Source organism: Trachurus trachurus (assembly GCF_905171665.1).
Source record: "Trachurus trachurus genome assembly, chromosome: 14".
NCBI classification, from domain to species: domain Eukaryota; kingdom Metazoa; phylum Chordata; class Actinopteri; order Carangiformes; family Carangidae; genus Trachurus; species Trachurus trachurus.
Genome location: NC_139903.1, coordinates 11,221,560 through 11,357,834, shown reverse-complemented (window position 1 = coordinate 11,357,834; position 136,275 = coordinate 11,221,560). Strand labels below are relative to the sequence as shown.

Here is a 136,275-nt window from a genome sequence, read left to right as displayed (position 1 = left end):
TTTATGAACTCTGAGTTTAAAGATGAACCCTGAATGTAGCACTATATAATGTGGCTATAAGCTATGTTTAAAAGTTACAATATTTTATTGCTCTTTCATATGTCTCGTAGCCTTGGCTGCAAAACCTGAAGCCAGTCAGCCTCCAATAAGAGGGTATAAATATCAGTCAATATTGTGTCATAGAACTGGCACAGCTGCTACATTATGTCATCATATATGGGAGCAAAAACACTGATATTGCTTTTCAAAGAAACGTGCAAATTAGGCCAAACGATCAGATATATTGACCATGGCCCACAGATTCTCTCACTACGACCAAGAATAACCACAGACATATCAAATGTAGAGTGAAATAAGCAGCACTGCATACCGACATCTATGAAAATGATGAATAAATATGCACATGACTGAGGAAAATGTGCCACAGATGGAAAATAAATCAAGTCAGATGGATTGTCAACAGGGAAGAAAAAAAAAAAAAGCAGAGCAGCAAAGGAGCAAATCTATTTGAACCGTTCTGGACCTTTCCCCATTGTCTTTTTCCTTCTCCCTCCATCCACCCCCTTTCCTCCTTACCCGTATTATATTCCTCTTCAGGTGCAATCTTCCCCCCTCTTCTCTCTCTTTTTGCTCCCCTTTTTTTTTGCCTCTCTGTGTCCCTCTGTGAGCTTATGTTTGGTGGTATCAGTGTAGCCGGACCCCACCCCTCACAGACAACAGCCTGGATGGTACCCTGCTCTGTACAGTCCAGTGCACTGCAATTCTGCCACAATGAGCACCAGATTTGTGGTGGATGGTGAGGATCCCCCCCTCAGCTGTGAGTGGTACTTGCCAGACGGAGGAAGGGGGAGGCCATTGGTGAAGGTTTTCTTATGGGGTGGGTGGACCGTACCATGTCTGGCTGGAGGAAACTGGGGCCAACTAGAATCTGTCAGGTTTCAGGGTCTGACATGGAGAAGGATTTAGCTATACTTGGTATATCTAGATATTTTTTTGTGTGTGCTAAAAGACAACATGCAGTTCTGGATGTAAATCTCAGAAGCGCAAATCATTATGTGTGTCTCTCTGTGCCTTTTGTGATGCTCACCCTCTCCTCTGTTGCTATGGGGACTGCTGCAGTGTGGTTTAACCTAGTGGTTTACATCACAGTTTAAATTGGGAAATATCTGCCAGCGTTTACATGTGAATGTTGCCACTAGCGACACTTGAAATTACAATTTTATTTCATGCAAAGAATACAAAGAAACCTAAAATGTCAGAATGGATGTATTTATATTTCTGTCTGTCAGTGGTGAGGCTCTTACGACGCCCCCGACCAAACACCCTCTAAAAAAAGAGAGAGCTCCTTTAACACCACACACACACGTCACATCTTCCTCTTTGCCCGTGACGTTGTTTGAACCGACAACAACGCATGTGGATATTTAACAACTCAATTAAGACTACATTACAAATAAAACTAGGGTTTCCATGGGAAAGGTTTACAGTCTGGTAACCGGTACAGGCAATTTATGTCAGAAACACCACCCGCCATTTTTTCTAAGCTGGTGTTTCGTCGGATTTAATGGCGCTACGGTGCCGCCTCTCACTTCAGCTCCTCGGCGGTGACCAATCTTCTAGTTTTATCATCTTTGGTGGCGAGAGGGTCGTTTCGCGCTAAAGGTCGTTTGTCCTTCGCGTTTGCCGTAATATGTTTCAACTGGGCCTATACAAGATATAAAACAAAAATGTTTTAATTTACAGGTGAAGCTTTTTTCAAACACTTGAGTCCACTGAACAATTTAAGCTTCCTAATACCGTTGTTTATTGTATTGCTAGCCCTATTTAATGTATTGATTATCTTAATATTGTGAATAATGTAGCCTATTAGCCTTGGCCTATATGATATGCATTCTTAGATTAATGTCAAGTTAACTTACAAATGAAAATGAAAGGTATCCATTGTGCTTTGACAATCCAATTTGATTCTCATTTATGAAAAAGGGGTTATCATAATATGCAGGGCCCTAAAGTTTAACATTATTGGCTGAATAAATAGGCTACCTCAGTATACTGTTTTGATGTCTGAAGGGAGGACCACAGAACAAATCACACTGTAATCACAGTATGTACAGAAAGGAGGGTTAATATGTTTATTATGTAGTTTTTCTTGAATGCATCTTCAACTATTTATTTCAGACTAACACAATAACTGTTGCAGGGATGAACATGCTTCCTTATTTCAGTTATTTGGAAAGGGGTAGCAAAGTATTAAAGGGTTAGTGAATCCACTCAGGCTGCAATGAAGCCCAGATTGTTGTGCTAAACCTATGTGGTGATGAAAATTGACTTTTCCACTCTGCTGTAAGCATCAAAGAGCAGTAGAGCTGTATTTGAACTCATTTTTTTGCCTTTGGCTGTGTATTCATTACAGATTTGTTGACTACTCCTGTCAGAAGTGGCAGATGAACCTTGTGAAGACGGCGGTGACAACTGAGGCTACAGTTGAAGGACTCCATCTGCTGGATGATGCTGGCAGCTTTGGCTGCATCATCGTCGTGACGTGTGAGGACATTATTAACAACAACAAGCCCACTCATGATGATCCAGTCAGGAGATGTGTGAACCCTCAGCTTCTTTTAAGGTAAACATTATTCATATGATTCAAATTCCTAAAATAACATGGTTTACATAAACAGTAGACTTAAATAGCTACGTGACAACACAGAAAATGTAAGAAAGGTAAGTTGAAAATCACCCAATTCCTAAGGTTCTTTCTGAGGCTAATTTCTTTTTTTTTTGTTGCCAAAAATGAAATGTCTCATTCCTTCTTGTTATGATGAGTGCAGCGTATCTGCGTAGATCTGTTGATGCTGAGATAGAAAATCTTAAATAACAAGTGAAATGCACCTATTATATTTTAGATTTATAACCAAGGAGCTCAAAATGTATCACCAGCTGTGAGAGACTATTTACTTCTAATTTTCCAGTTAAAACAGGGACACACAGCTCATTTCAAATAGCATTTGGTTTGTTTCTTTATGATGCAGATCTGCTATATTGACAAAAAATTATTCACATTTCTCATTCAGTGCCTAATATTGATTCTATCAGGCAGTTATACGTGTGTTTGTGTTTACTTTAAAAACTTCTGTGATTTCATTTCACTGGGACCGTCAAGAACTACAAAAATCCAATGTTTTAATACCTCTACAGTTCATAGCAGATTTAATATATATTGATATGTTTTGAGAAGTTGAGAAACAAAATAAATAACCAAATAGATGAATAAATCTTAACTTAATTTAGTATCTTTTTTCACTTAGTAGCTTTAGTGCCTCTAACCACACCACATGGTCCTCCTCACTGGACAGGCTTTGGACGTGAAGTTCTTGTAGGAGACAGAAAGTGGACTTAGTGAAACTAAAATAAATGGATGAAAATACTTTGAAACACCCTTTAAAAACCAAGTGAACCAAGATGTCATCAATCCCCAGCCAAACATGATTATTTACACATTTATATATGAAACTACAGATGATAAATCAAACTAGCTGATCATAAACATGCTTCATTTTTGGTTACTGTACAGCTTTACTTCTGCCTTCTACATTACAGTGTAATTGATTTGATTGATTAGACTCTCTGGGTTTCAAAATGAGGTGTGAGCACTAAGTTAAACAAGAATGTAAACTTTATGTAGCAGATAGACTTAAAGATACTTTATAGATCCCAAAGGAAGGATAGCAGATACCCCCTGCCACTGTTTTCTCACTTTTTGAGGTATAGCTTCTGTCGTGTCTTTTTCTGCTGAGCACACTGATCTGCAGCAATAAAATCTGGTTTGAGGCAACACATTTTAGATATAAAGCCACATTTTAATACAGCAGGGACTTGGCAGCTTTGCTGGTAATTTAAGGTTTAGAGGTTTTATTTTAGTCCTGGCACAAACTCTAAAAAACAGTGACAGCAGGTACAAACCAATACATGACTGAAAGGGCTGTGTCTATAACGCTCACCAGATGGTCCCCAAGAGCTCCTCTTTCATCTCTGCAGGTTATACTCTGTTGTAATTAGTGTGGGTGCATGCCATCCTGCAAGTCATTATAAATATGCTGCCATAATGTGCCATGTTATAGTGTAAAAGGTAAGGCAAAGCAAAAGTGAATTGTCTTAAATTATTCATGATACAGGCGTTAGAAAAGTTCACTTTAAGTGTTCTTCAAATATAAGAGTGGAAAATGCTGCATAAAGAAAGCTGTTGTAAAGGTTTAAAGCATAGAACATAGATTGAATTTCAATTGACTCAGTTGTGTGTTTAATTACCTATTATACTATAAATATTACAATTAATTAACTCTTACAAAGTCTTCCTTTACTTAATGAATCATCCTTAATTAAGATGAATGTAATTAGAGCCGGGGCTCAGTGGGGCCTTCAAGTCTGGAGACCTCAGAGCTCAAAACAACAGCTGACTCTCCTCAGCTGTTTTCTCACTCACATGATTAAAGCGTTTTGTTTTAGCCTGGCACATAAATACAGAAACACATTTGGGTAAATTTAAGTCGCTAGAAAGTTTGATTGTCTGTTGTTTGACAGCAGCTGTTTGAGATTAAACTTGCATGTAACAGATAAAGCATTTTGCTGCCTCGAGGTTGATGTCGATAAATATCGAAACAATGTTGGTGAAAGATTTTCATTTTAAACCATTTGAGCCATTGATTCCATGATGGGACTAGATGGTTAACAGACGCTGATAAAAGCTGGACGCATTTCAAGCTCAGCAGCGTCTGTTATATTGATATCGAAGAGCAAAAATGCATGATGCATCATCTGAGGCTGAGCGTTAATGTCTGATGACTGGAGGCTTTTTAACAGAACTGCTGTGCTGTAATATATTCTCCAGAATTGATCATGTTGTATGTGGTCATGCAACTTCAGTGAAACATCCAGTGTAAATGTTACAGGAAATCACACAGCAATGCCTGATGACTTGGACTGATAATAGCACTTAGTAGTTTCTTAGTCATAAATGCAATGTAGTGAATCATTGAGGTGCACCAGAGACTGAACACCGTAGAAAATGACAGCAGATGTGGTAAGAGTCGAGATCCTGGTGTCGACCAACAAACCATGTGGAAAGATCTCCAGCTCTTGTTTCATTAACTCTATAGCTGTGTAAACATACGCAAACGCAGACTGATTGCATCACAGCGGCGCGACTAGCCTGTCCCATTTCAAAGGATCCTTCACATGCAGCCTACAAATGCGGCCTTTAAAGATTTATTCAGCACCTGTAAAATTTTCTATTTCGGTTTGGCCTTTGGTATGAAGAGCCACTGCTAAGGATGCAGCCCCTGAACTGAACTGAGATGCAGCTTATATGACATTTGTGCAACCTGTTTCCTATGTATGCATGTAGGAAATGTCATTGTTGCAGATTGTTATAAAAATTGTAAACACATTTATTTAGAAGATTTCTTGAACCTGTCCAAAAATGACACCCAGGCATTACTACATTATTTTGTCTTCTTTAGCATAGCAAGTACAGGGTTATAAGTAGTATTAATAGGGGTTTGGCCAATAATCTATTGGCTCTAGATGAAAAGTAAAGGGGGCACCAGTTAGTTGTTAAGATTAATCCTGAGGGCAACCTGAAAGAGTCTGTATCAAACTTCGGGGAGCTTTTTTTTTTGATAATTGTTGAGATTAATACCACAATTATGAAGCTGGGGGTGGCACAAGAGAAAACACCAAGGAAGGATCAACAACCTCAATAGGATTCATCCTCTGGGGACCATTGATATGTACAACTATGATAGTGACCCATTCAATAGATGTTGAGACATTCGTCTTGACCAAAGCAGTGCCATTGTCTTCCCACTGTCATAGCAAAAACAAACAAAAAATCAAATTAAAAGAGCAAAAGGTTCTCAGGGAAAAACCTGGTCGTCACATTTCTCTTCAGTCAGTGCAGTACTGCCCTGCACCACTCTTGCTGTTTATTTGCAGTGGTTACTGCCAGGCAGATACTGAATTTGCTTTAACCTCTCTCTGTGATCGATTTACACCCCCGGGTGCTCCACCATGCTGTGAATGTGTGGCTGTGAATCCCAAACCAGCACTTATGTAATGATGAGCAAAGCAGATCTGGGTGGGGCGATCATCTGAAGCGTCAATCGCAATCGGCCGTTTGTATTGACGGTAATGTAACCGCTCGATACTTTCCAAATACACACTAGTGACTTCATTCAGTGAGTGCTGGGGATCAGTGAGAGTGAGCTTCAGCCTATCACAGCTGATGCTTTGGAGTGGAGTTTACCAAAGCTCTCAGTGCAATCACACACAAAGCGATCACAAATGAAATGAAACAACAGATACTCCCACAAATCATTATTTCTCTGTCTTTTATTAAAAGAGCCAGTTCCAGTGTGTTTACTAGAAATGAACATGGAGAACAACTTCACAATCCAGCCATCAGGTTTTTGTACCGCACACTTTAGGATGCTATTATGGTAACATTATCATATTCAGCTATTGACCAACAGAAGAGAAGACAAGACAGCAATTAAATCACTTCATGGGAAATCTCCAGTCATGTCACCAACACAGGAACCAGATAGATCAGAGCTGCTGCTAATCAGACAAATGAGAAATGGAAGAGAAAGTGAGCACGTGAACTTAGTCTGTCACCGTCCACAGTGCACTTCCTCTAAAAAAGACCTCTGTATGCAGCTAGTGTGTCTATGTATTGCACAACTGCTCTGCCTGGATGGGAGTTTGACGTCATGCCAACAAAATATAGTCACATCTAAACCAATAATCAATTTCCATACGCATCACTTTTCTTGTCATTAACATCCTTGTGGCTTCCATAGTGTTGATGCCGCTGCTGTCAAAAGCTTTTGTACAGGTCACGTTCTAAACCTCACATTTACAAACCACTTCCCTCTGGAAAAGTTATCCATGCATTGAAGGCCGGTGTTTATTCGAGATAATAATCTTGACACTGGCTGACTTGCTAGCTAAAGATTCTCCAAGGAGTCTTTCAGTATAACTCCACTTGACTTTTTGCATATTATTTTGTGCTACAAGATGATTTATAGAAGTTTTTTTTTTTTTTTGACCTCTATGTCTGAGATCTACTCTCAAAGTTTAAGCCCTAAAGCCCATGTATGCTAAGAATATCTTTAGCTGTATAAGGAGACAAATTAAACCAAAAATATTGTGCAGTGCAGCTTTTTTAAATGAGCTTTGACTTCAGGCAAAGCAAACACATACAAGACAAAAAGCCTTCGTTTTTCTCTTGCCTTTGGATGTGGGTTGATAACTTTTTATCACTGACATTGTAATAGACAATATTGTTGGTCAGTACCAACTTTATCAACCAATATTCTTTTTAAAGTACCTGACATCACAATATAGCATGAGCGTCATTCAGTGTATATAGGTGCTACTGAGTTTAAACACAACATTTTATTCAGTCACATAAAATAATGTCTTCTGGCTGTTGTTTCTTGTTCAACCAGTCAAAAAGAAATAAAGCAGATTTATTCTATGGAGCTAAAACCTACTAAGTCTTGCAACTGAAACATATGCAGAAAGTGAAATCTTCAGATTGTATCACACCAGTGTTAATATATACAGCAGAATTCACTTGACAAACATCTCTGCAGGTTTTGTACATTTAATTTGGGACAAGAAACTGCTAGCTCCTTGAGCACAGTGTTGCTTTGGGCTCAATGCTAATGTCAGCATGTTCACAGTGCTAATGCTACCATATGCTGGTATATGTTTCACACCTTGGTTTAACATGTTAGCATGCCAACATTAGCAAATTAGCACTAAACACAAAGTACAGCTGAGGCTTGTAGCCATATTCTATTAGTTTTGCAGGTCCGAACCAAATTTCATGGCAATATATCCAAATGTTGATGAGGTTTCTCATTTAAAAAAATGTCTGTACAACATTTAAAGATTTCAGTTGCAGGATTTATGTTTTAACTCTACAATTTTTATCACTTGATCTTTTTTTCTTTGATAAATGCTGATATCTGGACTGTATCTAGACCAATGTTACATGTTTCTATGTTTGGACATTTTTCTCACTAAAAGCCTAAAATGTCTGTCAAAATGAACACGGCTGCAGAATAATAATAGAAAAAAGCAACATCACAGTTGTATTTAACCACAGTGACCAATCAGATGAGGTTTTAAAAACGTCTTACTGCTACATTTAACTCTGTCCGTCATGCTCGTTAGGAAGACCAACAGCTACACAGTCACTCTGAGATTAACACACTGCACTGAGGCAGCACAATGAAGCCTGGACTGAATTGGAACAATAAAAGCAGGGCTTCTGTATGTGAGCCCACTTTGTACCGGTCACCTTTTAGTGATACTCGCCACGTTGCATCTTGCAAACTGTGACATACAAAATTAAAAGTCCTTGTGATATAGCAGCATTGTATTAGTCACAGTGCACCTTAAAGAATTATGAAGAGTATAGTCAGTACATGAAGGTAAAAACTTTGTCTAAGTACAAGGAGCAGTTACTACAATATGAAAATATTACATTTGCTTAAGAGAAACAATCCATTATGAAAAGGGAGGGAGCGACGGAAGAGAATCACAGGTTTAGATAACATGAGTTTTGGGGTCTCTGAAGGAGGAAGGAGGGGGGTGGGTGAAACAGCACAGCATTACTATGATAGTCATACCTGAAGAGTTCTTACCCCCATTAGAAAAAGAAGGAGGTGATCTGCTTTTTTCTTGAATCCTTACATGATCATCATTCCTATGAATCAATGTCCTCAAATTGAATTTTGGTACAGGAAATAACACAACGTTTAAAAGTGAGCAATAAAATACAAACAGGAAGAATTAAGTTCCCACAAATAAGCAATGCACAGATATACAACGTTCTCAAAAAGGTTTTTGTCCATACAGTAACAACGTTCCTCTTTTCAAGTGCAAAACACAAACAAAAGTTTTTTACACACACTGACACTCACGGAGACACTGGCCCTTCATTTCATATGGATTAAAGAGAAAATGTTCGATTTCCTTCGATGTGTCTCTCGAGTACAAACGTCAGAGGTCAGCATTGACTCAGCAGCACAGCAAAGTCCATACAGTGTGGAGTTAAAGAAATTGCTTCGACAGCCATTTTGCATATAAAGTCTGTATAAAAATCAAGGAGCAGTAGCAACAGGCCCTCTTCAAAGGTCGACACTAAACCGACTGCGAGCTGAGCTGGAGAGGCTGGAGGAGTCAGCGGCATGTGTGGTTAAAGCCTCCCCAGCTGAAACACAGGCGAGAGGTAAAAACAGGACCCACGTTTACTGAGGTCTGATAACAGTGAGAGTGTAACACTGCAACACAAAGCACAGCTGAAGAGCCACATTGTTACTGCAGAGCTGGAAGATGTCATTCTGTTCAAGCGGCCGTTCATATAAAAGAAAGATTCATGTAAAAAGAAAAAAACAAAACCCGGTAAAAACACAGATACGTGTGTAATACCTGACATGATGAAGCAGTTTGACTGTAGAAAAATATATATAGCCTTTTATCAAAGTCACTTAGCCAGAAAATAAATCCAACGAGCAAAATTCAGGATCATCTTACAAAGTCATATTTATAATGACATAACACCGGAGAACCAAATTACACCAGGCTGAACTGAAGGCATTTTGGTTTTTAGAAAATTGTAGCAGGGCATTTTGTTAATCACAGGTTAAAATAGGGAAAAGGGACAACTGCCTTATATAATTATAAATAATAAATAATAATTATAAGGAGAAGAAGTTTGCGAACTCTTGGACGAAGAGGAGAATACACAATAGTAAATAAAACAGAGCATCCCTCCCTCTTCTTGCATAAACAAACTGCCTGGTTTTCTTATTTGAAACTGTTTAACAATTTAAGCTTGCCATTTTTTCCCTTTTGCAAATGCTTACTCTCAAAAAATGTGGCAATATGGCATCAGTTTAGAAAATGTGCAAAATGATTCTCATCCTTAGCTACTAGATTAACAAACACCAGTTTTCCACTCATCATTGATTCTTACCATAACATGATTTAAATGATAATATTATGGAAGCTGTGACGCTGTCAACATCATGCACCCCAAAGCTGCATCCACTTTTGTACAGTATTTAAACTGTAATTTATAATCCTTTTGTGGAGATTTAAGTTTGGTAACAGGAATATTTGCTTCATGTTCACTGAATGGGACTCAGGACTGAACCTTAACAATACAGAGGGAAAGTTCACAGTGAGTCAAGGAACCCTCTATAATCAAACCAAAGCCTTCAAGCACGGGGTAAAGAAAATGCATAGTCATGATCAACACAGTTAAGAAGTTCAGCAGGACAATAAGGCAAAAAACAAAAAACAAAACAATTAGGGTATAACAACACAGACATCAGGTAAGACACCACCATCTCTAAAAAAAAATGATGCTGATGTTTTCTGATTCCTTCAGAAAGGCATTAACATAAAATATAAAGTAGATTTGGCTTCAAGCGTCTTCATGATTTAGGTTAAGATAGTGTAAGCCATGAAAAACACACTCTCCAAAGTAGATAAATCAGCTGACAGGTTAAAGTGGTGTTTCAATGTTGCCTCTTTGCTGTTTCTCTCTTGTCTCCACTAAACAAACTACCAGTTTTTAAAAGATTGTTGTCATGCTGAACATTAGACATTTTTTTTTACGTCATAAAAATCATAAAAAACATGAATAAAAATTATGCATCTCACAGTCGGAGAAGGTCTGTTGTTTTAAAGCACATTATAACAGCGGGACGAACCTGCTGAACCACACGTCTGGTAAAATATACTGTAAATCTTAATGTACCGAAAAGAAAATCTCTGACTGGTCTGTTGAGTTGTGTGTGCAGCTCAGTACTGAGTGTGTCTATATCAGCGTATTTCAGTATTTTCTCTGCTACCATTCTGGCCCTATCACTGAAATAAGTTCCCAGGTTAATGCTACTCATGTCACCACTAGGTCCAAGCTGCATTGTTGCACAGTTTTCTAACTTTGTGACAACTCAGTTGGTGACAGTAAAACAAACTGAGGAAATGCATGGGAAGTAAAGTGCATTGTTATGTGTGTTGCTACATGTGGTGGCGACATCAGTTAGATGTAACCAGTGAACCCTTTCCATGTTTCTGCATGCATCTGTGATGAATAACGTCTGTATAACTGTGTGTGGCTGTGTCCTGTATATGCGTGTAAATGACGGGAACAAAAAAGGAAGAGGCATCAGAAAAAACAGAAGTCAGATATACTGTAGTTCTATACAAAATATTGGCACATTATCTTATAAACAGTATACTGGATGATGATCAGGTTGCTACTTAAACGTACAAACCACCCAGTCTTTTGTCTCACGTTTCACAGCGTTAAAAGTGCACTAATTGCCAAACACGCCACCTTTTTCCACTTTTATAATATTTCTCATCTCGCTTTTTCTCTCATGTAAAATGTGCTGCGCGCTCGTAATGCCACTTTAATCTCTCACCTGCTGTAACCGTACAAGCTCCTAAACTCTCGTCCTTTCTCACACCTGCGTCTCCACACCGTTAAGTTTAGGCATTAAGATGCGAGGGGTCACCCCAGAGTTGAGGTCCCTCTCGAACTCCAGCAGCTGGCCCATGAAGTTTAGGTTTGGGGACACCACGGGGCGCCGGCTGCGCACGTACTTGTAGGCATCTGTCATTGTCATGAGGGTGTGCTTCATAAGGTAGGCGATGACGATGGTTGCAGAACGAGACACGCCCGCCTGGCAGTGCACCAACACTCCCTGTCCACTCTGATATGCCTCCTCTGTGGAGGAGAACAACAAAGCAGATGAGCTGCATTCAAGAAATAAAGAGCCACTAAATGCTGCATGGCTGCCAGCTGTGAGCAACTTCCACATAAAACATCTGTAATTAGAACTTACAATATGCACAGCCATTAGTTCCATCCGTCAATTGGCTATGAGGTATGGAGCTAAATCTGTTAATTATTCAAATATATCTTAAAGGAATAGTTCCACATTTTGGCAAATTGGCCCATTGCCATAATCCCTATAGTCATAGCAGTAGGTTCGTTACCTTTAATTGTTGGTGTAAGCTGTTTTTAGAACAGCCGAGCCGCGAGCTGCTCAGAGCTATGCTACAGAGGCTAATGGGATTTCTTGGTTTCCCTCATCAAACTCATCAAATACACAATCCAACAACTCCAAAACGCTCTTGTGGACAAGTTGTGACCTGCACATTCACCACGCTACGAGACAAGAGTTGTTTTCGAGGTACATGCAGAGACTGCTTGCTGAAAAACTGCCCCGGGAACACGCATCAGCGGCATTGCATGTATTTACCTCAAAAACAACTACTCAACCTACTCCTAAGACTATAGGGATTATGGCAATGGGCCAATTTGCCAAAATGTTGAACTATCCCTTTAATTATAACACTTATAGAGGTGGGACTCTCACCGATGAACTCGAAAACCTCCTCAAAGTACTGTCGAAGGTTCTGCTTGCTGTTGTCGGTGGCTGGCAGCCTTTTGTAGCGCAGTCCAGAGTTGACGTGGTAGAGGGGGAGGTGCGTGGTCACATTGACCACGTAGCCGATGTTGAGGCGCAGCAGCAGGTCCAGGTCTTGGGCGTCTCTTTCGTTCCCCAGAAAGAGGAAGGGCAGGATGGGGCTGACCACGGCGTTCTCCGCATCCGGGGTCATCACACTCTCGTCGGACAGAGATGCCGGCAATGACGAGGAGAGTGGCAGAGAAAGGTGCACTGCGAGAAGACAATATGTTACAGTTTAAAGTGTACAAGGAGACAAAACAACAAATAAAACTAAAATCTACTCATGTGAATCATTAAATCAAAAGTGGTTTGTTTTAGTCTGAAAGCCAATTATCCATATTTATTGGCTAATATTTAATTTGATGGCCTAAATGAAGCAACTTGCTGAGATGCAAAGGAGCTAAATGTTCCCAAATGTGAGTGCAGCTGTCTAAAACTGCAAAATTATTCAACACATCAGGGGAGACTGGTCTCAGGATCATGACAGCGTAAACCAAACACAGACCAAGTTGCACTCACAAAGAGGTACATCGGTTGAAACTAACCACCAGGGAATTGTTGGTGGACATCTGCGGTTGGACAATACAACAAAATGGCATTAAGACACAGCTTTATGCCAGTGATTACAGTAGTGTTTTGGCATCTTCACTGATAATATCCTTTAGTATTCTGCAGCCATTCATTGCCTGCAGTTTTTAATCACCTGCATGTGAATTAAAAAAGATGCTTACTTCTGCTATTTTCCTCATCTTGTTCTCTGTTGAGGGAGTTCAGGGCCAGGTGGAGGGACTGGGCTGACGGCAGAGAGTGCCCTCCCTCCCTGTCTCTCTGCCAGGGTTTGGGTTTGATGAGTGTACTGGGGGCGGAGGGTGGGGGCGAAAAGGACACGGGCGATGGTGGCGAGGCAGAGCGGGGAGAGGGGGAGTGAGGATATGCTGCATCTCCGTCTTGCTCCAGGCCATCGTCGATCCCTCCGTCTTTTCTCAGAAGCCTCTTCAGCGAGTTCCGGCCTTCGTCGTACCCCGATCCTGACCTGTAGCCCATGAAGTCGAGGGCTGCCATTTTACCCTGCTGAAGCCGCCGTCGGCCAGCGTGATCTGTAATCTGAGGAGGCTGTGCGTATTCTTGGAGGTTTTGACAGTCCAAGAGGACAAGGCCGGTTCCGTTGCTGCCGTTTTGGGCCTGGCCTCCGCAAGTCTGCCCGACTCCTGCTCCCATCCCGGCACAGTGATTCTTCTGGGCTTTGGAGTGGGTCATCTTCTTGGCCAGCTCCTCAGGCCAGATAGTGCGGACGCTATAGTCATCATCCTCTCCTTGGTACATACCCATCTGATGACCTGCTCCGATGCCTCTTCCTGGGGGTTTGCCACGGCGAGGGTTGAATGTGACCACGATGGGGTCGCTGCTGCAGTAGCTGCAGGTGGAGCTACCGGTCTGGGAAGCTTTGGGGTTGCAGCCTGTGACGCAGCTCTGAATTGCCCGGAGGGGGGCTGAGGAGGACAGAGGGGTGCAGGGCAGGCATCCCCCTACGAGTTTTTTGCGAAGGATAGCAGGACTCTCGAAGTTTCTGGCCTCACCGGAGCAGGAGGCACAGCGGAGAGGTTTGAACAGGCTTGCTCGGCAGTCAGACACAGTGCTGTTCGAGGAGGAGGTGTTAGAGGTGGAGGTGGTGGACAGACACCCACCCAGATTTTTCAGGCCCATGTCTTTGCCTCCTCTCTTCACTGCTCCGACATTGTGAACACAGGAAAAAGAGGTGGAAGTGCTTCCCCCACCTCCTTGGCAGCTGGCAGAGTGCGCCTTACAACCTCGGCATTTCACCAACCTCCAGCAGCCGCAGCTGAACGGGCGTGTACAGTCGATGGTGCACGTGTGGTCAGGGCTGGGGAACCCTCCAGCGTGGGAGGAGCAGGGGGAGAGGGGAAGACCATGAAGAAGGTGGGGGTGGTGATCCCTGGTGCGGGACGGGTGTGGCTGGCTGAGCTGTTGAAACGAGACTGGGACATGGGTAGGTTGGGAGGGAGGGGATTGGGGGTAGTTGGAGTTTAGGATGGCGGCATGGGGCACAGGGACGGAGTTGTGGTGGTAGGGAAGACCGTGACTGTTATGGCTTTGATGGACCGTTCCCAGTTTGGAATTCTTCTTGGTACCTAAAGAAGGAAATTCCTGGTCACATCTGTTCAGAAAGCTCGCGTTTTCCTTCTCCCTTTCACTCCTGAACCTCTGCTGCTGCTGCTGCGCCTGAGCGGGGACGAACTGCAGGACCCCCCCAGGGGAGGTGGACAGCTGACTGTGGCGACTTCGCTGCGACTTGTGCTCGGCTCCACCTGGCCTCCCCGCGGTTCCGGTTTTTATTCTCTCACATTGTCCTTGATCCAACTTTGACACGGCACATCTCCCTCTGCCACTTTTAACGCTTCCACTGCGTCCCAACGAGTTGCTGAATCCTGTTGCCCTTCCTCCTTTGTCGACAGTGAGCCTGATATCAATAGTATGTGTGTGGGAGGGCAGTCGTGGGGCAAGTGTTACTGTGCCATTGCTGTGGCAGTGGCTAGGGATGTGTCTGGCGCTTGCAGGGAGCACAGGCTGTTGTTCGCCCTTGAACTTTTGCACCCGGGAAGATCTGCGCTTGCATTCCAGAGTCAGAGATTTACAGGCGGGTGAGTAGAAGTGGGATTGAGAGGGGTGGAGATTAGGAGGGTGGGACACTTGTCCATTGGCAGAGGCTGATAATTGAGAGGAGTGATGCGGGATGGTTTGTGGGGAGGCCTCACAGAGGGTTAGGTTTTTAGGGCGCTGAATGACCACTATGCGCTCGTCAAGAGGGAGGGGAGGCATCTGGGTTTATGCGGAGCTGTTTCATTGAGGAGGGCGAGAGAAAGAGAGACAGAGAGAGAGAGAGAGATCAGTCAGAAAACAACTGTAATTTCACCAACACTGAGAATGTGGGGCAAACTTTACATTTCATCAGTTTAGACACAAACATCACGTTGATGCCAAATTGCTAACAATGCCCTGCAGCAAGGAATATTTATATGATGCAGCGCCTACACATATTTGTGAGCATAGTTGTGTTTCTTTGTCTGATACAGTTTGTTAAAATGGATATGATTTACAGCTATACAAACAAATTTTAATTGAACTTGTGATTAAATTAAAAAAGAAAGGATTTGAGTATTTGTGAAGTGTAAAGTAAAGCCCCAAGTACACCACATTAATAACAACAAATGTTCACAACAATGATAGGGTTTTATGTTTTGCATATTGTTGTAAGTCACCTCTGAGGTGTCTTCTGTATACCAAAACATACAGATACGAGAACAAATACAAAACTAACAAACCAATAATAATACGTCGCAGCTTTGACCATCAACATGTCACACATATAGTTTCCTTTGACATTTTCTGGAAATGAAAGGAAGATTTAGATAAGGAGAAAAAACCCACTGAGGTGCATGTTTGATATGAATGGATGACAAACACTGCTGTGATTACATCTGCAGAATCCATTCAAACATGAACCTCGCAGTCTGTCACCTGCTTATACCTGGGCAACTTGCCAGACATTTAAAATGCTCATCTGTATTTGTAGGTAGTTTGACATTTATCATAAATTGAAACAGTTTCCCACTGATATCATTGCTATTATCCTATAAAATGCAAAATCCGAGGTTGCAAGCGTGTGCACCTGTTTGCTGTTAGCAGCAAATAATCCCAGCTAATCCTGGTGGCACTGAGGCTTCTTAAGAGATTAGTCACAAGCTACTTCAAATGAGCTGCAACAACCTTCATCCCTCTGAGGAGTCCTCATGCTTAACATGATGCATTCAGTCACATGAAATGATAAACCAAACCAAACTGTAGCTTAATATACTGTAAAACATAGCTGGACTAGGCAGGTTTACTGTTCTCAGATGTGCACTTTGTATTATCATGGCAAAAACTTGCATTGGCTGTTTAGCCATGGTTTCATGATTCCTATTCCCACTGCATTATAAAATTATTTTGCTGCTTTGTCTCAGAAAAAACCATCACAGTGACTCTCCCAGTTAGCTAAAAAGCTCAGTGGGATCCTTCACTTAATGCTTGGGAGCCATGAGATTATCTGAAATGAAACACTTCCTGCCCCCAGCCATCTAGCCCCTTCATCTTGCCTCTGGTATAAACTAAATTAACGGAGTCCTTTGGGCTGATTTGAAATGAGCATTTGTCCAGGCCACGGTATAAACAGAAGGTCACCACGCACACAACGATACAGCTCAGCTGGGGAGAAAGCTTTCTCACCATGACACAGCAAAAACAGATTAACTGAGTGTATCTTATAAATATGCATGTTGTGATAAAAATACATATAGAGATTTTTTTCTTCTTCTAAATAGCCTTTATGATTAATGTTATTAATAACAGGTTGGTACAGTTACCACAGGACTTTAGATTCTTATATTCATCTGCTACATTCATTATAAGGCTGCACTCAAATGTTCGGATGAAATATTATTGTCGTTAAAGTGAAAATCCACCCTCTAATACACACACTGTTAAATAAAATCAATCTGAGATGTTCACTGCACCCATGGGTGTTTGGTTGATGAAGTACTTTAATTTACTTTTTGCCACACTCACAGCAAGGTTGTAGGAGTGCAGCAGGTTGCCTGGGATGCTGTTATTACTATGACAGTCTTAGCATCCATCTGAAGATAAACAAGATAACAAAACAAAAACGATGCATTTTACTGCGGATATAAAAATGTCTAAAGACATGTTTAGCTTTGTCATCTGTTGACGTTGGCATCCCTGCCTCCTGCTTTGTGATCGTCTGGTCGATATAATCCGCCTAGAAAGAAGCACGGCTTTATTGATTCAACTGAGCTGGCATCACAACCGTATGTGTACCTTTGTAAGTTTAGATCACTGAACATGATTTTACATTTAAAAGGTCACTTCACATTTCAAATAGATTTTCGTAGCCATGCTAACTGCATGACTAGACATGGCAATGTTGTCTGTCAGTCAGCTGGTCCAGATTCATTAGCATGACATTTTTTTTTTTCAATGAGGTTTACATGTTGTTTCGAGTGAACAATTATTGGATGTGTAAGTCATTTTGGACCAGACACTGAAAAATAATTGTAATACTTTAGTGATCCCTATTATATATCCCTTATTTTTTTTATCCAACAGATCCAGCACCATGATCAACTTTACATTGAATTAGAAATAAAAATACTTTAGTTTATGACCAAATAACTGCAAAATGAATGATAATCCCATCAGCGTCAGTCGTTACTTTCATGTAAACACCCAAATTAAAAAGGCAATTACACAAATGATGCATGCTTTATGCCAAGGCACTGTAAGCATTTTCAGTAGTTTAAATCACTATTATTATTATTAGTTACTATTATAAATATAGCCTCATCAAGCTGCTATCATGACTGTAGTCTTTAATTGTTTTAAAATGAAGCATCAGTTCACATAGCCCCAGATTTTTTCATTTACTTAATTTACTGACTTGTGCAACAGTAACATCACTGTAAACAGTCACAATGGGATTTCCTAACAGCATATTGTATTTTAAAACCATTTAAATTAAAGGCCCCATGCTGTGCACTTTTCTCTGCGTTTATTTACCTGCTGATATCCCTAACAAGATGTATCATTGGTTTTTCGTACCTGTGATCTGCTTCATATCGTTTCTACTGCCCCTTTCTGTTGCCTCTTTCTGGAGCTCTAGCAGGCACAGGTCATTTGGCCAATCAGAAGAGAGAATGAGAACCTCTCCTCTGATTGGCTCACTGTTTTTGAGTTGCATGTGGTCGGGCCAATCACAGGCAAGTAACTGAAACCTAAGCTGCATTCATACAAATTGAAAAAAAACAACTGGTCATGGTGGGCGGAGTTACCTTGTGTGTGACATCACAGAAAGGAGGAAGTGCTATCTGCTCGTCTCAAAGAGAATGTTCGTACAAATGGGCGGTGTGCGTTTCTCAGTTTATGACCAGTTTGATGCATGGGGCAGTATATACGTGGCCCAGAGACCTCCCCAAGCACGAAAAAATAACCAAAATCACATTTTTCATGCCATGGGGCCTTTAAGAAAACCTTTAAAAACAAACATATTGTTTTTACAAAGTGTTTGTTAGGGTGGATTTTCAGTCCTTTAAGACACATTCATCAAGAATCTCTGAGGGAGTGAAGGACCACGAAGTTAAAAGTGGGACTGGGTGGAACGGATACTGAAGACAATGCTGGCTGACAGAAATACGGAGAGGGGAGGGGGGGTTGGGGGGTAGAATGAAAATACAGGGGGACAGATTATAATGTGACACTGTAAACCACAGACTACAGGGGAGGAAGGAACATGTCAGAATAATCTGGGGATGTTTTCAGTCCCAACACAACACAGTTACCGACCCAGAGAGAAAGCAAACCGCGCTGCTGTTGTGTCCCCATGCTTAAATCCACGCACAGACTCTGGTGATGGTGTCCTCATCTTTTTTTTTTCTTTTTCCTTTTTCAGCCTTGCCTGTGGTGGAGGGGGGTGGGGGTTACATTGACCCAGTTTTATCATGGTGGAAGTCACTATCACTCTGATCACTTTTCTCTCACACACTGTAAACTGCAGGCTGGCTAGTGGCCTTTTCACTCACTCGTTTCATATAGATTCAGCAGTCACAGAGAGAGAATTTCTCTGGTAAGTGATATTTCACAACAAGAAATAATATTAAAAAAAGCTCAGTAAACAGAAAAACGACACACACCGGATGGGATAATTACAATCTATCTTTATCAGCAACATATATAAAAAAATTCACATTATTGCAAACAGTCAAATCTGCAACAGGGAAAACAAAAAGAGGAGCAACACAATTATCTCCTTTGTCAATTCATCTGCAGCCGTTCCCCCGCAGCTCCAGTTTAATTTTCTGCCAAATCTCCATAATTATTCTCATGTGTAGTGGTGAATCTAGTAATTACGCTTCAAAAGCAACCCGAAGCCTTTTCATTTCAAACTTTGCTTTTTGCCTCTTGTTCACGTACTTAACTGATGGAGAGATAAATTGTCTGTTGTGTGAGCTGCTACTGCTCTTTACAGTAGGGTAATGCAAAAAATCCAAACTGTACATTTAGTAGACAAGCAATGTATTGTTGCATATCTGTGGTGAAGAGTAACTGAGTGCATTTACCTAGTTATTGTACTAGATTTGATCATTCAAATAATTGTCCAAATGATTCAATATATCACAGTAAAGATGAGATATAGAGACAAAAAGAAAGAAAGAAAGAATATATACATTTATGCTATATACATATACTGTACATTGTGTTGTTAGTGCTTCTGTTCTTTGATTTTTACTATTTTCTACTTTCATTTGCTGTGTGTTTTCAATTTATTGATTCAATACTTTTACTTTATTAAATTATATATAATTTGAGTGTTTCTCCCACCACTGTTGTGTCAGCCAGACTTTTGGTTCAAGGCAATAAAATAAATGACAGAACAAGACACAGACAGTTTGTCTTGTTATCATCGTAGGATTCAGCCACAAGGACAAAACTGTAAAATGGGAGTGAGCTCTGTTGATTAGGAGGTTAATTGAAATGGCATGTAATTAACTTTGTTTATGTGAAGTCACTCCAGTCGGTTGGTCTTAATTAATCAGTGTTTCTCGCACATTAATGAAATCTGATAAAAGGCTGTAAGCTACCTGCTCTGCCAACATACAGTATGTGTTGAGTGCTGCTGCTGCTGTGTGTGTATGTGTGTGTTCGCAGTAATTGTCTTTCAAAAAGAGCCGCCTCTATCTGCCTCAGCCAAACAGTACAAAGTGTAGGAAGTGTATAGGCGTGTTTGATGCTTGTCAAATGAGGAAGCTGCTGCATGATCAAAGAAACAGACCTGTTCTTATCAGTTTGTCATTTGACAGTATTTCATTATTGCCCCCCCCTGTTGATGGCTTCAATTGCCAGATCCCAGTTTGCATCTGAGACGGCAGCAAATCTGACGACACAACAGAGGATTACTGTACCAAGGCAGAACACGGAGACAAAAGCTCACATTGATAATGATCTCCAATTAGACACATCTTAATACATGTAAACACACTCGGCTTTGAATCCAGTTTTGTGTCTGACATTAGTTTTCAAGAAAAAAGCTCTTAAAATTACATCTACTCTCTGCCATGTTTTAAACATTCACTCTGAGCATTAAAGTGAAACTACAAGGCACAAGATGTCTCCTACTTTTCTTTAAAGTCCTTTCTCATCCCACAGAATCAGCCTTGTGTTCGCGCCTTTAACTGAGAAACCTTCCCATGATGAGGTGTGAAAAGAGCCCATTGTCACACAGAGGAAAGAAACTCATCAAATCACTTCTTTGAATGTAGAAAAGAAACTCCGGTAACACTTTATAATAAAGTACACACTATTAAGCATTAGTTAAGCAGTAATACATACTGAATTCATCATTTATAACGCATGAATACTCATTAGTATGTAGTTTATAAATACAGTTAGTGCTTATCAATGATGAGTAAAACATTTTTAACTGTGTTTATAAACTACAATGAGTATTGATGTGTTATAAATGATGAATTCAGTATTTCATGCTTAACTAATGCTTAATAGTGTGTACTTACACGCTCCTACTGACCCAGGACTATGTGATAACGACTGCGTGAAACAGTGTAGACTACAAACAGGCTGTGGATCAATAATAACATCTAAAAACCTATGTGTGCTGCTGAGTCTTCAGATACAGCTCATCCCTTTGTGAGAATCACAGCGCAGCACGTTACATATCAAACAGCCCGTATCAGTGTGTGAGATTGCATAATATATCTGCAAGGAATATATGACTTCAGAGGTCGACAGAAAACTGTAAATAAGTTATGAGCTGCTGAGGATCCATATGAAACTTATCTACTTACATCAGGCTGAATAAACAAACTGCAGCATGGATCAAGGAAGCGAACTCAAATGTATGCACATGATTAGGGACGTATTAATATTTAAGGAAAAGGCTAACTTATGCTAAGCTTTGCAATCATGTTAGCTGCCTCTGAATTCGAGCTCATGAAAGTGTAATGAGGAAAAGAAATATCAAAAAAAAAAAAAAAGAAAAAGAAAAAAGAGAAGTGCCACTCAGTTCCAGTTGGTGAGAGCTGCAGGAGCCTGAGGGGGAGACCATGACGCCCTGCCTCGGCTCACTGTTACCCCACCAGCAGAATGAAGATAACAGCTTCACAGTCACAGGCAGCAACTATAGAGAGAGGAGAAGGGCGCACATGCTAATATTTTTCCAGATGACTTCACAGTTTCCCAAACACCTGCGTGAAACCTGCAACATTATTATTTATTTATTTCTGAGGAAATTTCAGTAGTTTCATTTCCTCTGCCCTCGGCCCTGTGTCGTATTTCATAACACAAAATTGGATCAGAATAGCTGTATGTGTGTGTGTGTAAACAACACTGTGTCTCAGATGCAGGACAGGGACAGTGTAAGACTACACTACTATGAAAATGCAACAGCACCCGACAGTGATCAGTCAGAGTAAAGGCTGAGGCAGCGTGGCGTGCAGAGTGTACAGAGCGTACAGAGGTGGAGCGGCCGGTGTTTTTCGGGACAAGCTGTTGAGGGGGCTGGTGTTTTTTGGGTGCAGATGGTTTCCTGGCTGTGCAAGATTGATGACAGTCTCCTCGCTACCTCCCTCTCTCTCTCTCTCCCCCTCTCCCTCTCTCCGCCTCGGCTTTATGCAGCTCCTTCATCAAAAGGCACATGACAGCCGAACACCCACGCAGCCGAGTGGACGACACCGCAGCAAAAAAAAAACAAAAAAAAACCAGGCAATAATGTGAAGATGTGCTGCTCAATTACTGGCTTGTAAAATTGCTTGAGTTAGAGACTGTCTTCCTCTGCTGAATGAAAAAAGAAAAAAACATTTTCTTTTTTTAACATCAGAGTAGAAAAAAAAGGCTTCTCAAGATAGTAGATGGCAGGAAAATTAGTCATCTGAGTCATTTGTTTCCGGGGGGCTGATGAGCAGGCCGTTTCTGTCAGAGGACGAATCCACATCTCCACATTTTTGCTCATGTTTGGCTACGAGTTGGCGCAAAATGACAGGAGGCGGTCCCCTGTTCTCTTTATATAGCCATCCACACATGTAACCAAAGAGACAGATGGACAGCAAGAGCTATGGGCACTGGATACAAAAGAGGACAGCAGCAGTATATGTACACAATAATATACCTATATAGCAGCAGTGAAGGGGCAAACAGTTGTTCCTTCCTGCAGGAGACTCGGGAGGTTTCCTGCAGAGCTGCTGATGAGACCGAAAATCTGAGAACAGGTTCCAGCAGAGAAGATCGCCGTGTTGACGTGTTTGAAGTTAAAAAAAAATCTGTTGACTGAGTTAAAGTGTCAGCAAGCTGACAAGGGTTATTGGCAGAGGAGCAGAGCAGGCGCTAGATGGTGTTAACTGGGTCTCAGATCAGTGTCACTGCCCTGTTTGGACCAAATAATGCAATTAGACAATGTCGAGAAAAAAGTAGGTCTAGTAATTTTACCGCTCAAGGACTCGTTGATGTGTTAAAACAATAGTTTGACATTTTGGAAAATAAGCTTCATGAAATGATAAATAGAGCTACCTCAGACTCAGTTTGAACATGGCCTGACTTGCTGTTTCCCTTCTGTCCAGTCTTAATACTGAGCTAAACTAGCTTTATATTTAAAGGACAGATATGAAAGTGATGTCAACCCCTCTCATCTGTCTGCTTAGATTTGTTTCAGTGTTCCTTCAAAGTTTAGATATCAGAATAAATTAAATCATTTTATACACATTGAAATATGGATCGCTTGTTACTAGGTTTGGACAGATACAGTGGATGAGTTTCATTGTGAGGCTGAAAGCTTCATTCATGCTTAAGTTTCATTTCATTTTGACACCGAGTGTATAATCTATAGGTAGAATGTGATTTTACAATATATTAAGGCCTGCCTGTGGTTATTTAAGTGCACAGTTCACTTATAAATTAAACCTGTGAGATTTCCACAGTCAGTTCCCCTCTCATCTGTTTAACCTGAACGATTGATTACAACAAGCATTAGATTAATTCATTAGAAAAATATATACAGCATACATTTTTATATAGCGCTAAAGTGTTCTTAATCTTCAGGAATTCAGTGCAGGGATTGTAAATCCATCATTGCACTTTCTAATCGAATGCAGAGTCATAAGGCATAATTTACTGTACACACTGTGAGCAGAGTGTGAGAGTCTGCAGCTGTGAGCTAATGTTGCTTTCATGAATGAATATTTTCTCGGCCTGAGCAGATGTCGAAAGCAGAGAACAAGTTAATTCACAAATCAGCAGAGAGGCAGAAAATGATTTAGATGATGTGGATTTAAACACCCGGGCCTGATTTGCATGTTGCCCTTTAACAAGCCAAACCAACTCTGATGTATTACTTAACCCTGAAAATACATTTGGCCGACTCCCAAAGCTTTGTGGGTAACTCTGCTACCAAATTTGCAAAATGAGGTTAGAGTCTATAAACACAAACACTGTGACACTTGTGTCACAGCAGCATGTACAGTCTCTTCTTTTACATGGTGGGTGGACGTGTTAACTGCAACTACAGCTGCTGGGTGAAGCAGCAGGGCGAGGCTCCTCCTGTCCGTCACAAAAAATGATGATAAGAATGATAATGAGAACGAAAGCACCCTGTAGAGGCGGCAGCTTGCCAAACTTGATAAAAATCATCTTTGAAGGAGACATTTAACCCCAAACTTCTTTATCCAGAGCTACTCAGTTACCAACAGTCAGTGTGTAATCATCAAGGCCTCATGTCAATGTGTCACTGGGTGAATGTAAAGTGCTTCTGACTGAATAAATGATCAGCTTGGTCAAGATTAAACAATTAATCAGTTACATGCCCACTGCTGCTCTAAAACTAAAGTGATTGCAGAGCTTTGGAGAATTACATAGATCATTAAGTACTTTAAAAATAATACAAACGATGCTGCATTATCAAGATCTAAATGTACTTGTGTTGGTGTAATTTTTCCGCAAACTCGACTTTAAACAGATTGGAAAATATTTCAAAATGTCAAATGAGATGGAATCACTAAAACTAAGAATATAGTAATTTAATTGTTAGGATTGTGTGACAGTATATTATGAAATATCGGCTAAATCCCTTTTCTTTTCTTTTTGTCTTATGACAGGAAAGAAAAACTAAATTACATTAGGACTGAATTTGAATGAGATCAGAGTCTTGTGGAGCGGGACAACACAAAACAAATGAGCAAATGACGTTAAAAAAAAAGAGAGAAAAAAAAGGATGAGTCTGGGTTGTAAAGGGGAATTGCCCGCCTGACAAATGAACAGAGATGCAGGCTTAAGTCGTTATGACTCACTCTCTAATCAGGCTTAAGTCACACATATAATGATGTAAGATTTACTTTGGACAAAGGAAATGACTTGCAACTCTGCTGTGTGTGATGACTCGGTTTTGACTCAGTGCCTCAAATGAATGGTTTGCTCAGCGATGGTACAATAATGACACAGAGAGATGAGCCTCGTGTTTATTACTATGCATTAATCCGGACTTTTATGCACGTCTGTAAAAACTGGTCCTGTTGTTTTCGGTGATTCACACTGATTCAGATTCCACACCATCACGTCACTGAATGTACCCCTGCGCTGCTCCACAACGCCGATAAATCTCTGAACGTTTATTGCTAATCTGCGTTAGCCTTTTGCTAAATGTATTTCCCTCTCTTTAATCTCCTCAGTTTCAGCGTCTCACCAGAGCTCACACCACTACGGGCTACTGAGGGGGAAGTCAAAATAATTACATCACCTAATCTCCACAGTCAGCGGACGCAAAGTGATGGAAGCAGCAGCACAAACTGACCAATCAGTGAGGAGACGCTGTAGCACATCCTCACACATCCCAGATTAAATCATTACCAATGTGACTTATTATTTAATAGATATAAAGACTGGGGTTGGCCACAGTATTCCTGACCATATAAAATAAATGGTTATACCACAAAGCAAACCATTGCATATCAGTTTCATATGCACTCATTTCTATCCGTGCCCATAAAGAGAGCTGTCCTGCCCATTGTAATGTTAAAATAATGAGAGAGTGCAATTTGATGAGTGATGCCAAAGAAGAACAAAAAAAGAAAAAAAGATTTACATCTGAAAATAGAACAACTAAGAATAGAAACTAAGAAAAGCAGCTTGGAAAAAGTTTCTTTTTTGTGGTTGGCCAGGATTTGAGCCCTCTGCCACGTAAAGATAAGAGGAGCAGTAATGTGCTTTGAATATATTTTAAAATCTTCAAAGAATGAGCTCTTTAAAAAGAAGCAGTCATGGTTAATGATTGCCGTGGCGTGAAACTGTCGTCAGCTGACAGTGGAAATCCCAGATCTAAGAAACCACCTCAATGCGGCCGGCTCCTTGTGCCAGCAACTTTCTGTCCACCGATTGTCATCCCAAAATGTAACCGACTCACTCACTGGAAGTGTCAAAGAGACAGACAGGTGTGAAAAATATAACCAGATTAACAGTTAAAGGGAACAACTGCAGAAATGTGGTCTTATGTATCCGTGGCAGTCATGGATCAGGGTCTGATTCACGGTGTATTCTGCTCTGGATCTGGACCAGGGGAAGAAGAAGGTGGAACGAAACTGCTAAAAATGTCAGGAACTGAGAATTTGTTCAATTATACAGGTTCAGGTCCCAGGATGTGATTTACAGATTAAATGTTTCCCCCAAACCAATTTTGTCTCCTGCAGCTTTTGGCCCTGAGGAAAACAACAGTGAAACTATTTGACACTTTTCTATTTGACTGGAGGTTGCTCAGCTTGAACAAAAAAACACAAAACAACAACATCTGTTAGCTGCAGTCTGGGAACAACAGTCTGTTTCTGTTTCCCCTCTGGAATTTATGCCAGACCATCTTCATATCCTCGAAGAAAATCTCAGAGAAAGTATGACTGTGCATGAAAAACAACACAGGAAAACCTGCGTCTCCCTCAGCGCCACAGCCGGCCTGCAGCGTCAACACTTAGAGGAAGGGATGTTTGATGTAATTGATTATTATTAATGGTGGGAGAGCTTCTAAGGTTGTGTTTTTGCCTTACTTACAAATCCCTGTACATACATTTTAATGTCTAATTTCATATTTTAACAGTAGAGAGCCTCTTGTTCATTCCTCCTCGCACAGAGCAAATTACCCCTGAGTCAGGCGTGTTTAACTCTTAAACTGCTGACTTTTTGTGCCTTCGTATTTTCATATTTCATATTTAAAGTCTTTCAACTGTTAAAGTGATGTAATGAAGACAGTATCCATTGAATCTATTTAAATGGCACTGATGTCCTGTATTCACTCACATTCATTTGCATTAATTCACAGTGTTTTGGTCTAATATTTTACATTACTGAATATAGATGACAAATTGTTTTCTACCCCGAAATAATGATAAATGATTTAATCTCCCAAACATCACAGAACTGAAACTGACTACGTAATTCAAACTCAGGTTACCTGCTCATTCTCGCGAATGAGGGGCTGCAACTAATTTCCCTTTTTATGGACTAATCTTAACTGTGGTTTATAAGATATCAGGATATAATATATAATTGGTGGATAAAATAATGTAATGGCACAAAATTGCAGGGCATGGGATTCGTAGCAGAACATGTATTCTAACTCTACATGCCATGTGTCAATAAAAACTCTGGTATATGTAAATATTGTGTGAGCTAAGGTTAAACCGAGTGATTTAACAGTAAGAGTCATGTGGGGCAGAAAACTATCCCAGCATGCACTGGGCAAGATAGGTCACCAGTCTGTTGTATGGGACAGGACACAAACAAACAGTTGAATCTGCAGGCGATTTTGACTCTGTTTTCTCAACCTGTGTGTCTGTGGACTGGGGGGAGCAGACTGGAGCACTGAGAGAAATATGCAAACTGGAGGTGAAGCAGCGAGTTGATTAATAGGAAGTTTACTGTCATCTATTCTGAGTCAATTTAAAAAAACAAACATACAAACAAACATATTGATCCCCAAATGAGATGATTTGCTGCTTTATAGTAAACAAAGATTCTTTTGGCACATAAACAATCACATGTGAGTCAGATCATATTAGGATCCGGATCCACGATGTGTCTGTTTGTACATCAAGATCCATTACTTCTTGATTGATGATGATTGATTGAAATTTTTTAATAATGTCCGAAGTTTAAACCAGAACTGCCCCAAAATTCGATGGGTTCTTGCTTGATCCACACTCTGTCCCCTCTACCAAGTTTAGTGTGGATCAGTTTGGTGCTTTTTGCATAATCCTGCTGACGAACAAACCTCCTCTGTGGAGCTGTTAGTCATTAGTGGAAGAACTAATGCAAAACCAGGACTTAGACCCACTGAGCCACCATGATGTCACTCTACAAAATCATTAGCACTGTTTGATCTTGACCTCTAATGATAGTATCCTGTAAGTGATATATGCCATATAGATTTTCAGAGTAAATGTTTCCTCCTCTTGGAAGAGATTTAGAAACTGCTTTTACATTTAAACCTGCACAAAAATAAGAACCACTGATAAACTGAATCTTTAATCCTTACTAGACTGAAACAGGACACCGTTACTGGACTGTAAAAGCAGCTTCAAACATTGAGCTACATAACTGGACGATGATGACCACTACCCTGTCACATTAAACAGCCACATTAGGATCAACTACGTCTCTTAATGTGGGGTCAAATTGGCTTGTATATGTCCGTACATCGCTTAGACTAACAAACGCCTTCCTGCAAATACACTGCAGTGACTCTTCTGTGTGTGAGGTCACTGCCTCCATGTGAACTGGGCTTTGGTCTCACATTACTACCAAATACTTTTCTTATGAAAATATAAGCAAGTGATCATTAACCATAAATGCACAGTAAGGCCCTATGTGTGATTTCCAAATGGAGCCGCTCTGCTCAGCCTGCTCTACGTATGTGTATCTGCTCCTACACATCTGTATAGCGGGCGTATACTCATACTACCCTTTTTTTTTCTGCCTGGTTTGTGCACGACTGGTGATTAAATGTATTTCAATAAATCAAAAGCTGTTGCTGATTTGAAATATTTGCACGGTGCTGCTCACTCACTCACTCATCTCTCCTGTTCTGCCACTCAGCAGCTGTTTGTTGCATCTCATCAGCACCACAACAAAGCACACACACATACACACACACACATACTCATACAGATGCTAATATTTACATTCCTCCACTGCATTGTCCACTGGCCAGTCATGGAAAATCCATCAGTTCATGTTTACACAGTCGCTAGATGGCGCAATGCTTAATTCCTCTGTATTTTTTAATGGCATCTTCGTTGCACAGTGTTTGAACCTTTACCATGATGAGATATAAACCTGATGTGGGCGACAGGGCCCGAGCGACCAGGCCGGTACCCTCACCTCCTCACTCTGCACATGTGTGATAGCCGGTGTTAGTTATGCTCCATCATGTATCATCATCTACTACTTGGCACCTTCATGTGTCTGCAGTTATTTGTCTCAATAAATAACACAGAGTGCACGCTGCTCATCATCATCATCATCATCATGGCAAACATCCTAACCTACTGAACAGCACGAGGAGGAGGACGCTTGAATCAGTGGCCATCAGTTTGACAGCTTATCAAAATAAACGAGAGGCATCAAGACGTCCAGGAGACATTGTGTGCTGTTCGCTGGAGCTGAGCAGCGTCAGCGCACGGTGACAAGCCGCGGCACCGAGCTACAGCCGCGGCTGCTGGGGGACAGAGAGGCTGTAGGCCGACTGGAGCCACCGCCACCGAGAAGTCCCACCACGTTACTTAAAAAATAAAATAAAAAACAAGACAGATCACTTACATCAAGAGTGGCAGTCCCGTGGTGTGTGCATCATTTATGCGCAGCGGAGTGAAGCATCCTCATGGCTGTAGTGTCCCGAGCAGCAGCAGCAGCAGCAGCAGCAGCAGCAGCACGAGTCGATGTGTTGGTATGATCCAGATGTGTAACACCTTCCCTGCCTGCTCTCTTTTGTTCATGTAGCCTACTTTTAAAAAAAAAAGAAAAGAAAGAGGAGATTTAAAAAATAAAAACAGGAAGCTTGATCTGAGTAGAAGCTGCACAACCTCTCTCTGCCCGGGTTGGAATAGCCAGCTAAATAAATAAATGTGGGTGAGAAGTGCTTTGGCTAACTCAGCTGGCGTCACGTCTGAGCGTGTGTCACTCCGAGCTGCGGTGCGTGTGTGAGGAGACACTGACGGGGGAGGTGGGCCCTATTGTCTCTACTGTGGATGACATCATCCCAGACCAATGGCGAAACACACGGGATGAAGGGGGCTCAGGGGCGAGCACGCAGCACGTGCGGGATGATGGGGAAGGAGGAGAGAGGAGGGGGGAGGAGGAGAGGGAAGATGATGAACCAACACACTTGAACTCATAGATAGTTCACATGGAATATCAGTGTGACACAAATTTCTTTGATTGGGTGAAAGATGAACTCAGTGATAGTGTCAGTGGTGGAAGACTCATCCAGCCCTATTATAAGCTACTAAAGTAAAATTACACATAAAGTCATGTTAAACACTCACACTCAGTAAACACTACTAGCGTATCTACAAGTTAAAGCCCAGTGTGCACAAGAATATCAGTAAAAGTGCAGCATTACATTATTAGAAAAATTAATTTAAAGCAACTACCTTTAAAAACATTTCATTGACTTGGAACAGGGAGAATGACGCAGCGCCCCCTGCTGGCCCAGTGTCGCACTAGTTGCTAGCCTGAGGCGAGGAGTTGAGTAACCGTTGGAAATGTAAAAAAGCCACCACTTTCAAATGTTTAATGTCAGGACGTTGATTGCATTCGGACGCAGTAGGAAATGCTCCCAAGGCCAGACAGACAGTCCCGTCTACCAGTGGTGCCTCCAAAGCCGTTGCCTCTGTAGGGCAAGACTAGAAAAGCGCTATATAAGTGCAAGTCCATTTACAGTTTCTGAAGGAAGCAGCCCCTGATTTTGGGACACAGCTCATGAATCGCTTTATGGCAACACGTAACATAAGCAAACCTCAACGTCAACACCTCTCGCCAAGTTAGAAGACGCCAGCTAGCTCACTATTTTTATTATATTCATCACAGTAAAGGCGCCAAAGGGTCAAAGAAAACATTATGGAAGGAAGAGAAGAAGAAAGAGTAGCCAATTGAAGGACCAGACCGAAGAACTCACTGTCTTATTTCTGAACTAGAGAGTAATAACTTTGCCAGTTACAAGTTTCAACTCGTCAACAAAACCTTGTGTATCATGCAGCTCAATTCGCCACATGTATTAACGACATTACTGTAAGAGGGAATGACTTTCTCTAACTTGAGAGAAACAACAACAAATTCGTTTACAGTCACTCTGCACAAAATTTCACTGTTAGCTATGATATTGTACTGTATATGTACGGACATATACAATGTTTGTACACTCAATGCATCATCACATCAGCAACATTTTACTGTGTCAGTATCAGTTTGATGTGTCAACTATTTTATGCACAGGCCTTTAGTTTGGTTCAAAGGTTCCCAATCTTTAAGGATCCAGCCCTGCCCATATCATTAAAATAAATCCTGAAATAAATATAAATTTGATAACCCTTTAGAAGTCAAATTGTTCAAATACGGCCATCTAAAACCAAACCTTAGTTGTCACAAAGCCAACAATATTAGCAACCATTGTGTTGTAGTTTGTAAGTCTTGGTTGTAAAATATTAAATACATGTAATGTAATAAATATATGAAATGTAAAAATGTCAGTATTTTTCTTCAGTAAATTAAGTACCTATGGAAATGTAGCAACCTTGGAAACACAGTCTCTTTCTTTTTTTTTCTTTTTTTTTAACAGTCTCTTTCGCTGCTTTCTATCTATGTATTTCACTTTTTTCTCATGAGAAGTAAAGTATGTTTATTTAAGTTATTCCTCCATGGCCATTAGCATTGTAATGATATAGGCTATGAAACACATTGTTGGAAAGACATTAAATCTTTGAAGTAGAGATGCAATAACCATTATTTTCTATTACTAATCTGCCTACTCAGCAAGCAGATTGATTAGTCATCTGTGAAGCAAGACATCAACCACAGTTATCTGTTCCCCACTAAATGCAGTATTATCTTATGCATTATATATAATACATATTTAATATGTATTATAAAAAATACATTGCAGGTTTGTGTTAACTTGTATCTTTTGAATAATTGGTACTTTTTGTATGTTTTCTTTTTTCAGGGAGAGATTAGTATGTTATATGATTTTATTGATAAAAATCCATCCACATATGTTATTTCTAAAAACATACAGTTTAAATCAGCTCAGTCACATTCATGCTGTTCAGTATTGTAACGTGTACACTCACACTCACACACTCACACTCACACACACGTCATGTTGTCTTCCCTCACTTCCCTCTTCGTAAGCAGCGGAGATGAGAGGCCGTTATGCGGACGTCATGCTGACCAGAAATCATCTCCTCGTTGTGTGAAATCATGAGGTAAAATGGAGAACTCCAGTTTAACGGATGTTCGCCGTCACTGCTGAGAAATGCAGCAAGCAGAAGAGACAATAAACACTGAGACATAACACATTAACAGGTCTGACAAAGACATCAAAAGCTGTTGCCAGACAGCAATGTGGCACAATCACTGTGTTAACCAACCAACATAATGACGGCCTGTGGCTATTTGCAATGTTGGAGAAAAGCCCTGGCGCAGGGTCTCTCAAGCTGGTCCGCCCCACGCTAACCCCTACACCCACACCTTTGCAGACCGATCATTAGCCAGTATCTCCTATTGTAGCTTTATCAGAGCTGTGTTTCCAACATAACCTCTGAAATGTGTGTGAAATGAGAAGAATCACACCTCAACCTGTTAATATTTGCCACTACAAACACTATACTTCTTTCTCGTGACACGTTGTGGTGCGCTTGTTGTCCCCACCCTCCTGCAGTTCAGACCTGGCTGCAGATCACGTTCCTGTGAGTATAGGGATTCGCTTACACCTGCTGCTGCACGTTGTAACGTAATGATGTGTAAATCGCACATTTGACACCTGCACTGTAAATGAGTCGGAGTTGAAAAGTGCAAAGTGAAACATTGTAGTGGCGGCTTTAAGGTATAATAAGTGTCCTTAATGTTTGAATTTGCCTTAATCATCAGTTTTCTGTCACTGAGAGGATTGAAATTTGATCTTGTACTATTGTTTTGCATGATGGAGGTCATCAGTAAGTGAGTGGTTCATATTATTTTTTCATTTCTGAGCAGCAGGAGGAGAGGGACAGTGCTTAATTTAACTTTTCTCCTCAAACCACTTTGTATCTGTTTGAGAGCTTAACTCATTATCTGCTCATTCATCTAGCACCCGGAGGTGAAAGTTACAGCTCATGTGAGCAAATTGACTCCACATTGACTGATTTTGGATGAATAATTTGTCTTATCTACAACCTTGTTTCATTTGCCTTAACTTAATTGTGGAGTGTCAGATTTCTTTGTCCAGTAGGGGGCAATGAACAAGCCATAACTCTGACATCACCCTCTTCCTGTTGGTGTTGAACTTGTGAGCAAAAAGAAGCTGCCTATTCACATATCCAGCAAACAAATTAGCATCATTAGTATCACTTTGAGTCGTGTATCCGGCCACCTGGTGAATGGACGTCCAATATTCACCTCAGAAACTCATAGAGGAGATTATGAGGATGCTCTTATATTCACCAGCTATTTGCTAATTCTGCCTGTCATTCAGTTACTGCAGGTAGCGTTCGTTGGGTTAATCAGAGCTTATTCACTGAAAGCAGCTGCCTACCACTGCAGGAAAAACCCCCACAGATGAGCGCGGGTGGGAGTGAACCAAAACAGTGAAGCTAAATGACACTTAAAAAGCTGAGAGGACGTGCAGAGTTGGGGGCGAAAATTGTCTTTCAGGTCAAGCACCACAATAAACACAGTCATTTAACTCTGTTATCAAAATATTTAATAGTGCAGCTTTAACCAGACTTAAAGCATAAAACCAGAAAACTGTCAAACGGGCTGCTCTGTAACTGACCCTGAAGGAAAAGAGAAAGTATGAGCTCAATTAAATATTATGCAATTGTGGTGGTGGTGGGGTTTGCTTTGTGCTCAGCTGCAGGGGAGGGGGTGGCAGAGTGGCTGATGGAGCGGTGCAGAGGTGAGTTAATAAGCGCAGCTGTAGCTGTGTGGGTCTGAATCTAACTAATTACTCTCCGCTCCTTCATATGCAGCAGCGTGCTGGGACTCTGGGCCTGAGAGCTGCACCGTGGAGCTGCCTCGGCAGAAACTTTTCAAGAACAGACGTGATTTGTGTTTGGAGTGGAGTGCGCTGAACACACCGCCAGAGCACATGACGCCTGTGCTGATCTGTGTTATTTGATGGTGATGGAAAATAAAGAGGCAGTCCACCAGTTCTTCATTAGCCATCCTCTCTACCTGCTTAATTCTTCACATGGGGCTGCAGCATATCCCAGCATGCATAGCAAGCACAGTGCCCATCCAGCCCCAGCATGTGTATGCATATCAAGTCCATGGCTCTTCTCCCACTCAGCACAGCAAACTGCCAGGAAATATGGATGACAAATAATAATCCACTGTCTGTAAGCCTTAATGCAGTGAATGGTTTCACAAAGGAACTGTTAAAAATATAACAATGGTGTAGGATATCCAGTTTTTACAATCAGTTTTTTTGAATGGAGATTGTGCTTTACTATTTCAGTTATTTCATTTTAGAATACACTTATTAAATACAAATATACATTAAAAATAATCCTCCTCAGGCTAAATGTCTGTACAGTACTCACTGCAATGTTTCTGTTATGAGCTTGACATTGTTTCAGTTATTTTCGTCGAAACTGGGCCAAGGCCGGATTACCAATCAGGCGATTGCCCAGGGGCCACAGACTCCCTGGGGCCCCAAAAGCCAGATTTACTCTTACATATTATTTGTGTCTACATAATTTGATTAACTGCAAATCTGTCAGAAATCTGTACCACTGAAAACGTGAACTACATCAGCTAATCTGCCATCTTGTCGCCTAGAGGTCGTGTAGCGGGATAAAATTGTTTTCGTTTATCGTGAGCTCTGTTCTGTAAAGATGTGATTCATCAAATTTCATCTACTATTTGAAGTGAAAACATCAGATAAGATTATATCATTCAAGACTGCAACCAACAATTATTTCACTCCCACCGTCTGATAATTAGGTAAAAAATCAACACATTCAAATTGATCTTTCTATCTATGCAGCAGTCAAAAACAAGAAAAAAACTGAAAAATAGCAAATATTCATATTTGACATTTGATTTACTTAAAAAATAAAAAGACCAATTAGTTTTCAAAATTGTTTTTCCATCAATAAACTAATCATTTATTCACCTGACCCTTTCATCTTGGGTTTCAGGTGTCTGTCTGAGGGAATGATAAAATCACCGCAGTAGGGGCTCCACCAAGAATTTAATCCAGCCTCAGGAAAAAGAATAAAAAAAGGCAGCAGCATCTTCTGTTTCTTTCACTTTTCTTTATTCAACATGGTTCTCAGACCTTCATCTTCCACAGCAGGAGTGACCTTTACAGCAAACCCTGCCAGAGTTAGGAAGTCCTCTTTCAACTCTCAAAGAATCCATAAAATGAAAATCCACACTTTTTGGTTTTTGAGGAGACTACAAAGTAGTCCCTATACGCTCCAGAAATTCATAAAAGTGACAGTTTGCCTGTAAGAAAAAAAAAAAGAAATCCTTTGCTGCAGTGCGTGTTCATTTCCTCGCCAGTGCATCTAGAATTAGTACATTTTTATGGTTTGCAATAAAAGAGGAACAATCATCAAGACACTTCCAGCAGGGAAAGTGATTAAACAATTTATATAACTCGAAAACCTGCTTTCTCTCTTATATTCTGTAATTTGTTCAACTGTCGTACACCATGTTGAAAATGGCCATTGTCGTCTATGTCCATCTAAGATTTTAGATACAGCAAGAGCACAGTGTTATTCATTAATTTAGCTCTGCTGTTATTCAGCTCTGCCGCTGATCATCAAGATAAACATTCAGTTTTATGATAAAACCCGAACCTTCAGTGTTTAAATCAGCCAGGTCAGAGATCTGTTTCTTCTTTCCCTTCCCTGTGGTTCTGATGATAGTAGCTCAGCTGAGAAAATCACAGTGACTCAGTGTCCTGGGCCTCACGTCTCACAGCTTCAGTGGAAAATACTACAGTGATACGACATTGTTATTGTACATTATGTAATTAGATGGTCATGTGATTGAGATGTGGTGTCCAGCTGCCCCACTCCCACAGTCATCTCTGCATGTGTTTGATGATTAATGTGTGAGTGTCTCGTTTTTTTTATCGTCTAATTTACTAAATGTGCTAGAAACAAATACCACTGAGCATTATTATGAGATTTATTTTTAACCTGCGGTGGGAAGTAGGCCAATTAAACCACTGTACTGTAGTACAATGTAAATAACAAAGGAATTCTCCTTTTATATAAACTGATGCATCTGTAGGCTGTTATTCTGCAGAATGAAGCTGCCACATACTAAGATGTATTTTTACACCGATGTACTTTTTACTGAGGTGAAGAATCTGAGTTGTTGCAGTGGGTTGCATTAACTTGTCAGAAAATCCTGTTTTATCTTCTGAGGTGCTTTTCTCCCCTTTCAACACCCCAGCTGGTTTTGTAAAAGTTATCATTCTGATAGATCCTAAATCTAAATAAGTCATGAGTGAGTGTGTGAGTCATTTGAAGTGAATGCTTCGGTGCTTGTATCAACATCACCCATTATATGAGAATAATATCTCTGTCTCTTGACAGTGGGAATTAAGACAACGAGACATCTTACTACATCATAAATCAGCAACATTTAATTCCACTTTTTTTATACATTAAACGTGCATATCAATAAAACTAAAACTGATCATATAAATACCTCTACTGTAATACTGTTACAATAAATATGGCTCTACAGATTCTAGGTTAAATAAAAAAACAAACTTTAATATCAACTGCTGTGCGACACAAGGAGACACTCTCAGGAGATACTGTACATGTCGTCTCTTTTAGCACATTTTTCATGTCAAACGATGGACCTGTTAGGTGATTGTGCTGTGATAAGGGCCTCACTCTTTCGATAGTGATTTGAAAAGTGGCCCTTTACCCTCTGCTGTGCTTCTTCTAAAAGTTATGTTGCTGGAAAATGTTCACAGTGTCAGCATGACAGATAAGAAAACTGGTGTCCTTTCCGTGTCCGTACTCAGACTGCACCTTAACCATTTGTGGAGTCAAAGACGAGATAGTGCCATGCCTTTCGACCAGTTGTGCTGGAGAGCAGAGGGGCACGCACACACACACACACACACACATGTACACGCACACACACACGCAAAAATTATAAATGTGCTTAAAGAATGTATGCATCATAATACAGTTTAAAGCAGCCACTCTGCTCCAGGTTGACTTAAAAAAGGCATTTGTAAACCCTGGCTATGTCGAAAAAACGTGACACTGACTGAGCTGAGCTTTGTGGGAAAGGGCACCAGGCAGTGAAAAGGTTATGATACAGCTGTGATATACACATGTACAGGAATACATCAACACATCAACAGCCATGTCAAAATATCACGTACAGTACTTTAAAGTAGATTACCAAGAAACTCTGATAACGTGCAAAAATAAACACACGTACTCTTTCACAAAACCCCCACGCACGATGTTCATCTTATACATGATACACAATGAATAATTAATGTATAGATTGAGTAATAAATATCAACACACCGCTATGCTTTACAGGGCATTTCAGCTTCAGCAACATCTTTCTCTTTATGTAAATGTCAAGTATAAATGTCATCCCATGCACCAGCTTTTAGGTTTTTCTTAAACATCCCTCAAATTTCATCTCAACTCTTGTGCTTTCTTAACACTTAGAAACTCAAGTAATTGTCCACAGAGAGAGGACATGACGCCAGAAGTTTTACATGTCACGTGACGGAAGGTTTGATGCTGATCGTAATGATTAGATAATAATGTCCTGTGGGGGTATAATGCTTAAAAAAAAAAGAAAAAAGGGAGGAAAGGTTGAGAGGGGGTTGAATTTCAGTGGCTAAAGCTATCCCTCACAGCATTAGTGGATGGTAGCAAAGTTCCAAAGTCCAAAAGATTCAAAGTCAATCAGATATTGTGCGATATCAATAATAACTAATGATACAAATAGTTAGAAACTTTTGTGAAAATAGACAAAAACAGAGAGAAAACACGTTCAGTAGACTGTAAAAACAAGGAGAGGAGTCGTGTCTGTGTGTTTCCCCCCTGTCTCAGAAGCCAGGCACGTGGCAGTACGCCTCCAAAGAGGACAGCAGGATGTAGAATAACCAGATGGAGAGGAAGAGGAAGAAGGTGAGGAGCTTGGCTGTCCGTGGGCCCCCGAGCTCTCCGCCCGATACGCTTTGACGCCGGCGGTAGAGCAGCACCATCACGCAAAAGAGCGCCATGATGGTGAAGAGGGTGACGGAGAAGGCCAGGGAGCCCGGGTTCACCTTGAACACCTTGCCTTTGGTGTGCCAGTAAACGGACGCGATGGTCCACGCCACCCCGATGCCCAGGAACACGTTCACCGCGTTGCTGCCCGTCACGTTCCCGATGGAGGCGTCCGCATACTGGTCCTGGATGGCAGCCACTTTACTAGCAAACGTATCTATGGAAGAAAGAGAAATGTGAATTGAGCGTAAAGAGTTTGCACAGGTGAGCTGTTGATGGGAAATGCTGGTGTGCAAAGAAAAACAGGTAACCCTCTAATTTACAGGCCGTTAATTACGTGATATTGTCCAGAAATAGCCAAGAAATAACCGGTCAATTTCATAGTAATGTCGAGAAATATAGCCAAGACATAACGATTGATTCTGGCCTTTCCCAAAAATTTCAAAGCATGAAAAGCATGTGCAATCTTTTGCCTTTATGAAAAAACATGACATTACTATAAAATTGACCGTTATTTCTAGGCTATTTCTTGACATTACTATGCAATTAATTGTTATTTCTGGGCTATTTCTTGACATTATCATGTAATTAACGGCCTATAAATTAAAGGGTAACCGAAAATCAAAATGTCACTCTGTCTGGGGCACAAATGGTGTCAATTAAAATAAACCTTTATGTTTATTTATAAGTAGTAATTAAAGGCTTGTATCGTATTCTTTAAATTTCATGTCTATATTGGTAAGTAATAATAATCATCACCACCTGTCGCCAGAAGCCACTAAAGAGGTTTATAGAAGAACATGCAGAGTTATGGACCCCAAATGGACCCTTTCTTACTCTTCACATCATCAAACTATTAAACTGATAGAAAACAGAGACAAAGGATCCTTTCTTTCTCAAACAGCCCTGCTTTTAACACGTCAGAGAGATCTACGCCCCAGACGCCAGGCTAATTGAAGAAAACTATTAATGCCTCCATTTTGCAACAATGGGAATGTCTCTGTCTCGGTATGTGAGTGTTACTCATATAGGAAAAGTAATACCAAAAAAGTACTGTGATTATTGCTAAGGTGTGAATCCTCTTAGTGTCATCCTTTATGGTCATGGTGGAAGATGGATGTGCGAGTTTTACAGATAACACAATCTGCTCAGGACCGCCTGCAAAGAAGCCTATGAAGAAATCGAGGATGCCTAAACCAGAAAATCTGCTGGATGACTCCACTAAAGCTAAATCCGCTAAGAGACACGGGCGGTATTCGTCACCCTGGAGACGCACAACGCCTGTGGAAGATTTCCAAAAGCCAAAGGTCTCTCATTATTTAAAGTCGGTCATAGTCCTGGGGTTCTTTTGAAGTAGAGATTGGAGAGCCATTGAATCGAGAAGTCACAGCTTCCAGTTCAATGGGTCTCTGACTGATCATATTCATCAATGAATTATTTCCTCCTCGGAGGATGGTGCCCGCAATCAATGAGGATTTTAAATTCTACAATCGTGCACACCAGGTTGTGAAATAAATCCATCTATTAGACAAACTGCTTGTCCTCACAGGGTCTCAGAGGCAATCGTAGCTGACACTGGGCGTGGACAGGTCGTCAGTCTAAGACAAAGGTTGTGGAAAAAAAATCCCTCCATTAATCCCATGTTAATTTGTGAGCATAGGAGCAGCTGGTGTGCAAACCTCTTCACCTTTGTCACAGAGCCAGTAGACGAGCTGTTTGGAGGAGTACGGGAATTTTAAAGACACGTCAGCTGGAAAGTTTCACATTAAAGGAGACATATTATGCCCCCTCTCCACAAATTAAAATAGTTCCCAGGAGTCTTAAAGACATGTCTGTGACATGCTTTGGTCAAAATACCCCAAGGGTCAAACATCCCAGCTCTCTTTTCATACTCTCTAAACAGCCCTGTTCAGAACGGCTGGTTTCAGTGCCTGTCCCTTTAAATGCAAATGAACCACTGCTTGCCCCGCCCCTTCTACCGGTCCCAGGTAGGGGTGGGATTATGCAAATTGGAAAACTAGTTACATCACTGGAAGACAACTGAGGGAACAGCTCGTAAAACCACGTGGATTTCAACCTAGGGAGCCCACACATTACAGATTTTTTTTGGTCAATTTTCACATTTTGGGGGCCAGAAGGCAAGACAAACACCCAAATATATGTTAAAGAGCCCTCGAAAAGTAAATATTTTCATAATATGTCCCCTCTAAGAAAATTATTGGAGGATTTCCTAATATGAGTAATAAATACAGACAAAGAGTACCTAATTAGAAAGTGTCTAGGTTTTCCTATAACACCCTACACACTATTCACCTGTGAACAGCTTCTACATGGCGAGCTAAAATCTTCCATAGACATATTATTTAAAGCCCCAATTTTTTTTGCATTAGTAGATTACAGTCAAAGCAAATCTATCTCTAAAACTCAAAAGACATCAATATCTACAACAACCACTACCTGAGGTTACTCTAATGCTGTGATTATTACACCTTCTTATTTATTTTGTTCAGCTCTCGGTATAACTAGTCCGTCAGCGTGAAGGAGAGAGAGTATTTGTGGCTCACTGAGCTAAAACTGTCAAAACCTGATTTTCATAGGCTCATTTGTGCCTCTGTGTGGCAGTGTTTAGGACACAGTGAAATGGGAATACAATTAGGCACCATGGAGAGAATAACAAGTGAAACAGTGTTTTCCTTTGTTTACAGCTTGTTAATGCTTCTCTGGAGAGCGCTCCTCTGACAGCTCAGGAGGAGGCAGAGGTTAAACATGTCTCCTCAAACAGCTGCTTCTCCCGCACGGGGCAACCCCTCGAGGAAAACCCGGGACAAGTTTAATGTCAGAGCTGACAGACAGCGCACACACACACACACACACACACGCCCACACACCTGGAACTGAGGTGCCGAGGGCCACGAACACCACAGCGGTGACCGAGTCTTTGAGGCCGATGGTGCAGCCAAAATGAGAGGCCAAGTCCCCGGTCACGGCCGTGAGAGCGCCAATGAGCGAAATGGACACAAAGAAGCAGGCCCAGCCGTTCCAGTACTCAGTGGGAGGGACAAAGGCGAAGAGGACCTTCCAGAAAACCGTCAGGAAGTGCATGATGTAGTCGAAGCACGACGGCAAGCGCTCCTCCCCGCTCTCCTCCTCGTCATCATCACCTGGCAAAGACAGAGAAGAGATGCATGGCCTGCAAAACACATGTGGAGAATGGCTGCTTGAAGAAGACTGCGCTATACAAATCTGATTCAAACCATCGATTTTGTCACATCTCGTTCAAAAGACGTTATATCATAAGAAAAAAAAAGTTGTTGAAATGCTAATGAGATTGAGTGTCATGCTTGAATCAAACTTGGATAACGTCTCTGACGGCAAAATCCAGCCAAGAATATACTAACGCCGCCACAGCAAATCAATCTGACGAATGTGTGGGAGGTAACCTTTTCAAATCACTACATTAAATCTGTAAATATAGCTATGACTCGGTGATTGAGACATACACATAAGCGGGAAGTGTTCTTTCTATTTATGTACACACTCTCTTTATGCAAATCTGAGTGACCTCAACCAGAGAGAGAGAGAGAAAGAGAGAAAAGAAGGGAAGAGAACATATTAACACAATGATATGTCTCTGGTAAGTCAGCTTTTAGCCCAAATGCTTTGTGCACTAGTGCAGACCTAAAAGGTTCACAAAGCCACATGAATGGCTTTCGAAGGGGCAAAATAAAAAGGGTTCACCATACCACATGCAGTACATTGACATAAATTCTTCAGAGCCATTAATTGTTCAGGCAGAGCCGGCCGGTTTAGTTTTTACAGTGCACCACATGAGGAATTCACCATGTCATGCATTTTTAATAACCTGTGAGGATTAAAAGGAGGCAGCAAACAAGCAGAGAACTGCCAAAATGTACTAAAACAGGCTTTGTTTTTCTAAGCTCTTTCATTCATTATGCTAAATTGGGCTTTTTTTTTCTTTTTCTTTTTTAATGCAGCCAATGTCAAACTGGAGCATTGGGGATTTTATTATAGAAGTACCCGAAAAACACACAGAAATATGCACAAAATAAAAAATAAACCAAACCAAAACAAAAGAGAGGCTGTTGAGAAGCAGCAGGTGGGCTAGTGCATTCACATCCGGCCCGCAGGCTCAGTCCTCCACAGGCCCCGGTGGAGCAGATGAGGCTTGAGGACGCTGCGACTCACCTGCGCTGACGGTGACAGCGCTGACAAACTGCTCCCTCCAGCTGCTGCTCCCCACCACCAGAGCCAGGTTCGTCTTCTTGATCAGCTTGTCCACGGTGCTCTGCAGGAGAGACCCACGCGGGTACGACGGGGCGGGCAAAATACAACAGGACAGAGTTCAGGACGTGTTTCTGCTCACAGGTATAGGAGACGTCAACATTAACTATACTGCTATATGAAACAAGAGACACTGATGTGGTGAATTAAGGTGGAATTAATCTCTTCTTCTCCCTCTGTGGTGCATAGTGAGTCACCAGAACAGATGCAGAAGCACAAAACCCCACTGTCCCTCAGGAAAAAGGCACTTTGCCAGGCTAAAGCTGCTTTACACCAGCAGCACTGAGAATAGACCCACGGGTATCAGCACATGATACTTAAGCCCTGAGTAACAGTAATATCATATCGCAGCTTTAAGGTCCCATATTGTATAAAGGGAGATTTCTGTGTCTTTTCTTTGCTTATAAAGCCGATCTAGGGTGTACTGTATATTATTAATACTGTGAAAGTGTCAAAGCCTCAGTGCACAGTGAAATACACACGGCCTGTATGCAGAAACTGAGCCTTTAAATCAGCCGTCAGGACTTTGTGATGTCACAACAAATCAGCCATCACCCTCAGACGTTCACTTCAAATAAAAACAACAAAAACACACTAACCCCGTATAATATGAAACATTTAAATTTGATTTTGAAAGGTGCACTCCAACAAACACAAACACATATGAAGCTCAGTTTTTCCTGCACATATTTGCGGTGTTGAACGTTTCCCCCAACTTTATAACAATTAGTGTTAAAACGAAAAGTGTTTAGATACAATTATATGACACAATTTTCTTGATTTATTTGTCTGTGCAGGCTGGATAACATGACAAGTTAATAACCTCACTGGTGGAGCCATCAGTTGCATGCAGCTAAGTAATAATTTATCAACCATTTCTTGTTACATTAATTATTAATCTCCGACAGCCATACCCGGCATAACATGAAATAACAGATACTGATGCATTTAATGAGATATATTGATGTTTTATTTTGTCTCCGTCAACCGTGAACAAATTGAGCGAGTTTAAATCGTCTTTGGGGGTCAGGACGAAGAGTGTGCTGATTCATAATTAAGACGGGACACTTGTTGATGCCGTGTTTTTTTGGCTTGTTTATGTGCACTCGGAAAATAAAGTTTAAAGAAAGGTTGTTTAAGTATTGAGTACCAACAAAATGCTGCTAAAAAGAGACTAGGTAAAGGTAATGTGAGGGCTGAGAGAAGCTCAGTGTGCGAAGCTGAATGAGGTTTTGAGGTGTTTGAGTTACCTTGAATTCATAAGACTCCTCAATGACCACCTCCAGCTTAGTGTGCTCTCCCAGACAGGGACAGCCCATCTTCGACACGTCCTCAGGCCCCACCACTGTCTTATTATCGTTGGTGTCTCCTGTGGCAGAGAAACAGCACAAACCATAATCCATCCAGTTCCTCAGGCAACAGGTTTATAGGACCACACTGCTGCTGCTGCTGCAGGATGCAGCTGCACCTTTAACTCACCATGCCTCTGTCCCACCTCCAGCAGGATGGGCTCCTCCAACACAATCGTGAATGTCTTGTTCTTCTCGTACTCCTCGTCGTCAATGATCTTCACGTTCAACACCTTCCTATAAAAACGCAGATTACGAGAAACAAGAGAGGGATGGAGCCAAAGAGAGATGAATTCATTAATTAGCTTTAATCAGGGAGCACGTGTGTTAACCTGTTGTGAGCCTTTGTTACCTAAATCCAATCACAAATAGATCCCAGGCAACCACTCGATGCAGTTTGTAATGATAAGCCCGTGCTTTTGTGCACACTCGAATAAACCGGTGTAGCCAAGAGGTAGACTGCCTACACAATGAATCATGAACCAGAGCTGTTAGATAAGAAGATGGCAGCTCAAGATTTTAAGAAAATTAACAAACTGTGCTGTAGAACATTATGTACTATATGAAATATGGAAATGTATTATTTTTTCCCAGCATCCCACAAGAGGGCGAACTCCTTCTACACCATTAATCCTATTAGAGTAGTAGAGAACGAAGTAGCCCACACCCCTCCCACACACTTCAACTTATAAATCATGAACAATTTAAATATTTTTATCATGTTGTCTGTAGAAATTAACCACTGGCCATCCATCTAAAGCCACCTCTGAACCTGACAAACACATGTGAGGCTGTGATGTCAATCTGTGCCCGACACGTTTTCCTCAGCCCGCTTCGTTCTCTTACACTGTCACACTGAGTCTTTCTCGCCCTTCTCCCTCCATCTCCCTAATGATATGTGGGTGGCTGTCTATTTCTGTCTACACATATTCACTCAGGATTCGACAACACGCAGGAACAGCTTTTGCTTGCAGAAGAAGAAGAAGAAGTTTATTTTAAACATGAATGATACGTCACCGGCTGTCAAATGTCAGAGAGTCATGCCAGTGGGAGCGAGGGGGAAACGTAGCTCAGCCTGGAGTCCTCACAACGGAAACAAAAGACTTCATCTTTTACACAAGCTGCCTTTTTTTCATGTGCTATATGTGCTGTTAGAAGGTGAGTTTGCTTTGAAGCATCATGGAGAGGCCTTAAAATAAAATATGACTGTTCAGTTGCTATGGACCGTGTTCATGCAGCGGCCATTTTAATGTTACATCACACTTGGGGGAGATAGAGTTTGTTCTCTTGCAGCGTTTTCAAGATGAGCAACATGTTACAGCCCTGGACCGGACAATTACATTTTAGAGACCTCTGACTGAAATACAAACTACACAAGGGGCTGTCAAACAGCAGCAGGGAGGAGGGTTTAGTTTAGAGACTGCACTGATTAGCTGGTGATTTAAACCTCTGCCAGAGTCTAGTGCTGATTTGCACTCATTAAAGTCAAGAGGTAACACAAAAACACAAAAGTCAAATCAATCAAAACACAAAACGAAGTAGAAACAACAACTGAGCAACTCTGGTTCAGTTATAATCAAGTTCTCTTTCTGTTAATATGAAGATATCTGAACATGTGGACACAATAAAAAATCTTACATTTTGGACAAGTCACAGGCCTGCAGGGTTTGTAATCTCACATCAATGTCCAATAGAGTGAGGAAATGAGTCAGAAAACCTAGAAATTAGTTAAAGAACTGACATAAAGGTAAACACACAAGCTCAGGACACTTTCTTATTTTATTCCGCAACATAAAATACAGTATGTCAGCACATGTCCCAGTCCTGATGGCTAATGGGTGGTGTAGTAAACAGATTAACATACCTAAAAAGTAACAGTACTCATGTAATCATGTCCCATTGATTTATTTTGTGATCTTATCTCACAGTAACAGATGGCCAATTTAGCAGCCAAAACCATAAGCTATAGTTAAAGGGACTGTTTGGTAATATTGCAGTCTTGTAGAGGTTTAGACAAGAATATCCGTACCACTGTGATGCCTTTACACTAAATATAAAGCCCGAACTAGAAAGTAACAAACACATTTTTCAAAATATCGCAGTATCCTTTTAAATTTCACTGTAAATAAGCGGTTGTAGTTGTCGTCTCAGTGACTGACTGCCTGCATGTGGGGTTGTAACGCTCACTTTCAGAATTAGGTTTTTGCTTTCTGAGCTCCCAATCTCTGCAGCTCATTGCAACAGACACAGCCTGACTGTGTAAAGCCCCGACTCAACTACATATCGCATTTCACTACGTATTGGCCCATCTCTCTATTGCTGGGGCAATTTCTGAGAAGTCATACTGGGTAACATATCCTGCTATTGTATCTTGTCACATACACGAGGAGGCGACAGCTGTACCGCCGGAGCTCCGGAGACTAATCTCTGTTCTACCTGAAGCAGTTACAGTAAAGTCTCCGATGCATGTGTCGATGATCCTGCAGACTTTAGAAAAAAGTCTTGCTGCCTCTTTTCACAAGTGCTAATAAAGCTATTGAGGGCACCTCACATTTTCTGAGAGTATTGAATGTGTGTATGCTTCAATTGTAAATTAATTAGCTGGATTAACTTGGATTAACCCGAGAACATCATGCGCTGGGGTCCTGGGGTGGTGGGTGGGGCTGTGTGACTGAGACTGCAGTGAAAGAGGGGGAGCAGGCAGCTGTTAAAGTAGCTCCACGCCTTTTTTTATTTGGAGTTTCCCTCTCCTCCACATTTTTGGGTTGGTTTGCTAAGGATGCTCTAGTCTCCTCCCACGGTCAGAAGACGTATAGAGAAAATCATGAGAACTGGAGACTCCAAAATGCCTCCAGGCAGAGTGAGAGTGATTTTATGCCTCTATGTATTCACCCGGGGAGAGTATCTCCTTTTTGCTACCCTCTGCATGCTGGGAAAGGCTCCAGTCCTCCTGAGACCCTGACAAAAAAAATGAAGCCAGCAGGGAGAATGAGTGAATGCCTATATACAGTATGCATGGCAGTATGTCAAATGCTCAAAACTGAAGGGGGCACTGCCATGCACTTTGAGAACCATGGATCAAACTAGTGTGTCAGCACCTATCTGCCATGCTGAAGTGTCCTTGAGCAAGATACTGAATCTCCACCAGCTCCAGAGAGACTGCAGTCTGGCTGAATATGAAGAAATATGTGTCTCATATTTGCAGCAGATAAAATACAAACATTATTTCATCTGCACTGTTTTGTACTAGGTTATTAGGCACATGACATTTATATGGAAACAAAACCATGAAGACGTTGATAACGATATATGATCCTGCATCTGATAACTTACATTATCTGTGTCGCAGCATACAGATACAGGCTGCTTTATGATACTGGAGCTAATGAGCACAGGAAGACTCGAGTGAAATGGGAAGAAACTCAATACCACAGTGATTCTCCAAGAGCCTGTACTTACTGTACTTACAGAGAAGAGCTTTGGGCTAAAAGCTAAAGCAGCAGCACACTAACATGTACACAGTGACAATGCAGATGATGATTTACCACCACTTACACAACTCATCAAATACACAATCCAACAACTCCAAAACACTCTGGTGGAGAAGTTGTGACCTGCACATTCGCCACGCTATGAAATAATCATGTAACATTACGAGACGTTAGTTGTTTTTGAGGCAAATGCGAACCTACCTCTATGACTAAAAGAGGTTATGACGATATAGGCGAATTGCCAAAATGAGGAACTATCCCTTTAATAATGATATCTATCTATCTTAGCATTTTCATTTAACATGCTAGTAAAATTTGATAGTTACACAACAGCAGAGGAAAATGTCTTTGACTTTTCATTTGGGGCCTCATGAAGGCCTTACTGTAAATGAAGAGTTTAGGGACCACTAAAGTCATTACAGGTGGAGGTACAGTAATATCAATCTAATCAACTGTTGTTAGGATATTTCACACAAAAGCACAAAGCAAACCTCACTGTGGCTTTAGAGAGAAAGTGAGGAAAGCATCCAAGTCTTTAGGATTGATCTCTGGGGAACCAAGAATGTCTTTATAAGAAGTGTTCAGATATTTCAGACGAAAAATAAAAAGTTTGATCTACTTGAGGTTCAAGAAGAAAAGTCAGAGGATCTTTTAAATTGATAGTTCAGGTTATTTGTGGTAGAGAGCCCTTTACCTTGGAGCTACATTTTCTTTAGCCTGACTTGTGTGCATATAGGGAAACAGTAACTCAGCGGTTCACAAACTGTTCCAAAGTGAAAGTACATTTTGATGGCAAGATGAAGTGGTGAAAATATAAACAGATTTTTCCTAAGTTGCTAAAACACATCTTCGTGTTGACCCCGTCCACAGCAGAACATCGCTCTGCTTCAGTGTCAGTTCCCCTGGGCTACTTTTCTAAACTGGAAACATGCTGATCCAACTCGCCTGCATGTGATACACTGAACTGAAATGTTAGTACGTCACACAGGCTTGAGTCAAATAAAAAAAAACCTGAAAAGTCATTCATGTTTATGCTTTGGGGACCATGAAAAGTCTGTACAACATGTCAAACCACGCAAGGGTTGTTTTATAGTCACTGTGGATCAAAGTGGGCGACCGACAGGAACTGCCACCCTTTCAGCCATGTCTAGCCAGGCTAAAAAGTGTAGCCTAATTATATCAATTAGCTGTGACGAACTGCTGAGAGCATAAAATGAAAGATTGATTGTTTCGAAGTGAAAGCCTCGTATCAGTGCTGCTTAGCTGGAGCGAACCTTCTCTTCTGCCCCGATGCGTCTACAGAGGAAGTAAAGGTTTTTTTTTAAAACCACCACCACGAGTGTGATGACGTTATCCGTCCATGGCTCTGGCTGCTGCTCCTCTTTCATCCATGTTTGTCAGGAGGAAGTTGTCGATCCTGACAACATTAAGCATGCGAAATAAAGAATATCGGGGGTATTGATTTCTCTTTTCAGAAGTGATCTCCTCACATCTCTTTCATCTTGACTTATGTAACTGCCCCCGTTATCCACTTCTGCCTCAACTAGTATATAGTGCCACACATTTTGAAGCGTAAAAGGAGATGCAGAAGGAAGCTACACATATACGCATCAAAGGGTCTGTGCAGATCTTCCTCTAATCCATACACACAGAATGTAAAAGGTTCTCTGTGTCAGGCTGTTTATTTTGGCTCAGAGGTTTGTGTCTGTACATCATAATCTATTTACTGCAGTGCAGAATTTAGATGGTAAATTATTATTAAACTATACGCCTACATCTTAAACCGTTCTTCTTGGCTCTGTGTCAAAAGCTTAAAATCTTGGCCTCCCCCCTCTTTCGCTCAAACATCACCCGGGACTGGCAGATGTACAGACGCACATAAGGACACACATAGCCAGAGACACTGTAACAAACACATAGAAGAGGAAGACACAGCTCTGCCCGCAGGCCTGCTGCTGAGTGTCAGCTCTTTGTCCTGGACGCTCAGGGGAAACACTTGGGTAAGAAAAGCCAGCTCTGTTTGAGGGATGAACTTTGGCAGCCTGCTGAACAACAAGGAGCACAGACATAAATTTGCACCCGCAAAAGCCGAAATGCTTTGAGATGACGATGCAGAGGGGGGTTTCACCTGCATCTTCTCACAGGATAGACTGAGTGCTCCAAATTAAACAACCTCATGAAAAATTCAGTCTGACTCCAGCATCTGAGAAGCATAAAGTAGGAACAAAATATAATCTTGTTGGGAGACTTCGGCACTTTAAATGCGTTCAGCTGGGGAACTTTGGCTCAATGGCTCAGCACTGGGTTTGATAAATATCTTTATGTTGCAAATAGAGACGAATGCTGCCTCTCTCCAACAGTAAAATGTCTGTCTTTAATCTTCAGCGAGCAGGTGTTCAAGATTCAGCCGCCTTAAAAGATAAGTGAGCTGCTGTGACTTGACACAGCTGGAGCTGGCGACTCTGACTCAAGGTCTGAGTCGAACCTTCCCACCTACGATCAGGGTGACCTACTCCTGCATTCCCCTTCAAGCCCTTTACTTGCTTTTCCAAGAAACGGCTCAGCACAGCTTTTGGCATTTCCTGTTGCGTTTATTTTCATCAGATTCTTTTGGGAAGCTGTCCTGCTCCGCTGGATCCTTGCTCTCCACGCTCCTTGGTCTCCTGCTGAATGGCAACTGTCAGGGACAGCATGTGGTGCAGATCACATAAAGTGTGCAGATGCTTGTGCCGCCGACAGCTTGCTATAGTCTGATGGATAGAGTCTTGGCTGAGTAGGTGAGGATTTTATCTAACGCTCGGTCTCCATTTGAGTGCGGATACAAGCTGCCCACCTCTCATCTCACACTGTTGTACACCATTGTCTCATTAACGGCACCTTCTGTAGCTTTTTTGTGCTGTGTTGAGAACTTGTGGGACTCATTTAACCCCTCTTCACTCTCTTTAATTGCAGTGGAAACTCGAGAAGCTCCTTTTAGTACCCCTTTGGAACGACAGTTTGTTTGATGTGGGTTTGATGTGGGTTTAAAGTGGATTCAGCGCAGAGACACACACACACACACATGCATGCACACACCCTTAAAAACACACACAGGCGAACTTGCAAAAAAAGCGAGCAAATGCACGGATAAATGTGCATGAAAAAACCTGATGAAAATAGATAAATATATTCAGATCTCACCTGCAATGTGAGAAAAAAGGGACAAATAGGAAGATGTGCATTCTCTTTGACACCATGTATTCACCTGCCTCTCCTCCCACTCTGCCGACCTACACAATACACCTACACACCAGCCCTGAAATCCTCTTCATGCAGACGGATTCATCTGACACATTTTTATTCCTTTTGTTTTGTCCTTCCGTGTGTGTGCTGTTCATCATTTTGTGATGAGCTTGATGTGGTTGGGGGCATTTTCTTTTTTAAGAAAGGAAGGGGGAGAAAAAAAATCACAGCTGTGGATAATTGCCAGGTTCTTTCTCATCTCATCATATAAAAAAATTTAAAAAATCCCGACCACAACAAGTGTAGCCTGCTCATCATTCATCCAACCGTTCCACACAGCGCTGAAGAGAAGAGCTGGAAAAACATCATACTTTCACCTTACCTCTCGGCTCTTTTTATCAGCTGCTCTGCTGCTGCCTCCATGAACCTTATTGTTAAAATTATCACACAGGCACCTGTTTCAGTAGCTGCTCAACCCTCATCCCCTCCTTGTTTCTGTGGAAGTCGCTAGACTGATTTTCCCTTCCTCTGCTCTGTCACTCTCACATATTCCCTTTGTTTCATGCACTGGAGTTTTTTTTTATTGCTCTGCAACACAATGAACTCCCATATAACGTCCACAGAAATACCAAAGCTCTGCCTGTTAATTCTGCGTCCATTCATAGAAAGCTGCCTCTGTGCTTCTTCTCCTTCTCCTTGTTCCTCCTCTTTCACATCAGCCACAATGTTTCATTATCTGCCTCACAATTATATCCTCTTATCCTCCCACATCGTCCCTCTGTAAGATCTCAACTTGTCAGAGTCAACGTATCTGTGACTCATTAAAATAGTCTTTTTATCCTTATGGGGTGAATAGACAACCTACAGTAATCTAGCAGGACTGTTTAACAAACCAACGTGTGGGCTGTGATGTTTGAACAAGTTATTAGAGGCAACAACATGACATCACATCAAAAAGAGAAGGAAGAAATGCAACTCACATGGTCTCATCGTTCTGAAACTCCAGCTTCCCAGACACGTCGTCGTAGTCCTCCCCAGCCTTGGCGGTGCCCTCGACGGTGTGGTAGGGGATCGCCACCTTCCCCCTCGCCCCGGACGTCCGGTGAACCTTCACCTGCATGTTGCCGACGCTCTCGTTGACCCTCATGGAGTTACTCTCAAACGTGAAAATGCCAGCGTGGTCGTCGTCGTAGATGGTGACCGTGGCGGTGTGAGCGGTGCCCAGGGCTGCTTTGGGAGGAACGTGGGCGGAGAGGCCGACCGTGCTGTTACTGGAGGTGATGGAGCTGGGCTCCAGGACGGAGACCTCAGCTCGGTGCACGATGCGTGGGTTACTGAGGCGCACGTAGAAGTGCTCATCCTCTTCAAAAATGTCATCATCGATAACGCCGACTGTGAATTCTTTCGTCGTCTCACCGGGCTTGAAGACCAAAGTGCCCTCAGCAAACTCGTAGTCAGAGCCTGCGTTGGCAGTCGCGTCCTCTGTGCGATAGTCCACCTGTGTGACACAGAGAGAGGGAGAAAGTTTATTAAAGATTCAGTGACTGGGGTTGAAATAAAATGCTGAATTATTAATATTTTAGTTGATTTTAAATTGACCTTGAGCATTTGCAATATTACTGTCATTACTTTGCCTCTTACCTTCACAGTGCAGCCGCTCTCTCCTCCGTGCCGGGTCACTGACAGCTTCAGTGAGCCGCAATTCTCAAAGCACTGGTAGTGAGAGGCTTCAAACTGTAGGTAAATGGTGTTGGGATCTTCTTCTTGCCCGCTGGCCTCATGACAGCTCACCACCTTCCTGGCCTGGTCAGCGGCGTGCTTCTTCAGGATGTTTCCTGCTCCGATCATCATGCGAGTGGCTTGGATGCGGTAGAAGGCCCGACTCTTCTGCTGCTGGACTAGCACTTGGTAGTTGGCCATCTCGATCAGCTGCTCCATGTCCTTCTCCGGATGCCTCTGCTTCAAATCTTTCAGTGTGCGGGCCATATCCCGACGGGCCTCCTCTTCTTGATCTTGCTCTGCGCTCCCTCCACCTTCCTCCACACCCTCCAGCATCCCATCTAGAGCTTCTTTGGGATGAGTGTGGGAGTTCACTCCCTGGCCGTCCATCTCCAAGTCCATTTTAGTGAACATGGCATCTCCTTCCGACTCAATGATAATGCCACGGGTCTTGTCTGCACGATAACGCTTGTTGACATACTTGTAGAAGAGGAGGCGGCGGTCTGCGATCCAGGCTTGCAGGACGCAGAGAGGAAAGAAGAGGAAGGTGAGGACGGCCTCCCATATGTCGACCTGTCCGGGGGAGAACACCGACAGGATGAGATACAGCCAGATGTAGGCGAACACGCTCCAGGCAGCAGTGACGAAGAACACTCGCAGGTGCTTTATCTTGCGCACTTCGTTCTCTGGCACCACGTAGACACAGATAGCGATGATGATGAACATGTTGAAAGCAGCGCTGCCCACGATGGTGCTTGGACCCAGAGATCCAGACTCAAAATTGTGTCCGACCACCTCGATGACGGACAGTAGGATCTCTGGTGCTGACGAGCCCAGAGCCATCAGGGTCAGGTTGGACACCGTCTCATTCCAGATGCGCACGGTAGTCGTTGTGGTTTCACCATTGGGCTTCTTGATGGTGATCTCCTTTTCCTGAGAGGTGATGACCTCGATAGAAGACATGAAGCGGTCCGCGATGATGGACATGCCCAGGAACATGTATATAAGGGCTGCGAAGTAAACAATGGCCCGTGCCACCTTGTCGCCCACCGCAGGGTTTTGTGGGTTCCACATCGGCAGCACCACGCCTTCGGAGCAGTTGTCGCCACTCGAGCAGTTCGAGGCTGAGCCGTTGTCTGTATCTTCATGGCTGGCGCTGCCCTGCGATAAATGTGTGACCCCCGGGAGCAGAACCAGCAAAAGAGACAGTAACATACATGGGGTGGCAGGCGGAGACCAGTTCAGGATACGCTTGTGCAGTAACATGGTGAGCTGATGAGGCTTGGGGTCTTCTGATATTCAATCCATCTCACATGCAAAGGCCTTTACGAAAGCTATGAAAGACAGAGGAAAAAGAAATCAGCTCATCTCTTCATATAACTCCACCAGGAAAGGGTTAACATCACAACAGTCCGCTCAGTCATGCTCTTTTGTATGCAAATGATGTGGGATCCAAAGGCTTGGTTAAGGCCGGATTTGGAAAGCCAAAAATATTGGCACCTACAAATGGTTGAGTCACCGGTGTTGAACTACCATGTCAAACTCCTACACATATAATGTGGTCATTGTGCACAAAGCAGCGGTAGAAATGTTACCCTCTGCACCTGTAGTACTGAGGGAAACACTGACTCAGTCCACCATGTACTGTCAGGTTAGAAGGGTTTCCAAAAATAATCTTCACTGACAATGAGTGTAACAAGAAAAGAGCCGTTGTTCTGAGGCAGCCCAGGCCTCCTGATATAGATATTATAAGATTATTTAAAGGAGAAACAACACTAGTTTCTCATCAAAGTGCAGCATATATTTCTCGACTGTAGTTTGTAATGTATTGTTTAATGCCAGAGGAACATTTTTCTTCATTTTCTGTGAGCCAGTTACTGTACACTATATCAGGGGACAGCTTAAAATAATTTCTCAGTGGTTTTCTTGGCAGCAGCAGCATGATCATCTTCACAGTTTGAGTGAACAATTGAGGGAGAACAGCATCAATACTCTCCAGAGGATTAGCATCTGCATCAGTGTGAACAGAGAGAAAGGGAGGAAAGAAACACCAAGGAATGTAATCTAGTGCTTCCTAATTAAATTTTTACGACCATCTCTCCATCTCAAAAATAGGTTGCCTACCTGAAGCAGAGAGGACGTGACAATGCTTTATGTACAGCACATGCTCTCATTGACATGCGGCTGAGAAAAGCTGCAATCTCCACTCTGACCTGCATAACACGAGTGCACGTTTTCCATCAGTTTCCATCAAGTCTACATTTCAGGGTGAAGCAGTGCAGCACAGCTGAAGAAATCAACTTGTTTTGTTGTTGTTGTTACCTTATGAATAAATGACAAACAGATTGTGTTTGTGGAACACAACAGCTTTATGCAACATCTTAACACCTGCTGAGTGGAAAGATCAGCACCATGGACAGCAACTCCTGTAACAGCCCATAAAAGTCCATAATGTTCAGGCCAAGACTCCAAGATTATGTACGTCAAAAATGTATAATAATATAATATAATATAATATAATATAATATAATATAATATAATATAATATAATATAACACAACATAATATAGCATCATATATAGGCCCAATGCTTTCCCCTGGCAAACAACACTGCACAAATTTTGAGTGGGTGATGTTTCTATGGTAAAAACAAGCTCTCCAACTGGTGGGAAAGCAGGGATAGAGCTTTTTTTAATATTTACTTTACAATACTGTAGAGACAAACATGTCCTCTGTCATGGTTTCATCCACTGTTCACTGACAAACATCCCTTGCTGAGGCCACCAGGTAGCAAGCTTACAGGGGAACTTTTAGAGGTACTCTGTCTGGTTTCCCTGCACCACTCATTAAATTCTAGTCAATACAACCACTATTTTTTAAAATATGTATAATTTATAATACACATTTTCTGTCTTATCAATGACGTTTCATAGATTCTGAGGATGCAAACCCCCTCCACTTCCACAAAACCACAATCCTCTGCCTTCCTCTATTTAACACTTTTTTTTTTTAGAGCAATCCCACCTCAGCTGCTGACATGCCCAGCAAGATGTCACCTCTTCGCATATAATAAATCTAAAATAACCAAAATATTATATGAATATCCTCTGAAGAGTTCTCGTTGGTAGGCAAGGTCTCGGGTTGGCAAGTAAACACTTGTACATAGTGACTCATACTTTTGATGCCAGCATTGGTTTTGTGAGAGAATGTGGGTTTTTTTTTTTTTCTCAGATGGTGACAGTTTCAATTAGTGATGAGACTCCTCATGAATGTCACATCTACTATCTTGGGAATGAAAAGTCAAACTGAGGAAAGCAGAACTGATGTGTAAACAAAAGAGGAAACTGTCAGCAGAAAACAGAGTTCTTTGTTGTTAAACTAACACCACAATAAGTGAACAGAAATCCATGCAAATATAAAATGGTTTGCAACTTTGCACAGCACAGTGGAAGAAAACTGAAGATACTAATGCTGCAGTGATTAATGAGTAAGTTTATGTTCCCTGTTTTTAATATGAGAAGAAAGTGTACAGTATAACTCACCTGGGTGCAGTTGTCAGTGAGTCGGTTCAGTGTGGAAGTTGTGGCCTCAGGAGATGAACTTATCTTTCATATCGCTCTGTGGAAAGACAGCAGCTTCTCTTAAATCAACGAATTGTGAAGAGTTTTTTTTTTTTTTTTTTTAATCACCATGAAAACTAACCGGAAAGGATCCCACAGCAGAGTTTTACAGAAGCTTGTTAAAAGCCAGATATGTGGGAGTGTATATTTAGCAACTGGAGTGAAAAAAAAAGACAATGCAACACATTAAGTTATAAATGGGTCCTGAGAGACAACTGGATTATTGGACATTACAGATGCAGGGAGGGGGGGGAAAAAGCCGATTATCCCATCAGAAGGCGAACAGAGCGGTCCATTTAGTGCGCACAGCAGTCCCACAGATACTCACAGAAAGCCCCCCCAATCTCAGCTGGACCCTGGTCACAGCGTGGCTACCCTGCACCAGTTCAACAGAGGAAGACACCCCGTGTGCCATTCACGGAGCAGGCTGGTGTAATGGTGTTGGCTTGTTGCGCTGGTGTCTTGGAAATGACGCGTAGCTTTTCCACGGTGTTTCTTCGCTATCTTTCCCCCCCACTGACAGTTACCTGTACCTACCTCAGCAAACTTAACACTGTCGGATTAGTTCTTCTTATTAAAATCCACCCCCCCTCCTCTTGTTCCAGCGCGGCGACACCTTCCGCAAAGCTAAGTAATTTTCTCAAAAACCACAATGCGTTCTCAGCTTTATCCTCTCCAGGCTACGTGCGATTGTTGATGCGTAAAATAATAAATTAAATTACTGTGTCTGTCCTCATTGGTCCCGCTTCTATCAGTCAGAGATTCTTCAAAATTGTCATTTTTTTTTAGAAAAGGCTCTCAGGGTGTTTTTCCTTATCCGAAAAATGAACTGAGAGGAAAAAATTCCCTTGCTTTTCTCTCTGAGCTGGATAACGCAAAGATGCCAAACTGGACTGCACATGAGAGTAGGCGTGAATGAATGGTGAAGGATTGAGAGGACGCAAACCACACAGTACACGGATCAGGACAAGATGGAAAGCAGAGGGATGGTGGCAGACAAGAAAGAAGAGTGTGTGGTGTTATGCAAATGGAAGTCTTGTCTTACTCTTGCGGTGGGCAGCACTGGCTCAAGAAACGATGAGCGAGATGGAAAAGCAGTAACACTGCAGAAACAGGGGAGGAGACGTTCAGAAGCAGCGCTACACGCACGGCAGGTCCTCCTGACTGCGCATCAGGAGTCTAGGATGAATGACCATTTCACTCCTAAACCCTCTTTTATTTTGATCATTATCGCTGTCGCCCATCAGCACAGAATAGATAACCCGCCGTAAACCTGAAACTACACAGATCTGATGTTCGCTTTGAGAGTCAAATCCCAGATGTTGCCTGTAGGTCTGCTCCGGGTTGGTGGTTTGGTTTCTGTTATAGTCTGGATGGTTATAGACAGAGATATCCACACACACCAATAAAAATACACGCACACACATTGAGTTTCGTCCTGATTTTTCTGCTGTACATTTATGATTTATCAGTATTTAACTAGTAGAAGTTGACAACTACATCAGTTATAAAGATTTCTCCATTAGTGAGAAATGGATGCACAACTTTGCATTGGGGTAAAAAAAAAAAAAAAAAAAACTAGACATAAAGGTTGGTCTCCTTGTCATAAAGAGACTAATCTCTTCTGTAGGTAGGCTATTTCTAAAGTCTGATGCCATAGTGATGTAATCAGGGCTTCCTTCTGTTAAGCTTCATACTTCAAATATTTGACAGGAACCCACCAGAGGCTCTAAAAAAGGTGAAGGCATCCCAAAGCTGGAGAAGGTCTAATGAAAGATGTTCCTGAGTTTCATAATTGGAAAACCAGAGGGTTTGGGTGATGTAAAACTATAAAATGCAGAGATTATAGGTATGTACACACACAACATACCCCCCATATTTTCAGATTCAGTATAGCTTCATCAATACTTCATTAGGCTCATAAAATAAGATACACCACCTGAATCCTAATTTTATAAGGCTAGCATGCCCACAGGTATTATGTCAGCATCTATGTAGATTTACTCTGTGTAAACACGCTGACATTTAGCATCTAAGATATTTGCATGTTTACATGTTCAGTCATTTCAAGGGCTCATGTGTGGGGATTTTGACCTGTGAGGTGTTTACCTGCAGCATCATTAGGTTTAATCCTCAAGGTACCGTCAGTGTCGGTATCCAACAAGTGACGTATTGGACTGCAGTTTGAAAAACAACATTAGCATCCCTAGAGCTGTACAGCTAGTAAAACTGAAAAAACAAAACAAACAAACCTATAGCTTTCATTAAGATAAAATTCATTTAGGCTTTATTGGAAGATGATTGCCTGTAATAATGGAGGAATGCAGACTCTAGATTACAATCATCCCATTGTAGGGATGATTATGGCGAACCTCTGAGAGAGATAAAGGAGATTACACTGAGATCTGGAGGACAGAAAGCACCGGAGCAGGGGAAACACCCCAAACAGCATGAGGAGCAGCAGCATACTGGAATCTTCTGTTCCTGCAGAGAGGACGTTAAAAACCACAAGCCAAAAAAACGTATTTGCATCGTAGCCTGTGGGGACTGTGGTAACTTAAACAACTGTGTTCATTCCTCCACAGCCTGCACAACGGTTTATAAATAAAACAGATAACTGCCCAAACCTGCCAGTGTTTCTTTAAAACAATTCACCCGCATTGATTTCATGTGATTATTACATGTATATCTGTGGGGTGGCAGCTTCACTGTAGCTTGTTTATCCTCTGACTGTAAAGAAGAGTCACATGGTGATACTGTATATAGTGTCTGCTTAGAAAAGAAGCAGGTAACACGTGATGACACTGACTCCTTCCACACACGCACACACACACGTACACTATCACAATGTGTTCAAATGATCAAGTACAGTCTGACAGTCAGAGACCAGTCACGACTTATCCTTCACATTTCAGACTTTGTCATTCAGCACCATGGACAGCGCCTCAGATTTCTTCAACCCTGACTGATGGTGAAGAGAATAATGTGACATTGTCTGGAAATAACAACAAACCAAAAAATGATTTAAAACCACACGTAAATGGTGGGTTCATGTCCAGTTCACATGGCCTATAAGACGCGTAATCATCTCTCTCATGTTATTGTTAATGTGACAAAGGTCTCTTGGGTGTGGGAGGGACAACATGAACATGCAACAACTGCTGGAATATGTGGACCTCAGTTTTCTGATGTAATATAAGAGAAATTTATGTTGTTGTGGCCACAAGCTCAAACATTTGTGATTTATTTGCTGTAAAGCAGCTACTTGCTCTTCTGTGATTTCCACTCCATCTGCGCCCTCTGGTCATGGACTCGAGCACTTCTATGCAACGAGCAATGCGACAAAATGCATCAAAGTAGCCTATATGAAACAGTATTGTTATAAAAAACAACGTATTTTGCTCTTTCTCACAGAGACAAACTGTCTGGTCTTTTGCAACACTTTTTAAGATGATAAACATGCAAACATCCCCTGAGAAATGTGTCCCTGAAACATCTTTGTAAAGCATGTAGCCTAGTTGTCCTGCTTTCAAAGGGGCTACTTGTAACTTTGCAAATGTGAGCTGTTGTTGGCTGGTGGTGATTGTTCTGATTGTCGTCTTTGTAATATAAGACATCATATGACCTCTGAGCAGCCCTATGTCTTCAGCAAACTTAGCACGTTAGCATGCAAACTACAGATAATAAAAGAAGTGACAGAAACAGTAGCAAACATTGGTGCTGCTTTTCACCACTGGAGACTCTTGGTAAGTTACAGAATGAAGTTTGATGCTGAACCTGTAATATATTGACCATAAAACTGGTAAATAACAGCTGTTCGTGCTAATGTAGCTATGCAACACTTTTAAAACAACTCCTTTAGGTGTTCCTGGGCAACAACATCCATTGGATTCCTGCTAACTTGAGTGGTGTTATGTTAGCCGTGACTTTGACCTTTGAGGAAGACAATCGAAAAGTTGTTCACAGGTAGTTAAGTTATTTGCAGGTTTTTTTTTTTATTTTTTTAGAGAAGGCAGAAATGTACCTTAACAGGTAAGGAGCAACAGGTGGTTGAATGTGTAAAAAGTCTTTATAATGGTAGGAAAGTGTGAAAATGTCCACATGACTCATATCAGGTAAGTTAAGAAAGAGTAAATTAAGGTGTTACCTTTTCCCTCCGTGAGGACATTGCAAACTGTTTCAGTTTAGACATGCTTGAAACTGAGGGACGACAATGAAAGAGAAATCAAATTACCCCAAAAACAGACTGCTTTACTTTGCCAAGTGCAGACCATGGGATTAACTATGGTGGGATTTCTTTGTAGTGAGAGAGAGACAGGTGCAGGAACACATTTATTGAATTACACACACAATCACAATATACATCTGAATTCCTGCAGTCTCATTATATGGTGCAGAGTTTTTTTTTTGCCACTATTGTTAAGTTTTTGTTCCAACTGAGGTATCACACGGCTGTTTGTTTATGTTAAACTGCCCCTGAACGCATCCTCAGATCATGTACAACAACATTGAATGATTGAATCCCCATGTTTTCTTTGCTCTTGTTACTGCTGCCAGTGCCTTACAGAGAACATGAACGTCTTCCAGGATGATCTGAACTGTGTTTAAAAAGGCACCGAGCATTTGGTTTCTGGTAAGAAGCCAAAAACGCAACCGTGTTGGAGTTGTTTGCGTTGCTATGGTTACAGCTGTTCAACACTGTAGCTACCAATGGATGTTAAGGTTGGATGTTTTGTTGTTGTGTTCCCAATGAGCTGTTTTTTGGCACATACTTGTGTAATAGAAAAATATTTCCAGTGTTTCACTTTATTTCATCTGAGCCTTTGCTCCATTAGACATGTTGACGTGCCAGACCTTCGTCTCGATAGATTAAAATACTTTTGAATTCTTTTTTCTCTCATTGAGCTCATTGAAATTTCTAGTGCCTGAGCAGAGAACTGGACACTTTAGTCTAAAGCATTTTTTTAAAGCTTGTAATAGATCAATTTAGGTAGGATAACATTCAATGAACCACTCACTAGTGCTTTATTCTGTCTATGAGTCGTTACACTGACACTAATGAGTTGTGCGTAGTCACTGTTGCCTGCCACCATCAAGGTCAGTAAAAATTAGTCTTTTGAGGTTATTCATAACACATAGGCCTATTTTGTATTCTTTCAAATGAATTGCATTTGCACCATAAAACACATTTTAATCCTGCCATATCTCAGTGAGACAGGGAGGAGGTCAGGATGTTTTTGTGCCTCACTGTCTGTGCACTGTTAACCACATCACGCCACAAAGCTGCATTTTAGCCATTGTAAACTCATCACAGAGTTGCTGCAAGCATTAATTCATACATTAAGCGTTAATGCCTCCATGCCACATTAGACCCTGTTGAGTGCTTTGTTACATGACTTTGATTTTTCTTTCCCCCCCTCATCTATTAAGTGATTAATGAGTTAGAAGAAACAATTCATTTATGTCCAAAGGTGCTGCAGGTCAGAAGGAGACATTAAATTGATCCCACCTTGTCTTTTCTGGGACTGGTATAGATGATGACTTCCACACCCGTCTGTACCCTTGGGATCGTCTCGATATCTGGTAATTTTTGCAATATCCCACTAAACACTGCCCTCAGCTGTTCACTGCGCTGCTGCAGCTGGGACCAGGCTCGCCCTTAATTCCCACTGAGGTAATGTGACTGGGGTTAATTACAGTAGGTAACAATCCAGTTTGCAGCCACAATGACCCATTTTATCATCTATGCCTACCTTTACTTTTCTATGCTTTTTCTTACAATTGCTTTCAAATAAGTTACCATGGATACTTTAAATCCTACATGCACAGTAAAACACAATCTAATAATTTAGATTTGTGTTTTGAAGGTGAGTCAGTTGTGTATCGATGCAGCTGTTAGACAACTAATGTGACCATCTGTTGCTGCCTCTGCCTCTCATATGTTGCCATCTTGTGGACAATTGAAAATCTGTCACTCTTCATTTGCACTAATACACTAATTAGGATGCTCATGGGCTCACACATGCAGATTTGAGCCCGGTGACTAAAATAGAGGACGGCGCCAGTTCTCATTGCTGCAGCTACTGTGACAGTCCACACAGACGATCACTGAAGATATGACATGGCACCAGGTAAACGTAGGCGTCTTCGATTATTGGCATCATAAGCTGCAGTAATACTTGAGCTTTTTGATAATAGCTTTATTAATGAGCTTTTCAGTGATGCATAAAAGGCACCACATGGCATTAACATAAATGATCTCGTATTAAAACTGATTTTAAGGGCCTGTATGACTGCAGATCATAAAGGCTGAAAAGCTGTGGTCAGTGGTGGTCATTAAATTTACATTATCTTATTATTTGGCACAAACACTGTATATTTAAAAAATTTTCATTCCTTTTGATGTATCCATTGCCTGCAGTCATCTGCTGCTTTGAATATAATGATATATTAACATTTTAAAGGCCATCTTCGGTCACTGAAATATGAAAAATGTGCATTATGAATGACTATACTCCTGCTTAAAACCTAAAAAACAACCCATATACTGTATATACAGACTCAGCCCACATTGTAACATAATGTTTTTAGCTGTGTTTTTCATTGCACCAGCGCTCATGTCATGTCTTTGCTGTACGACAGGAATGTGCAGATGCACCAGGACTTGCAGTCACATACTATCACCACTTGTGGGAAGTCTAAATCCAGCAATGAAACAACCACGAGTCCACAGACTCCCTGGGTTTCAACTACGTGTGAACAGATATCTTCGAACAGTAGCTCTGATTCCCGACATAATTCCTCATATAAATGTGCAGCAGTTGTTGTATGTAGTATGTATGTAGTCGATTTGATCGCAAAATATTATTGTCTTACATTTATTAAGTGTCTGTCATCTATCATCTGACATCTGTCTTATTAGGTGTCAGAGGTTGCTTCCACATACCCTCATTGACAATCCACTGATCAGTCATATAAGCAATAGAACAACATAACAAAACAACATTACCAACATTGTTATTAAACTTATAAAATACCTGTATAAAATATCAATACATGAATACCTTCATACCAGTGAATATTGAAACATGTATACCATATTCAAAAAATAGCTATATACACAAAATTAGATAAAATATACCAAACTATTCAGGATATTAAAATGCAATATTTCATCTTAATCCATCAGTGGATGAAAGGTTGAATTCTTCAATACAAGGCAGTAAACTCTACTCTCTCTTTTCCTTCTTTCATTCTCATGAAACCTCACATTTCCTTCTTCACTAATAATAATAATACATTTGGGGGTCAATCTTCATCTGACCCCTAAAACATCCAGCTTCTATAGAAAAACTGTAGTGTGCACAGGTGCTGTCCATGATTGAATCCAACCATGACCCTTTTTCTAAATGTTCGACCCCTTCTCTCTCTAAGTGGGACTGAACACTTTATAAATACTGTAGACTGGAAAAGACCCATCTTTCAACACAATAAAATGTGTTTCATGGTGATAAAAGCTGTCATTACAACTGTGGATGAAGCTTTGGTCTTCCTTCGAGGTTGCTCCAAATTGACAAAAACACATTCAAGATGTTTTCATGTGTTTAGAAATACTTCAAATTAGTTTTACCGAGAGGAAACTCTGAAAACTAAAGCGTAGACCTGGAGGGCCGAGGGACGAACCCTCCTGGACTTCCTCAGATGGTTCTGGTCCAGACACAGTCCTGCAGTGTTTAAGATGGAGCCAGAGCCAGACTCTCTCAGCCCCGGTGATGGCTGTCTGGCAGCCATCACCGATCTTGACATCTAACTGCAGTTAATATAAAGTGTGAGATCCCTCTCTCAGCTGTCAGATACCAAAACACTGAGGGGACATTGTGCCTGTTAAAGAGGCTAAAATAAAAAACTGATAAGCAGAACCTGCCTGAGGCATAAGCCACTTGTGTGCCTGCTTAAAGCTTCCTATAGCCAGCAGAGGGCCCTGAAGAGTGCTTCATTTGTCCCTCAAGAGGACTCGAAATGTGCTCGAAAGGTTTAATTTTGTTTTATGGTAACCAACCACACAAAATGACACCACAGGCTCGTTGGCTGATATTACTGGCTTCATCAATTCCTGCTGCCAATGTTAGAGAAAGCTCACTAAAACTGGGTTGGTTAGATTTACAGTAGGTGCAATAACGATCAAGTATTGACAATGATCAATAGTATCGGCTGTGCCGAGGTGGTCTGCTCAGAGTCCCTTAATGGCTTAATACACGGGGTCTGCTCATAAGCACAGAGTCAGGTGAGTCACTGTGGTTAAGGCGCAAAATTGTGTTTCTCATTAACTGAACAACTTAACGGAGACAGTGATTTATAGTGGAAATAACATCTCGACACAGTTTGACCAGACTGTAGGGAATCCCTGACCGCTGACAACAGAGTAAACCAGAATAGACAGCAGCCTCTGCTTAACCATCAGCGGCTAACACAGTAACCCAGATTGCTGAAAATCACCCATTCACCGCTCTGTGCTGTAACCCAGATTGCAATTTTTCACACCATATTTCCATGACAAGCCATCAGCCGTATGCTACAGTACTGGATGTACCAGCATGATAATCAGAATGAAGTTCCATTACATTTCACTTTAAGACGTGGGCGGCGATTCAGAGGTCTGGGACCAGGCTGTGTTCAGATATGTGATGTGAAAATTCAGCCTGATATTCATTTGTTTTTTTTGTTTTTTACTTTGACTGAAATTTATCCCTGTAGGTCAATTTACAGTCAAATGAACAACACTTACAATTGAATAACTTATTTCCTAGTCTGCGTTATATTTACTTATCCTGTTTTAATATATTATTTTTATGCATTAATACCTCTACTTAATTTAATTATACATATGTATGTACATGTTTGAAGGTATGTAAATGCATGAACGTGTAGATACATACATACATCTATAGGATGATAGATGTATGTGTGTCTTACTTATATTTATTTATCTAATCATTTTATTCATTTATTTATTTTATCCACCTATTTCTACTCTTATTATTTAGTTCTTATTTTAATTCCCCCTCCTTCTCTCCCCTTTTTATTTATCTATTAATTTTATTATGTATTTACTTATTTATTTATTCTTATTGTAACTCATTCTACTGTACAGTCTATCACACATTTTCAAAGTCATACGTCAGAAAATGTTTTGTAAAATGTTTAAAATGTTTAACTAAAAAGTTCTAAAAAACAAAACAAAAACCTTTCAGTATATTCAGCTCATCACGTTTCAGCTGTGAAATTCATAAAAGCATATATGTGCTGATTCAACATTTAGGATCAGGATTTGGCATCAACTTCAGAACCCATAGAGCCGGCCTTATACTTCAAGTGTCAATTGTCCAAGCTGCTGCTGCTGCTGCTGCTGGTGTAATGATGTGGGAGTGTTTTCTTGACACTCTTTGAGTCCCTATCAATCATGGTTTGAAAGCCACAGTTTTCCATTAGAAAGCCAAAGAACATGACCATGAGTTCAGTGAACTCTGTGACCTCCCTGAACTCCGGTCCTGAGCCCAGTAGAAAACCTCTGGGATGTGATCGAAAAGGAGATTGGCAGCATGAATGTGCATCTTGTGAATCTGCAGAAATTGTGTGATGCAGTGGTGAGGACTCGTGGAATCAAAGTCACGAAAGACGGAGACTGTTGTTGTCACCAGTATTGGTGTTTGTTTGTAATAAAGGCAAGGCATCTTTATTATAAAGTGTTTACTGAGTGTATCTCTAATCTAAATCTCCATAAAACAAACAATCATGAGCTTTACTATCAGCCAAGTGAGGAGGAGTTAATTAATACATTTATTACTAGCAGACCAAATGAACACTTGATTGTGAAAGTGTGATTGTGACAGTGCAGCAGGGTTATTATAGTTAACTAAAACTAAGACCAAAACTAAAACTAGCAGTGAAAAAATAATTTAGTAAACTGAAATAAAAATAAAAATGACAATTTTTCCAAAAACAAGAACTAAATAAAAACTACAATGAACAATGCAAAACTAACTAAAATTGAATTGTAGATAATATTAACTTAGTTTTAGTTTTCTTAGAGATGGCTTAAGTTGCAGCTCATAGGTAGATAAGAGTGAATGTAATGTGATGAGGACTGGAAAAAAAAAAAAATTTTAAGGAGTTTTTGGGGCTTCGTAGTCCAACAAAAACTTTATACGAGAGTAATAGCGCCCGACACAAAAAGGTCCATAAAACTACACAAAAACCTTGTAATATTCCTCCACACTGCTCGTCCGCTGCAATCCAAGTGTCCTGAAGGGATATAGTCCAGAGTTTACTTGAAACGACGTCATTTAGGACATTTTTACAGCCTCAACAGTCCTGTATTGAATTTACCATGGGCGCACACTCACGTTCACGCGATGCATGCATGAATTGCATGAACGTCAGAACAGCAGACGAGCAGTATGGAGGAATAAAGGGTTTTTGTGTAGTTTTATGGACCTTTTTCTGTCGGGTGCTATTGTCTCTCATATAAGGATTTCGTTGGACTACGAACCCCCCTCCCGGGTCTCCAGATGCACTTTGAGGAATAAAAAACTACTCCGGAGTATTCATCAGCATGCCATGCAGCATGAGGGTGAGTCAATAATGGAATTCATTTTTTGGTGAACTATTCCTTTAATCACTTGTTGAACTAACTAAACCTAAACTGAAATAAAAAAGCAAACTGAAAAACAAAAAAAAACAAAAAAAAACTAATGAAAATTTTAAAACTATAATAACCTTGCAGTGCAGTTCACTGAGCTGAGTGTCTCTCCGCTCATTGTTTTGTTTGTACGACACCTTTAATGTTTTCTCCCAGCAGTTCTCACCAGGGTTGTTGTGGCAGCAGCTGTTTCCAGTGTAAAAAAAAATAAAATATAAAAGCTCTGACAAATCCACAGCACCCAGCAACAAATGGCAAACAGGAAAAGGTTAGCAGTTAGTTATTGAACATAGTGCATTTGCTGCTAAAGAGCCTGCTATTTCCCTCAGGAGCAGCTCTCAGCAGAGTGAGTAACTGTTCCCGTTCCTCCATATTGGCTGGATGCATGAAAAGGCAGCTCTTTGGTAAGGTGTCAAAAAAAAGAAGTTACATGTAAAACTGTGTCAACATTGTGTTTTGCAGCCTCGTTTCACTGCCCCCAAGTGGCCGATAAATCAGTGAAAGGGTTTAAAGGCGGTTGTTGCTCTGCTGATCAAATCACTGATCAGTGCTTCTCTCCATCTGGATCCATTAGTGATTCCCAGTCAGGTGCACTTATTCACTGGTGCCCCTGCTGTTTCCAAGGGGTTTGTGGCAAATAAACAACCAAATGGGAATAAACACCAGTATGAGGAAAGACTAGAATGCAAAAAAAAAAAAACACAGAGGAATTATAATAGTTGAAGTTGGCCATTGGAGATGTTGTTGAAATTGTTTGGTTGTAAATCATGGACACGGCTTAAATATCTAGTTTCTGCCTCTGAAAGTGAGAGAAATACAAATGCAAATCTGACTAAACATTCACTTTTTTTTTCTTTTTGTTTTTACATTTTCATTGGTGTTACAGTAAAAGAAACCAGTTTATCATCATCTATTCATATGAACATTAGGAAAATAAGAGGTGGTGTGAATGAATGAGGGGGTATTCTGTCAGGAACTGCATTACATCATCATATTGACCCTATCATGACCACAGCGGTGACACAGACGTGTTGTGTTGCACCATTTGACAGCAGACAACCACAGCTATCGAGCTGCTGTGAATTATTTTGCATTTGCCATGCAGTCTTCTGATGCGATTGATGCTGATTTTGTGCATTTGTCAGAAATAACCTACAATGCGATTAGCATGGAGAATCAGTGATAACAATAATAACAGAGGATGATATTAAGAAAAACACAAAACAAAGCGTGGCAGCATTTTGTGTTAAATGACAGCAGCGTTTTTCTAAAAATCAGCCGTGAAAGAGAAGTGAAATTGAACAATTTAATAGACATTGAGTGAACAGCTAATAGTGCAGATGACAGGTGAGTGAGAGCAGCACCCTCGAAGAAACAGACATACATTACATGAAATGACGGATGAGTGAGAGCTTTGGTGAGAGGGGCCGATAGTGGGAGGGAGAAAGAGAGAGATACAGACAAAAGGAAAAAAAAAAAAACATTTACAGCCTGCCCTGCCCCCTCATCAGTCTCTAGGGAACAAGGGATTATGGAAATGTATAAATGTAAGAGGGAGGGAGACTGACAGACAGAGAGAGAGAGAGAGAAGGGGGAGAGAAAGAGAGAAAGAGAGGAAGGAGAGAGCAAATAAGAGAGGGAGGGAGGCAGAGCGATCCGATTGGTCGACCGTTATAACATCAAGCGTGATAGAAATATTTCTCTCGCAGTCTAAGAAATAGAGGAAGAGAGGCAGAGACAGTATAGACTCAGGAAACACATTAGGTCTGTTTTCAAGAGACAGAAAGAGAAAAGAAAGAACGAAAGAAAGAGAAGGGAGTTCAGACAGAAAGGAAGAAAGAGAGGAAAAGGAGGAGGGGGAGACAATAGAAAGGTGGACTTATTAACTTATGCCTCCTGAGGGCTGTGGAGATTCTTTCGTAAGAGCGGGAGTCATTTCAAAAGCAGAATAAATGAGGCTCAACATGTAGATGCTCTGCAGGTTTCTGCCTCAGTATTTTCCAGAGTTGATCAGTTTTAACTTGCATCAAAAACCTGTCAGCAAAGACAAAACCTAAAATGTTTTTTGGAGAAACCTGAGGGATGCGTCTGAGAGAAGTCTGACATGGTGCTGACCCAAATTGACAGAGACGAGGAAAGAGTGGACTGTTCAGTGGCAGACACGTCTCCGACCAGACACAGGTATTCTCTACTCGATATTAAGATCAGTCCAGACATTGATCCATGCTAACTGACTGCTGTCATCAATATTGTGCTCTGATCTTCAACTTAAATGTGTGATACTGGCATTTGCATTAAGTCTTTGGATTTGTACCCTAATTCCTAATTTGGACCTTTTATTTTTTACCTGCTAAATCAAAAATATCATCAAATGTCAAGAAAATTGTCTAATGTGCAGAGCAATATATTTTATCTTCAGTAAATCATAAGATTCATGTGGAGGCGAATCATCTCTCAAAGATTTTGTAATACCATAAGTAAGCTGCCAACAGACTGGCTCTGCAAATAAGAACTCGGCTAATGTGCAAACTGGTTGTTTACATGTGTTATATCCAGATTTTACAATATGCGTCATTAACAGAGCTCTTGATTCAGAGCAACAGATGAAGTGAAAGCCATACGACAAACTACTGACCTATCAGAAGCCATAAGCATCATAGACAATAATCCTTCCTGAAAACACATAGCGCTGTGCTTTTTACTATCGACAAGAGTCCTGTGCTTCTGCTGTCAGAGTGTCAGTCACAGACACTTTGTGGCTTGCATTACTGTGAGAAAAAAAACCCCCAGAATGTGTAGGCTTTGTGGAAAGAGAAACTGCAGGCAGGAGGAGGAGACAGACATTTTGATGGTCAGAGATTGAAAAGAGAAGCAGGAACAGACGTATGAGTGCTTCCTAAATCAAAAGCGAGGAAGGGGGTCATCAGAGAGGAGACAAAAACACAGCATGAGTGGAAGTGAAGCCACAGCTCAAGCTGATTATTGATTGTTACTAAAACTGAGTGTGTTACCTGGACAATACAGACTCAGTTTGCGTCAGAGAGGAGTGGTGGTGGTGGTGGTGGTGGTGGTGGTGGGGTGGGGGGAGACAGGCAGTAACCCCCTCCTAAATAAGGAGGGAGAGTGAGCAATAACCCGAAACAAGGCAGAGAGCAGAGAGGAGGGGGCTTCCCTTTCTCTCGCTCGACCCATCTCGTCGTCAGGCTGGCGGGCTCGGCCATGGCGTTCACCTTTGCGGCCTTCTGCTACATGCTCACCTTGGTGCTGTGTGCCGCTCTCATCTTCTTCGTCATATGGCAGGTGAGTGGCTTCTATACACACACACACAACAGCAGCACACACACACGCCGAAAACTAAAAACGGGCACATAGAGCCTGAGAACGTCCACGCTCCATCCCACGCAGGCAGACAAACACATCCACCTACACACAGTTGTACAACACCGACAGGAACACAGCACACACACACACTTGCTGCTACTGTAAGGTCCTCAAGAGGTAAATGACAAGCTGCAGAAATGAGGCAGCTGAATCTCTAAGAAAACCACATGTATATGTGACTATTTGAACTCTTCAGAGCCACCAAACAACACTTTGTTCTCTTTAATTTCAGAGGCCAGGCTTTGAAGACCTCATTAGTTGGATAATGATAAATATTTGAGGTGAATGCAATGCCACAGAGCTGGGAGGAAAAGCAGGGAAACTGAAAACACATTTTGATTTGTCAATTCTTCATCTTTCCCTTCACAGTGAGAGTGACCTTGTTTCTTAGTAGTTTATCACTCGTGTGACCAACTGCAGCTCTTCTGACCCTTGTATACTCAACAAAGAGACAGATATTACAACCTGGCTGGCTCCATCTTTTCCACATTCAATAAACGTACGACTGGAAATAAATAGCTCCTCAAACAAGGTGCTCAGGTTCCAGCAAACTTGCGTGTAATGAGCACAGAGAGGCAACAACACACAACGATGATAAATCCGGCCACCAGACTGTTTTGAACCTGTCCGCCTGCGGCATTTTGAGTGAAATTTGCACAGATATCGCTGGAGACCAGACCAGTGCAGTGCTGGTTACACAAGTGCAGCAGACTCTGGGAAAAAAACAGCGAAAGCTTTGATCCCTCACCTTTTCAACATCAAGCGATCCATGGAGGCAGGAACAATGTGAAATACAAAACGTATCATTATGAATATAAGACTTGAAATGACTAACATGCCAATTGACTAAGTGGGTGAGACTATGAGTCAGTCAGTGTGTCTGTGTGTGAAAGACGAGGGGAGAAGCGTGCGTCTGGCTCAGCGCTCAAGCGTGTGATTGAAACGCTTATCAAACTATGAATTTGTTTGCCCCCCCTCACCCCTCACCCCCACCCCTACCAGCACCTTCCCCCCCTTCGCTTCAGGCCGCCTCCACCAGGAGAGCACGGCACCCCAATTCTGTGTCGCTCTCCGCCAATCAGATCGGCCGCGCGCTCCTGTAGTAACCATGGTGCCCACATAGGGGCTCACCATGTCGCCATGGAAACTGCATCTGTTTACAACAGTGTGAAAGAAGAAGACGAGGGAAATACAGGCTGCACACACACACACACAGACACATATGGGGGAACTACCACCATGCAGGGCTGTTTCAGGGCTGCATGATGTTCACATAATACTTTTTAGCTTTTTTTTTATTTTTATGGCTTTTCAATGAGCCGTTAAAGTGAAGCTTGATGCTGATGACAGGCACAGCAGGTGGCTTTTACACCAAGAATGATTAGTGCTTTTATAGAGCTATTAATCAGGGAGCTGAGGAGAGAAATCATCACTCATATTCTGCGCTCAGGGAGCTGTTAGAGAGATTTCAGTCTGAACAACGGCACTGTTTTCTCCATGCCATCCTTGATTTATCATGTATTTTTGTTTTGCTAGAAAGGTCAGAGAAGTCAAATTTTTTTATAGACTTCTACGACCATAATCCTCTTATAAACTCAACTAAGGTTATTCAATTTAACAACTTTTTTTTCACGCTTATATAAGTTCTGATGGGCACTAATTGTTTTAATCCCGCCAGAAAACTGCTAATCACTGCAAATGAGTTCCTTCGACGCCGGCCATCTGTGTCTCCATGGATGTTCAGTTTCTAACGGGAACTTTATCACCAGGTCCATTAAGTACAGACTGGTCTTACAAGTTTAGAGGAGATGGAAATCTTTAAAAATATGTGTCACACTGAGAGCAACACTGTTACAGCAGGAGAGAGTTTCACCCAGAGAGGTACAACATATACAGTTTAAAGAGGAGGAGCAGGGCTGTATGTAATTGTATATTGTGCACACATTAATTAATCACCATGTGTGTTCAAGGAAAGTGAACAATGCTGCTGCAGCTGTACAGGATGTGTGTAGTTGAATCAACTGTTGGTTACAATCAACTCACAACAGGTTGAGACTTAAAACTAAATGATTTCTTAAGAGTGAAGTGGTGAAAAGACACCAGCTGTGTGTGTGTGTGTGTGTGTGTGTGTGTGTGTGTGTGTGTGTGTGTGTGTGTGTGTGTGTGTGTGTGTGTGTGTGTGTGTGTGTGTGTGTGTGTGTGTGTGTTTATTTTTAATTACACTGTGTGATGTTCTATAGGTAACTAAATGATCAAATGTCTCTTATTTTTCAGATCATCGCATTTGATGAGCTTCGCACAGACTTCAAAAACCCCATTGATCAGAGCAATCCCACCAGAGCGGTAAGAGCCGTGCTGCTCCACTTCTCTCAAGAACGACCAAACCCCACGCGTGCACTGCACACACAGAAATCCCTTCTTTTCAGCTTCAAGAAAAACATGTCAGTGGTTGACACAGAGGCTGAGAACAAATGGAGGGTTTCAATACATAAAAAAACACAAGGTTGCATATGACCATGAATTCAGCAGGCAGAGTTACACAATATTAAACCAGAGTTCATGAACTCCTCACAGTCAGCCAGATCTTAAAATAAATCACATCTACATGAACAAAACTCACAGTATACTGTTATCTAATCCCTGTAATCATCAGGAAAAACAAGCAGAATTTTATGTAAATGGCTCTTCTGTAATTTTGGATTCAGGTGGAGACCTTTCAGATGTTCTACTTTAAAAACACATTCAGCTACATTTTGCCTATCCATTCATTTTTAAACATCAAAATATTTGACAAAATAATTGCTACAAATCTGAGCTCCCAGGTGATTGCAGCAGTGGCACCCGGGCAGCGGTTTGCCTTGAACACTCATTTGCATGCAGATTGAAGCAATCAACCTTTCTACAAAGACATCGGCTCGTTGGCTTAATCAGTTAAAGAGACTGATGCAAATGAAGCCGCTGTTTACACAGTGAAATACGGTGCTGTTGCCACAATGAAGGTACAAGGCTTCACCTCAATGTAACAACAGGCGTATCCACTTGAACCACACTGGAATATTTAATCCATCCTGTCATATGACAGAATAAGAAATGACCGAAAGCAAGTGCAAGAATTTGTCTTTCTGCTTTCTGCTTTCTGCTTTCTGCTCGTATTCAGTAGTTGTACCTTTTATCCAGTTGGATAAAAAAAACATTACCATGAGTCAGATATTCATTTAGCAAGTTAACAGCAGATGCAAATGTCTTTTTCACAAGTTAGCTAGTGTTCTGGCAGACGGCTGCATCTGAACAGCAAAGCGAGAGTGATGAGGAGTGGGAGAGGAAACAGACTGGAGGAGTGTGGAGGCGTGCAGAGCTACAGGGGGTGGACACAAAGACTGCAACACCTGTAAAAAAACACAGAGCAATCAAATACAGCAGCTCCGACAAAAACACTGCTCTGACTGTGCAGTTCAAAGCGGATGTGTTAGTTGTGGCCTATTGTTCCTCCTCAGATGAAGGTGCAGACGTGGTGCCTGACGAAGCATCTTCATCTGACGTTGAAGACGACAAGCGTCACGATGACAGAACTGTTTGTATCGAGGCTGTTGAACCGGCTTGCATCACGCCGTACAGGTGTTTTTCCAATCAATAGCAGACAACCTACACTTGTCATCGTGACTGATGTCAGAGTGTCAGAGGAGCTCAGGAATAACATGATCTGCCAGGATGTGAGGCCACAAGGCTCCCCTAAAATCAATACACTACAAAACATGAGGACTCACACACAACACAACACAACAGGCTAAGAAAATAAACATTTTTTTCTCATGTCAGCGAAGAAAAACATGTTTTCACTCAACACACACAAAAAAGACTGTAAATATCACACTAGCACAAATTGGAAGAGACTTAACATGTGTTTCCAAATCAGGTTTCTGTACGTCCATGAATCACAGTTACAGTCTCAAAGGGAGACATATCGTCATTGTATGAAACACATTGTATGTTTGGCTGGACGACAGAAAGTGGCTGTAATGCAGAGTGATTTCCTCTTGAAATGCCTTTAAAGATTAATCACTCCATGAACAGCGGAGCCATGTGGAGAGGGCCCTCTGCATTACTAATCAAACTACACAACTGACAAAACACATTTCCCTGCATTTGTCGCTCTTTTATTTGTTCTGCTTATTGTGAAATGTTTCCTCTGCCTTGAATCAACGTCTTCACTAACTCCTCTTGCTGGAACAATTAAATATTCAGAGTGAACTGGACGACCTGAGACAAATTGGGACACCTCAGGGAGGCTCCAGGCTGTGAAATCTAAGCAGATTTACAGCAGAAAAAAACAATTTATATGTGCAATAGCAAACCAGAGGGTGAACATAATAGTTGCTTGGCTGGCAGGCCCAGGCCAGCGCAGCGCTGTTTACATTGTAAAGCTCAGTGTTGTTGAGGGATGTGGTGCACAAAATGAGCAGAAAAGAACAAACTGCAAATAAACAGTGAGGCTGAAGAGAGAGAGAGAGAGAGAAATTCAGGGCAAAATCCAGTTTCAGGTCATCATGGGAGTTTGAATTTATGGCCACAGATTCATAAGAGGTGTTAGAGGCCTCAATACTGGAAGCTACGACTGTGTAATTAAGACAGATGCCGCAATACATCAAATAAACGAGTATGAGAGTGTGTTCTGTCGAGGCCTCAATAAATACACAGGAGACGCACAACACTGTGGCGTATACAGCCTGAGATATACAGCACGCCGCCCGCCTTGTGTGTTTGTCTCACAGAATAAATGAGGCAAACAAATGTCTGACTATCGGTCCCCTTTGTTTACCTGCTCTGTCACCAGTCTGGTGATGCAAACAGATCCATCTAAGCAAATAAACTGCAGCAGAACATCTCATTTCCCTGTGCCAGCTAATCAATGGCCACCTGAATAAAACGTCACGGCGAGAGGCCCCCAGCTGCTGGATTGGCAAATGCAGGAGAAGATGGATGAGTTTCATTTCTAAAATTGATAATTGAGGCCTCTCCTATGACTCACGGGAGACTCGGAGCCTTTAGGTTACAAGACAAACATCGCTGTCAGTGCTTCAAACATGGCTGCTGTGTTTTTGTGATGATGAATAGTCTCAGTCAGTTTGAGTTCCTTTACACGCCGTTTACTTTTGCTCTTAGCTTGATGAAAAATGAGTACTGGAAATAATGGAAAATAAGGGAGTTTAGGATAAAAAATCTATTTGGTTTGTAACTCAATTGTTATTTATACATTTGTATTACTTGTTATGTCTGTTCTTTGTATTAATGGTGGGTGAGGTGGAGGAGTTTGACATGCACAAAGAGAATCAAATATGTTGTACAGATGGATGTATCTTCAGCAGACACATCGTTTATATTTAAACAGGAACTCCTACAGTATGAATGTGAAAGTTTCCCATTTTATCAACATAAATGTGTAAAACTTTGACAGCTGCAATCTTTCACAACAAAATTTCTAAAAACATTTCTGCCCCGACATTTTTTATTTTGTTATTGTCCTGTCAAAGAAAGAAAAAAAGCGATGAAAACCGAGGTGCGCTTTTAATCAGCCTGTCTTTGTGTCTGCTCCACAGAGGGAAAGGATCCTCAACATTGAAAGAATCTGCAACCTGCTTCGCAGAGTGAGTAATAGCTGTTTTTCACCTGCTGCTGCTGGTGGATGACTAAAACAGAGCGGCCTCAGACAGCCATGACCATTTGTCCCTCTAACCATTGTGACGCACACTGATTCATTTCACATGTAGCACATCCCCACGGTCGCCATCGGCGCTCTGCAGACACACACACACACACACAGCAGTGGAGAACATAGTGTTATAGGTTTCTTTTTTTGCCTGTTGTGATTTCTTTACACACTTCAGGGCTTTCACAAAGGAGGATTCAAGGTAACTAGAAGCTGTCGTGCTATGGAGGCCATTTTGAATCTGTACATTTCTGTCCATAAATAAAATGAACACAATACAATTTTTAATTGATCAGAGAAAGTAAAAATAACTGTACAATCCGGTTCCATTTATTTATGCACAGATGCTTTCATGATTAGACAATGTGTTTCAGATCAATGATTACTCATTTAAAGATAGTCGCCTTGGGAGTAACGTCCATTAGGTTCAGGGAGAAAATTATTAGTTTTACGTGTGTGATGCTAAAAATGTTTGCAATTGACTGTTTGATTTATTGATTCATTATTTCCCACAGTGCTACACTTAAGTGCCACTAAGCCATACCCACTCCATCACCATATAATTGAAGAAGAAATTAGATGATACACATTTTTCAATATCATTTATGCAAATATAGTTTAATTGCAGAAACAAATATTTTATGATTAATTTTCAAATAGGAAAGTGATCAATCTCTTCTAGTAATCATGTTAGATTGCAATTTTATTATTACTTCATTATTCAGTATGTCATTGTGTTCATGCCAGTTCCAGCGCACAGAGTTATTCAACACTTTCCAATTAAAGGGAGAAGTATTTCCACAACATTGTCTGTCAGAAGCTCTGCTAACAGTGGGTTAGAGTAGCGTAAATTGCATCACTTTATTGTATTTATTTGTGTATATTAATCTGTATTATTTTTTTCAGTTATATGCAGTTTGTGTATGACCACTTGTCATGTGTCAGGGGTCACCCGAAGAAATTATTACAGTTATCATCGAATTTAGACATTTTTGTGTCTTTCAGCTCATTGTTTTGGTTTTACAGCGAACAGTTTTATTGTATTTACTTCCATTCTGCACTGCAGTATACTGTAAGCAGCAGCTGTTAGCCTGATGACAACCTGAACAGCTGCATCAGCTGTACACACTCTTGTCATTATTCACTTGGATAAATCATATAATGACATCTCCATTTTTATCTCAGTCACTTTTACAGCCAGGGAAACAGTTTTGATGACTACAACGTCTGATCGTTTCGATTTATATGTAATTTTCAGCCATCTAATAACCAGACTTTCTGTGTGTGTGTGTGTTGCGGTCAGTTGGTGGTACCAGAGTACTCCATCCACGGGCTCTTCTGCTTGATGTTCATGTGCGCTGGAGAGTGGGTCACACTCGGCCTGAATATCCCACTGCTCTTCTACCACCTGTGGAGGTACAGTACAGTCTTTTCTTTTCTGTTCTTTTATGGAATAGGATACTAGGATTAAATCGTAACAGGATTGCAAGAAAAATCTTTGAGTGGGACACTCTGACTAATGGGGCATGGGATAGGGACATAGTATATGACATCTTGCTGAGAGCTGTTGAGATTAAAGCAGAAGTGAGTGATCCGGTCGTTTTCGCTAATGCTGCGTTCCAGGCAGGCTTTTGAAATCGTAAATTACAGCTTCAAGTCACAACTTACGACTTTGTAGCGTTCCAGGCAACCCACTCGTGTTTTTCCGACCTGTTTTACCGGTGAAAGTCACTATAACGGCCACTCGTAACTTCCGACCGGTGAACTCGTACCAGATCGAACTGGTACCACTTCACGGTCGGAAAAATACAAGTTTCCTTGAACGCACCATAACAGTCCTCGTCGCTACGTCACCACATTCACGGCGTTCCTTGGCTGCACACACAGCCCTGCATGCCGTTCTCTCTCCTCATTGGATAAAAACTGTAGGATACGATAAATGTTTTCTCTTCGGCTCAGAGCAGAGCAGAGGGACTGACAGACCCGTGTTTCAGTCCAAACACACTATGTAAGTGATTGCTGTCGGAAGATATAACTATTTAAGACTTATATTAACACAAATATATCACTCACTTCTGCTTTAATGTATTAAAAGAAATTATTTTTCAACAAAGTAAAGATATATGGGCATTAGATACTTGGGGTAAACCAAAACTGCGTACTTACTGTGAAATAAAACAGGTATTTGGCCCAGAAAACTATGTTTTGTATAATTTGTCTAAAAAGAAAAGATCCCTGTGTGCTCAATTGAGAGCTGGTATTCTTGGTCTTCATATCGAGACAGGCAGATATGTTGGCACAGCAGAAGACGATAGAATTTGTAATTTATGTGACATCCAAGAGGTGGAGAATGAAATTCATTTTGTGTTCTACTGTCCTTTCTATGACTCTATAAGACAAAAATTGTTTAGTAAAGTAGATCCAAATAACGAATTTGTGTGGTTAGACGATGCTGAGAAGCTAAAACTTCTTTTTCATTTGAATATTTTTGCATTTTCTTTATTTCTTGAAAAGGCTTGGGCAATGAGACAAATAGCAACATATAGTTGAGTACTGAAAGTGATCTTAAGTTGTTTTTTTATGTCACACCTGTGTGGCAGGTAACACCAACAGGAAGGACTGTCTAGTCTTTGTTTTTGTATTTGTTATTGTGTCTTGTAATCTCATATGGGATGGGCCACAGTGGTGGCATGACATGAAAATAAAAAATTCATTCATTCATTCATTCATTCATTCTTTTAGGTTTTTCCACCGGCCAGCCGACGGGTCAGAGGTCATGTATGATCCTGTCAGTGTGATGAACGCCGACATTCTCAACTATTGCCAGAAGGAGTCCTGGTGTAAGCTGGGCTTTTATCTGCTCTCGTTCTTCTACTATCTTTACAGGTAAGTATCAATTCACCAAATCTTCAGATCCAATGTAACTTGGAGCAGCACAATTACTCTTTTCTCTTTATTTTACTTTTTTTCATCTGGTGCCACCGTCTATTTCCTGCTGAAGTATGGTCTATGCCTTGGTGAGCTTCTAACAAACAGGAGCTCTGGGGGAACAGAAAAAAAGGAAATGTGTGTAAGACAGACCCAGAGGAATGAATGGAGACATCAACTCTTCCTCTCTCCATGTATCATTCCCATCACCGGCTTGGGTTTTCAACAATCTGACTTGGGACAAAACAAGAAGACCAATCTGAGTGATAATGTGAATGTACAGGTGTTGGTCGGTGCTGTCGGGAGGACGGACATTTTGAAAGTTTTGAAAGACAGAAATGAAGCAGAAAGAGGATGTTTGTGTTGCCTTTGACCCATTATATGATTTAACAATATGAAGGGCTGGAGTTTTCCAATGCTGCTCTTACTAATCCAGTCGCTCAACTCACTGTGAACCTCCAAACTCTTAGGGACTGGAAAATGAAATAATACGTCTGTATTCTTTGAGTTTTTAAAATGCTCACAAAGCAGAACTGTTTTGGTTTTATTCCGTGTATTTAAGCTAATAGACACCTCTGATATGAGACTGCTTAGATCCTGTTACAGGTACAATGAACTGTAAAATAAAATAAAATAAACAGGTAATAGGCCTATATATCGTGCAGGAGAACTGTAAAGCACTGTAAGAAACACAGAAGGTCAAAAAAGGAAACAAAAGACTGGTGTGTGCACTCACATGTTGAACTAGGATGAAGATAAAAGCATAGTTTACTAATGACGGCCTCTGCCCAAAGTCAAACTGAAACAACAAGGAATTAATCATAGGTTTGACTTTACGAGTCAGTGCTTGTAATGTGCATTCAACATGAGGATGTCCATAGTTGTAAGGACGTATTTTATTCTACATTCTAAGTTCATGCTTTCCAAAGAGCTTCATGCTCTGACATATAATGCCAAAAGTTTATATCTGAAAAACATTGTGCCAAATTTCAGTTTGAAGAAGTGAAAATAAAAATGATGAGGCTGGGAAGAGTGCCTGCGGTATCTTCATCTGCACACCGTGGCATTGTGAGGCCCTGTCTTCTTCATTTTCACTTTTTCACACATTTAGTTTGCCAAAATGTTTTTTTTTTTTTTACTTGAAAAAATAGAAAAAAATAGTTCTGTTGTATTTTTTTTTGTGTGTGTGCAGGGAGCGCCTTATTCCTATTTCCAGTGAAGTTTACTCTTAGTCATCTGCATTTATACTATAGTCATTTTAGCACAGCAACTTTTGTCTATGATATGAGGTAGAATGTAGAAATCTCATGTACAAAAAGCAATTAAAAACAGCAAACTAGCAATGTAATATGATCCATGAGACATATCGATGCAGTGTTAAGTGTATGTATTAACAATGAATTGGACACAAGTGAACAAGTGTAAAGCCAGTGAAGTCATCTCAATACATCTACAATCAAATGTCACAGTTTTAAAGGGCGTGTGTCAGATGTTAATGACCGAGATTTGTAAACGGCAAAGCCTTTCCTCCGCTGGTGCTGCCTTTGCTATCATGTGTTCATAAGTTTGATGATAAGTGATAAGTGATGACAACTGCTGGACTCACATAGGAAACGAATGTGTTGATTACAACCTGTTTCCATTCATATCAAAAGATTTACCATCAAGACATGAGTTTACATGAAGCTTCAACTGTTACATCTCTGACATCTGTCAGTGCTTCCTGCTATCCCCAACCAGACTGTCTCACTCAGGCCTGAGCTCGTCTGGATCTAATGAAGAAATCTTTAATAATAAAGCATCGGAAACGATTGTTTCCTATTTATGCAGTTTCACTAAATGTTACTCCAACAGGAGTCAGTTGTGGAGACCATTTACAGAAGTGGAATAAAACACATTTGCTGCGTGAGTTTTAATGTCACAGCACAGTGTATCTGGTACTGACTCAAAAAAAAAAAAAAAGACTACAGTGCCCACGCTTATAATGAAGGAACATGTCACCAGGTGCAACGCTGCGGCACATGTAGTTTTTTATAGATTCTGAAAAACAGTGGAGCTCTATGGCACAGAGGAAGAAGCTACATCTGTCTTCCTCTACACAGGCAATAGTAAAAAATACATTTCATCTGTTGAAAGTTTAAATATAAAGCTAAGTGTCATACAAAAAAGTGAAGCCTACGTACATGATTCATACAAAATTAAGGTCTAAATATCCTGACTGATTCATAGGGTATATTTCAAATGTTTTACATTTCAGGAAACTTAATTTATTTTACAAAATTGAAATGTCATGTAGCTTCACTGCTGAATATTCTTCATGCTTAAGCTGCAGCAGTGGTTGTTCTGGTTTGATCAGGATGTCAAATCATATCAATACAGTATGTGACAGGAAAATGGAAAGCTACCAATTTAGGAAGCTCTGTAATAGAGCTACTAGACCAGATACACATATACACACACACACACACACACACACACACACACACACACACACACACACACACACACACACACACACACACACACACACACACACACACACACACACACACACACACACATGCCTCTTGTGTCATTCACAATCCATTTCATATCAGTGGAGTACAAATGAAGGGTTGGAGGAAGCAACTTCGACTGGCTGTAACGTTGATAGTCTGTCAGTGGTAATAAAAGACAAAGTAGGCAGTACATGTTGTGCCAAATGATGTTCATATGAATGTAATCACAGGACACCGAGACCTCAAAACTCTGCCAACAATGTGAGTGTGTTGAGTCTGGACAATCACTATAAAAGCACAGGAGCACGAGGAAGAGGAGGAGAAACACAGCTCGGGATGAATGTTCGTTCTGTAGTTGCTCTAAACAAAGCATTTTAGAAAATGGTATTGAAGTATATCTATTTGTATCTGTCTTTTATACATTTATCATTAATGTACGCTACAGTAAATTTGGTGGATTACTTTATATTTATTAGGTTACACGATAATGTACAGCGATTCACATGCCGTATTCTAATAAAACAGTAATACTTTAAAAAATTACCCTCTGCCAGTTTCTTATTTCCGGCCCATCTGTGAGGATGTGACACCACGATACCACCAGAGATGTGACTCTGAGGATGATGAGTGCAATAATTTGCAAGGACACCGAGCGTTGCATAGACTGTCACACGTCGAAGGCTGTGGAAAAACAGCTGCATATTTAGAAGTGGTTTCAGCGACACACAATTCAGACAACCTCTTATAAAGGCACAGAAATAACTGAATTTCAACAAGAAGAGCTGAACCGTTTAGAGGCAGCAGAGAGGGGATGAATGATAGCCTTTTATTAGTGTCTGTAACTCTAGAGCACTGCCACTTCAGTCTGTTAAAGGCAAAACTTGCATCAGATAGTGTGACCATGGCTGTAAATCATTTATAATTTTGTGATACTGACACTGAGAAATACAATTTGTTGACTTTTTTCCAGTTTTATAAAATTCTCTTTTCTGAAAGTTGAAGTATAGTTGAAGAATTTCTTGAGTAGAAATAAAATCCCAAACAGAACTAAAGAGGTTTAGTGTGAAAGTTAAACATTGGCTCAAGCAGCAGCAGAAATGTGAACATTAATTTCTCACAAGTCACATGTCAATACAGCACTTTATTAATGTTTAATGCTCACTTTAACTTGTGTTTTAATCTGAAATTTACAACTGTGTTTATTTATTCATGGTACAGTACCTACAAGATTCACTGTATTATCCACTGTATTTGTATCATTGCATTTATTGTAGGCTATTCAGTATATTTTATTCTATTCCAAAGCCTGACCGGGGACAAAGACTGCAAATTAGCTGAAGCTAGACGTCTTATATATGAATCACATTTCCCCATTTTCTGTGGCAATGTTGTATGTTTTGTCCCTGTTAAATAAACATTAAAATAAAAGAAAATAGTCCTATATGCTCAGCCATAGTTTCCCCTTTGATACAAACAGGGAAAAGCCGAGCAGGAAATGCTGAGTGTGTCTCAGAGACTCTTTTGCAGGGTATTTGAGGTTTGCCAGGTTATCACTTGTCTAAATAATGATTCAGACACAAAAACAGAGCAACGGCGAAGCTTCGAGCAGCCGTTTTCCCCTCTGTTTGAAAAAGGACATATCATTCCCCGCTGTCACCATGGAAACTAAACTGTATCAGAGATTCCTGTTGACTCACTCGGAGGCTCTCACTCACTCAAAGCAGAAAAAAATCAGAAAAAAAAATCCAGTTCAAGTTGGTGGACATGCCCAGCAGCGCCGTTTCTCTGCACGGTAGCTATACGGCTTTTTAAATTCATATCATCTAGTTTCATGTATGTAGTCATGACAACCACAACCCCAATGACACCTCCTTATGCCAGGATACAGACACACACACACACACACACACACACACTCGAGCATGCACGCAAATTGCTCACTCACTCACAAACACATGCATCTGTTTCTTGCTCTGTCTCAGCCCACGGTTCACACTGTTTCACACTCATCATCATCCTGGGCTCTTCCTTTTTTTTTTTTTTTTATCAGCACCCTCCACCACCACCACCACCACCATAACTGTCTCAACTCCTTTCCCCCCTCTCTCTCTCTCTCTCTCTCTCTCTCTCTCTCCTACGTCCATGCTCTCAGAGAGGTGTTGCCATGGAAACTGGCTACAACTGATGGGACTGAAAACGTCACGAGTGGCATACACAATTAGCGAGTGCATGCTCATGCAGAGGTGCACACACACACACACACACACACACAGACACACACACACACACACACACACACACACACACACACACACACACACACACACACACGGACATACATTTTTCTCATTCATTATTATGCAAGGCACTTTGAGTTGTTCCATGTTATTATGGCTTCACAGACGCACATACGTACAGTGTATATAGGAAACCCATAGACAATCATAAAGGCTGTGCATAAGTAAACATGTAGGCCTAATCCAAGAGTCATGTTAAGTGGCAGAATGAATACCACAACAACAACAACAACAACAACAACAACAATGAGATAACATAACCAAAACTAAACAAAAACAGGGAATAAAAGGCATATTATTATTTTATAGCCTACATATTTTATACTCTCTGTCAATTACAAATAATAATCTTCTTTACTGTACAAATCAGATTTAGATGCTAAATTAATTTTTCTTTTTGGTTCTCCCCCATTTTGTCATAGCAAAATTGAGACATTGTGAGGTTTTTTTTTCTTCCATCTCACCAATAAAGGGGACCAGCTGTGCTCTTTTAGCAGTGGCTGTTGTGTCCAAGAAGGTGTCAAACCTGTTCACACTTGTGCTGCTATTTGGACTCTGGCTCGCTGGTCCAGACAGAGACAAGAGCGTGACTCACTCCGTCAGCTGCCACCTCAGCTTTAAAAATATCCATCTCTGTCATTTGCACCTCACTGTACAGTTCAATTTCAGTTCACGTCACGGTCTAATTTATAAAACAACATGACATTTCATTCATGAATTATTCTATGAAACTAATTTGAAAATGTGACCTTTGAAATGTGAATTTGTTTCAGTGAAAAACAGATCAGAGACATTATTAACTGTCAGACTTGTTTCAGACAATATGAGACAGGTACAACAGGAGAAATGAAGGTTGTTGATGGTCAAACTCTTGAGAAAGTTTCTCTCTCTTTTATAGATAGAGAATTATTCAGTTGTAATGGTCTCTTTTTTTAAAGATTGAAGAAGACAGGTCCGCTCAATTAATGTGAGAATTAAATTTTAAGATCAAATCACAGTATATTTTCTATGAATGAGGCCCTGGGGCTTTTATATCTGATGTTTCTGCTGTTCTTCTTTTGCTCTTGGTTAATGATCATGACAGTATCTAATTTTACTCGGACAAAAAAAAAAAGACACATTCAACAGAGTTCAAGAATATTCAAGCAGTTAAGTTATTTGCCTGGTGAACATGTGACGTCTGCTGCATGGTGTTTTTGTCCAAAATTCGAGGAGAGGTGTGTACAGAGGTGTTATCAGCAAAATGATCACAGCTCGCTGTGGAGGAATGCCTTTCTTCAGTTAGATATTTTCTTATGGCATTATTAAAACATTAGTGATTATATAAGAGCATAATAAAAACAGCTACTTTAGCAGTCTAATAAAGGACATACTGAAACAAAATGAAAAACAAACGGCACTTTAATCGTCACACAGGAGACATGTGAGTAGATATTCAAACTGTGGAAAACAACAAGCTTTCAATATTGATGAGACTGTGACTGGAGCGTTTTATTTCTGTACCCCTCCTCAAAAGATGTCTTATACAAATCAAACTGACTGCTGGAGAGCTTGTGGGAACAGGGATGCAAATCTGTCCCTCTGATTTTGTAGTTGTTCCTCTGTGGCTCAATTTTTGGGCTAAAATTGATTAATTCTGTCTAAACAAAACTGTTTTCATCTGATGTGTTTGATTAAATTGGAGAAATTATGTACACATGTAATATTTGTCAATGTAAGATTGTTGGTGGCTAGTTGAAAGGTTAAAAAAAACACCTCGATGACGAAAATATCGTTGTAATGAAAAGAATAACAACCAGAAACCGTGTGTAAAATACAAATCAGAGTCAGATTTTCATGTAGCTTTTTGTTCATTTCCTGTTTAAAATTCTGCTGCATATTATTTATATCAGCTTGCCTTGGGCTTCTATTTAAGTTTTTTGTTGTTGTTGGGTTTTTTTTTATATTGAATTTGACCTCAAATAAAGAAGAGTGTGGAGAATTTGTATGAACTTTTTATAAAAAATATATGGGTGCTGGGTGTGAAAAGTCTGAGAAAAATTGTATATCACATAAAAAATAAAAATAAATCAGTGTTAAATTATTAACCTACCCTCCTCCACTGTGATATCTTTTCATGGGTGCAATTCCCTGGTGGTGCCCCAGGTTAAAGTAATACAGTGAAGCAAATACATAAAATAGCATGAAATGAAAACACTCAAGTGAAGTAGAAAAACATCACAACATTACTAAAGTAGTTTAGTAAGTTAGTTACTGCACACCACTGGTTTGGACTGGAGAGTATGAATAAGAAATCATGATGTGATGTGATTAGTTTTACTGAATGACTAAAAAAAAAAGACGGAAAACTCTCCCTTGCACAGGAGGCACAAAATGAACAGGGAATGAAATAAGAAGCTTATGTATTAATTCAGCCCGAGTCCAGCCATGACATTATAAAAAGCCCATTCCTAATTAGCACTTAGCATATGAAAAACAACAGAAAATAGCCTGAGCTCTGTGTAGGCGAGGCCAGAGGCTATCTATACTGTAAATGGGTTTAAAAGGTGAAAAATGAAGGTGTGCGTCTACACACAGCTTTGTCCTCAGTATGCATGTGAGAGGAATATTAGTTGCAGTGTGAATGCAGGGTTACTTATAATTGAAAAGGGTAAACGGTGATGTACATTAGTGTTAGACACAGCTGCATTTCCTGCTGAGAGAACAAACATACTCCAGCATTAAAATGCCACATCAACCGAGCTGCTGTCTGTCACTCTGTTACTTCTCAGTTAGCACCTATTCAAAAAAAAAAAAAAAAAAAAACTGTCATCAGGATGATGCACTGGTACATTAACAATAAAACCACCTGTCACCTCACCTCCGCAGTGACTCAACCTGCTCAGAGGCACAACATTAAAAAAAGGAACATTGCTTTAAAGCTGATTGAAGCCATTTTTCAGAAGTGTCTGAATTCCATTGTACTAACATATTCAATGTACTTTTTGTTCCTTCTGAGCAATTTGGAGAAGAACATACTCAAAGCCAAAGTCTGACAGATGCCGAAAAAAGCCCAGAGGCTTGGTGAACATCTGCTATTAACAGCTATATGCTGCAAAGAGGATCCATTTAAAGAGGACGATGATAACAGGTTGGAAAAGGTTTTTAAAAACTAACCCAGCTATTAGCTGATATCTCTGCAGGCTAATAGCTGCTCTGGTCTTTCAGCTGTCCATCACACTCACAAATAGTCTCAAATTGATTCATATCTTCACACAATGTAAAAAGTTTTGCACATGTATAATGCAAAGCACTGACACTTAAGCTCCTTCATATTGAGAGAATATAAAATTGTCTTTTCCACAGGCTTAAACATTCACAATAAGTGCAATGAAGGTGCTGTTTTTATCTGTTTATTTCAAACGCGCTTCAACAGGTAACAATTCACCTCACAAAAATACACTGTAAAAAAAACATGGCAAAATGATGCGATGCAGTCTTAAAAGGCGATTAAAAAGGCACAGATTTTCACCATTTTGTTCAGTTTTTTGGATTTATGTTTATGTTAAGGACAGAATAGGAATGTTTTTAAAAAAATGTTCCCCTCATCTTGTTCTTACAGTAATATGGGAAGGCTGACAGTTTTAGCCTTATGTGCTGGAAACGAACAAGAAATGTGTAATGCACTGACTTTACACTGACTTTATCTGTAGCATATCAGATTGACGTGAAGTTCAAAGGTCAAAATTTAAGGAATTTGAAGTAGTGATCCGTCATTCTGTAATAAATGAAGGCTGATGATTCAAAACAGCAGCTCCCTGCAGATTCCCCCCGTAGCAGCACCGGTTACAACTTGTGTCCCATGTAAATGAAAATCGATTCACATCTCAAGTTTTTTGCTGGGTTTGTGTGGATGTCCAGAGTCAGGAGGGTACTGCGTGACAGTTTTGGTCCTGTTCAACCCACCTGCTTTGTTTTTTTCAGTATATATAAGGGAAGATCCTGTAGGGGACGCGCCGACAGTAGGTGTCCCATGCTAGTCCGTATTTAGCCCTGCACTGTCTCTCGTCACGAGCCTCTCTGTGAATCAGCAGCACGGTGAAGTAGGTGACGTAAAAGTAAGGCAGCAGATGTGAGAATCCTAAAGAAAAAAACAACAACATAATATCAAAGACAATATCAGACTGATGAAATAAAACCTTTCAAATGATCATCAAAACAGAGGGAAAGTAATGCGAGTACATCCTCCTCTGCATTTTTAAATTACAGTCTGTATCATACAGTGAATAGCAGCTTGATTAAGCTCATGCCAGACTGGTCTCACTGGTCATTTTTTGAGGCTGCGCTAACCTGTACAGCAAATATCTGCATGCGTTAACACTGCTACTTTTCTGCCAGTGAAGCTTTCATATGTCTGGAAAATGCATTTCTTTTTTGGAGTGCATAATTTAGCAGCTGATGACTTTTGCCGCAGCAATTAAGGCAGAAACAGCTGTACATCTCAATTACAAAGGCGGCTACACGAGTAAGTCACGTAAATCTGAATACCAATGAGCTCTATGTGTCAGCTGTAACAAAAAGTCTGACAGTCACCATTTTTAGGAGGGATTCATGGGAAAATGAGGCAGTTTACAGGGGAACAAAGACAGATTGTTGCAGCCTTCATTTATTTTGCACAAGTATTAAACAGTATAATTACGTTATGAGGACAGGAAGGAAATCTGGGGGAAAAATTACAATAGCAATGGTCCCTTTCAAACAGGACCTTTCATACAACCACTATGTGATTGGATACGGTATATTTAAACAGGTGTGCAAATATTTTTCCACATCATTTATTAAAAACACCCACAAATCTGTCTGTTTTAATGATAAATGTGACTTCATATGATTAATTAATCCATGTTTTCTAATAAAAACTCTCCAGGTTGGTGTTACGTCTGTGTGTTTGCAAAATGAGCAAATGATGCTGAGGGTTTTTAGGATGTCTTACCACATGGCAGGGACCACGCCAGCGCCATGAGGAGGTCACCGAGGTAATTGGGATGACGAACGAGACCCCACCAGCCAGACACCAGCAGCCGTTTCCCTGTCGCTGTAGCGATGGTCTCCAGTCCTGTAAGGAAGTAAAGGAGAATGAAGACGTTTCTGAATAAAATTCCTCCTTCACTCCACTTCTCCCTCTCCACTCTGAGGCAAAGAGGACATTAATTTAATCTCTTCGTTATATATGCAGCGTGACTTGAGAGACATTATTAGAAATAAGCTGTGTTAAGAGTGAAACTGAGTGTATATTGAGAGAAAATTAGAAAAGTAACTGACTTGCAACGCTTGGATGTGAAGGGTCTCGTCTGAATTGATTCTTCTGTGAGTTGGATTTTCTGAAAATATAATATCCAATACCTGATGACAAAGAGAAAAAAATGTTGACGCCACCTTAGTTAAGCACGAAAAACAACATTTTACAGCCTTAGTAAAGGGATAGTTCACTCAAAATTGAAATTTTCTCTCTCATTATCTACTCACCCTCATGTCAACTAAGGGCTGGGAGAAGTTTCAGAGTCCTCCGTGCCTTCTCTGAGTTACAGCGGGGCTCCGTGCAGCACTGCATGTCCATATGACGGTTGCGAACGGGGCTCACTTTTCTTCGTCCAAAAAGACACACCAAAAAACATCCAAATACCTCCATAGTGCTCGTCTGTAACGTCCCTCTTGTATTGAAGCCCCAACATGAGAAATTGTTCCGAAAAAGATTAAATAAGTCTATATTTTAAGCTTGTTTGTAGCGGAAGCTCCCAGTGTTGTTCTGCCGGAATCTCGCGCGATTTGTGGAGCCGTGAACTGGGTGTCAATGCAAATCGCGCGAGTTTTGCACTGACACAGGCAAAGCAGTGAACTGAGACACTGGGAGCTTCCGCTACAAACAAGCTTAAAATATAGACTTATTTAATTTCTTTCGGAACAATTTCTCATGTTGGGGCTTCAATACAAGAGGGACATTACAGACGAGCACTATGGAGGTATTTGGATGTTTTTTGGTGTGTCTTTTTGGACGAAGAAAAGTGAGCCCCGTTCGCAACCGTCATATGGACATGCAGTGCTGCGCCGAGCCCCCCTTCAACTCCAAAAAGGCACGGGTGACTCTGAAACTTCTCCCAACCCTTAGTCGACATGAGGGTGAGTAGATAATGAGTGAAATTTCAATTTTGAGTGAACTATCCCTTTAAATACAGCTGACACACGGTTACCATTTAGTGTGATAATCACTGCAGCTCCAAGTGAGCTTAGGGCCTGTGGGTGCACGACCAGGAAGGCTGCCTGAAGGCCGTACGTGAAGGGGACCCAGGCCAGGTCCCCAAAGACCAACATGAAGCCAAAACCATCGTGCACAATGTCCATGGTTGTCAGAACAGCTTCCTGTTACAACACAAGGAGGAAACCTGGGATTAACTCTGGAGCTGTTCTGGAGCTCGGTTCTTTTATTATTCTTATTAATTTTGACATAAGATTTGAGGTGTGACCCTGCCGACCCCTCACCTCATTCCACAGAGCGTCTGCCACGTACAGCAGCTGGAAACTGTTGACCAGTATCATGGCCAGAGAGGGGGAACCCCGAAGCTCCACCTCTTTCATCAGCATGCCCAAGTTTATGACCACCTGAAGGAAAAGGTCATATTGATCATCATCACAGACAACCTCACTGTAAATGGTGAATGGACAGGGTTTATAGAGCACTCTCATAGTCTTAAAGGGATAGTTCAACATTTTGGGATTTCTTGGTTTCCCTCATCAAACTCATCAAATACACAATCCAACAACTCCAAAAACACTCTGGTGGACAAGTTGTGACCTGCACATTCACCACGCTATGAGATAATAACGCAACATTATGAGACAGAGTTGTTTTTGAGGTAAAGTCATGCAAACCACTGATGCGTTCCCGTCGAGGGCAGTTTTACAGAAAGCAGTCTCTGCATTTACCTCTAAAACAACTCCGTCTCGTAACGTTCTGTTATTATCTCATAGCGTGGTGAATGTGCAGGTCACAACTTGTCCACCAGAGCGTTTTGGAGTTGTTGGATTGTGCATTTGAAGAGTTTGATGAGGGAAACCAAGAAATCCCATGAGCCTCCGTAGCGTAGCTCTGAGCAGCTCGCGGCTCTGCTCCGCCGTTCTAAAAATAGCTTGCACCGACAAAGGTAACAAACCTACTCCTAAAACTATAGGGATTATGGCAATGGGACAATTTGCCAAAATGTTGAACTATCCCTTTAAAGACCACTCCTACCATACACTCACATTCACACACCACTGATACGTTGGGGATAATTTTGTGTTCAGTGTCTTGCCCAAGGACTCTTCGACATGTGGACTACTAATGACCTTCTAATTAGTGGAGAACCCCTGAGCCACAGGGTGAGGACATTCGGAGCTACAAACAGTAGTCGCCTCTCAGGTGAAACTTCCCTATAAATATTCATAAAGCAAGTCATGACAAACACACATCTTTGTCTTTTCTAAAAGTTTTGTAAATAAAACATTTACATGTGAGATGAGATAGCACAGAGTGTGAGTAAATTCTGTTAATTAATCTATAAATTGTTTAAGTGATCAATCACTGTAACTGTAGTGGTCTTCCATGTTCTTATTTTCCTCCAAAACCAAACTGCTAAAGCTGCAGCAGTATCATCCTGACACCAGGAATCTCAGTGACAGTGCTCATTCCACTGAATAAAACATTTTCTGCAAAAAACTTTTTTCTATTTACATTAAGTTTCACCCATATGCTGCAATGAAAATGTAATTTTATTGATTACTATCATCTGGACTGGTTGCTGTGGAAATGGATGGATACTCATGTTTAAGTCACTGCATTGTGAAATGTTGTATTTCATTATGTTTGAATGAAGAAGTAGTTTTGTCTGCGCAGGGCGACATGATGCTGCTGAAAAGGTTGTTTCACACATTCATTAACATCTGAATAGATGATAAATCTATACGTACTAGACTATGAATATTTCAAGAACCAGCCTGTAACTCAAAACTGTGCTCTTGTGCAGCATGAGGTTGATTTATATTCATCCAAGAAATTGTATTAGGCGCACTTTGTCATAATTTTCATGCAATCCATTAAACAAAATTTGGGCCTGTGAAAAGCCCTTCAAATGTAGCTGCAACTGTAAGACGCTGAATGTTACAAGAAAATAGGTTTAACATGCAAAAGGAAATGAAAATCTCCCACACACTGTCTGCGGCCAGTTGGTGGAAGCTTTTTCTGTCCTCTCCTACGCTCATGGCTTTAAAGCTTTCAGATGTACAAAGGTTTTACTGTTTACACTGTAAATACAGAGAAACAAATAATACTTGCAATACAGGACTCATTACATTTCCATGCATGACTCAGCCCTTTTACTGTCAATCTTGTTTTTTTGCGACTAGGGAAGACAAAGACAGCCTTGCCGTTATTCTTATTTAAATTCTTACTTCTAACTCTAATTGGAAAATCTATTTTCTGTCTTATTCGGCGCGATGACTCAGACAGAGGCTGATGGTGTGCAGCCCGGTCGTCCAACAAATCTCTCACTGTGTCAGGTCATCAGGGAGAAAACCCTCTGATTCTGACTGTGTCAAATTATAGTGGACGACCAGAGGAGAACAACATTGCCACCTGTTGGTCTTAATGGGTTTCATATCAGTGGTAATTAATGTCTGCAATTATGTATCTTAATTATTCTGACTTATAAATAAGGCTAAATATTACAACAGTTTTTTAATTTAAGCAGTACACTCCAAACATTACCACAATGTTAGATATAGAGTAGTTTTATAACAACTTTTTTTTAAAAGTCAGAGAGAATGACAGCTGATCGATCAATCAATACATTTTCTGTATAAAATATAAATGTGTTGGAGGGAATTCAATAAAACCACTCTTGGCATTTGGACAACAAAGTTTTCCAATTTTCACCTTCAGAATCCAGAGTACAGTGGATATGAACCTATCACCAGAAATATTAATCAATGCCTGGACTTCAAATTGATCAGTTCACTCACCCAACCAATCAGACCTGGTCTGAGCTCGCAGAAATATTTGAGGTCGAAGTTTCCGATGCGTGGATTTAACTCTCGTCCGATGAAGAAGTCATAGAGGGGATTTCCTAAACAGAGCAGTGGGATGAATGTTAATAGAAACAACACACAGAAGGATTTGAAATGCAGTTTAATTCTGCTCTTGGATCATCTGCAGGTAAATAATGTGAATAGAAAAAGTAATTAACTCTTAAGCATCAAGTCAGTGACTTTGTTCCCTAAACTAATAATGGATTAATCATCAATCAGCTAAACCCTGCACTAAAAGGTGCTTTGAGCTAAATGCAAACACCAGAGAAAATGATCATGATGCTAGCCAGCTGATGGTTCCCTATTAAAATTATTTCCATGTTCACCACTATTCATTTAGCTTTTTATCATTCCAACCTTTGCTTACATACTCACATTAGCATTTGCATTAGTTTAGCCCCTGAATTATTCTATTCATTTGTGTATCTGTCTATTTTATGTGTTCAGTTATTTCTGTTTCTGGTAACTTAGTGAAAAAAAGAGTATTTTATTCTTTTTAAGTTTGACAGCACAGCAAACGCTCGGCTTACTTGAAAGAGACTGTACACTTTATGCCTCATGCCCGCAGGCTCATGTGGAGCTTGGCTGCTGAATACTCACCCATAGGAATACCAAAAACCTCAACAAACAATAAAACAGGCCTACAGACGCTCAGTACATGACCGGCAGCTTTTTTTAAACAGTAGTTTAGGGTGGTGGATTCTTCCTTTAATGATGAGGCTCAACTCTCACCTGTGTTGCCCCCCAAAGCGAGAGCATGGGAAGGCGCCCAGAAGGAGCGGATGTAGAGGTAGATGGAGAGCAGGAACGACCCTGCTATTGCACACACTGCCAGAGGCACCAGCAGCTCAAACAGATACCCCAGAGGAGCCCCGAGCCCCAGCAACAGCATCAGCAGCACACCAGTGATGCACAGGCCATGAAAACCTGAGAGAGAGAAACAAACAAAACTAAATATTTTAGCCTGGGGCAGAAAGATATGTAGACTGACAGAGGTTGGAATAAAAAAAAAGAAAAAAAAGAAAACAGGTAAAAGTTGAAACGTGGGACTTCAGTGTGTAACTTCAGTAAACTTTAGCTCAAGGTCAGAGTGGGCAGAGAGAGCTGAGACAGAGAGAAACATCCTTTTGAATCTCCCTCAAAATAAAATGTAACAGTGAAAGTGAATTTTATAAGAGTGAAGCTTTAAAAAAGTGAAGAAAGCATTTACACATTTACACTGTAAAACAATGCTTAACTGTATAATATTACTTTATCACGACTTTACTATAAACCATTTCATAACTTTACTATAAACCATGTTGCGACTCTACTATAAACCATTTCACACACCAGTTATGAGTAAAAGATTGAAAACTGAAAAAAAATAATCCTCCACTGTATTGTAACTCCATACCATGACACCACGGCTTATTGTTAACTCCCCAAACCCGACCTTACCATTTATGGGATACTTGAGGCGTGTCCCATCCCTCAGCACTAATCCTTCAGACACCTGCGGACAAATATACATAACTTAAGTCCAAAAACCCAAACTGTGCCCTGCATATTAACAACGGTCATAACGTCTGTAACACCGTATAATTCATATAAACCTCTGTGCTTACATGCATGCTATCATGATGATAATTACAACACAGTATGATCACACACTGCTGGTTAAAGCAACAGCTGGATTGAATTGAAGTCTAGGCCTGAGCTGGACTGATAATGTGTCTTACCTTTCCTACTGGCATCGAATAGAGGAGCGCGTGTAGACCCATCCATCCCAGCAGAACCACGGGGGCCAGAGGGTCCCACAGCTGATCAGTGGAGGGGAGGAGAGGGGGCCACTGGAGAACAGAGGCCTCCGGGGATCGACTCACAGAGATCAGAAACAGCACCGTCAATGGTAGAGAGATGGGAATGCATGTGGCTCCTGTGACATGAATACAGATTCAGTCTGGGTGTGTGAGTTAAGAGAACATGGCTGATGTAACTGAGCAGCAGAACTGCCAAACAGAAACCAGTGAAACGGCATCACAGGGGAAATTTAACCGGTGAAGCACATCTGGCCAGCGAGAGCGAGACTATTTATTAAATCATATTCATATTGCAAATGAAATTTGACTGTGAGTAATTGAAACATCTCAAGGTGAAATAAACATCAAAGATGCTTTGCTACAAACATTGCAGTGGTAAAACAAAGATCCCAAAAAATATCTTTAAAACTCCTGGCTCAGTTCAGTGTTGTCTGATCTTATCTGTCAAAGCTAAACATGATTTAACTGCAAAGTAAAATTAATGTGATGCTCAATTTAAAGAACACGGCAGGTAACAAGGCAGAACCAGTGATAATAGCATCAGACGATTTCATTTCATTTTTGCAACGACAACTCTAACTTAAATAGTTGTGACGATTCTCAGTGATGAAGGTTTAACAAGGAGCCCAATTCACTCGCCAGCTTTAAATTCATCCTACCTTTGTTTCTAAAATAAGCTTTTACACTCTACTATTCATGTAAGAAACTCTTTGACATGTCTCACATTTTCTGCAGTGTGTATAGAAAGGCAGATATACAGTTGTACAACATTGGTAGAAAGGGAATTGTGATATGTCTGCCTTCAACATTAGTAAATATGAGGATATACATGCAGCCCATCCGATGCAATGTGGTATTTATGGCGCTGTAAAGGCAAACCGACACAGACATAGTGGAAGTGGAAGCATGACTCACCCAGGGTTCCTCCAAACTCCCTCTCTGTGTCATGGGAGGATCTGTGTTTGGCTGCTTGACTGTTTGGCCTCATTATCGGTCTCCTGTGAAAACAGAGACAGATATAGTTCAGTCAAAATAAATACATTTGAGGAACAATTCAAACACTCTAATGCTAATAAAACAAGACAGGATTAATGCCAGAGTAAGACAACCAATGATGATGTTGAATTATTATTATTTCTATAGGATTCATTTTAAGGGATGATTCTTTCAATAATCCTCAGTTTCATCTGCAGTAAAACTGATTGCGTTTAACCTCTGAATCTTAATTATTAACATGCAGTTCTCTGCTTTCAACAGGTCATACGTTTCAGTGTAACCTCTGACCTCAGCACAGTGTGACATTTTACAAATGAACATAAATCCCTGTCAGTGTGTTAAGCGTTTACCGAAGTATTTCTAATTTATGCTCCCATTAACCATAATGCAGCACTACACATCCATGCAACAGTTACAGTTAGCAGTGACTCAGCATACAGTATAATAACTATATGATGCACTATTATAAAGGCCATGTGTTCCTCTCCTATACTTTAGTATACTACACGATATTACATTTTTATACTAGGACATAGGACACTGAGACAGATGTATACAATCCAAATGCTGTTTACCTGTTAAATGTCAGTAATGATAACCCATAAATACAACACATCTAGTCTGAAAGGTCATTTTACCTCTGATGCATTTATATTATGGTATTGGCTTCAGAGTGGACAGCCTACTGATCTCAGGAAAGTCTTGAAAACACGATTATGTAGCTATAATCTGACAAAACACACACATAGACATTATCATATGTAGCTTTTCTGTATGTAGAATCGTTTACATTGCGTGTTAATTTGCACACATGTCTGGCTTTACTGCGACTGCTGTCTTCATTTAGTAAGACAAAGTTCAGGTCGCTGTTTGTTCCCGTGTTATGACACTGTTATGAAACGTTCACCTTTACCTGGTGACGCTGAAATGATCTGAGAGGAGAAACAAAGGCTTCGCGGTAAAACGCGGCGTCTATAATGAGTAAAAGGATGTTTGTGTTGTAGTGCAGCAAGTGTAGTATCTTACCGGCGTGTAACATGAAGGTGCAGGCGGGACTGTAGGCATCAATGTAACTCATATGCATCCATCCCATAGAGGCAGCCTGCAGACGGAAACGCCTCAGGCCCACGTCTTTACGCACGGAGTCGTCTTTCAGCCAATCAGATCCGTCCGCGGTCATCAGAAGAGGGTGGAGCGAAGAGGGCTAAGCCAATCAAATGAGCTCCTCAGGTGGCGACAGCCAGCTGGGTGCTGAACTGAAGAATGACTGGCAGCTTTTATGAAACACACCTGAATAACACTGTTATTCACTTGTTACACACCCATTGACAAGACTGAGACTAAAACTGTGAAAAGGTGTTTTTTTTTTTTATACTATAACTTTGGTTTGGAAAAGGAAGTAAAACAGATTGACTGCCGCACTCATTCACTTTTATTGTGGAAACAAACACTTAAACCATTTCTAAACACGTTTATCTGTGTTAGACATGCACAGAAAACAGAGTCAGCCTGAAGGCAAGAGACGTGCAAGCCTGCTGTAGTTACTTTAGTGTTAGACATGAACAACGTAATCAGATGACATTCAGACTGCAAATTAATTCAGCAAAAGATGCCTGAGAGAATTTATTAATACATGAGATTTCCACCAGACGCAGCTTTCTTCTTTAATCATCGAGACTCTGTTTTCACATTTAACACATTTCCTTAGAGGGGAACATGTGCTGACGGGTTTAAAAGTTTCAATACAAGTTTCTCCTCTCATATTTAATGATTTGTAAATGATAACTACAATATTAAACCACAGTACTAACTAATGGCTTGTTATGCTCTTTGTCGGGCCTGGAATTAAATAAAGATTTGATGTAAATCTAAAAGTGCCATCCCTGTGCCTGAAACATTATTTTTTTATTGACAACTGTAAAAACTGAAGTTTAGTGAAGTGTCTGATTGGAGCATTGAGATCTTCGCAAATATTTATGAGGCTTTCATAACAACCATTTTATGAATCTAATCAATACATTTGACATCAACAGGACTTATGCAACAGAGAGAGTGTTTAAAGTGGATGCACTATTCCAGTGTATATTGTAAATCGCTATTTGCTACTTGGAGATTAGTATGGACTATCAGGACGTGCTGCACTTTGAGCTTTAACCCCGTTCACAGATTACTTCGATCACACTCTGCTCCATCGGTGCAGGATCCAGGCATCGGTGGGCGGAGCTCCCAACTATCTCATCCAGCAGGAAGTGTACAAGGTTCTCGTCGGAGACAAAGCGCCACAGGTACATCTGCAGGTAGTGGCAGTCGACCTGGATCTGCTGCAGGCCATAGCGGCCGAAGGTGCGCAGGCGGACACACTCCAGGAACGTTTTTAAACTGATTTTTATGATTCCAGTCATCACAGAGACCTGGGGGGGAGAGGAGGCGCAGGTGAGAGGTGTTATATTCGCTGTAAACGACATAAAGATCGAGAACAAAGATCTACACTCACCTTGTTAAACTCCACTGAGCTGAAGATGTCTATCCTCTCAGAAAACAGCTTGTGTATGTTGCTTAGCAGATTTGTATCCATAGGAGCGCTGCAGGAAGACAGAGGTACAGAGTAAATCAACAATGTCCCACACTTAAGATTGGAGTTGGCTCAATAGACCATAAGAGAACAATCACTGGCAAATGAAAACCAACAAAATATTTAATAATCCTTGGGGCTGAAGAATTGTAATTAAAATTGTTGCCCCGCTTCAATATAGTTGTCACATACTGTGAATGAAAACATGCAGCTGTCACTAAACACTGTTTTGTTCTCTCCTATCAAGTGGCTGCCTGCAATGCTGCAAATGCAACGCAAAGGGGAAAATAGTAATAAAAGAAATAAATGAAAACAGTTTCAGCCACAAAACAGATAATTACGCATCAAAGACTACGGACTACGGAAAACTAAATTAATTTTTATTGTATTGATGGTGTCAAGGGAAGTGATTCAGGAGGATTCAGATTTAAGACAAAGCTCCAGTGATTTGCCTCAGACTTGCATATCTTATCTTCTTGTGTTATGCATCTTACACACCAGAGAAATGACTGAATCTCACAACAATAAGCCACATGCAAATTCAAAAAAATACATGCATGCTTCATTGTTCTGTTCCTGAGAGTCTTATAATGTTGTAAATGGACCAAACAAGAACTTCCTGTCTCCTCCCTTCACCTGCGTGTTTGCAGCTTATTTACCTGGGGGTGTAGCTGGCAGCGTATCGGGCATTCTGCCTGGAGCTGCTGTAGACTGAGAAAGTCCTTTTGCTGGAGTCGCTGCTGTGTGCTTTCCTCACACCTTCTTCATATAAAAGTCCAACCTAGAGCAGAGCACACAGGGTTCATAAACCAGCCTGCCCACGATGAGAGTACTGTGACTGGACTGGCAGATGTAGTGCAGCATGTTGTAATAAAAGTTTTACCTGCACATCGATCGAGGTGGTGTCCTCTACGACTCTCTTCATCACAGCTCGGACATTTCGTGGCTCGATGGTGTTGACCCAGTCTCGCGTTTCCACACTCTTCCTTAACATCTGAGAGATAATCAGGCCCTGAACCTGCAAAAAACAAACCACACCATAGATGCACTCATGATTGGCACTGATGTCTGTTTAATCTCAGTGAGAAAAATGACTCAGGAAATAATGCTGGTGAAAACCTACCTTCACATAATGGTTCAGTAGTTTCTGTGCTGCCTCCCTGGCTTCTGCACACAAACTTGTGACGGGTGTTACAGGACTGTGATGCTGAGAAAGAACAAAAACAGCAACGCCTTTAGTCAGACGGCTCTGAAATCAGTTGCTCTGGGGAGTTAAAAAAAAAACTTTCAAAAATGCAATGTTGCACTTATTGGGTTGTAAACCATTTACCTGCACAAGGAACTGTTCGTCCGTGAGCGTGAGTATGTAGGAGATGGTCGAGGTTTCGTAGTCCAAGCAGAGGCGAGACAGCAGCAACAGAAGAGCCGGAGGGGTTGAACCTCCTTTGTCTCCTGCGCTCTCACAGAACTGGCGAGAAGACTGGCACACAAACTTTATAAAGCTCACCACCAGACTCTCACGCACACCCTGACTGCAGAATTCACCCTATGAGAAGACAGATAGAGAGGGGAACTGTCACTGTCACAATGTAGAAACAACACATGAGGTTACAATGACATAGGGAGTCCCACATTAAAGGGATAGTTCAAAAATTTTGGCAAATTGGCCCATTGCCATAATCCCTATAGTCATAGCAGTAGGTTCGTTACCTTTAATTGTTGGTGCAAGCTATTTTTAGAACGGCGGAGCAGAGTCGTGAGCTGCTCAGAGTTATGCTACGGAGGCTCCTGAGATTTCTTGGTTTCCCTCATCAAACTCATTAAATACACAATCCAGCAACTCCAAAACGCTCTGGTGTTGACAAGTTGTGACCTGCACATTCACAACGCTATGATATATTAATAAAACGTTACGAGACGGAGTTGTTTTAGAGGCAAATTCAGAGACTGCTTGATGAAAAACTGCCCTCAACGGGAACACGCATCAGTGGTTTTGCATGAATTTACCTCAAAAACAACTCCGTCTCGTAATGCTCCGTTATTATCTCATAGCATGGTGAATCTGCAGGTCACAACTCACCAGAGCGTTTTGGAGTTGTTGGATTGGACTCTGCTCCGCGGTTTTAAAAACAGCTTGCACCGACAATTAAAGGTACCAAACCTACTCCTAAAACTCTAGGGATTATGGCAATGGGCCAATTTGCCAAAATGTTGAACTATCCCTATAAACTGTTAGTTTATCGCAGTGAAAAAAACTAAGTCATTACTTTATCTATCCCTGTGCTCAGTTGTGCTTGAAGCTATTGGAAGAGTTTCAGTCCAAATGTAGCAGAGCGAAAATAATTATTTTCTTGCAGCAATCTGTTACTGAACTGGCAAATAAACAGAAAAAACTATTCACCTTGAAGTACGGCTTATTGGAGAACGTGATGTCCTTAGCTGTGAAGAGATGCACTGATGCCAGCACTGACTTAATCTGATTGAGAATCGAGGCTGACAGGGAGGAGAGCAGCTCCGGCAGGCTCATCGGAGCATCTCTACCCGAGGCCGGCCCCCCGAGATGAGCTCCGCCTCCAGCCACCGAAGCACCAGCCACAGAGAGCCGAGGCGTGGCCAGGGCCTGCCTCACGTCTGTCAAACTGTCCATGTAGAAGCTCTGCAGGGCAGAGAGGTACTGCTTGACTCGCTCCGTTGCTGCACGTACGACTATCTCAGTGCCCTTGTTTGGCACGGCAGAGCCCGGCAGCAGTTTGGCCACGGCCTGAAGTCTACGGTGGAAGCGGTCCAGCGCTCGGACCAGGAGGGAGTTATCGCCGACCCCTTTCTCTTCTTGTATTCTCCGCTCCACCAGCGAGAAGTAGCGAGCTGCCAGGTCATCCACAAAGACATGAAGCTTGCCGTTTGCCATCTGTGGGATATTTTTGGACGCCAGCTCTCCTTTCTGAGCGTGGTTAATAAAAAGTTCTTGATAGGATGTAATTACTAAACACAAGCTGCTGACAAATTCATTGCAGCCTCTGTCGATGAATTCCAGGATGTCAGTGTTCGCGGTGGGAGAAAGTAGAGCGCTCGTTTTAGGGGAGTTATCAGTCGGAGATCCGGCACCTGCACTCGAGGACGATCTGCGTGCAGAAGCATCTTTCACGGCTGAGGCAGAAGGGTACGGTCTTATCTCTGCTTCCAGGCCCTGGAGGTCCGACTCCAGTCGAGATCTTGCATGGCTCAGGAATTTATCACATAGCTCCTCCGCTGGTTCATCCAACTGTAGTAGCAGCTCCACACACTCTGATAAATCTTTGGCGCTTGACCCACCATCCCTATGGAGCACAACAAAACAGTTGGGAAAGGTTGATCGACAGGAATCATAGAAATTACAAACATGCAAAAATTTTTTTTTTTTTTTTCAAAAAATAGCTCATGAAAATGTAAAAGATAAACATTTTGCACAAGCAAGGGACAACATCTGTTTACGTATGTGCCTTAGTGGAATCAGTACATCCATATACAATATAGAAAATAAACCATGATTTGTCTGACATCCAAAGCACTCCCTTTTTTTCTTTTTACCAATTTGATACTGTTTGTTTGTATGTTTTATTTATTCATGCAAAAGGAAATTTGTATCGTATTACAGAGGGTTAGAAAGAAGTCTCTCTTTTTGTCTGGTAGCTACCTCTTTACTTTGATAAGCCACTTGCAATCTGTTGGACGTACTGAGATTCTCATTCACACAGTGACTGTATTGGGGTGGGATGGGTATTCTGCAAGATTTCTGTTTAAAACTAAGCCAACGTTTGTGTATTTATGTCAGTTAAATTTGAATATGGTTGGTCAAATAACTTTATTCTAACTATGAATTACAAAGCCGATTGTATGACTGTTTACCCCACTGTAAATGTTTGTTTACCCTTTTGTGAAAAAACAATAAACACCTGTTTACAAAAAACAATATAGAAAATAAATGAATAACAATCTGAAAGTAAGGTGTTTTTTTTGTGTTCAGACAGTTGACAGTTTCAAGTGTGACTCCAGTCTTCCTCATAAGCGTCATCCGACGTACTGCTGACGTGTCATTTATCAGCTGGCCGTCAGCAGAACGTCGGAAAACGCTTATGAGGAAGACTGGAGTCACAGTGACAGAGTCACAAACTGTCAAGCAGGTAAAATCTCCTTACTCGTTCGTCTGACCACAAAAACACATAACTTTCTTAACAAGACGACAAAATGAACATAATTGATCTGAATCTGAAAGTAAAACCTGAGTATTTCTAATTCTATTATTATATTATTTAATCTTCACTACTGTGCCCTCCTCGTCTCCATATTCACATTATTTATCACCTAATCCGCGATATATACAAAATGGCTCTAACAATAGATATATAAAATATAGATTCAGAAATTCCCACCTGAACTTCTGCCGAAGCTCTTGTGCCAGTTTGTCCATGATCTCATGACAGTCGTCCTGAATTCCCTTGAAGGAGGGCAGGTGGCTGTACTGCTGCAGCACACAGCGGGCGCGGCGGTGGGAGCTCACTGCCTGAGCGTAGGCCTGCAGCTCCAGACACTTATTCAATCTAGCGGGAAGCTCAAAGAGAAACTGCAGCTTCCGTAGAAGAGTGTGGACCCCTGAAGTGACACACAGTGAAACAAACAAAAAAAAGAAAATTAATATAATCCACCATCACAACTTCCACCAGGTTTGATTCAATAGAAGAACCCCCTGTTAAGGTCTCACCTGACAGTTTTGTAATCTGTGTGTGCTGGTCTTGAAGAGTACCACTGATAGAAGCACTGAACTCTGTGATCGCCGCCATGTTAGCAGACAGACAGTCCATTTCATCCTCCATCTTTTTAAAGTCGTTCTTCATCTTTCTTATGGTGTCTGGAGAAACAGAGAAGAGTGACTCAGCTGTCTGGGTTTGCACATTTCAACAACAACAACAACAACAACAGTATCATCTGAGACAGTCCCTCACCTGTAGCAGATATGAACTTGTTGTAGTTTTCATACACAAGCGTCTGCATGTCACTGTCCAGAGAGCGAATCTGTTTGACCATGCAGGTTTCCTGGTCCATCAGCTCGGTCAAAGAGCACTCTCTTCTGAGCTGCATTTAGGGAACAATACACACCATGGTCAGAGTCAGACTCACAAAATAAAGGAGTAGATGTGGAGTATAACAAACTTAAATGGCACACTTCAGTCCGAGCTGCTTTGTTATTCATAAAGCAGATATCAACCAACTGGTCCTGTTTACATTTAACCACCACCAAGAACAGACTAAGTTTTCAGTCCACTTAAGTCTCTGTCAAAAAAGCTGAAAGAATAATTTCTGTACTCGCTGATCACGAAAACTCAATTTCATTCTCACTTGTGTTTTCCCTGGAACCACATCTGTCTCCACCTTTAAAGATGGTCCCTGGCACATTGAAGGATTTCCTTACAGTCAAATATTGTACAGTATCAGGGCTCCAGACTGCATTTTGCATTTTTTCCTCAAAATTTTGAGACAGTGCAAGTAAATGTTTCATCTATTTGCGCATGTGCACCCACTAAATTTGCCATTTTTTGTTAACACTGGTGCAACATGCAGGGGCGACTAAATAAATCTTGAATCTGTCATTATAGGTGACAGACCAATGTGTGTGAGGATCATGAATGAAAAGGAAATGTGAATAGTTGCTTAGCAAGTTGATTTAAGTGGTGTGTGTACCCCTAAATCTTCTGCTTGTGCTCCTAGTCAAATAAAAGTTGAATAGGTCTGAAGCCCTGAGTATAATTATTCCGAACCTCTTTAATGATATTGTGATGGAGGCAGCAACAAACAGGCTGATTTAAAATTCAGGGCAGAGGAAGTTCCCTGTAACACTGATCCTGTCTTCAGCTATACCACACAGTGCACACGCCATTATGTGAATAATAATAATAAGCCAATAATGTAAACAGTGCTTTGACAGCAGAGCCCCCCCCCCCTCCTCACCTTGTTCAGGTAGAGCTCGGGGTCAAAGTGAGGCCCGTTGATGTCGCAGGGATCCAGGGACTCGGACCCCGGCGGGGCCTTTCCCTCCTCGTTGAGCCCGTAGTAAAGCTTCAACATGCCGTGCACCCTCCGCCTCTTGGCTGGGTCATCCGGTACCCCCACAGATCCGTCCGCCGCCTCTCCGTCCATACCGAGCTGCGGTCAGCTGAGAAATATGAAAATGAAACGACGATTACAAAGCGACCGAGCGTCCAGCCGACAGCAGCTCTCTGACGCCGCCTGAGCACGGACACTTCTCCCTCACAGGTGACTGGTGTCTTTGTATCTTTGTAGCCTAGCAGGCTGCCTGTTTTATCCAGGCTGTTCAAATACACTCAGGTAGAAAATGTCATATTTTCTCCCGAAACACAAGCAGCTGGCTTGGGGGAAACGTTTCCGGGTGTGTAGCCTATCCGGTGTCACGTCATCACAGAGCGTTGCTGTCAAGAGAATTACCGGCCGCGACCGAACGTCGTCGTAGTTCTGAACCGGAAGTTCACAACTGCGCATGTCAGACAAAGATCCTGCAGCAGAAAAACCAAACCAAACATTGAATTACATTGTTTTAACGTTTCTTTTACAGTCCCAATGTCTCAGAAATAACAAAACAAAATTAAAACAATAAAAATAAGATTGAAAAAACATAATTTAGTATTTTGTATTATGCCAATTGTTGGTCATGTGGTGGCCTTAGTGATGAAAACTGCAGCCAGATATAATATGCAAAGACCTTTTAACAGGGCAAACTAAGCTAAAGAGCAATACACATCATCTTCAGAGAGAACAAATTTACCTTTATTGGTCAAAGATTCAAAATCTGTCAAAAGTTTATGTATACTGCATCATGGACAAAACTGTAACAGTGGAATATAGTCCTGGGATTTCAGCCATGAATTTGAAAATAATCCAAAATAGAGTAGAGTGTGTATACTTTATAAAGTAACATTTTCAGGTGAATGAGAAACAGAAAGAATCACAAAACTGCCTAAATATGCATAAACAGTGTTGTTTTAACACTCAGATCCCCACACATTATATTACCTACATTTAACTTTAACACTACAAGATTTTCCAAACCTTATTGAAATGCACCTAACTGAAATTAAGTAGCAGTTCTCACAATGAAGTTGCTGCTTTGATTGTAAAACAAAGCTACAATAGACCTTGTATTAGCAGAACATGTGGTACAAACAGTAACACAGAATAAAATCACATACAAGACAACATGTTAGTTAGAATGAGTATGGCTTCAGTACACAGGTAGGGAAGTAGTAAACACAGATGTTCTCCGAGAACAGGGCCACTTTGCATCTGTTTATTATGTATATATAAAAAAAGAATTAATGGACATTTCTAAATCAAGGCAGAACTGACTGATCACTGCATCCAATGTATCAATATACACACATGAGCTAGGAAAGGTGAAATGTATTATCAAGTTCGGATACAATACAAAACACAACTCAAACTTCTTTTTTTAAACTGTTGCAACACCAAATTTCCAAGTACCAAAGCAGTCATTCAGATACCAACTTAGTACAAACAAAAAGGCACTTAAAGTTTCTGCAAAGTGACTGCTTGAGATGCTTAAAATGACCTATTTCTTCATTTTAGTGTACAAACACTGACAAGTATTATGAAAAAGAAAGTAAAAATATTCTCTCATAAGAGTTAACAAACAATACAAAACAATTTGCAGATGTAAAAGATTTATAAACAGTGTATTAGTATTAATAGTGCAGTATCACATGATGTGTTGTATATCGGAATGCCTATTCTACAATGTGACATGCATAGTGTACATTAGCAACAATATATGGGCCTGCTGCGGTTAGGGTACAGACAGTTAGCTGAAAGCTTCGAAATGGAAAGACATTCTGCAGTTTGCATGCTCGGGACAATCAGGAAGAATACATGACGCCACTGCATCTAAAAAAAAGGGTCGTATGGCAGTGTGTTAAACAGCTGAATAACTTCTTCGATGGCCGTTAGTGAGGCGACTGTATTTGATGTTGTACAGCAAAGATAGAAACTGCCTGTATTAAGATCCGGGTGAAGTTCAGAGCTACACCTGGAGCGACAGGTGGACACCGCGATCTGTCTCTGGAGTGTTAAGGTAGTTCACTGTGTTGCAGCATGTTAGATAGGCTTGCTTTGGTGTACACATAGAGATTTCAACAGCATAGTCTCAACGTCTTGGTTAGATTTTCTGTACCATATGCCCAGAGCAGACAGTCACTGATCAATAAGAAACCATATATCTCAGAGTTAGGTGATTTTAGATCTGCGAGATAAACTGAAGCATCAACTATTTCTTTATGGGTCAAGAAAATTGTTCTGCTTTCTACCACTAATAGTTAACATGGTTTACTCCTGAATAAACCCACTGGAGAATTTGAAAATGCATTGTCACAAAGCTGAAAACAAGGCCGTCAGCAACATCACACAAAGATAGTGTTCCCTGTCTACTTTTTAAATGTCAACCATGATTGTGTTTTTTGCAAGGAAAACAATCATTAACCAACACTTAGACATTTCAATTTGCAGCTTGAAGTTGTTTCTGTGCACTAGGGCAGAGAACAGCGAAACTGGAAGTTGTTTTTTTAAGCATTTGTTATGTCTGAAATTGCGCAAGTGCGATACTGCATCAATTATATTTTGCTTGTCAGGTCTGACTGAGGAGGTGACTGTCAAGTCCAGACCTGCACATGGGTCAATTGTCACTTGTAATGATGGTGCCGATGTAGAAGTTCATGTTGATAAGTGAATGTGATTTGTTGACTTGAAAACTGCATTATATATATATATATATACTATATATTTTTTCATATTATTATATATGTATATTATATATTATTTCTTATAAAGTATTTGGTGGCATGAATAGCAGCATAGTACAGTGCAGTAAAGGATCTGATTGCGCAAATTTTTATTGTATTCATCTTTAGTTCTTTTTACTAATTTACTCAATAGTTCAGTTAATTTTTCACCAATTGATTCTTTGGTTGGTAAAAGTGAACTTGAGCTTTTCAATGAGCATCTGATACTGTGAATGTGCGATTTTGGTTTTCCATTCTGATCCTGTAAAAAAGCTCCTTTAATTCCATTATTTTACATGTTTAGACAATTTTTCGCTTTTAAAATTCTGCACCACCTGCATTTTCTTTCCACAATAACTAGTTGCAAATATCTGCAATTATTCATCATGTCAAAGTCTTAAATGAATGTATTTATAAGAAACTTCCACAACACAGCTAATGAGCTCCCATACAGACTTTTTGATCATCTGCAGCACAAAGCACTAAGCGTTTCTACCAGTACTTTTTTAAAGTGGCTTCACCCTTTCATGAGAACAAGGCACTGGCAGTTTAAAAAAGCAGAATCGTGGGAACACACCCTCCGTCCCCTGAAAGCGTTCGTCATGCTGACTGTGAAGAGTTTGTGCCAACTCATACAGTTCTGAGCACGAAGTTCATGTTATAAGGGGATACAATGAGAAGAATTAATGTAAAAAGGAGGTAATGCAGTGGTTATACTCATTTGAGGTTTAACGTTTCTGAGTAATAGCGTCTGTGGAGCACTGCGGAAAGGTCAAAAAGGTTACGAGATATCTTACAGTCACTGACTGAGGATTTCTCTAAGGCTTGTCTCAGACTTATGAAGGAGGTCCATCATATGGTAATCAGAGAATATTTTCCTTGTTTAAGGCCATCTAACGAATAGCCACTTCAGTTTAACCTTGGAAGCATAGATTTTGATCGATCTTTTTGTTCTTCACATTGCTGCACTCCCTTAATATACACAACCTCAGAGGATAAATATTGTCACGCGCTTAGATCCCTCGCTTGGTCCTTTTGCATGTTCATATATTATCAGTAAAATGTCTCAAGCTCACATCAAGTCTTTTCTTTAAATCTCAGTGTGAATTATTCAGGTTTGGTCTTTGAGAGGAACGGGACTGAGCCACTCAGTCAGTTTAACCCTGCTCCAGACTCTCTGTCACTTGCACAGCAGAGTACGTGGCCGCGGACGCCTGTCGGGTGAAGAAGGACGCGGCTCTTTTCGGCTTCAAGCGTTTGATTTCTTTACCTGAAAGACACAAATAAACACAAGACAAATATAGATCGACATGGGATAAAAGTAACTCACTTTAGAGAAATGTTAGTGTAAGCACTACATGTTGCTATTACAGTACACTCACCATTGTCCACATAGCTGATAGTGTTAAGAGAATGGACCCGACTGCACACAACACTGCTCTGTCTTTGCAACATCCCGCGCCGTCCTCCGCGGCTGTTCTTGCTCCTGCCATCTTGGCCCGCGGGCTGCTGAGACTGGCTCACCTCGCCGTCCACTTCAGCCGCAGCTCCTCCCTCCGACGTAGACTTCAGCTCCACACAGAACTCGATGAAGCCGCTCATTAGTTCTGCCTGGTTCGAGAGAAAGAATAACAAAAGATGAAGTCTCTGATCCTTAGAAGTACAGTATATGTAATGCAGAGCTGCACTTTTTGATGGTTCATTAGTGAACCACAGGCACAGTAGAGTCAGACTTCCAGCTTTGGATTAAGGCCTGGGGAGATTATTTATGACTGCCTCTACCATTATGTAACATCTCTTCACCATCTGTTGCCTCCGTCCTTTTCAGCCCAACAATCATTGAGAAGGGTTGAGAGACATGAGAGTGCAGAATTTTTTTTTTAGCTTTCAGCCCTAATATCAAGTTTTGCGCTGCTCTCAGAACAAATGGGCAGAGCAGCTGCTCCCGATCTTAACGCTCTCCAAAACACCAGGTGCAGTGCTCTCTCTGGAGATGATGGCTGAGCGATGAAAACGTTTGAAGTGAGACGCGCACAAGAGGACTACATCTGGCAGCCTCTCCAGCTGCAAGATGATTTTAAACCGATGCTCACTCAGCAGAGATGATGAAGGTGTCAGCCAGGTCAGGACAGGTGCGACTCAAAAAAAAAACAAGCAAGCCAATCACAACACATTCTACATAATCCCCCGATATACTGTACCTGCTGAGCTCCACCATTCATATGTAAATACATGTACAGGTGTTAAACACGTTCATATCACATCATTTGAGAATTCAACTTCACAAATTTCTTCTTACTTGTTTTGAGTAGATCTTTAGCAACTTGTTTACAGGAGTGCCGTCTTCCTCTCCATCGAACTCCAGCCACAGGATGTGCGAGTCCCCCTCCTCCTCAGGGTGGCTGTGGTCCCAGGAGAGCTCATTGAAGCGCAGGCCAAGCAGTACATGCTACAGGAAAACATGTTCAAGGAGAGAAACCACAATAGTTTTCATGAAGAGAAACGAGAAAAAGGAGCTGTCAACCAGAAAGAAAAAAATTCCAGTGCTCACCTTCTCTTTGACATCCATCACATAAACTCCCTCCAGGCAGATCCCGACATTGACGGCTTTGCGTTTTCCCCTTTGGAGGATCCCTTGCGCTGGTTTGTCAATCTCCCCAAAGAAGAAACCACACCTGTTTGTGCAGTAAAATGTTAATGTCAACTGAAAAATAAACAATGTGAGTATTTTATTTTGAGTTTTGAAACCGTCTTCTGTCGACAAATACAGAATATAAATGCTCATTACACAAAATCTTACCCATAATAAGGCAGAGTGTGACATGTGTTGAGGTACTGGTGTAGGAGCTGTGTGGGCTCAGGAGGGCTCGCGGCAGATGTGCTGATCTTTTTGTACTCCTCCAACAGGTTCTGCTCCAGCCCTGCCTGCCGGCTCGACTTCCCTCTCAGAGTGGAGAGTAACCCTCCGCTGCCCATGGCAACATGTGCAGGCAGAAAAGAGGACAGCTTCTTTTCTCTGTGGAGAGACGACAACTCATTTTCTAACATTTACTGCACACTTTAATGTTCTCCTTTGCCTCTGTTGCTCTAACTTTGTAATTTAAACTGATACAGAAACAACCTCCTGCATCAATGCACTCCACTGTCTTCTGCTGCTGTGCTCTGTCATTATGACTGTGCTGTAATAAGGCCACAGGCCAAAACGCATTGGTCTCAAAATAAAGCTCTTAAACTACAAGTGTAGCTCAAGTTTTGACCTCCTCTCCTCAATTACTGCCGCCTACATCCTGACTTCACAATCCTTAAGTGGGACAGCTTCTGTCCTTCAGCATCACTGAGACGTCAACTGGTCTAATTTACAGTCTATGACCAGTAATTTAAATGAAGGAATGATTAAATCTGTAGACCCCATGACTATCTAACTTGACTCTACTTCAAACATTAAACATCATGTAATTTATGTGGAAAGGATAAACTTAGAGCCTCTTCTCGTCTCCTTTGTTGCTTTATGATCAATGGTCAAAGGGGAAAATAAAGAAAACAAAATCTTTGGACTTTTGATGAAGCATGAATATTTGCTTTGCTGCAACATCTGTTTACTGATCATAAACAGCAAAAAAGATGATGACAGATAAAAACCACCAACCAAAAATAGGACACCATTAACCACTGTAAACAAACACATGAGACATAATCTACCCAGTCATCTGTTCCTACCATCAACTAAAATAAAAACACTGAATACACTGCTTTACTCTCTCTCTCTGTCGGACATACAATGTTTCGTGGGTTTGGTCAAACACCAACTGAATAATTCACATCCCTCTGATCAAGTCTCAAATGGCTTTAAAGAGAAAACAGAGAGACACTCTCATGACCATCCCACTCCAATCATTGCCATTTTGTGCATTCCTGCACTTTGGCACAAGCCATCAAGCATCTGAAAATTGTTGCAACGGCACAATGAGTGTTATCAACAAAAGACAATATTAAGCCTCTTCAAACAAAAGAATCACTACTGACCTTTTTCACAATGCCTGTTGATTTTCATCAAATTGCAGCTTTTTGTTGTTGATTGTGCCAAAGTACTCGAAGCTGCTAAATCAAGCAGCTGCCCTTTAAAATATGTGGGTTTAGGGACATGAATTTGGAAGTGCTTTCTACTGTGTCAATGACTTATTGTAGTGCGCTCTGCTACAGTGAGATGTCCTTTCTCCATTTGATAAAATCAAGAGACACAGACTTGCATTTTCTAAAAGGTCGAACTTTAACCTAGCCCACTGATCAACTTAACAAAATGTTCTGTCAAATGTGCTGGTACCAAGAGAACAGAAAGCCAAGTAAGATCATGTCTTGAGTAAAAACAATAAAGTAAAATTATCTCCATCACATGAAGTGATAATTGTCATCTCCAGGCTGTGGCTTCACATCAATCATGTGATCATCACTAGGAAACGAAATTTCAAAAAGCATGCACTTCCTGAATTTGTTGTTCTTTTTTTTTTTAACTCACACTTTCTAACTTACCTTAATGTAGAAGTAAACTGTTGGCTGTCCAAACTAGATCCCTCATCAATAGCAAAAGACAAGGCTCCGAGAGTCATCCAGTGCTCGGGATCACAAGGGTATCGACCCGTGAGGATGTTGCTCCTGGCCTCCTCATACAGAAGTTTTAGGACTCCTTCATCGTTGATCTGCTCAGGAGATTATCCAACAGTCAGTCAGGACATTAAGCTCCTCAGTTAGTTTCAGTCCAAGATATTTGAAAAGAAAAGGAACTTGTATTTATTAATGTTTTCCTTGGTTCTTTAATTTTGACCAACTACGGTAATTATAAGTCTGGCTTTTTTTTAGCAGTCCTTTCAACAATTCTAGTTTACAGTAAAATCCATAATAACCACTGAAGTCTTATGAATTATCAGACATTAACCAATTATTTTCATACAACTCCCACTGAGCATTTTGTTAGAAAAAGGGATCCTTAGTACCAAGTATTAGATGACAATGTCTACATGATGACGCAATAGTACCTGCAGCTCTTTAGATTTAGGATAGAAGACATTGCGTCTGTACTGGAGGTATGGCTCATCTGAGGAAAAAGCAGAGGACAATGATGCATGAGGGTTAGATAGATGACTGCAGTTTCAGATCAGTCAGTCTCATCGCCCTGAGTGGAGGAGTGAGGGTATAGAGACAAACACTGCAGTAGATGTGGGGAAACATCAAGTCTACCACTCAAGCCCCCTCCAGCCCACTGTGCTCTGGCTCACATTCCTGTAGTGTGGGTGGTACTGTTATCTGTACCTACTCCACAAAAACACATAACAGCATCTAAACGATTATGCAATATATTCGTGATCCTCTTTGTTTAATTAGCGGTGAGCTGTCACTGTGTCGCCAGCTCTTTGATATCACTACACGAAAAGCTACTTCAACTGGCTAAGTAATGAGAAGTAACACCAGACTTACACTTCACTAGAAGTCCATTTGCTTAATGGAAAGATGCATCTTTGACCACATTCGTCAGATACAATTAAATTTTCCCTCATCAATAATATACTACATAGACTGTACTGCATTAGCCATTGTAACCCTGTGTCGTAAAAGCTGCATCCTGGAATATGATGTCAACAGGAATTGTACTGCAAGTATAATGCTTTTAAATGTGATCCTGAAAGATAAAATGATCAGACATTGTAATGCTTTATGAGTCTGTAGAACCTGTGATGGTGTATTGTGCATGCATTTAAATTAATTATGAATCTATAAAATGTTTCTGGCATAAGATTAATTTGATCTGATAAACATTGCTGCAACTACAGTAATAATGTAATTTATTCACAATTCAACCTGCTGATGACTTCCTTGACTGACCAGCCTATAAAGTGTCAAAAAGGGGTTCAAAATCTCCATAGAAACTTTCTAAATCTCATGGTTACATAGGATTATAGAACCTAATATTGAAGGTTTATGGAGTGGAAAGTACTTCTGAAAATATTGTTAATATTGCACTGACTGCTAAGCTTTACAACAAATCGCTAGTAGTAGTAACTAATCCCTCTCTTTCTGAGTGCTTTGTCTTGGTGCAGATTGATTTTCTACATGTTCAAGCCTTTACTTTTCCTGTTCAGCCACAAGTGGCTCTTGCTTTTTGTGCCAACTACCTCCATTTCTCTTTATTCATTCCAAACAAACCTGACAGCACATTGATCCCTTATTTACCCTGAGTAGGCTACTAAGCACAAACAATGTATAGGAAAACTACAAATCTAGAGGGAGCAGCTGCAGAAAAAAGAAACAGGCTGTGCTCAGCATACACAGAAACACAAGAGCGCAAGAATCCAGGTGATTGAGAGGAACAGACTTGTGGCAGGAGACCAGAGTGTGTATGTTAAGTGAATATAAATACACAACCTAAATGTCAGACCTTCCAGAAAATGTTATTATTAGGAAATTAGTTTTTTTTTCTTAAAAAGCTATAACATACAGTATAACAGCCATTAGGTGGATATGTCACACCCCAGCCATCTAGTATTTTGTGGAGTAACTTTTGGATTTACTACAGCAAGTCTTTGTGAAAAGCCAAAGCTGGTTTTACGTGTTTTGTGGAAAAGCTCCCTTCTTGGATGGGGGCGATATAAAGTCATACTGAGTAATACTCTTTCCTGTTCCTTGTTATCACACTCTTTCCCAGTGAGTCAGTAACCGGGTCTTTTGTTTTGACATCCTTCAAAAACTCACATTAGTACTTGTGTGTAAACATAACAATATAGAGAACAAGATCTCACCTTGTGAAATGTCGTCCTCAGAGGCCTCAGTGAAGCGATACAGCAGATCCTGCCACTGTCGACACAGTTTGTATGGTTGATGTCTCACCTTAAGCTGCAATTCTGAGGAGTATGGAGGAAATACAATGTAATACATACATCTGTCTGTAGCCCTGTGTTGAGTTTCTAGTTTATATCATGTAAGAGGCATATTCTGTCAAAAAAAAAATGTTATGTAATATTTGGCAGCCGTTTTTAAAGAAAGAAGCTTTGATATTCAGGTGTGTTTTCTCATAATGTCAATGTTGTAAATCATTTCAAGAGTTTATGAGTGTAGATTATGGGGAAACTTTCTTACCAAGCAGTGGCGAACACAACCAGAAGGCAAAAGCATCCTGTACAGATTCAGGAATATTGAGAGCCTCACGGACACTGCGGCCCAGCTCCTGCACAGAGACACTGCCGAGCCCTTCTACAGACAAGTGGACTGCACTGTCACCAAACAGGTATATAAGCACATCTTGAGCTGTGTGAACAATAACAGACATACAAAATTAAAAAAACAACAACACTTTATAGTTAATTTGTTATGAATAACAAGTACCATATATTAGAAAACACAAATAGGTTGGATTCAGATTATTGTTTTCTGCTTCATACCACGGGAAAGTGTTGCAGAAGAAGCAACACTTCCTCTTTGCGAGTGGTCATCTGATGAGTCTGGAGGAAAACTGCAGTCATCTCCTTCCATTTCTAATCTGAAATACACAGACCAACTTCTATCAAAATCTGCACATTACAATCACAGTACATAGTGTATGATACTAGTAGCTTTGCAGGATGCATTGTCTCAACTCAGAACAGACATCTACAAAAATGTGCTGCTTAATTAACAGTGTACTTCAGCATTTTGGAGAATAAAGCCATAAAATTGTACCGATGGCTGAAGAGAGATCAGTCAAGAGTACAACTTGTACTGTGTTGCGTACTAAAATAATACTTTGGCTTTGTATCTTTAAAAAGACTCAGTAATTGCGTCAGAGACCACTTCAGAAATATTTCCAACATGAATTACTGAGTCTTTTTTTTTTTTTTTTTACTGACGCCACTTCATCTATTTTCCTTTAGTCATGTTTCAATAAACAAGTGATATGGCAAATTTAGCCCTGGTGTCAGTATGCACCAGTGCCATCATGTGGTATTAGACTGGAAAACACCCCTGGACAATCTGAACATCCCAGTCGACTGTTGACCTCACCCTGTTGAACTGATATGATCGTTTGGTCCAAACATCTATTACTCAGTCCCATTTATATAGATAGTTCCCATAAGGCTTAACACTATGATGATCTATTTGGCGATACAGATGGTGTGGTAAACACAGAGGTATCACGGCAACAGCCTGGGGACAATCAGTATAAACAAGGTTAGCTATAGGCTAGCCACCCAAATCTGACCGGACTGTCCAACACATGCCCAAACAATGGCTGAGATTTTGAAGGAAACAAATAACTCAACGCAACTAAACTTCATTTCGTTAGCTTTAGCCAAGTTAGCTTAGCGAGCATGCTAGCTGCTGACGCCCGGACATTACTACGGTTCCTTCAGACCTATTAATACATTTCAGTCGGCTGTTGATAACAGTTTAGTCACCAAATATTTCTGCCTAGTTGGCTAACTTTTGGTGGGTGTCTGTCCCTGTAGTCCTCTAGTCTACAGCTGCTACTGTTAATGGCATGTGATGTTACAAAAAATGTCTGTTTTCTGTCCACATACCTGCCAGTTGCCGTACAGTTTCCTCCACTCGCCGCTTATCCAAAACAAAACCCCGCTACTTTTGTAAATATCGTGGCTAAATACATTAGCTAATCAACGATTTGCTGGTATTTCCGTGGCTAGCCAGCTCAGCTGTCTGAAACTAGCTTTCCGGGGCAGCTAGCTGCGTGAGTGACGGACGAACCACTCAGTTGTTGTGAACCAGTCCTCAGTGGGCGTGGTGATCACCGTGTCGGATTAAAAACACCTCAAAGAAGCATTAAGGAGCTGAGATAAATAATTTAGAGGTGTTAATCCGTGGTTCATTTCAGAGTCTAAAGTAACAGACTGGATACAATTTGACTGGTTTAACTATGGGAACCGGTTCAAAACTCTTTCCCATCTGAGATGAGGTAAGGCCCTCCCCTACTCTACCTCTGATTGGCTTAGAATGAAATCGTAATCACAAATCGGCCAATCGCGGTCAGGGAGGGGCGGGGCTTAATAAAGTGGTGCAAAAATGTTCGAACCATGGGAACAACCCACATCCATGGAACAACCGTCCTCTGATGGGAAGCGCGCTGTTATCCAGCCATGTGATGAACACGTCATAACAGCTGTAATCATACAGGAAGCAGACTCATTTGTTTAGCCACTGGACCTTTTTAATACAGTTTATCCATTTATTCAATTGAGCTTTATTACAACTTAATTCATTTAACCCATTAGGCTAAGTCATTCATGGTTTCCTTGGTAGTTACCACGAGGACCAGATGTTGTTGTACCATCCCTCCATGTTACAATCTGCATTCAATTACCACAACATGCAAAAGTTGTCATGGTAGCTAAATGGCAACAGCCTGAGAAACATATCAAGATTTCTGTGCCACAACAAAAACTTAAACGGACCTCCACAAAAGTTTTATTTTTTGTTGAGCACTCTCCATCAGTTGCACTCAATGTAAATATTTTATGAAAATAGTGGAGTAAGATCTATGAACATAGGATATTTAAAAGAAAAGAAAAGAAAGAAAGACAAGAAAAAAAGGCGAGGCAAAGTCCAGTGCTGATATTACCTATGTTTATAGCCTAACTTGGCTACTTTGTAATGTCAATACACCTTAATATGTTAATCTCTTGTTGCTTCGGTCCAGAAAATCACTCATTACACAGTTGTGTTTTAAAGGGGGTTTTAATAAAGCTTTTTATATTGGTTGACATTACAAATAGATTCCAGGGATGAACCAAATGGTTTTTTTTCTTGTAATAAAGAGAGTGTCAAATTCTTTTATAGTTATAGAAAACAACATAGTGAAAATTAAAGTGAGACTGCATCAATGTGTTCAGTTAACTCTCTCAATCAAAGGCCCAAGGAGCCCCAATGTGATAAACTACCTGTATTTGAAAAGATTAATCTCAATTTGTGTATCTTATCGTTATTATTATGTTTTTCTTCATAAGCAGACAAAGCCTTTGAATAGTTCACTCTGCAGCTTACATCCACCTGACGCAGGTATCTAACTGCAAGGGCAGCAGGCTGAGTATTAACAAATGGGATTAACAGCTTTAACAAAGGTGAGAGAACAGAGGACACACTTGATAGCTTTCACTGCATTACTGACATCGATTCGTCAATCCTCTTAATCCTATTCCTTTCTCTGGCACGGAGCGGCTTGGAGTACCCATTATGTAGGCAGACATACAGTATAGTATGCCACTGTCTGCATGTATTGTGTTTACATTGGAGAAAGAGAATAATCTGCACAAGACAATTAGTTTAATTTACTTTCAACTTTAGTTACATTATGTCAGTCTTGTTGCTTGGCTGAGCATTGGGCCTCATGTCTCTCTACAATCAGCTTCACATCCTGATCTTCAAAGGACCAAAACATTTTTATTTTTTACCTTATACCTCATGAATTACTGTTTACGCAGTGATTGACTGATGATTGTTTTATTGATTTTGATACAGACAATTATTATAAGAATAAGCAATGCACATCACATTCAAATGCAAATGAGTAATTTTGTGTATTCGTGGAACTGTAAACAAATGTAACAATAAAGGGTTTATTGTTAATGTTAAGGAAGGAAAAATACAACTTTGCTATAACAAAAATAAAGAATCTGCTCACTGGTTTTGAGCATAATGTTCATTTTAAGGAGTGCTGGCAAGTGTTCTCAAACATGGTATATACGATAACATCTGAAGGTATCTTATCTGGTGTTATACAGTATGTGGTTTACAGAAAAGGTGTTAGTTCAGCACATCAAATTTGAGTGGGCAGTTATATAGTCAACAGTTACTTTGAGTGAGTGAGGGTCATCTGACAATAAAAAAAATACTACAACTAAATTTGTGAAATTCATAGAAGTCTGTGTTTCATGCTCTCATCTCCAATTTAAATGATCATTCATTAGTTTCCCTCTGTGTAAAAATTATTTACATGTGTGTACATCCTATGTAATTTAGGCGGTTGCTGCAGGATCGCCCTCCTCCACCTCGTTTGTGAGCAGGAAGAAACTGAGTACAGGGCCGAAGTACTCCATGAGGGTGTCCTTTACGCTTTTCTCCAGCAGGTACCCCTCTGTCTCGATTTCTGTGTTTTCATTCCCTTCCAGTGCTTCCATGGAGGTCTGCAGGAACCGCAAGCTTACCAGCACAGAACCCTTGGAGGAAGGAAGGTGGAGAAACAGCCAGTGAATAAAGGGGAAGTGGATATTTTCATTGATGATATGTTCGAATCATACCACTGCAGGAATACACTGTTAATTATATAGTATTAACTTACACATTTTTATATTTTATAACCTTTTTGCAACTGAACCAATCCCTAAAAAGGCAGTTCTATGCTTGACCAACCACAAAATACAAAGTGCCCCATAGCATTGCCAAACTACACAGACTGTAATACTTGTGCTGTATACCTGTAAGAGGAAGACAGACAGCACTCCACCCCCAATGGTGTTCATCAGACCCATGTAGTAGTGGACCAGAGCCTCTCTGCAGCCTCGGAGGTAGATGTTGAGCTCCTCAGTCTGGTAATCATAGTTATAGTGGGCCGAGTTGTTGGTGAGCTGATACTGGATGCATGGCCGTGGAGAGCTGGGGTTGCAGCAACTGAACGGGACACCATCTAACAAGTAGCGGCCATCCACGTTGCTCTTGATGCGGCTAAGAAAAAGAGAGAAAATAAATGCGTCAGTTGTCTTTGTTACTAGATGTTTTCTAATGTGAAATCCACTCTTCACATTTTCCAACAACTTACTCTTTCACTTCCTTAGTGCTGAAATCAAGGTAGCGGTTGCTGATCCACTGGACCTCAAACCAGTCCCTGAAGTCATTGTTTCCACAGCACTGAAAATCCATCTGGAGGCGATCGATGTTCTGTTTCTGGAAACAGCGGCCCGGGGTGTCTGTGTCCTTGTAGTATCGGATGCCGTTCCTCAAGCCCACCTTCAGAGAAGACTCCAGGCTGCCCTTCATTGCATAGCTCATGATGACAGCCAGCAGCATGAGGACAGTGAAGAAACAAGAGACAGCAAAGTAGGGCTTCAAGAAGGTCTTCCAGCGAGGAAATCGCCCAGCATCCAGTGCATCTTGACAGATCTTTGATGAAAAGTAGTTGATACCCAAGGAGGCCAGCCCTACTATCATGAGGGTATTGGGGACAATATGTATGTCTGAGTTATCCATCACCTGTAAGGATGTGACACAGTGGTATAATTAGTAAAAGTTACATTTGTTTGGAAAAATACATCAATACAGAAGTCAAAAATAATGGGCAATGTGTCAACAACTAAAATGCTTTGAATATTCAAAATGTATTTGGCCTTTGGCCCAACCCATAGCTTGACCCGTAAATTTTGTGACATAGCGCTAACTACTCTTAGGCAGGTCTACATGTTGGTGGTGCACGAGCCGTCTCCACCCTATTTGCTAATTCAGGCCTGGTGGTCGAACCTGTTTGGAGAACAAGCTAACAACTGCGAGAAGTGACAGCCTTAAGTCATGTTAATGTTAATGTTAGCAGATCTAGGTGTTCAATTTCTGTTACATGGTTCTCCTACGTGTGTATCACAATAGAAATGACTGTGGTGGTTGTAGCGTAATGAAGTTGCTAGCTAAACCATCTATGCTAACAGTTATGGCGCATTGGTGCCGCCATTTTTGTATTTGAGTGTATTTTTTTATGCCAAAAGCAATGCTTTTAAGGGTTTATAGGCAATATTTGTCATTGGTTTTGGTTCATGTGAAACAAATTTGTATTTGGATAAAGCAAGAAAAGTTGTCCATTAGGCGATTTAACAAAAAACATAGCCTATCAAACTAGTCAAAACTAATTAGCCAATTGAAGGTTAGGGTATAACACATTGGAAAGAGCATCAATGTCTTTTATAGATATATTTTCTTTTCATATCTATTTGGTGATCATTTCATTTTCTTTGCTCCATTTAGACTTTTCTTAAAATATTATATATTATATACTTATAATATAACGGAACGCAGAGCCAATTAGCCTACCATTTACCATAAAATAGACCAGGGCCCTTCTTGTCACAAACATAATTAATCACTTAAGAATTATTATCATTCAGTTTAAATGTGGGGGGGGGGGGGGGGGGGGGGGGTATATAAAAAAAGACAAAAACTGTGTGGTTTTGCCAATATTGCTGAGTTGTGATGGCGGGCTTCTATGATTTGGATTAGCATGATTAAGACTGACAGAGCCTGTTTATTATTAGTCAGGATCTAAAGTGGGTCACAAGTGTATCTATCTCTCATTGGTCTCCACTCAAGGATATTTCTTTCGAATCTGATTTATTGCATCCCTTCAAGGAATTTTGTCCTGTTTTCAAGGTTTCTCCCACAATGAAATGGTAATAAAAAATAGGCCTACATACGGAACAGTGTCAGGTGTACTTGACATAATTCATATAAATCAGTAATGTAATACTGTATGTTGTCTCTGAATACAGGAGTTGAAAATATGAGCACAGTTGAACCACACATATCCTACCAATATAGGCCTAGTCTCTGTTTCATTGAGAAGTATTACACATTACCCAATTGTATTTACTCACCATTTAACAGTCATTACAATTACTGAAATCTTTGATAACTCAAAGACGAGTCAATCACTGCAACACTTTTAGAATATGAACTAAGCTCCAAAGACCAAGCAATTCAATTTTAAAAAGCAGCCTACCTCTGCCCTCCTGCGGAGCTCCGTCTTAAGGATGCACCCCAGGGTGAAGGTTATGGCCCCGGCTACTGTGGCAAACCAGGAGAGGAGCCACAGTCCTTGGGCCAGCTTCACCCTTTTTTCAAAAGGGAACTTCATCTTCATCACCACCATGGTTGCAGAGAGGGAGTGTTACCGGGGGAAGAGGGGAAGGAGAACGGCGAGGTAACGAGGGACGATGCTGTGTTTCGTCTGTGGGAGAGGAGCAGAGGTGAGAAGCAATATCCAAAAGCTCAGAAGAGACAAAACGGAAATGCAACACTGAATGTGGAAAATAGAATAGTAGCCATAGTGCAATCAAAAACACACTGATGATAACTTTATGAGGAAAAAAAAGTTTTTTTCCAAAAAGTTACGAAAACTAAGAATACGTTTGAAAACTTCATATCCCAACTGGTGCATATCCAACTGAGCAGGTGTCAGATTATCAAAAAAAATCACCTTATTTGTTTCCCCAGAAAGTCCTGAAAAAGTCCAGTTACCTCCACCGACCACTCTGTACCGTCCAGTGTGCCACACAGTGGATTTGGCACACTGGATTTGGTTAACCTGTATGCTGCGAGAGTCTTACCTCTAATGCCTACCTATCCTATTAAACTGGTCTTTGAATCCAGGCCATTGTCAGCTCAGCACCCATCACTCATACAGAGGGACTTGAATGACAAACTAAATTGAACCTGACAAGGGTGGATGTTATTATAATCCATAACACATACCCTCCTGAGACAACATCCAGTACACATAGACTGAAATACTTTTTTTTTTTAAGATAAAAAGAAGGAAACATGTATATTTCACTGAATAAAAAGCTTTGACATTTCAGAATGTTTTTTTTTTTATAATTAATTTCCATCTCTGTGAATTTTAAAGATGACATTTAGATGAAAAAAAAATTACATCTACAGTTTGTGAATTACACTAGGACTGTCTTCAGACAGGAATGTGTGGTGGCAGAGAAAGTGTTGATTATCTTATAATACCCACAAGAAGTTCAGAGGGATAAATATAACTCTCCATTTGGTGCATGCTGATCATAAGGTCTTGTTTGTCTGCAGAAGTCTGAAGTTTTAGACAGAACCAGCAGAACAGGCTTTTTGCAACATGAATCTGGTACAGACTCTATTGATCATTTTACTTCTAATAATGAATCCTGAACATCTGAAGTAGAGCAGTGCTCTCGGTCTTCACTGAAGGTCATAGTGACACTGGTGTCACGTTATTTCACAGATTCATACATCATGAGTATTTAACACCTCTAACTATGAGGTAATTCCAAATCATTGGCCAGAGCTTCTAAACACCCAAACACAACAAAGTAGGCCCAGGCCGAAAAAGACCTGACTCCTCACACAGCTATCTCAATTTCCACCTCAAATAGAAATAAAACAGATAGTTCAGAATCATCTCTTGCTGTTTCTTCATTTGGTTTATTAGATGTTACATGGACAAAGTTACATGGGTGACATTTACACAAGCTTGTAGAATTTGTCATTGGCAAGCATTTCATGAAGCAGGTTAATTGTCACCAGGGGAAATAAATGTTTTTCACAAGGATGGGACAAATGTTTATTACATAGTTGTGTTTGTAAGTATATATTGTGTTGTATAGTAATATCTAAGACTAGGCCTACTTATAAGAACAAGAATATTAATTGACAGGAAAACACTGAGAAAACACAACACTTGAGGGTGTTTTTATATGTTACAAGTCATGTTTACATGTCACTGCATAATTATGGCTATCTACACAAGATACTCCTAATATGAATACATAATATTTCATGCTAACGTTTCGTGCTTTTTTAAAGCACAGATGAAAGAACAGGAAAGGAAATTATTATATCTGCATCTATACAACAAACATATTAATTTACATTTTACCATTACATGACCAAATCTAAACTATAGTATACATGTATACATGTTTCAAGGTACAGAAGAGTATTGTACATATTTAAAATTCCTTTGCTTCCAGTGTAACTTGATGATTTATAGGTTCATAGGTTTGGAGTGTGTTGAATATTTTGTAATACAATTATTTATTTGTGTGTTTTTAATGAGAAACAAGATCTCAGTGTGCTTTCTAAAAAGTGTTAATTAGTTAAAGACAGGCAAGCCTTATAGTTCAGAATTCAAAGGCCGTCTCCCCAAAATTCAATTAAAAATTGAAATGTAAATGTAAATTAGTGAGCCACCAAAAAAAAAGCTTCATTGAACTTTCTCATTAAAGGTCAAAGTAAATTATAACTTCACACACATGAGACAATGCATTCATGTTCCTGTCACAGCTGTGTTCGCTCCCCCTTCAACACCTCGTCTGGGATCCCTGGCCAGCCGTGCACCTCCACACCACCCTGCCCTTTCCCTTCGTTGCACTGTGGTTCTAGTATGAAGTGATTGAGCATCTGCTCAGCTGAATGCAGGCTGGCCAAGCTGCTCTCTGCATCTGACATCCTGCTTTCAATCGGCCTGCCGATACCTGCCTCCCTGCTGTTGCTTGTTCTCCAGTGATGAATGATCTCATTATCTGAATCCTCAATGGCTTCATCCCCCGGGTGGTGGAGGTCCATCATAGCCTCCGTGCCTCTTAGCTCCTTTTGCATGTGATGGCGTGCCAGAGGAATTTCCTCCAGGCTAGCTGACCGAATCAGGATGGAAGAGCCGTGGTTTGGACTTGAGGTGATCCTGTAATTTTCCTCCCCTGCCATGTCGCTTGACAGATTCTTGAAGCTAGAAGGACAAGTGTTGGTCTGGGGTGTTTGTAAAATTTCATTGTGGATAGTAAACTGAAGATGAGGTATCTGCCGTGGTCGTGCAGAGTGTCGTCTGACTGTTTCCTCACCCCCTGACTCGCTATCTTTGTCCATGTCTCCTTCCTGGAGTCTCCATGTTTGACCTCTGTTTGAGCCTGTCAGTATAAATCGTGGCGTCTCCTCTCCCATCTCTGACCAGTCGGACTCCTCCTCCTCTGGGACTGACCCTAGTGATTGCTCCTGCCCAGATGTTTTTGCCTTTGCATAGTTAAGGCTGTCCATGAACTGAACCGGAGGGGGAGCAATGGGAAGAACCACCTGATTAATGGTATCATCTGACTGAAAATGGAGGTTGGTTTTGTGCAGGACAGATGTTACCTACAGTAAGTAGAAGTCACAAAATGATCAGTAAATTGATTTAATCAAAAGAATAAAGAAAAATATATTATTGTATGACTTCAAGAAAATACTAATACTTAATGTCATATGCACATCGATTTCAGAGTCTGATTTTCCTCCCCCGAATGAGGTTAAGTTCTTACATTGAAAGTTTCCACACTGTTGGCAAATTTTGCTTCAGCAAGCTGCTCCGTCAGCACTGAAATACGCTGATTCAACCTCTCACGTTCTCCTTCCATACCCTGAGCCTGACACAGAGAGTACAGTTATTAGTTACTACAGATCAACACTTGGTAGGTTTGTGGCTATAATATGTTGCAGTCGTTCCCCTAGAGGTATTTAAAGCCAACTTGAATAACTCAGTAGAAAAAGTAAAATGTCAAAACCTATTTACATTCATATTCATGTTTTGAGATATTGATTTGATTTGTGCAAAAAACATAGATTAGCCATCTCACCACTGAGTGAAGTCTTTGCTGTAGAAAATTGTTGGTCTGTTGTGTGGAGGAGCAGTTATCATGTAGTCTAAAATAAGGCATAGTCATAGAGAGAGGGAAGTTATTCAACAATAGAATGGCATATTGAAATGTGCACATACAAATGTTACATCTACATTTAACTTTGTGTGATTTTAAATAAGGTAGGTATACAGATTATTTAAGTCTAGCACCGCATGCTTTACCTCTTAAACCTCTCTGTGAGGTTGTTAAGCTCCATACGTGTCCTCTGAAGCTCCATCTCCAAGACCTTTTGGCTGCTCATGAATTCTTCACCTAAACACTCCATCCGCACCGCTGTCTTCAGCAAAGTTTGATGCAGACCTTCATTTTTCTCCTGTAGTATCCTATCAGGATGGAGATACAAAAAGATGAAGTGAGTTGATATATCAAGACATGCTTTTGATGATCATGGCTTTGACTTGAATGACCTTGGCCAGTAAAAAACCAATAGAGTTACATCACTTACATGACTCTGCCCATCTCGTGTGTCTTTTCCTGTATAAAACAACAAGACCAACTGAGTATGACAAGAAAACCATACATTCAGAAATACTGTTAATGATGCACGACAAATTAAGTAAAGAAGAAATTGCTGAAAAATGAGAGATGATTAAAGAGCAGTTAGATGCAAGGTCAGTTTGATTATCATTAGTGTGTGCATTATAACTAATCTATTGTTCTATAATTACTAATCTATTGTTCACAGTGACATGCACACACACTGCCCAAATCAATAGACAGACAAATGACTGTTGCATAACCTGTTAATGAAACACAGGCAACTATTGACTTGCCAGTAAGTTCTTAATGAACATACCATAGGGTATTTCATGGTGGAGTATAGTCAGGAAAAGTAATGCCGTACTTTATGTGATGATGAGTCAGTGAAGCTCGTCTGTTCCTCCTCCTGACTGGAGGGGCTGCTCATATTCCTTGGTGAATCAGCCTTGCTAGAAAGAGACTCTGGCTTCCTGTGTGAAAGTGGGTGGTCTCCATGGTGATGGTGATGGCTTGGACTGTGGTGGTCTCCATGGTGATGGTGATGGCCTGGACTGTGGTGGTCTCCATGGTGATGGTGATGGCCTGGACTGTGGTGGTCTCCATGGTGAGGTTGATGAACTTCACTGTGGTGGTCTCCATGGTGTTGTTCATGAGACTCTGTGTTGTGGTCTCCATGATGATGGTGATGGCCTGGACTGTGGTGGTCTCCATGGTGATGGTGATGGCCTGTACTGTGGTGGTCTCCATGGTGATGGCCTGGACTGTGGTGGTCTCCATGGTGAGGTTGATGAACTTCACTGTGGTGGTCTCCATGGTGTTGTTCATGAGACTCTGTGTTGTGGTCTCCATGGTGTTGGTGATGGCCTGGACTGTGGTGGTCTCCATGGTGATGGCCTGTACTGTGGTGGTCTCCATGGTGATGGCCTGTACTGTGGTGGTCTCCATGGTGTTGGTGATGGCCTGTACTGTGGTGGTCTCCATGGTGATGGCTTGGACTGTGGTGGTCTCCATGGTGATGGCTTGGACTGTGGTGGTCTCCATGGTGATGCTGGTGGCTTGGACTGTGGTGCCCTCCATGGTGAGGTTCATGAGACTCGCTGTGGTGGTCTCCATGGTGTTGGTGATGGCCTGTACTGTGATGGTCACCATGGTGATGGTGATGAGACTCACTGTGGTGGTCTCCATGGTGTTGTTCATGAGACTCGGTGTGGTGGTCTGTATGATGATGGTGATGGTGATGGCCTGGGCTGTGGTGGTCTCCGTGGTGATGTTGATGTCCTGGACTTGGACTGTGGTGGTCTCCATGGTGATGGTCTTGAGACTCACTGTGGTGGTCACCATGGTGATGGTCATGAGACTCACTGAGGTGGTCTCCATGGTGAGGTTCATGAACGTCACTGTGATGGTCTCCATGGTGTTGGTGATGGTGATGGCCTGGACTGTGGTGGTCGCCATGGTGATGGCCTGTGCTGTGATGGTCTCCATGGCGATGGTGTTGAGATTCATTTTGATGGTCTCCATGGTGATGTTCATGGATTTCACCGTGGTGGTCTCCATGGTGTTGTTCATGAGACTCGCTGTGATGGTCTTCATGATGATGATGGTGATGATGGTGATGGCCTGTGCTGTGGTGGTCTCCACGGTGATGGTGATGAGATTCATTTTGATGGTCTCCATGGTGTTGTTCATGAGACTCGCTGTGCTGATCTCCATGGTGATGGTGGTGGCCTGGGCTGTGGCGGTCTCCATGATGATGGTGACGATCGTCACTGCTGTGATCTCCATGGTGGTGATGATGATGGCCAGAGCTGTGATGCTGAGCAGGACCATGGCGGTCTCTATGGTGATGGTGATGTAGTGGGCTGGGGCGGTCTCTACGGTGATGCCGATGTGTAGGGCTGTGATGCTCTCCCTGGTCGCTGGAGAGGCTCTGGCGTCGTGGTGTAGTAGGACGTTCAGTGCTTGGGTGGTCTCTATGGTGATGGTGACTTTCATGATGGTGACTTGTGTCTCCATGGTGATGGTGATGAGCATGGTCATGGTGGTCTCCATGGTGGTGGTGATGACGGGCAGGACCATGATGGTCTTCATGGTCATGGTGGTGGCCTCTGTGGTGGTGGTCAGCGTGTTGGGAAGCGGGGCTATGGCGATCTCGATGATGGTGGTGTCCATGGTGATGACTGGTGTTGTGGTGGTCTCTGTGGTGATGCTGATGAGTTGGGCTGTGGTGATGATGTTGATGACCCGAGGCGTGGTCTCCTTGCTGACGGTGGTGGTGCTTGACAGAAGATGAGCGGGAGTGACGCTCAGGCGTTTGAGATCGTGAGTGACGTCCTTTCAGGCAGCTGATATCGTTGCAGCTTCTGGCCTTGTGAGACATCTTATCTGGTGAGACCGATTGGTGACTGTGGTGGTGGAACGATCTAGAGTGAGAAAGTCGACTGGATTGCTTGCTGGTATGAGAGTACTTACTGGAACTAGCCGAGTTTGCACTGGTAGGCCTGCTCCTCTGTTGTCTGTGTTTCTCGGTGCTGCTCTCTACGTTGCTGGCTGGAGTACAGGTTTGCCGTGGACTGCACGGTCTTTGAGCATCTGTAACACCCAGAGTGGTGAGTCTCATTGGGCTGAGCACCTGACGAGTGATCTCATTAAGGAATGCAGAGAACTTCATTTTTTCCTTCATTAAATTCTTCTTGGCTTCAGTTTTCCTTTGTTCTTGTTCATGTGCATCTTCATGTCCATGTCCTTCTTTCTCTTCAGGTCTAGTGAGAGCCTCCATGGATTTGGATTTGCAGAAACTTCCATCTTTTCCCAAGCTTCTTGCAACCTTTTTTGTGTTCTTATGTTTGCTCTTGGTCGGGCTACCGTGAGAGGTTTTGCCTTTCTCCCGTCTCTGTTTGGCAGGGGGCCTGTTTATATAACCTCTTTTATCTATCAAAGGAGCCGTATCATCTCCCTCTTCGAAGTACCTGTGTTTACCAGAAATGTCAGTACAGGACTGTGAATGCTGAGGCTTCTTAAGTGGATGTTTATCCAAACAATCACTGCTGCTCTCAGAGGACAGGCTAGAGGAGGATGTGGAAGAGGAAGAAGAGAATGAAGAGGAAGAGGAGGAGGAGGAAGGGGAAGAGGATGAAGGGGAGGAGGTTGATGTTGAAGAGGAGGAAGAGGAGGAGGAAGAAGAGGAGGAGGATGAAGAAGAGCCAGTGGAGGAACTTGTGGAGACTTCTGAGAGGGAAACATGGCGATGATTTTGCTTGTGATGCTGGTGGTGAGAGTGAGGATGATGAGTTCTGTCATTATCATGTGGACGTCGATGGTCGGGCTGATGATCACTCAAAATGCTGTCCTCTGCTGTTGAATGGGTGCTATCAAACAGAGAACATGGTTGTTTAAGTGACACTGAATGTGTTTACTCTTTGTCTATTAAAAAAAAAACAGAAAAAAACAGATTTTATGAACAAGTAAGAGGCATGTAATTATGGCAAAATAATCCCTGACTTACTCTTGGCTATCATTGCCATCTGGGTGATGTAACTTCTGTTGGTGGCGGTGCTGACGGTGGCCCTGGCTTTGGTGATGGTGCTTCATCTGTTGAGATTTTGAGTTTGCCGTCTTGCCACGCTTGTGGTCTTTTTCTGGGTGGTCACACATTTCAGAGTTATGACCCTTTCCAGGTCTGTTGTCCTGGTGGAAATGTCTCTCCATCAACTGAGAGCAGCTCTCAGAGACTGGCACAATATTGATCCCTGGGGAAATATTGTAGCTCTTTACAACATTGTTACACAATCTTCAATCCATTTATAAAACATCCACAAAAACTGAAATGGATTGATCTGAATGTTAGTTTGTACTGTTATTGCTGTAAATGAATATAAGAAAGACTGAAAAAACACTTATTATATATATAATATATAATAAGAAAAACATGGTTTATTGAAAATATCATTACATGACTGATAATTATTCATTCATAAAACTACACAGGTTCACCACAGCAGAATCAGCTCCGTTAAAATATGACTAAATAGAGTAATTCTTAATTTTCATTATGCAGTGCGTCATACTGTAAAAAGCAAATATCTAAAACTAATCTCATGCAGACTTCTGAGTACATAATGCAGAATGTATTATGTAAAAACAAAATTCAGCTTTTATTTCTAGTCATGGTTACTCATGGAGTTATTATTTCAGGTATTTCTCTAACAACAGCCAAAATCTGTACTTACGTTTTCAAAGAATCCGCATGACTGTCACTGAGGTCTTCATTGATGTTTTGTTTCGGAAAAACAGCGATTCTCTGGGTGTGATGCACCTTGTATTTGAACTTGGAAGCACATGTGAGGCACTAACAATCACACTCCAATATATACTCCTGTGCTGTCCAATGGCAGATGGGCCAGCTGATGCACGCAACTACTCTGAACTGCATTAAACTTTACTGTAGACTGCTCTGTGTATGCGTATGCATGTATTATAAAGATACCAACAAGAATAAATTACAAAAAATAAAAAACTACAGATGTATTTGTTTATAATGTAGCCTACATTTGAATAACATGATGTTCCTGTGGTTTGCTTGTTGCACATGCTTTTTTAATGGTTTTAATTTAATAATTACATGCACAAAATTGATAAAAGCTAATTTAATAAGTGCATTTCTGGGCTCTTGAAAAAATTGAGGACATAATTTCACAACTCAAAAGTCTAACAACTATCATCCGAGTCACTGAACAAAAATGAATTAAACTCCATATAGTGTGTGTGTGTGTTAAATGTTTTCACTGTCATGTTCCCAGGTGCCAGGATACAGCTAGAACCACAGGATAGAGTTAAACCATTAAAAAATCACTCCTGATGTCAAAAGATCAGCTCAAAGATAATTTTTCCACTTGCGATTGTTGTCATGAGATGAGAGCAGGACGAGAGAAGAGCTGTGCTGCATATCGTATGCATGTTAACTACAAAGTGGTGGGGTATTGATCAGGATGTCCTTATTATGTCAGGGCAATGGGCAATCTCATAACTCAGAGTCAGTGAGAAATAATTGAACTCCAATAGAGTGACAAAGGCAATTACACACCATGAGACATCACCATGTTATACTAAACCCCCTCATGACTGAAACCGTTTTATATTCCCAGAAACACGTCAGATTGTGCAAACCACAGCTCTGCGGTGAACACAAGTGCGGGATCTGTCCCCCTCATTGTACATTGGCATCATGTATGATGCTCATAGCTGCCGGCAGCTTTCCCTGCATCAATCCTGTATGGCTCAGATCCACTGACAATCAATGGCGAACCTACGCTGTTGTGACTGTGTGCCAGACACAATGGAAAGTTAGATGAGGCAACTGATAGTCACATGCAAACGCACAACGTGTTGGTGAATATTTATAATGGCCTACAGATATCTACACTTGAATTAGGAGGATTCTCAAGGACAGCATGTGACAAATTAACATCACACAATATCAACATCATCAAGGGCCCGATAATGAATGTGGTGAATGTGTCTATGCCAAAACAGTTTCACAGTCATTAGGCTATGGAGTTACAAACTAATAAATGTATTTTTCACATGCAGCTTTCAGTAAAATGGCAGGGCTGCATAATTCAGAGCAGGAAAAAAGAAAGGAACTTATAATGATAATACATGGAATAAAACCAAAAAAACAACAACTAACTAGTGAAATTAAATGTAAATTGTGAAGTGGCTGAAGTTTTAGGATTTAAAGTTGGATATTTATATTATTCATAGACCTGAGAGATTTTAAATGCCAGTTCCCTGTATCACAAATCATGCTACAGTATATTAGAATAGAAGGCAGAAACACAAAGCACAAGACAAAATAAATAATGAGCAGTAGCCTCCAGTTTATACCGGCAATGAATAACACAAATACAAAAACTGAAAGTGCTTTTTGTATATTATTACAGCCCATAGCAGTGAAGAATCTCAGTCTGCATACACAGACCTGACCCTGGTCCCTGTCCTGTCACTGAACTCACTGACAGTCATAGGGCACGGACACATGCAGGACTAAGGGAGGTCCTGATGTGGATGAACCACTAGGGGGAGTGTCATGAAACATAAGTGTGGTGTCACAGCAGGACCTCACACTCAGTCCATTCATGTGTTTTATGAAAGTGGCAGGTCTGACCTGAGAAAGAGCTCAGTGTTCAGCAGCAGAGGACTGGTGCGTCTCATATTCACCTTTGAAAAGAAGAAGATACAGAATATTTGCTTCTGTGCAAGAGTCGTCTTTATCTGGGATATGAGAACGTGACATGCAGAGTTTTTGATGAACTTTTAATAACTTTTTAAACTGCATATAGGAATGCCATTTCACAAAACAATCAAGTTGACAACAAATTAGTCATTATAAAACAGATGCCGTCCCAAGATGATGAAGCATGTTTTTGTTATACACAAAGTTAACAAAGACAAATATTTGTAGTGTTTTGTCAAAGAGAAATATTGTTGCAGTGTGAATGTGTTTACGTGCTATAACTCTTCTTGTTTTTTTCTGTGATTTTGAAAAATTATTCACGAGTGTCCTCAGTGCAAATTTTGCTTTGTAATGAAGTGCAATGATTTCTGTGATAGCCTCCATATGCTGCTTAGAAAAACTTGGCAATGAATAACAAACTTCTTTGAGCAACTATACTCAAATGTGAATTGTATATACACATATTTTAAAATGTTTCATAATTTAATATTATACATTCTCATTGAAGCTGTATCGAAGCATGATGATCATGCTTTATGTTATTTTAAAAAATATTAAAATGCTGAAATTCTGTAGTATTCCCATTTAATAGACAGTCAAAAAACATCAGGGAAATGTACATACAGTATATATGGCAAATCTAAAAGCAATGCACTCAATTTCAGAAATAATGCACACCCATAAATAGTTATGTATTAATCATGTTTTTGGGATATCTGATTCCAGTTCTGAGGGCAACCTCTTCTCTAGAGGGAGAAACGCACAAGGCAACTCAATCCAAATCAGCGCGTGGAATCAGTTTCTAACCGTGTAAATGTTAATGAACGTTTCATTGCTCATCTACATTCTGACATTTTACCAGCAACAGATGTTCTTCCAACATCAACAGTGTTTATTTAGTTTGTAATGAACTTGAAAAAAAAATTACCTTGACCACTGACAAATGTTAGCTGAAACTGGAAATATAAATATTGGCCCTCTTTGTCAATAGCTATTCAATGAACAACATCTACTGGATCCTCTGTAACTACGCTTCAGGCCTTGGTCACCACTGGAGTTTTCAGGTTGCTCTGCGGGGATCACAGGAAACCTCCTGAACGCTCCGATATATTTTCAATGTCTGGCATGTTTCTAATGCCTGATATAATGAATGGAGACAGGATTACCTCCGTTTTAAAGAGGTGCAGAATCTCTTTTCCTTTCATGTTGTGTAAAGCTCTCTCTATTGGGCTAACCATATGTTGGACAGTCCCGTTTCAGCTCGTTCTACACAATCTTATGTTGTGTAACAGAGAAGGAAAAGTCGGAATCAATACTTGTTTTCAGTTTTTCCCCACACGAATATTGGGGTTGAGAAGAGGATCCAAATTTGGGTCTGAGCCGGCCGATGCGCGTCCAAGTTTAGCCATGATGATTATCAACGTAAAGAATCCAAGGACTCCGACCAGGAGAAGCATGAAGACTCGCTGTTTCCAGGACAGAGATGTCCGTTTTCCACCTGTGCGGTTCCTGAGGAGACGAATTAGTGAAAGAGAGAGAGAAAAAAAAAAAAAAATCAGATCACAAAATCAATTCACAGCTATTTTTTTTCTAGTGTCAAAACAATGGGAGAGCTCAAACTCATAGTACTGACTTGAGAATTCGAGCAAACCAACTTAACGCTGGTCGCCGTCTGTACTTGTCGTCGTCAAAGTCGATCTGTGTGACAGAGCTGTGACCAACGTCCCGTGTGTCGTAGAGTTTTCTTGGGGATGATGCTGGAGAACGATAACAAACCATCATGTTACTCTATCAACAAATGTTTAGCATATGACAAAATGACTCTTGATTGTTTGAGGAACTACAAAGCTGCAGAGACTCAGAGGGCTGTGTTTTGCTTTACCTGAGTGTATTGTGATTGTGTCACAGGTGGTGGCAGTAGTAAAGTTGATCACAGCGTGCTCCTGCACATTTGAATCCCCATTTTTATGAGGGCCTCCAAGGTCTTCCTGTGCTGGGGGGGAGACCGAGTTTGGCGGGGCACTGCTGAGGCTGGTGTTGTAAGAGTGGCTGGGGTAAATGCTACTATTTTCTTGTGCTGTGGACACAAAAAAGAAGTCAGATAAATTATATTATCATGTTGCACCAGAAACCGAATCTCTTAAATAATGTTGTGTGATCAGCTACATAATACTACACTGCCCGTCCAAAACAAAAAAGTCACGACTTAGATTTAACTAAGCTAATAGGTAAGAGCTTCCCATTGGATAATTACTGCATGGATGATTATGTTTCACCTGGCAACAACTTATCTAACCCTAACTGATGCAGTCTCATTTTCGTCATGGAGAAGATGTTAATCTGTTTCAGAAAGGTCAAATTATTGGCATTGATTAAGCAAATTAAACATCTAAGGAGATTGCTGAGACTATTAAAATTGGGTTAAGAACTGTACAACACAGTGTGAAGCAAAAAATGTGGTCCAATGTGACCACAGAGTCCAGACCTTAACCCCTATGAGAATCTTTGAAATATTAATGCAACTCTGGATGGAAATAAATGTTGTGACATTGCAGAAGCTTATTGAAACGATGCCACAGCAAATGCACGCTGTAATCAAAGCTAAAGGCGGTCCAACGAAATATTAGAGTGTGTGACTTTTTTTTTTTGGACAGGCAGTGTATAATTATGCACATGTTGAAAGAGACTCACCATCAAACGTTGACCAGTCGGTATAATCTGTGACATCATTAGCTGTGGTCTCCTCAAGGACCCCGATGGGCTCTTCAATCTGTCATTTCACATTTGAATAACGTCAGAAAATTAAATCAGTACGATAATAATGTGTATCATCTTCTATTTGATATGTTTTCAGGAGGACGGTCCAATCACCAAGTGAAGGATTTAACTGTAATAGGCCCCTTACCAGAGGCAGCCCCAAACCAGCTCGAGCCCAGTTAACAGACGACAGCTGTTCTTTCAGCACATCAGCGATCGGGCTGGCCAGGTTGGAGGGGGGAAACACTGGACCCTGACAGGTGGGACACTGGTATCCAGCTGGAGCCGTATGCAGGGGCAGCCGAGATGCCAGGTTATTAAGACAGGCCCAGTGGAAGACATCTGTGAACAGCAGAAACAGTTTAACGTCACAGCAACGGGGATGTGAATCCAGTGGTTTCCTTTGTTTCAGCTGAACTAAACAGGAACTTGATTATCTTACCGTAGCACACCAATCTGACCGTGTCTTGGGCATTTAATGGAGTATTACACAAGGTGCAGTTGGGGTTGTAGTCGCTGTCTTGAAGCCATTGCAGATATGACTGCACGATACACTGAAGGGGCAACAAATGACAACACATAATTTTAATGTGATCACAACATGTGAAAAGTTTTGCACGAATACACATCATGAAATAATTGTTCACCCACTGACCTTGTTGTGGTTGGAGACGAGGCAATGCTCACACACGTTTACACGATGCTCGAAGCAGAATAAATTGGTCACCTTTCTCTTCGGGCACTTGCAGAGACCCATAGCCGCCTGCGCTGTAAAACAAACAACTGCAGGTTTGGTTTGGATGAATACAACAACAACAGCAGCTCTCAGGAGTCGGTGAATTACAAATGGCCTTCGTGTTTGGTGTGAGAAATTACTAATACAAAAGCATGTCATGTTAAAAGGTTGGCACACAATCAATTTATCGTCAGCCCAATCCTCTCTTGAATAGAAGAAGACAGAAGATGACATTATCGCCTCTTTGTTTCCTGACAACCTGAAACTTTGAGTGCAGAAAGCTTCTTCTTTTATAAGAATATAAGGAAAGGCATCGTTGCACTATTCTGGTTAAAGGCCTGCTAGTTATTATACAGGCATTACTGTATGTGTATTTCATCTATTAACAGTTTCTCCACTGATTTTTCCAAATAATCTCAATATATTGACGGCATAATGATATAGTATATATTATATACTAGTGATATTGTGATATTGGCATTTCAAACGCTGGTCAAATATCTACAGGTTAAGTTCGGCACATAGAAGGAAAGCCACTTTAACGCACAATGTACATGAGCACAAAACAACACCGGGATGTAGACAGCCTGACACTGTTTTACAGAGAACACAGAAAAAGTTCAAAATATGTTAAAACGTAAAATGTAAGGTATAATCAAAACATAACAACGATAAATTAAAAATTAAATTACTTATACAAAATGGGAACGAAAATGAGTCATTAGTGCTTTTGTGTCAGGGTAAATGGTCTAAAAAAATGAAATCTACATCCCCTGACTTAGATACTTTAAAACAGGGGGTAATTAGTGCCAACAATGCTCTTTAAAATACTCAAAGATATTGATTTCCTGTAAACTTTACAATCCCAGGTCAGAGACAGGGGTGTCCTGACATTGTTGTTAGGTTTTGTCTCTGTGGTTGCATGTCTCATCCATTTACATACTGAAGGTGACACACAGACATTCACATAGTTGTAACTTAGACTCAATTGTCATTAAGAAACAGTTTCTGAGGTTTACTTTAAAGTTAATATTAACTTGTTTATCATATCTACTTTGCTCCCCTGTCCCCTCCCAGCTGTCATGTCACTGCTGTAGATAGGATGGATGAGACAGTCCACAATGAGGGAGCCAACACCTTCAGTAAACTGTAACGCTGGATTAATAGTGCAATTAATGTTAAAATATTCAGTTTATTATGGGTATTGACAGGTTACCTAGTTAAAAATTAATGTATATATTATTTACATGTAATTATTTGCTGTTGAATGTCTCCTAGCTCAATATGCTCCTCATGCTGTCTGCTGACGTGATCTGTGTTTCTTCACCTGCACCTAACATATAGTTACAGCGAATTTAACACAAGTGACATATTTAGGCAGTTCAGGAGTTGATCTTGATCTTTAAGCACCGACATCTTCCCGACATATCATTACAACATTTATTTAGCAGAGCTAACATTATTAGCTGCTAGCTGAGCTGGAAGTTAGTCAGGTGAGGTGACGTTGGCCGAGCTAATTTTAGCTAGCTGCAGGAGTTCAGGAAGTGCCGTCGTAAATGATAAAATAACAACATCGTACCTGTCACACAGACTTTAAACAAGTCCCCTTCGTGTCAGCTGTTGTACGGCTGTCATTTAAAGTTCCCTGCCGGGGTCCCACGGAAGGCGTCTCCACAGTCTGTCATCAGTAAAGTTGACTGCGGCTAGCTGCTGCTGCTTCCTTCCTCTCTCTGTTTATGTGCCACGTCTCTTCCGCTCCGGGTCTGTGCGCAGCGAGCCGCGGGCTGCAGGCCGCCCCCTGCTGGGCCGGAGGGGGCTACACCCACACGTCTGGTTATGAACGGTTAAAGAGGAACTATGCAAGATTTTTTACCTTAATTAAACAGATTCAGAGTAATTGTGATGGTTATATAAATTACTTGTAACTTGTGAGGCTCTCTGCCTTCCACAGATCTTGGCTGTAA

The 136,275-nt window shown here is 41.0% G+C and overlaps 9 protein-coding genes across 10 annotated transcripts; 1 reads left to right on the top strand and 8 right to left on the bottom strand.

Annotated features, from left to right (window-relative positions):
- Positions 1–11,546: 11,546 nt before the first annotated feature.
- Positions 11,547–14,264, bottom strand: LOC310997476 (dual specificity protein phosphatase 10; the record flags this gene model as incomplete). The annotated part of the gene is made up of 3 exons (XM_083987181.1): positions 11,547–11,812; positions 12,468–12,770; positions 13,292–14,264. The coding sequence occupies 3 exons, from the start codon at positions 14,262–14,264 to the stop codon at positions 11,547–11,549; spliced, it is 1,542 nt and encodes a 513-aa protein (XP_083843307.1).
- Positions 14,265–37,980: 23,716 nt separating this feature from the next.
- Positions 37,981–53,492, bottom strand: slc8a4a (solute carrier family 8 member 4a; the record flags this gene model as incomplete). Its single annotated transcript, XM_083987179.1, has 7 exons — positions 37,981–38,360; positions 41,032–41,304; positions 42,350–42,449; positions 43,696–43,814; positions 43,925–44,031; positions 51,488–52,005; positions 52,149–53,492. 7 exons carry the CDS (start codon positions 53,490–53,492, stop codon positions 37,981–37,983), a joined length of 2,841 nt encoding a protein of 946 aa, XP_083843305.1.
- Positions 53,493–69,764: 16,272 nt separating this feature from the next.
- On the top strand, positions 69,765–78,659 carry cnih2 (cornichon family AMPA receptor auxiliary protein 2; the record flags this gene model as incomplete). The annotated part of the gene is made up of 6 exons (XM_083987186.1): positions 69,765–69,845; positions 72,201–72,269; positions 75,521–75,568; positions 76,934–77,046; positions 78,373–78,516; positions 78,632–78,659. 6 exons carry the CDS (start codon positions 69,765–69,767, stop codon positions 78,657–78,659), a joined length of 483 nt encoding a protein of 160 aa, XP_083843312.1.
- An 8,080-nt stretch (positions 78,660–86,739) lies between these two features.
- Positions 86,740–96,355, bottom strand: tm7sf2 (transmembrane 7 superfamily member 2). The gene is made up of 11 exons (XM_083987183.1): positions 96,277–96,355; positions 95,170–95,252; positions 94,174–94,370; positions 93,893–93,947; positions 93,185–93,379; positions 92,387–92,490; positions 89,870–89,989; positions 89,581–89,749; positions 88,655–88,735; positions 88,326–88,448; positions 86,740–87,473 (listed from the first exon to the last, which is right to left on the bottom strand). Exons 2-11 carry the CDS (start codon positions 95,240–95,242, stop codon positions 87,313–87,315), a joined length of 1,278 nt encoding a protein of 425 aa, XP_083843309.1. The 5' UTR covers positions 95,243–95,252; positions 96,277–96,355; the 3' UTR covers positions 86,740–87,312.
- A 318-nt stretch (positions 96,356–96,673) lies between these two features.
- On the bottom strand, positions 96,674–104,228 carry vps51 (VPS51 subunit of GARP complex). Its single transcript, XM_083987180.1, has 11 exons — positions 103,805–104,228; positions 102,802–102,931; positions 102,561–102,707; positions 102,232–102,451; positions 100,224–101,139; positions 99,153–99,368; positions 98,946–99,029; positions 98,706–98,840; positions 98,482–98,603; positions 97,745–97,832; positions 96,674–97,661 (listed from the first exon to the last, which is right to left on the bottom strand). The coding sequence occupies exons 1-11, from the start codon at positions 103,991–103,993 to the stop codon at positions 97,401–97,403; spliced, it is 2,508 nt and encodes an 835-aa protein (XP_083843306.1). The 5' UTR covers positions 103,994–104,228; the 3' UTR covers positions 96,674–97,400.
- Positions 104,229–104,650: 422 nt separating this feature from the next.
- On the bottom strand, positions 104,651–115,519 carry frmd8 (FERM domain containing 8). Its single transcript, XM_083987182.1, has 11 exons — positions 115,206–115,519; positions 114,090–114,187; positions 113,788–113,955; positions 113,451–113,552; positions 111,693–111,751; positions 111,190–111,356; positions 109,463–109,678; positions 109,214–109,337; positions 108,962–109,111; positions 108,045–108,273; positions 104,651–107,932 (listed from the first exon to the last, which is right to left on the bottom strand). The coding sequence occupies exons 2-11, from the start codon at positions 114,178–114,180 to the stop codon at positions 107,820–107,822; spliced, it is 1,419 nt and encodes a 472-aa protein (XP_083843308.1). The 5' UTR covers positions 114,181–114,187; positions 115,206–115,519; the 3' UTR covers positions 104,651–107,819.
- A 2,134-nt stretch (positions 115,520–117,653) lies between these two features.
- On the bottom strand, positions 117,654–120,544 carry rom1a (retinal outer segment membrane protein 1a; the record flags this gene model as incomplete). Its single annotated transcript, XM_083987023.1, has 4 exons — positions 117,654–117,854; positions 118,113–118,359; positions 118,454–118,884; positions 120,395–120,544. The coding sequence occupies 4 exons, from the start codon at positions 120,542–120,544 to the stop codon at positions 117,654–117,656; spliced, it is 1,029 nt and encodes a 342-aa protein (XP_083843149.1).
- A 2,168-nt stretch (positions 120,545–122,712) lies between these two features.
- On the bottom strand, positions 122,713–128,291 carry LOC310997347 (uncharacterized protein; the record flags this gene model as incomplete). Its single annotated transcript, XM_083987022.1, has 9 exons — positions 122,713–123,561; positions 123,726–123,830; positions 124,041–124,107; positions 124,265–124,426; positions 124,549–124,577; positions 124,948–125,940; positions 125,982–126,861; positions 126,962–127,951; positions 128,089–128,291. The coding sequence occupies 9 exons, from the start codon at positions 128,289–128,291 to the stop codon at positions 122,713–122,715; spliced, it is 4,278 nt and encodes a 1,425-aa protein (XP_083843148.1).
- A 2,464-nt stretch (positions 128,292–130,755) lies between these two features.
- zfpl1 (zinc finger protein-like 1) lies at positions 130,756–136,050 on the bottom strand. Of its 2 annotated transcripts, none has more exons than XM_083986163.1 (8): positions 135,891–136,050; positions 134,231–134,343; positions 134,018–134,129; positions 133,724–133,917; positions 133,510–133,588; positions 132,701–132,895; positions 132,452–132,575; positions 130,756–132,327 (listed from the first exon to the last, which is right to left on the bottom strand). In XM_083986163.1, exons 2-8 carry the CDS (start codon positions 134,330–134,332, stop codon positions 132,141–132,143), a joined length of 993 nt encoding a protein of 330 aa, XP_083842289.1. In that variant the 5' UTR covers positions 134,333–134,343; positions 135,891–136,050; the 3' UTR covers positions 130,756–132,140. The 2 variants fall into 2 exon arrangements, with proteins under 2 accessions (XP_083842289.1, XP_083842290.1); XM_083986164.1 differs by having other exon boundaries at positions 134,231–134,338; positions 135,891–136,023.
- Between the last annotated feature and the right edge of the window lie 225 nt (positions 136,051–136,275).

What these genes read in the sequence shown, in the direction of transcription:
- vps51 (XM_083987180.1), bottom strand. Translation starts at nt 103,993, where the DNA reads ATGGACGGAGAGGCGGCGGACGGATCTGTGGGGGTACCGGATGACCCA. An exon ending in ACGAACAGTTCCTTGTGCAG is followed by an intron (nt 99,030 to 99,152) that starts GTAAATGGTTTA and finishes GTTCTTTCTCAG; the next exon opens with CATCACAGTCCTGTAACACC. An exon ending in CCACCTCGATCGATGTGCAG is followed by an intron (nt 98,604 to 98,705) that starts GTAAAACTTTTA and finishes GCTCTGCTCTAG; the next exon opens with GTTGGACTTTTATATGAAGA.
- tm7sf2 (XM_083987183.1), bottom strand. Translation starts at nt 95,242, where the DNA reads ATGAGGCCAAACAGTCAAGCAGCCAAACACAGATCCTCCCATGACACA. An exon ending in ATTCGATGCCAGTAGGAAAG is followed by an intron (nt 93,948 to 94,173) that starts GTAAGACACATT and finishes ATTTGTCCGCAG; the next exon opens with GTGTCTGAAGGATTAGTGCT. An exon ending in AGTGATTATCACACTAAATG is followed by an intron (nt 88,736 to 89,580) that starts GTAACCGTGTGT and finishes CTTTGTCATCAG; the next exon opens with GTATTGGATATTATATTTTC.
- frmd8 (XM_083987182.1), bottom strand. Translation starts at nt 114,180, where the DNA reads ATGGAAGGAGATGACTGCAGTTTTCCTCCAGACTCATCAGATGACCAC. An exon ending in CAGTTTACTTCTACATTAAG is followed by an intron (nt 109,679 to 111,189) that starts GTAAGTTAGAAA and finishes GTCTCTCCACAG; the next exon opens with AGAAAAGAAGCTGTCCTCTT. An exon ending in TGATGGATGTCAAAGAGAAG is followed by an intron (nt 109,112 to 109,213) that starts GTGAGCACTGGA and finishes GTTTTCCTGTAG; the next exon opens with CATGTACTGCTTGGCCTGCG.
- zfpl1 (XM_083986163.1), bottom strand. Translation starts at nt 134,332, where the DNA reads ATGGGTCTCTGCAAGTGCCCGAAGAGAAAGGTGACCAATTTATTCTGC. An exon ending in GGTCAGATTGGTGTGCTACG is followed by an intron (nt 133,918 to 134,017) that starts GTAAGATAATCA and finishes TGCTGTTCACAG; the next exon opens with ATGTCTTCCACTGGGCCTGT. An exon ending in CACAATCACAATACACTCAG is followed by an intron (nt 132,576 to 132,700) that starts GTAAAGCAAAAC and finishes ATCGTTCTCCAG; the next exon opens with CATCATCCCCAAGAAAACTC.